Source organism: Syngnathus acus, chromosome 21, assembly GCF_901709675.1.
Source record: "Syngnathus acus chromosome 21, fSynAcu1.2, whole genome shotgun sequence".
Taxonomy (NCBI): domain Eukaryota; kingdom Metazoa; phylum Chordata; class Actinopteri; order Syngnathiformes; family Syngnathidae; genus Syngnathus; species Syngnathus acus.
The window spans coordinates 10,156,071-10,277,966 of NC_051105.1; the positions used below are offsets into that span (position 1 = coordinate 10,156,071).

At 42.8% G+C, this 121,896-nt stretch overlaps 9 protein-coding genes across 19 annotated transcripts; 7 read left to right on the forward strand and 2 right to left on the reverse strand.

Annotated features, from left to right (window-relative positions):
* Positions 1–40,989: 40,989 nt before the first annotated feature.
* Positions 40,990–42,705, forward strand: atp5mc3a (ATP synthase membrane subunit c locus 3a). Its single transcript, XM_037240534.1, has 5 exons — positions 40,990–41,077; positions 41,275–41,372; positions 41,938–42,012; positions 42,145–42,335; positions 42,413–42,705. Exons 2-5 carry the CDS (start codon positions 41,334–41,336, stop codon positions 42,525–42,527), a joined length of 420 nt encoding a protein of 139 aa, XP_037096429.1. The 5' UTR covers positions 40,990–41,077; positions 41,275–41,333; the 3' UTR covers positions 42,528–42,705.
* Positions 42,706–43,302: 597 nt separating this feature from the next.
* On the forward strand, positions 43,303–60,729 carry atf2 (activating transcription factor 2). Of its 2 annotated transcripts, XR_005096178.1 has the most exons (14): positions 43,303–43,382; positions 43,885–43,957; positions 44,076–44,172; positions 44,250–44,368; positions 44,434–44,559; positions 44,858–45,036; positions 45,583–45,697; positions 46,847–46,939; positions 48,243–48,464; positions 48,526–48,732; positions 50,132–50,237; positions 56,525–56,623; positions 57,404–57,524; positions 60,620–60,729. XR_005096178.1 is itself a non-coding variant. In XM_037240460.1 (12 exons), the coding sequence occupies exons 2-12, from the start codon at positions 43,910–43,912 to the stop codon at positions 51,910–51,912; spliced, it is 1,509 nt and encodes a 502-aa protein (XP_037096355.1). In that variant the 5' UTR covers positions 43,303–43,382; positions 43,885–43,909; the 3' UTR covers positions 51,913–53,085. The 2 variants fall into 2 exon arrangements, 1 of the variants encoding a protein (XP_037096355.1); XM_037240460.1 differs by lacking the exons at positions 56,525–56,623; positions 57,404–57,524; positions 60,620–60,729 and adding an exon at positions 51,716–53,085.
* Positions 60,730–60,815: 86 nt separating this feature from the next.
* On the forward strand, positions 60,816–66,799 carry chn1 (chimerin 1). The gene is made up of 7 exons (XM_037240507.1): positions 60,816–61,095; positions 62,329–62,413; positions 64,325–64,498; positions 64,739–64,816; positions 65,691–65,828; positions 65,961–66,066; positions 66,189–66,799. The coding sequence occupies exons 1-7, from the start codon at positions 60,844–60,846 to the stop codon at positions 66,358–66,360; spliced, it is 1,005 nt and encodes a 334-aa protein (XP_037096402.1). The 5' UTR covers positions 60,816–60,843; the 3' UTR covers positions 66,361–66,799.
* Positions 66,800–68,492: 1,693 nt separating this feature from the next.
* LOC119115673 (acetylcholine receptor subunit alpha) lies at positions 68,493–72,450 on the forward strand. The gene is made up of 9 exons (XM_037240463.1): positions 68,493–68,745; positions 69,457–69,599; positions 69,676–69,720; positions 69,932–70,041; positions 70,315–70,510; positions 70,659–70,896; positions 71,338–71,561; positions 71,884–72,120; positions 72,205–72,450. The coding sequence occupies exons 1-9, from the start codon at positions 68,703–68,705 to the stop codon at positions 72,331–72,333; spliced, it is 1,365 nt and encodes a 454-aa protein (XP_037096358.1). The 5' UTR covers positions 68,493–68,702; the 3' UTR covers positions 72,334–72,450.
* A 471-nt stretch (positions 72,451–72,921) lies between these two features.
* gpr155a (G protein-coupled receptor 155a) lies at positions 72,922–79,256 on the forward strand. 2 transcript variants are annotated; one of them, XM_037240413.1, is made up of 16 exons: positions 72,922–73,168; positions 73,668–74,156; positions 74,295–74,694; positions 74,785–74,947; positions 75,068–75,223; positions 76,762–76,845; positions 76,914–77,034; positions 77,107–77,191; positions 77,393–77,483; positions 77,547–77,739; positions 77,974–78,042; positions 78,129–78,259; positions 78,341–78,436; positions 78,507–78,571; positions 78,694–78,831; positions 78,992–79,256. In XM_037240413.1, exons 2-16 carry the CDS (start codon positions 73,724–73,726, stop codon positions 79,185–79,187), a joined length of 2,421 nt encoding a protein of 806 aa, XP_037096308.1. In that variant the 5' UTR covers positions 72,922–73,168; positions 73,668–73,723; the 3' UTR covers positions 79,188–79,256. The 2 variants fall into 2 exon arrangements, with proteins under 2 accessions (XP_037096308.1, XP_037096309.1); XM_037240414.1 differs by having other exon boundaries at positions 72,981–73,174.
* Positions 79,257–79,747: 491 nt separating this feature from the next.
* On the reverse strand, positions 79,748–82,201 carry scrn3 (secernin 3). 2 transcript variants are annotated; one of them, XM_037240468.1, is made up of 7 exons: positions 82,054–82,201; positions 81,774–81,981; positions 81,509–81,690; positions 81,238–81,437; positions 80,818–81,030; positions 80,470–80,632; positions 79,748–80,323 (listed from the first exon to the last, which is right to left on the reverse strand). In XM_037240468.1, exons 2-7 carry the CDS (start codon positions 81,927–81,929, stop codon positions 79,966–79,968), a joined length of 1,272 nt encoding a protein of 423 aa, XP_037096363.1. In that variant the 5' UTR covers positions 81,930–81,981; positions 82,054–82,201; the 3' UTR covers positions 79,748–79,965. The 2 variants fall into 2 exon arrangements, with proteins under 2 accessions (XP_037096363.1, XP_037096364.1); XM_037240469.1 differs by having other exon boundaries at positions 82,061–82,127.
* A 520-nt stretch (positions 82,202–82,721) lies between these two features.
* On the forward strand, positions 82,722–86,553 carry cir1 (corepressor interacting with RBPJ, CIR1). Its single transcript, XM_037240488.1, has 10 exons — positions 82,722–82,891; positions 83,179–83,273; positions 83,465–83,538; positions 83,817–83,830; positions 83,929–83,981; positions 84,067–84,115; positions 84,343–84,463; positions 84,938–85,044; positions 85,432–85,517; positions 85,819–86,553. The coding sequence occupies exons 1-10, from the start codon at positions 82,820–82,822 to the stop codon at positions 86,234–86,236; spliced, it is 1,089 nt and encodes a 362-aa protein (XP_037096383.1). The 5' UTR covers positions 82,722–82,819; the 3' UTR covers positions 86,237–86,553.
* Positions 86,554–86,752: 199 nt separating this feature from the next.
* On the reverse strand, positions 86,753–89,769 carry sp9 (sp9 transcription factor). The gene is made up of 2 exons (XM_037240464.1): positions 89,487–89,769; positions 86,753–89,330 (listed from the first exon to the last, which is right to left on the reverse strand). Exons 1-2 carry the CDS (start codon positions 89,505–89,507, stop codon positions 88,023–88,025), a joined length of 1,329 nt encoding a protein of 442 aa, XP_037096359.1. The 5' UTR covers positions 89,508–89,769; the 3' UTR covers positions 86,753–88,022.
* LOC119115715 (obg-like ATPase 1) lies at positions 89,281–119,979 on the forward strand. 8 transcript variants are annotated; one of them, XR_005096181.1, is made up of 10 exons: positions 89,281–89,418; positions 89,993–90,051; positions 91,907–92,046; positions 92,120–92,200; positions 93,249–93,392; positions 100,748–100,924; positions 106,227–106,326; positions 114,310–114,416; positions 117,652–117,775; positions 119,613–119,979. XR_005096181.1 is itself a non-coding variant. In XM_037240536.1 (5 exons), the coding sequence occupies exons 1-5, from the start codon at positions 105,562–105,564 to the stop codon at positions 119,625–119,627; spliced, it is 402 nt and encodes a 133-aa protein (XP_037096431.1). In that variant the 5' UTR covers positions 105,378–105,561; the 3' UTR covers positions 119,628–119,979. The 8 variants fall into 8 exon arrangements, 3 of the variants coding, with proteins under 3 accessions (XP_037096432.1, XP_037096431.1, XP_037096430.1); XR_005096183.1 differs by lacking the exon at positions 91,907–92,046; XR_005096180.1 differs by lacking the exon at positions 89,281–89,418 and having other exon boundaries at positions 89,788–90,051.
* The last annotated feature ends 1,917 nt before the right edge of the window (positions 119,980–121,896 follow it).

The window sequence follows — 121,896 nt, forward strand, 5'->3', positions numbered from 1 at the left end:
TTTTCCGTAATGTAACAATATTTCACATCCCCCCCCCCATCATGGTCCCCGGTGGAGAACGAGCGATGGTGACAGTACACTCCTGGCAATCAGTCAGCTCACCACCCACCACTATGCGCCATCCCAGATGTGGAGTGCCAGTTACGGCTTAAACCCGGCGATGGCGGCGGGAGGACTCGGCGCATTTGATCTTTTTTCTTTCAAAGGGCTCAAACGCTCCCACCATTGTACGCTTGAGAGACACTTCACCCTTCACTAGCCAGGATGAAAAGAATGTCAAAAGTGCTCTCTTGCTTGTTACTGACAACCCGGGACTTAACTTACTCCAATTGAAAACAAATTGATTTCACATGGCCCGATACCAACCATCGATTCGATCGGGTTTGTAAAGCGGTGGGAATTAGCCAACGTGTTAAATGTTCCTCTCAGGACTTTGCGGGAATAGAAACGACGGGACCGGGGAGCCGGGTCGAACCTCGCGAGCTGTCATTGCACATGAAAAGATTAATGTCATCTTCTAAGAAGCAAGAGCAGAAAGCCGTCTTATAGTTATTTATTCAGTTTCATTCACATTCTGCTGGCTCTGTAAAAAAAAAAAAAAAAAAAAGGCTAATATCAGGGCCTAATTTGTAGACCTTTAAATTCCAGACAGAGATTCCTTAACATATCTCTGGAGCTCACGGCTCCTCTTGCCAGAGCCCCGTCTTTCTCCTTGTGGGATTCCTCTTAAAGCCCACCAATTTACTATCTGAAGCAAAGTGAAGATTTACATGAGTTTGTACTTGAATGGCTCCAACTCCGACTAAACACAGGCTCTGTAATTACCATTGGAGGATCCCGCTTTCTGATACCACCTCCCGTTCTCCGCCCCGTACCTTGGCCAATTGAAGGGGAGAGGAAAAAGAAGGAAATACTTATTCCCCAATGCCGATTCTTAGCGCTCCTTGTTCAGGATCTGTAATTGGATCTGTGTTTTCGACTCCTTGCTAATAAGCGGCTTACTTTAGCTCCCCCTAGACCTGACCCGCTACATTTTTTTTTTGTTTTATGAATTTTACAAGGGGATTTTAATAGATGCTTTAGGCTATGCAAAAAAAACATAGGCTTGAAGGGAGCCATAATGCGGAAGCCTTGACACGGAGCACGCCCGAGTCGCTGCTTATCATTGCGGACGGCTCTCATAACTTCCGAGATTGATGTCGGACAAAAAAAAACGGAATGACCGAGAGGAGATACATGAGAGAATATTAACCTGTGCTCCCGTAACTAACTAATTGTTTAGCATGCGCTCGCACCTCGGGCAGGCACTCTCATTATCTTTACCCGAACATGACTGCTCGGCCGATTTTTTTTTTTTTTTTTTGGTAGCCGGGCTTGTTAGAGGAGATTGGAGGTCAGGGCCAATTGTAATCTTCCTTCACTTCTGTCTTTGGTACAGTTTAAAGGCCACAGTCTGAATTGGTGTCTCTTGATATTTTACAAAGATTACAATTGGAGCTGGAGCCGCGTGTATTTATCGTCAGCTGAAGGATATTCATGAAACGTTAATTTTGAGACCAAAGAAGACCTTAACAGGATTTGATCGGCTGTAGCGCAGATATGTTTTTTTTATCGGATCTTGCGCAACATAATGTACAGTAGTTTTCAAATTTAAAATCCTTTAATTTGTTTTATTTAATTTTGGATTTCCATTTTTTTTTCTATTTTTTTAATTCTTTTTATTTGTATTTTTTTCTATTTATTTTAATCTTATGGCCCGAAAAATACGGTATAGTCTGCAAATGAAATCTCGAAATGGCGATTAACAAAGCGTGACTTACAACTTCCCCTTAATGCGCAATTATGCAGTTAGAAGTTTGTTGAGCCCCCCCACAAGTCCAGTTAAGATTTTTAATCACGTTTCCAAGCAATTTTATCTTGTCATTTGCCAAGCTGTGCAAACACGACATGTCACCTCTCACATCCGTGTTCATCTGTCCTTCTAATGCGAGCGCTCGCCGACGGTCCAGTGCTCATTTAGAAACGGCAGAATGACAGCGTCGCCTATCCGGGGTCGCCCAAATGAGAAGGACGGGAAAAAATGTAAAGATGAGTGTTGACCCGTAGCCTTCCCTCAGCTACCTCAATCATTAAATACCTCCAGATATCCTTGGATGATTCCATTATTCATAACGAGATGTAACAGATTTTTTTAAATCATGAAGCCAATTCATTTGTTTTGCAAAGAAAGGGACTTTACAGAACATCTCCACCATTTCTCCAGATGAATGAGACAGACGCGGTCGTAGAGGTGAATATTCAATGAAGCCGTAGCTTTCCGCACAGGTACTAACTAAGACAGCCTGTACTAATGACCGACACAATCGCCCATCTTGACGCCGACGCCGAAGATAACAAGGAGAGGTGGGAATAGGTGTAATGTTCTTTGGCTCCTCTTCCATCTTCCCGTATCTTCCCTCACAATGGGAAGCGTCTTTTTCCTTCAGCGCAAAGCTAACGTGACATCAAACTTTCCTCCCGCCTCTCTCTCTTGTGGTAATTCTCCCATCTGGAGGATGTTTGAGAGAAACAAAGAAACAATAAGAGGAAGTTGGGCAAGGAAGGGGGGGGGGGGGCGTCAGGCTGTCAGTAATCTGACAGCTATGGTAACTACCCTCTAATCCAGACGGCTCCAGCCACGCTCCGGCCTGACACCCGTGCCTCTGACTGACAGCTGAAGACCAAGCACATTCCACAGGCAGAAGTGACATCCATTCTATTAAGGCAGACAAGCACAAAGCCTAGATTTGCCCCGACTGGCTGCTATTGCTATTGGGGTGATTGGAGAGGTCCTGGAGAAGGTGTCAGACTCAAGCTCAGATGATAACCATATTGTAATGATGCTGCTGGACAATGAAGTGCCATGATTGCCCATGCTGACAGCAGAGGTTTATGTCTGGGTAACCCCCCCCCCCCCCCTCCCCGACCCCCCTTTTTTCTCCTCAACCGCATTCACAGGCAGCTCACAACACACAGCCTCTAGGTTCCAACTGCCAGTCAAAAAGCCGGGCGCACTTCATATTCCAACGCCAGCGAACGGCATAGACTGACCCGAGACACGCTGCGCTGACAGGAAGCGCCGAATAATTGTTGTTTATCTCGCTCCTCCTTAGATCTCACCCGGTAGCTTAAAGAGACTCCTCAGTGTCCATTTGCTTGGCCAGAATCTTCCACTTAACTGCGGCAAGGCTGCCGACGGTTGTTTTTGGCAGGAAAGCATGTAATTGGTTTCATTTGGGGTTAATTATTTGCACTGGCAGGTCGCATTGTTGTAAGCCGTTCATTAGGGTACACATCCAACACACGGAGCAAATGAGATGAGCTGGCTGTGCTTTATGCTGGTTTTGCTTGAAAAGAGTTTCGGGGATTTCAACAAAACCTTAATGATCCTCTTAGCAGCCTATATAATGAAACAAGTTTACATAAATTTAGCCACACAGCAGCCTTGGCATCGGACAGGCTCGACTGCTCATGTCTGGCTGCGTAGCCTAATTAGAAGTGCTAAAAAAAAAAAGTGGACCCAAAATTTATGTGCTCTGCTTTATTTTCACTTCTGTCCCTACTTTCAGTTTCACCTCCATTTTTTTTTTGCATGGTGTAAGATTATGTGTTTTTATCTCTCCAGCTGCAGTTTTATTTGTCAACAACTATGCATGGTAGCTCTAAGCAAATCTGTCATACAGATAAATCCCAATATATGTACTATAGAAATATATCAGCCACACTCTTTGAATCCCCTTCCCAACATTTAAATGAGTCAGAGCCATTTGGGTCCCGGCCGGGCTCACCAAGGGTGACATTTCCCGTCTCCTCTCCGGCCACAGCGTGCTCGTCTTCCATCTTACTTAGCTCGTCTTGATGGAGACTCAGGGTGCATGCCTTGCTTAAGTGACAGGGAGTTAAGTATACATTCACGCCAGCCTGGGCTGCTAGTTAAGTTGACAGAGAGCCTCTGCAGCGGGCTGGTCAACACCAAGCTCATTCGCTGCCATGATTTAGAATGAGGCAGCTAGCCGAGTTGGATTTAGACAGCACATGTATTAAAGTCTTTATTGGTTCCTGGCACATGTGGACGCATCACACATAACACAAAAGGTCTTTTGTAATTCATGGATCTTCTTGGGCTGCAATTCATGGAAGAAGGAAAATACAGTCACCACACACTTCATTAAAATGTTTTTTTTTTTTATTAAAGCTTTTATTTAAACTTAAAATGTTATCAAAGTTGGTTGATGTGATTTTTTTTTTTTTTTTACAGTGTCGTTTTACAAATCAGAAAACACAGGATGGGCACACCAGCGTATGTAAGCACATTTAAAGTCATGTGCCACGTTGAGCAAACTCGGCCATATTGACTTTCTGTCAACGTGTAGGTTTGCGATGCGTAGACGATTCTCTCTCAGAATGTTCTCGACTTCCATTTTCCATGTCAGTGTCATATTGAGCAGAATAATGAAGCCCGAATGTGCCACTGCGGAGGTCCACGTTCAAGTAGGCCTTAGCTGATGGGAGACGACAGCGCCCCTGCTGGCCAAGTCATGCACTCCATTTCACAAATGATCAATTCCACCAAAACATGGATTCATTGCATGAATTAATGTAATTGCCATTTTTTTTAAACACAATATAGCTCATATTTGATCTCATTAGATTGTGCAAATGTACCTGATGTTGTAGCCAATGAGTGCAATTTAACACACAAAGAAAAAAATCACACAACTCGTCGTTCGTGCTCTCTGCACTTTGTGCATTGCAGGCCAGCAAAGCCATCATGAGATAGATAATTGCACATTTTTTGCTACTCAATGAATAGTTAATTGGTTGCCATCAGAGTCCCTGGGAAAGGTTACATTTACAGTCGCATGTCACCAATTAGCATCTCAGCTGGCTTTGTTCATCTGCAAATATTTATGGCAAAAAGTCAATGTTTGGGGCGACAATTGACAACGGCACGTTGCAGAAGCACAAGATGCTAGTCGGTGTAATTTTGAATCAATGCGCGCATAATCAAATTGCTATTGACAGCCCTCATCCTCCTTCTGCCCGTGGCTAAAAAAAAAAGAAGATCTCAGCGCGGCTAAGGATGAATGCATTAACATCCCCGCCGTCAGTCTAGCGCAGAACAAAAGCTCCTTGACGCAATGTTAACACTGGAGATTAGGTCAAGTCCTCCCCTCCCTCCCCCCTTCAGAGTTTCTCTCCTGTAAATGACGACTTTTGATGTGAAACAAGCAACATGTCAAAGCGAGTTGAAAGATGTAGGCATTTTCTGCCATGTCACAATGACAGGCCCTTGAATATTTGGGCCATTAGGGGCTTATTAGTGAATAAATGACCAGATGGTTCAGTGATGCACGGAGATGGACAGAAGTGGATGCTACTAATCAGCAGCGTCTGTGGCTGGGTGTCAAATCACGCGACATGGTAACCCGTGGCAACAGAAGAAAAGTTAACATTAGCAAGTCAATTTGGGATCGAGCTGCTGTAAACAGGGATTGGAGCAGAATGTGTGTGTGTGCGTGCATCCAGAGAGCAATTGAATTTCAAACGCTGTAAATTTATGGTTTTCCATTTGCACTTTTTACTTTTGCACCGCTGTAATAGTTTGTGAGATATTTGATCCATACACAAATTGCGCTGATGGTGGTAATGGTTTTCTAGAGGTTGTAGTTTTTCTTTGTTTGCGTTACTATTCACCTGAAACATAAACACATCTCACATTTGTTCCCTTTCAACTGCACCTCCCGCTTGTGCGGGTCAATATATCAGTCCAATTTTTACTTTTCACTTGCTTTGATTAGTTGGATTCCCAGATGCCCCGCACGCTTCTTTACGGGAGGTAACCAACAGTGTTGAACGTAAACCAGGTTTTGGATAATTGGTGTTTTTATTTTTCTGTGACAGATCTGAAAAGATGCGTGGTGCATTTCACGGCTAACAACACAAGAGTCCGTGTTGGCAGAATATTGAACGTAAATAAATGTTAAAGTGTACGCTAAGAGTTTTTGAACACATCAACTCATTGTAATTAAGTCAAAGATAATGGTAGCCAAGAATTAGCATTAGCATGATAGCTTAGTTTTGCTATTTTAAGTTAATTGAATAATCTGGATAATTGGTGTTTTATTTTTTGTGACAGATCTGAAAAGAAGTTTGGTGTGTTAAACACATAAATAAATGTTAGTGTACACTAAGGCTTTTTGGACACTAACTCTACAATTAAGTCAAAGATAATGGCAGCCAATAATTAGCATTAGCATGCTAGCGTAGTATTGCTGTTATTTTGGTGAAACTGAATAGTTTGGCTTTGATAAATAAAATGAAAAGTCATTTAACTCTCTAATCAAATTTAAAATGTTTAATATTTTAATCATTGCTTAATCATAATTTTCACCATTTGATATTGAAACCGGCATAGTTTATTTCAACATTGTCAACATTGTTGAGTAAATGTAAACGCAGCCGTTTGATATGTTTGCAATGAAATCTACTTGGACAATCCTGAAAATGAAATCAGAATTAGGCTTTTTAACCTCCATCCTAAAAAAAAATACTTGTCTACACCGACCAAGAGATTCCCCGCAGTGTTTTTTTTTTTTTTATTAGACTAACAAACCCAAATGCGGATGTAAGTAGAGTACACATACGATAAATTACGACGACCGTTGCCCTCGATTATAATTAAACTACACTTTGTGCACATTAAGCACTTTGACGCATTGATGTATTGTAGTGATGAAATTCCTTGATAAACAAATTAATTTGAATAATTTATGCACACATTCAGCACTCCACTCTATAATACCTTTGAACAACAGCGCAGGCGATAAAACAATAGATATCGTCAGCTTTATGTAGGCTGGAAACAGTGGGGCGCCGTGTTATTATCCGTCCCCCATTACATCCAGTGGAAGTGCGTTGTTATTATTTGTCATCATATGCTAATTACACATCATTAATGTTAGACCTTAATGGCCCCAGGAGCGGGTAATAGGCTGTAAGGCTGAGCCGGTTGCTTGCAGGGAATCTGAGTCTAGGGGAGAAAACACATGCTAATGAAGCTTAGACATTCTATCTTGGCAGATTAAATGGGGGAAAAAAGATCACAACCCTTAAAGTAAGCGTTTTGACATGTGTAATTGGAGGAGACAACAAACTTTTGTTCTATTATCAAGAGGAAAAGGGGGGAGGAATCAGACTTAAATCTCCCCAGCAAGCTTTGCTCCCTGTGAGCCTTCAGTCAGTTTAGCCAAATGAAATCTCACTGCCGCTTTCAAGCTTTTGGCTGCAGTTAGACGCAAGATGGAGTAGTGCCTTGGAAGCCGTGCTCGATTGAAGCCGGTAATCTGTGGGCATGCGTGTTAGCATGCTTGGTAGCCTCGCCGAATAAATCGGTGCCAAATGTCCAACACTCATTTGGTCATAAAATTTGGAATTTGTTTTTGGGGAAAATGTGTTTCTAAAGTCACATAAAATTTGAATTTCACTATGGCGGCCATTTTGTGGAATAAAAAAAAAGAAAATGGAATGCGTACTTCAAATAAAATCTCCCATAAGGTAAGTCTCGGCATTTAAAACATCCCGAAAATTTTGACCCATCGACCGTTTGAAATTTGGGCCCCTATTATATCCATTTCACCATAAACCAATCATCTTTGCAAGATTGTGCCAAAGCACTCATTTTTGTTATTGCCCTCATCTTCCAAGCAGTGCAGGGAGCTATTCGGAATGACTAAGTAAGCGCATCTGGCCCGTTCCTACAGGCCCGGCCCGCTCCTTGGATGAGACGACAACGCGACAGCTGGTCCAGCGTGGCTTCGTGTTTGACCTCGCAGCTCCACGTGTAGTTGTGGGCGGGCCCTCGGCACTCTATACTCTAAAGACATGCGTGCCAGTTGGAACACCTGGTGAGCGGGGGCCCACCTCGGAGCCGTGGGTCTAGTTGCACTTACACCGGGTTAGGGAGAGCGTTGAGTTGTGTTCTCGGGGTCTTTGACCGAATATCAGCTCTTGACACATTTAACAACCCAAAAGGCTCATAAAGCTGGGGGGAGGGGCTTAAGTGCCCATTTGCCCTGTCTTTGAGCTCCAAGCCCAGAGGCCCTGTCATCGCAAAGCAGCGCAAGTTGTAAGCCATAGCTAGGATGACCTCCATATATCCAAATCGAAGAATGTGGACGGCTTCCGGTTTGACCTCACCAGCTGTTTTATATATAAAGCCGAAAAACGCCGCCGCCGATGCAGCAGTTTATTGAACTCGGGAGAAAGTGGGAGGAACTATTTTTGCTTCTAAAATTGAATTAGCTTGTGTTTTGAAGACAAATTTGTAGTATCATTATTTATTAATTGGTTTAGTATTTAAAAAAAAAAAAAAAATGTGAATGAGGCCCTCTGTTAGAATTTCATGTCAAGCATCCTATTTTCTATATACGAGTTAATTCTGGCCTGCGATGACGTAATAGAAGTAATCGGTAGAACGTTGGTGCTAAAATGTCAGTTTGTTGAATTATTGCTAGTTATCACAATCACCTTCTCTTTGACTCCTTCATGTATGCAATGAGAATCATGCCGAGCGCCTGGGAGAAATGTGAAAGGTCAGATGTCATCTTTCAAATGAGCGGCGGCGGCGCACCTCTAATGAAACGCTGTTGCAAATAGGTGTTGAATACGAATTGCATTAATTTCTTAAATGTCTTTCATATTTGCCAGCGCCTCAGCCTTTTTAACTGGGATAATTTGACAGCAGCCCTCTGCCTCTCTCTGACAGCTCCGAGGAGCTCGGTCGGGCTCGGCACCTGCGTCCACCCAAGCATTAAACCTCAGATCCTGAACTCTCCTCACAAATGAACTGTCAGATCATTACGGTGCGTGATGCAATATAATCTGTCTCAGAATTAGCATTTGGGCAAGTCCTCACAGTATCCCCCCCCTTCCCTCCCTCCCGTTTTCCATCTCCTTACCGTACATGCAGCTCTCTCAGAAGGCTCTAGTTTGAATATGCATCTCTTCACATTTCCATGAAAGACCCGTGGGGAGCGTAGGCAGAGTGCAGCTTTCAGCATTAGCATGTCAGGAGGGAAGGGTCCTTTTGGTACAAGGGTCCCACTGCAGATGCTCTGCCTCACTTGTTCATTACAATTGCATTTCATCAGCTTGATGATGTCCACATGTCAATTGAGCGCCAGGATTTTGCACACAAAGGAGCCTTTGGGAAAAGGACCTCGCCGGCTAATCAACTGATTATCATACCTCAAACAGGGCCGTAGCGTAGACGCCCGCCCGCCAGAACCCGCGAAGTTGAGGAGACAGGACTGATGAATCCAGATAGGCAGGCCGCCGCAATGTTGATTAAAGGAGCTCTCGCTTTTGAAAGCACATGGAGGAATGTGAAGTTAGCAAACACGAGGCGAGCGAGGCTGGCCCAACACAATATAATTAGAATAGATAGAGGCTGTCATTTCTTTTGTGTGTTTTAGCATACTAGCCACATTTCTAAACCTGAGCGTTACAGCAAATTTGTGTTAATATTTATTGTTGAACATGAATCAAATATCAAAATAAATAAACCGCCCCTGATCTTTGACGTTTATAGACGTTAATGGCAGTGAATGCGTGAAGGCATTACAGCAAATTCCAAGGACGTCCTGTGCGGCCATCGTTAATAATCCAAGGTTTCTTAGCATACACAGTTGGATTTCTTTTACCGGTAATTCCCAATATTTTTAATTTTTTTTTTCCCAGTGACTGAAATGAAGCTCGGCAAAAAAACAAATGAGGTCAAACTTTTTCAGACACTTTATTCTTTGAGCTCAGCAGAAACGCATTGTTGTCTTTGTTTTTTTGGGTTATTGTCTTTACTTTGAATCAAATTGCCCGCCACGCCTAACAGAAGTGAGGTCACAAGTGACCTGCAAGTCCAATTATAAAGTCTTGCATTGTTCTTGGAGCTGGGAAATAAAAAAACAAAAAAAAAAGAATCAATGTGCTGAAGGCATATCCCCATCAGAAGACCTAATGATGTCTTTCTGGACCACAGCCTTGCACACTGCATAGTAATCTTCTGCTAATTAGCTTTATAATGCCGAGGCAGGCCTCCGCATCAGCACAATTCCAGAGAGGACAGTCAAGTTATTTATTTATCTCGCCGTGGCTCATTGTTATGGCTCTTATAATTGAAGTGGAATTATTCAGATAGGATTTTGTTCGTTTGGAATTAGTGTTGCGCAGGGTGTCAACTTTATTTTCATGATGTTTCATTAATTCAAATGAATGGAAAAGAACATTTAAAAGCAACACATTCTTACTATGCTTGAACTTTTGGAATCACGTAATTGTCAATTCCGCGTTGGGAAAAAAATATTTTCACAGGCCATGATATAAAATGCTGTTTAGAAATATATTTTTGCACTTTTGGAATACATATACAAAATATTTTGCATTATTCTTCATTCCGTTTAAAGTCCAGTGTTGACCTGTGCACCTCTTTAGTGGCTTTATTGCTTGCTCGGAGCCATTAATCATCAGTTATTGATCTTTTGACTGCTGATTAAGGCCTCTTTTTTTCCCCCCACACATGGCATAGAAAATATTCCAGGCATGTCATTCATCACAATATGTTTTAGTTGCGTCGTGCCGGATGAAAATAACTCAAATGGCTTTGCAAACTTATGACCCCAAACTTTTCACAAGTATTTGTTCATTCTCCGAGAGCTTAGTAGGTGTCCACCTTTTCCCTGTCAGCGCTGCCAACTGACAAGTCTGGAGAATTTGGTGAGATGTTATACGGCAGCACAACTCGTCTCCGGCTCTGACAGCGCACAGCACCTGCCAAACGATGTTCTTACCTCGGCTATCAGCTACGAGCGAGCAATGCTAAGGGAACTATTTCACACTCCCTCAAGGTGGAATTTTCCTGCGTCGTTCCTCTACTTTCATTTTCTCGGGAGGGAGCAGAGGAGGTAGTTTGATGGATAGTGAAACACTGGACAGAGGTTTGATTTGATTCCCAAGCTAAGGTCTTCATCGCTCTACGGGCAGAGTTCACGGTGTCAATCGCGCTTGCATGACTTGCTTATTTGCAAGTTGTAAAATTCTAGAAAAATGCAAATAAATATGGCGTCTTGACATACAAGTGACCCAACTTACAAGCTGTTGTCCTGGCTGTCAAAATAAAAGTAAGATAAAAAATAAAATAATTGCATGTTATGTATTTAAAACAACCACTTTACTAGCTTTATGCTAACACACGATAGGGAAAAACCATGCTAACGAATAGCACCCACATGACGACGTTATATTACTTAATTTTGAATACAAATTGTGCAGCAAAACATGTAGACAGACAATACAACAAAATTGATAGGCATATATTCTTTATCCTCTGCAAAAATACTGCAGATTACTGACAATTTCAATACTAGGTGCCATGATTGTATTTAATTTTTTTTTTTTTTAAGTTTCACAAGTTGTCTAAAATCAGCCTTCTTTGGCAACCTCGAGTACAAAGTTTTTTCTTTTTCTTTTATACTGATGCAACCTGGAAGCAGACAAGGAGGTAGATGAGAAGCGTTTAATTTGCTCGTCCTTTCATCTCTTGTGCCAACAAACTTAAGGTCTTATATCCAATGCGCAGATTAATACGCCCGTCTAAGTCTACAAAGCCAACTTCAATGCTCAGGAGATTAGCACGTCTCCTTTTATCTAGAACTTCTTCTGCAGCGCCGGTGACCCCGCGCTTGGTGACAGGACAGCTGGACATAAAAGGAACCTGTGCATTTCCTCACAAGAGCATGTGCCATAATTAGAGCCATAATGGCGTCTGAATGGAGTGCAGGTTAATGAAAGTCTGCGAGGGAACCGAGGGGGGGCTTTTGGGTAAAGAAAACAGCGGGCTTCTGCCAGCAGCCCGATGATAGCAATTTGCAGAGTGAGTTATGTCCTATAACGTCCACGCAGCGAGTACTTTGCGCGTGTTTCGCTCTTAAATGGGGTCTAGTGATACACTCTCATTTATTAATATGCATAGAGGAGCTAATGAGGCCGAACCATCTCAGATAATAGGATTCTGAGGCTGCAGGAACACCGAATGCATTAATGCTGTATGACTTTGGTGTCAGGTATTTGTCTCTGGATGCCTCAAAATGGCGCTTCAAAGCATCCGCGTTCCGAGGAACGTTAAAAACTGCATTGTGTCTTTGTACTTACTGCGTATTTTGTAGTAGTTATTGTCCTTTTGAATTGCTTTTGAAGAAAAGTCCTCATTAATGAGATCAATGGCTATTAAAGGGCTCATTTACATATAATGAGCCACTTTTACACATTCTCTCACTTGGGCGTTGTTTGTATTGTAATCGTCTGGAAAAATAATTACACTCTGAAAAGTAACCCAAGCAATATGCAATAGTCCAATGCTGGGTTATTTTTATTTATTTTATTTTATTATTAGTCTAAAAAGTGCATTAACCACATCTCTTCAAAATCTAGAGTGAGCAACATTTTTTAGTGTACTTTATTTTATTTTATTACTAGTCTAAAAAATGCAATAACCACATCTCTTCATAATCTAAAGCGTGAGCAAATTTTTTTTAGCGTTGTCGTCATCAACTCTCATAAACTGCCTCTCATTTTGATGAGGAAAGCATCAGTATCGGTACACAGCTTATCGCTGAAATGAGAAAAGCAAGTGGTGTGTTTGCACAGAATGCAACATAATTCGATGTAATATAAGCGAGCGTATCGTCCTCCAGGAAGCAAAAAGCTCCGATTCTTGCCCTCTTCCTGTCAGCACTTTTCGGCGTTGCTGTATTAGCATTGTCTCCTCTCTGTAAATATGGTGTCCTCATTCAGTCACAGTGAAAAGGAAGAACATTTGACTACAATGGCCTATTATTGGCTATAATAGGGATGAAACAGACTCTCAAGAGAGACCGGCAGACTTGTGAACTGGAAATGTCTGCTGTTCATCACAACACTTTAGAGGCGAGCTTTTCTGTGCGAGAGTAGCAATCGGTGCCCCAGGATAACTTGCACTGATGCCCCTCTTCATTCCCGCATTGTACTTTTTTTTTTTTTTTTGCTTCAGTTTGAGAGAAAGCTGCTGTGAAGTGTTGAGAAAAGTGGACCGGAATCCAAAAAGTATTTTGTTCCGAGTAGTGTTTTTCTACTCTAAATCCTAATCTCATAAACCCACCTTCAGAATAGTGCAAAGTCAAATTACAAACGTCATTTATGATTGACATTTTGCCGACTAAGCAGATTCTATCCAGTCAAGTTAGCGTCGCTCACTTCCCTTCTTTCATTAAGCGAGCTTTGACAAGAACACCAAAACCATCCCTATCTCCTCTTTAGACATTAACCTCGCCCTCCCCCCCCATGCTGACCCTCCACTCCCCCCCCCCCCCTGACTGGACCCCTCTCTTTGGTACAGGGCCTGGCTGTCAGGCCCTCTCCTGTGAATGCGGCTGCTGTGATTTCCTCTGGGCCATCAGGTGGGCTGCTGCTAACTAGCCAAGCCTGAGACAGGGTGACCTCAAACCTCAACATGATGGGTCTGAATCAACAATGTGTTTGCCTAAACAGGGAGGGAGGGTGGGAGTTTGCAAACAACAACACCCGTCTGTAAGTGAACCAACAATGCTGCATAGCAAAGTTTTTTCAAAACGAGTTCAGCTGAAGCTTTTGGCGTTTGTGTTCTCACCGCCATCCTTCCCTCGCAGTAGGCGTGTTGTAAATCAACGGTGTGTGGTGTGAACTGTCATTATCGTGATCATTAACGTTCGCGATATCATCTGCGCATGGCACGTAATTATCGCGTTGTGTTTCAGAGGGGGCCTCGTGTTGCCTCCGCACTCATTCGGAGCCTGTCAGATGAGAACAAACTGGGTTTAATGAGCTTATCCGATGCCGCCATTTCAAAGATGTTAGGGCTGAATAATATGAAAAATAATTTAATTTAAAAAAAAAAGTCCCCTCTCGCAGTATAGTGATTGCGATTTAATATGCGATTATTTTTCACGGTCGTCTGAATTTGTGTTATAATAAACAATGTTTTGATCTTACATGTTAAGCTCACATGATTTGAATTCAATTTAATCGTTCGACACCTATAAAACGTCTAATTATCGTTTTCAACCGATTCTACCTCCGAGTATCGGCGAGAGCAGGTGAGATTCTGTTGGTCACAAAATATTGATCAGTTCACCAGCGCTCCACAGTTGTTAGCATTTAGCCGGTGATAAAATGTATCGACGCCACCCACGGATATCTGAGGCCTGTCTCTCTTCTCTCCTGGGTCTTCTTGGGCTTTTCAAGAATGTTTCAAACTTTTCCTCTCCCTCTATTCCCCTGCGCCATCCTCCCATCATATCTGAAATGTGCTTACAGCAGTGGCCGTCTTTTGCTTGAGAGCTCTTTGCCTTATGCTTCCATCAGAGGAGAGCGAGTCTCACAGATGCACTGCTTAACAATGCCATCCCCTGCTCCCATCAGAGGGGGGGGGGGAGGTTGCGGAGCTGCGCCCCGCAGAATAAGGGGGGCAGGTCCCCCGTGATTGGCGAGAGCTGAACATGGATGCCAGCTTCCATCTGCCATGATAGCCTATCTCTGAACCTTCAATCTGTCAAAAGCTCGGTGCCTGCTTGAAGGCTCCGGGAGATTTGGCGCGCTAAACAGATTTGACAACAGGCATTATCACTGCGAGGGGCTGGGCTAAAAACGCCATCAATGTGTTAATTGTGGCTGGAGATGTAAACTGTCACTTCTCATCTCATTTAACACTCATGTGGCCAAATTGTTCGCGCATCATTTTGCCGGCTTGAGAAAACATATGGGAATGTTTGGGCCTGCGGGCTAATCCTCCATTAACAGCATGTACATGTTTTGTCACTGCTGCACTTGTCACGGAGAAGAGGAGCCCGTGAAATAGCTCCAAAAATGGGCTTTTAATATTTGGCTAGCAAAAAGAGGTTAATTTAAAAATAGCATATTTCTGGCAAACTATTTCTGATGACTAATGGAAACAACTCAAAATTTAAAAGGCATGAATTATTTTTGCCGTTAACAATGTAGTTTTTTTATTTCAAACAAAATAATGAAAACAATAAAAATATAAAGAGTAGCTTTTGTGAAAAAGGACTATAAAGAATTAGATTTTTGTCAATATAACAATAATATAAATATCCATATACTGATCTCTATACAACAAAATATACTACAAATATGCAATTAATTTCACATTTATATTCCAATAGCATTTGTTTATAATATTCTACTCTATTAATTTATCCCTACATTGCAAGTCTAGATTAATTTAAAAAAACATATTTGCGTCACGCTCCATCCAAATTGGATTTAACACTTCCATTCATGTTCCTTTCTAGCCTTTGTTGACACTTCCCGCCCTCCCCTCTTCACAACGTCAAGGCTCTTATTTGAACTAATTGATTATCCTCTATCAAAGCACCTTATTATTTGTGAGTTGTAGCAATCAGCCCTATTATTTGCAGCCTTTCCCTTGACAGGCCTTTAATGGTGATGCTTGGTTTAACCCCCGGGCCTTGCTAATAGGATTTAGCAGCAGGTGACTGCTAACACATACACACACCCCTATAACCCCTTCACCCCGGGGGAATATCCGGCCCTCCCACTGCCTGCTTTGGAGGAAAAGCCACACAAACGCTGCTCTAATGCAGCGCCTCTGGAAATAACTCTAGCCTCACTCTCCGTTCTCCTTTATTGTTTGGATTTGGTGGCGTCATATTGCACGTAGCAGCAGCAGCAGCGCTAGCGTATGCAAATAAAGCCCACACAGACGCGGCGCCATCTCGGGCATGACAGAAGGCCGTGGCCCCTTTACTCGTGACAGAAGCTCTATTACTCGCCATACGCTTTCTAATGTGTGCTTTCAGATTCCCGCCACAGAAACTTTGATTTGTTTGACCACAAATCGTCGCTGAAAACTCAAATCATCTTCCCCCCGTGAAACGAATGGATACGACGTTAATCCGTTCCGGCTGAAACTAACTCGACTCCCTGACCATTATTTTCGACCCGATTGCCCGTAGGTGTGTTGCAATTGTTGTAAAGGACTAATCAGCAGATTTCCCCAGTAATAGCATCATTAGCTGCCCCGTCGGTGGTAGGGGGCCAGTCTCTAGCGGATGTGGTTGTCAGGTGAGGTCTCCGTGTCATTAAAGCGCCCCTGTCCATCAAGATGAGAGCCGTTAACCGAGGCAGGGCCATTCTCTGGGCTTTTATCACTTTATTTGGTTTCCATCGTTCCACTGTCTGCAGACGGTGGTAGAGGCCATCCATTTCCCCCCCTGGTGACATTGATGGGGAAGGAAGAGCGCGGGAAGCCCGGGCAGCAACAGCATTGGGCGGGAGGAAAGTGAGACCCTCAGACCAAAAGAGCAGGGAGGGGGATGTGTTTGTTAGCCTGGTAATTAAGGATGGAGTGGCTTCCATGCGGCGTGCGCAGGCAGGATGAGGCAAATTACTGGAGTCTTTGTGAGGAAATGCTCCTGCCTTTCTCTCAGTTTCTCTCTTTCTCTGTTCGTTCTCAAGGGAGCTCATCATCTTCTCTAACAGTCAGGATGGGATTTTGTACCCTCTATTCCCCGCACCTTCTCCTTGCTCCTTTCTCTCATATCCTTTCAGCTCTCTTTGACATGGCTTCTCAAGGCATCACATAATTGACCACATTTCGGACATGTAGTCGTTTTAATTATTAGAGATGGCTATGATGTTGTTTTTGGTTCTGTTTTTTATGTGACTGATTTTACAAAAACAAGACTCGCTGAAACTAGTTTGATGGTGTTGCTCTAGCTAAAGGTGCAAATATACCGGAGGAGCTTCAGATGCAGTCATTTTCTGTTAATTTAACTTTCAAAAATGATCAAAAAAATAGGCTTGAATAAGTTTAAAGCCACTTCCAGTTAGTGTCAAACTAAACATAAAAGAAAGAAAATTACACCTGTGCGTATTTAAAACAACCATAGCTTAGCGTTTCAGTCTGATAACACTGCTAATGCTAATTAGCATCTATGTTGTCTTGCCATAACATTTTAACCAATGGATTGGACACAAATGGTGCAATAGTGGCTAATATCAGTGCCGTACTGATGAGCTGAGTGAAAATGAAGAGCATACCTGTGTTTTTGTCTTATACTGCCTCCTGGTGGCCAAGGTGAGCACACCAGAAAGAGCTGCAGAAAGGTCATACAAGTCATGGAATGGCTAGGAAAACAACTTACCTACCTAAGAGGCAAAGCTATCTTGAAATCATTAGCAAAATTTCTGCAGAGGGATAATGTGTCTTAAGCTGCGAGACCCTTAAAGAGCCAGCGGTACCTCAGGTGCAGGTGGAGAAAGCTGAGGCCCCTCCGAGCAGAAGCCTTATGGCAAAGGAAGGCAGAGAACACTCTGGGGTTTAAAAGTACCCAAAGCATCCTGGGTAATTAGCCATTACGGTGCTGTCACAGAGGGTCCTGCAGTCAATACAGAGATAATTTGGGCAATGGTGAATGACAGTGCTGTCCAGGCTTTTGGGATGATCAAGGACAGATCCAGCTGCACCAGGCATCTGTCAGCCCCATGAATCACTCCTGCAGCCAGCCAGCAGGGTGAGTGGAGCAGAGAGAATGGCCGGCGAGGCATGTGCAGACGCACAAATAAACACGTTCTCCACTTCTCTCCCTCTCCGGCCGGGAAATGGCTATTAAAGGTCTGCCGTTACGGAGCAGCGAGTGGAAAAGCCTTGTTACCTTCAGTGGCAAATGAATGACATTGGGAATGAGGTGAGGAATAAAAGTCAGACCAAGGGGACATTTCTCACTGTTGTTTTGGTCGCCGGGCGGAAATTGAGCAATGCGCTCCGTCCGCGCAATTTGGATCATCTGGAATTTAATGGGTGGCAACAAATGAGCTTTTGACTAACGCGGCCTCGGAATGGAGACGTGACAACGTATCCGTTTCTTCTTAGACTGACTTATTGCCATGTTAAAGGCACAACTCTGTTATGATCCCAGCAGGTTTTTATGTCGGTAACATGGCATTTATGTCGAAGGACAAGCACTTGGGGGGGGGCAATATACCAGAATAGTGGTTTTCTACCATTCTGTCAAAACGGCTTTTTTTATGTTCTTTTTCATGCATCAGAAAGTTGACGTCCATAAATGGATCTTTCAGGGTTTTTTTTGTTTAGTTTTTTTAAATTTAGAAATATTTTGGAGCACTCCACCAAGTTTTTTGCGTGTACAGTTGAATTTGTCATGCCCGACCTAATTACTACTTATTGACATTACAGACTTGGGCTGAACAATTCATTAAATTCAAATCAACATCGCAAGGAGTAGAATCCAGTTTTCAAATCAAATGAATCGTTGTAATGATAAAAAAAATCGGCAAAAATCTGAAAAAAAATCCATCAAGTTTATCAATTTTGAAGTGCTTATCATTAAATTATTATTATTACTATTATTGTTTTTATGTATATTAATACCATTATTATTTTAGATTATTATTATTATTTATATATTTATTGTTATTATTATTATTATTAGAGAAACGCATCCAATTGACAACACCAACAGCTCTCTGACTATCATTCATCGATTTGTATAGATATTTATAAAACACATAACCTCATTTCGAACCGTGTCAGGCCGTGACAGTTTTTTTCATTCCCGAGTAAATAAATATATGTTGCCATACGCGGAGACGGCTTCTTTCCTTACTGAGAAATACCGTGGGTCTTAACATTGATGCAACAGATTTAATCATGGAGGTTCTGCCCTGGGACTGGAGCTTCCTCTTATGATTCTTAATCAATATTTTTTCCCTCCGTTTTAATACAAAGCTGGGGTGGGTGCAGCATTCCAGCTGTATTACACAGAAAGAGCATTTGTGACCTGTGAATGTCATATATATAAATCTGTATTTGGACAATACATTTTTCTTAATACAGAGAATGGATTTTGTTATTGCATTAAAAAAAACAGTTTCAATTATTGATCCAAATGATAATTTTTCCATTTGAACATGTTTATTCCATCAAATCACCCAACATCTGAATATTTACCTGAATTTTCAGCAAAATCGCTAGCAGCTTGGCACTTGTCGTGACAACCCATTTTAGTATTCCTCCGGGGTCCATTCCCATATACGCGTCTATAAAGGGAATTTGCAGAGAGCAAAGTGAACATGTTATGTCGGTCATTTGCTGCGCAAGGATATTTTCCTACTTTAAATGCGCTATTTTTCCTCGATACTCTCCACCGAGAAGCATCTAAATGCCCTTTAATTAGCGTGTCCTTCCTAGCTATCGATAGGCCATTGGTAATCACTCAAGAGGACTAATGACTCCTAATTGAATTGCTTTACGGTCCCAACACAACAAATCCTCCTACCGCTAACCAGACTTTTCGGAAGAAAAAAAAAAATTTGCCCTAGAGTTCGCCAATTGAAGCTGGATTATATTTCGGTGGTCTGACTGAGAAAGGCCTCGAGTTGCAGTGCGTGCCGGTGTCAGATGATGCTCTTTGCGTTGGGGGGGGATGGGCGCACCGGCTGGATCGCGGATCATTAAAATCTCAGTAGATATTGATTTGATCTTTTCATATTGTCAAGGAGAAATCTAATCATAATAGAGCAACGGAGAGTGATATCTCCCTCAAACGCAGCTCATTATTCGGCAGACTAAAACGGCGGGAAAGACTCCTTAACGTGAGCAGCGTCTTTAATGGCCGACGACGGAACTTTGACACGCTTTTATCGGGCACCGATGGAGTGGAATACTTCCTCGGCACGTTCAAAACCATCTCAGTAAGAGGCGAAACAATTTTGAGAAATAATCTAATTGTGATTGTTTTTGGTTGCGATTTGAGCACCATTGACGAGAAATACCGTCAACAGGAATCCTGACAAGGAGCGCCATTGACCTAAAATAGTCTAGTTGTAATGAAATCAAATATAAAGAATGACTAAGATTTTCCATAGACTGCCCGCTGCATAAAAGTAGATTTGATTGAAGAACTTAATGATCCAATTCCCAAGTCCTGTGTGGTGGCTTGGGCCTGGCAGAAATGTCTCATCCTAATTATCCATTTCAACTTGCCCGTGTCACATCCCTCATTATTCCCAGCAGCTGCTTTACCAGCGCTCTCTACGGTGTTAACATGAGTCACATAGCGCCCTTGATTTGTGTTTAAGAGCGGCGTATTCTGAAGGACAGTAAGAAATATAGAATACTGTACAGTATGAACCAGGAAGTGGCCTCGTTTGTTGGACTTTATTGATAGCTCCACCCTCTACGCTTTTGGGGGCGGAGTCTGAATTCAAAGCCTGCCCACAAGGGATTTGATGCATCACGGATATAATTGGGTGTATTTTTGTTTTCTCTCTGAAGTGTTAAGATTTTAGGGGGTGAATGCCTGGAGGGCATTTGGACAACAAAATACTCAAATTGAATGTGGAAATAAGAATCTTCGACACCCCCAGTTGTTATAATGAAGCTTTTAAAGCCAGTTCAGGGTGAGCTACAGTTTTGTATATTTTCTTTAAAACATCCAGGCCTCATACAAAAAACATTTTTCAAATTCTACTTGTTGTATCCAAATGTATTTAAAGATATTTATAATGCTTAAAATTAATACCGTTTTTTTCCGTGTATAATACGCCCCCATGTATAATACGCACCCTAACAATGGCATGTTGATGCTGGAAAAAAGCCTGTACCCATGTATAATACGCACCCAATTTTTTTTTTTTTTTTTTTTTTTCTTTTTTTTTTTTTAAGTCCCAATGATCGTCACACACGCAGGGAGGCAATGGGTCCCATTTTTATAGTCTTTGGTATGGTCTTAACTAGGCTGGATGTATTTTTTTTGTTGGCGTTGATTTCTCCGACTGCCCGTAAAGGCACCACCGCGATCAGATGAAAAGAGAGGAAAGTGACGTGCGGACATGTGAAAAAGGCGGCTCTGTATGGGAGAGACGTTGAAGAGGAATAATAACACCCTTGGAAACCAAAACTTGCCCCTCGTCGTGACTCGGAGCCGCAACAAATGTTTCGGATTTGTGTAGGGTACATTGTGACAGCAAACGAGCAGGTGATCGAGCAAGCGTCTGATACGAGAGCATTGCGTTCGTATGGAGCGTGTTTGAAGTGAACAGCAGAGACGAAAGGAACAAGGCAAAGTGTTGTGAAATAAAATATTACCTGTAATACGCATTTTGTTATTTGCTGATTGTATTAAACTATCACATTCATTGTCAGTCAAGAAGAGAAGAGGACTATTATCCCTTCTTTGACGAAATGACCAGAGCACAGTACAAACACACTATTGTTCTTTCGGTATTTATTCAACCCACATTCTTTCACAACATGACAAGAAGAGAACAATACATAAATCAATACTCGTACCAGTACCATGATTTTCTTAAAAAAAAAAAAAAAAAAAAAAAAAAATTAAAAAAAAATTTTTTAAAAAAAATTTCAAAAAAATTGTACCCATGTATAATGCGCACCCCAGATTTTAGGACAATAAATTAGTTAAATTTTGCGTATTATACACGGAAAAAAACGGTAGTTTAAGAATTAAGAAAAATCTGATGTTTTGCAGTCAATACTTTAAATTTACGTCATAATCTTTATTAAAAAAGATACTTTTCTTCTTTTACAAAGTTTTTTTTTTTTTTTTTTTTAAATATTCTATTTAAATGTCATTTGCTATTAAAGCATCTTATGGTCGATATTTTAGTCCACCAAAAAAAAAAAAAAATGACAGCAATAAGAACCTGATCATGTCGGGTCACTGTTTGAGAGCGGCTCTTGCCTCGCCTCGCCTTTAATTAAACAGAAACACACACGGCGCTCTTTCATCCCGTACGCCTGCGACATTGACACTCATTATTTCTTAAATCTCAACACCAAGACTGTGTCAAGAATGCATCCATCATTGGCGCACTCCTCCGAGTCAGCACAATCATTCTTTTTCCACACTGTCAGCATATTTGCCAATTTGCAAACTCCATGCAGACGTCCTGGGAGGAGTAAGAGGGGGGGGGCTGACATATTTTTATCACCCGAGATCATCTTGAAATGCAGAGATCATGAGCACGGTGGCTTGTTAGCCTTCTAATGGTTGTAATTAACAGGTCCGCATTAGAGCGCCATTTCCGGAAGCGTCTGATTCTTCATTTGCATGACGTTAATGCGGGAGAACGGCGTGTTGCGAAGCTCTGGCTCGGTGTGCAGCGGTGCGACGCCGGAGCTTTTTCTTCCATTCATTATGTGCCTAAAGCTTGAGTTATCCTCTCCTTGGTGCGGGGATGAATGTTATTAAAGGCATAGCTGTCTGACACGACTCTAATGAAAAATAGGATGTTTCTGAAGGTTATGTTAGCAGCCAGCTCACAAATGCCTGCTTCATTTTTCCCCCCAACCCAACACAGCACAAGCAGCCCAATGTAATTCCCACCTCTTGATGGATCTTTTTTTTCTTAAGTTTTTTTTTTTTTCTTGGTGTGTGGCTTTGTGTGCAGGAGCCTCATCATAAAGAGACCTTTATTATCTGTGTTTCTAGATGCTCAACAAAGGGCGAGACTGGACTTTTTGGCAGATCATACACTTGTGAAAAACTGCTTGTGTGCGCTGGCTGGACGCCGTTAGTGCTGCATTGGTTTAATTGGTTGGTTGGATGATATTTGGTTGCGTTTGAAGCTCGGCCTTTCTGCAAAAGCATTGTGGTCGACTGTAGATAAGCGCGATGGTGACAGTGAGGGACGACTGATCAGACTGCGGGTCATATTGCACTTTTCAGTTCTCTGTCAGAGGTGGCAGGTCACAACAACCCCTCCACCCTCTTTCGCAATACTGACGGTTTGCAACTCTGGTCAGCCGCGTGCGAGATAGCCTCCCCCCCTTTCCTCCCCTGCCCGTTTGGCCCCTTCAGTCCCTAACAGCCCGATCAGAGCCACATGGGAGGCCTGTGACAGGCACGCCAGATAGCGACTCAACTTTTACACTTGTATTCAAGCACGCACTTCTCTGCAAAGTCACCATGTCAACATCTTTTTATAGGTTCATGACTGTTTCCATCAGAAGGAGAGCGCCGGCGCACACTCGCCGTGCCGCAGAATGGAAATTTGACCAAAACACATGCATCATCCCGGTGGTGGGAATTTATTGCTACTTGTCGAGTTCCTCTTTCGTTGTAACATGCATAGTATCAAATATTTTCCCCCATTTTGACGTTCAAACTCCATAACAGCTTACAATAGTAATTTTTTTTATGAACAATTAGTCCCACTACACTACTGTTACCGTATTATTGCGCTACTTGGAGAGCTAACTATTTTTTATAGGTGGTATTTGGTGTGAAGAGTTTAAAAACCATTGATGATAATGACATGACTTGTCATATTTAATTTGCTCCAGAATTATAGCGGCAACCTGACCCTCCTGAGTGTTATAAGCCACAGGGCCTAAACACAGATGTTTCCGGGTCAGCCAGCAAGACCTCGGACAATTGGTCACCGCCTCTTAATGCATGTAAATCACAGCCAATGTGTGTGATTGCCCCTCTGAATCCACGGCGATGTGGGTGTTCCCCCCTCGGCCCAACCAAAAATGAGTTAGTTATGATGCTCCAGTGCTTTGGAAGCTGAAATTTCGGGGTTATGACTCATGTCAATGTCTGACCTCTGTCATGTGACAATTTTATAAAACATACAGTTCTGCTCATAACAACTCTTTTGTGTCACTTGTGTCATCAAATAGTTTATTTTTTATTCGCTGACTTGGGAGTGCTTGATAGCTCGATCACTTGTAGAGTGTTAAAAAAAAAAGAATGGAGAAAAAAAACATCTATCGTCTCTGTTGGGTGGCGCGGTGGTTTGTTAGGGATGTTTTTGAAGCGGCGAATCTCCGTGTCAGATTATGCCACACCATTCATTTGACTTTCATAAGGTGTTTACGCTTCAGAAATTGTGGCAGTGGCTTCTCTCTTGTGCAAAGGCTGTATTTATGTTTCAGAATTGCTGCCCCAGTTATAGCTATCATCCTTTAAAAAAAAAAAAAAAAGGAACACGAGGCTTGTCATTTAAAGTTGTGTTCTAATATTATTTGATTGCTTGTTAATTTTCATCGTTATAATTTTTTTTTGTGACATCATATTTAGTGCGAGGCACACATTGTCCATTGTGAGCATCCTGACGAAGCTTCCTCAATTTTTCCTAAAGAGCAATCGTGGCGAGCACGTTCATAGCTGATGATTTACACAAAGCCCGGTGCTGATGTGTTTGATGTAGACAATATTACTTAACACCTGGGCTCTTGTTAGCGAAGAGAAGTCTGTTGTCGGGATCACCAGCAGTATCCTTAAGGGATGGGAAGGATGAAACAAGTGCATGTGGGGGAAAAAAAAAAAAAAGTGTGAGTCCTGTTCAAAGGCACAGACGACCCCTGACTGGATTAACATTTATTGACAATTGTTCAGGCTTTCCTTTCTCTCATTTTTTTCGCTCCAGGACAAAGATTCAAACATAATTGCAGCGGCTGTTCCAGCCACTGATCACCGACATGGCAACAAAAGCTTCCCTAATAGGGGGTTCATTAAGGATTAGAAAGTCTCTATTACAAAACAAATTAAGCGTGCTCTGATCTTAACATATAGGTCGAGCGGCGTTGCAGCAAAGTTTAAGCTGTTAGATGGCTGAAAAACTTATTACGGCTTAGCGCTGAGGTAGCACTTTGCTATTGATTTTACGATAGCTAGGTATGATGATTTATGGAGTGCTTGTGTCAGTATAACAAGCTGAAGGACACACAATATCATCTCCAACATCATTAAAATTCAGAGGTCTCCAGAGCTAGCTCATCAAGTACTGTTCACCACCTTGGAATTTCACACACACACACACACGCACACACACACACACACACACACGCACACACTAGCAGAGTCAGAAATAACCAGATAAGGCGTTTACTGTGAACTGACCGCTTTATCGGTTCATCATATGGGCCACCGCTAAATCGAGGATTTTTTTCAAGCCATTGTTTTACATTATACAGCAATACCTTAACTTGCAAGTGACCTCATGTATTTTACTAGCTGTTACTTGGCTGTTTTTTTTTTTTGTCTTTCGTTGTGATGATTTTTTTTTTTTTTTTTTTTAAAGAGGCCAAGTTCAAGCATTTTTTCTATTTCAAGATGAAGTTGAAACAAAACAAAGAAAACGCACAACTTCTGAAACTCAAGGTAAACACTGTGCAAAACTCCATAGACAAGCTAACAAAACTAGCATTGGTGTTGTGGCGGAAGTTAATTCAAAAATGTTTTGAATGTTTGTAATTATCACTATAATATAAACAATTTGATGTTTTGCTTTATAAGTTAGTGCTAAGATAGCATACTTTCAAAGAAATGATAAATGATGATGAAAAAAAATCTTTTGAACAAGCGTTAAGTGTTTTTTTAAACACATTTAAACGTGAATAAAGCATGCGGGAAAGTTCTCAATGCTCAGATGCAGTGCTACATGATAGCATGGCTAGCTTTGGCATCCGCTTGAACTGTTTTCACCCTGTTTTGCATTTCACGTGCTTTCCTACAGCATGCTTATGTTGTGATTTGCGTATAAGCCTGGTTAATGTGCGTATCAATGGCACAGCAGTGCGGTTCAAAAGGTCTCCCTTTTTACACGACCAGTGCCTCACTGCGTGGAGCAGCAACCACCAGACTTGGTGGCAAAAATCTGTGGTACACTAGAGCCCCCTGTGGGCAACCGGCGGTACTGCAGGCCGCTGCTTAACGAGCCCTGGTTGGATGATTTGGCCAAATGCTTGTCATTATCTGACTGCTCTTCCTATTGTTTCTTAGCAGTTTCAAAATTATGCTCTGCTAATCTTCATTTCATGTGCAGCATTTAGCTAATAGAGGAGAAGGCTCCTTTTCTCAATGTAGTTCAAATTTGTTGTGGTTTGAATAACATTGCATTAGATTCTCCTCAAAAATTAACAAGTCTATAAAGAGCTATTTCTTCTCACGAGGATCGCAGGTGAGCTGGAGATTATTCCAGCTGACCTCGGGTAGGAGGCCAAGCAAACACTCATTTACACAATTTAAAGTTTTCAATCAAAACTAGTATAATGACTTAAGGATGTTCTTACCAAATTTCGGCCTCTAAGATGCATGTAAACTTCTGGACCTTGTTTTGCAGATTCCTCTGGATCAACCCCTCCTCCTCTTCAAGGATGCCAGATTCTTGCCATCATCTCCTCCAGTCGTGAGGTGGAACTGGCAGGGTAGGGGCGTGCGCGCGGGCGGACCTGCTGGGCGCTGGCAACGTGCTCCGTCTGCTCGTGAGCAATGCAAGTACAGACAACCCCCGCCGACCCAACACACACACACATGCACAAGTTGGTAGAAAAAGATGGGCTGTAGATGGTGAGACGGGGGCACTCCTGCTGTGACTTGGCGCACCCCGCTGGACAGCTGGAGACTTGGGGAGTGGAGCCGCTGCCAAAGCGGGCTGACAGAGTGGGTGGGGGGGCTGCAGGTGCAAGGCTGGTAGAGGCCTGAGGTGGCTCCCATACCTGCAGCTGATCATCTGTAATTATCTCTAGCAGCGAGGTAGAGGGGGTGCGGCTGGACACACACGTTTAAAAACACTTTAATTTTGACTCATCACCCCTGCGTTGAAGAGTTATTCAAATCGCATTGTGAAATGAATTAAGGGAAATGATCCACCCACAGGAGATACAAATCAGAAAAAAAAAATTCAAATCATCACATGCTTTAAAAATAGCAACAAAGCGCATCAAAAACGCCAACTCCGCCATCTCCAAGGCTGAACATCTCGCCTCGCCGCCCGTATATGCAGATGAGAGCAAAGTGTAGCAATTTACCAGCAGACTCTTCATCACAACGCTGTCGACCCAAAGCTGTTTTACAACCGCAGCTTTGAGTGCCGCGACCGTCCGTCCCGGTAAGAAATAACGCCGCTTTAATGTTCTGAATACCAAGCTATCGAACGGGGGGCTCCTGCCCCCCCCGCCCGACTCCCTCACTCTCCATCTATTTGCTTAATCTTGATTCATCAGTTACGGAGGCTTATTATGGAGCACTGACAGCGTGCTCGGGCTCTTGATAAATGACACCGCTCAAGCCGGATTCAAAACGTGAGGCTCAAGTGCCAATTATCTCAGCAGACCTGGCTAATAAGGGGATCTCTGGTTAACTATCTGATCTCGGCGCGGGCGTCGTTTGTCATCGACGGCCCGTGTTTACCTCGGAGACGGCGGCTTGCGACACCTCCCCCCCGCCTAACATATGTAAAACCCGGATCTTTGTTCCTTTAATAACCTTTTATTAACAGCCTGACATCATGATTAAGTCGGGTCCAAACACGCACACAATGAAGTACACAATTACCCTCAACGCCCACGTGCGCCACCGCGACGAGCCGATCGCAGTCAGAGCGGAGAATAATGAATATCGAGCCCGGCGTTTGATCCATTCCGCACGGAGAGCCCAATTTGCTCAAGCACCTGGAGCCGTGCCACCGCGTCGAGTTTTTTGAGCCCATGATGGATACTCATGGGAGCTTCCTTCCACTGGCGCATATTCTACTGATTTGTAAAGAGGATAAGTGCTTTGACCTTAACTCATCATTACAGCTCATTAGCGCTTTTGTTTGGTAGGAGATGGGCTGCTTGCAAACAAAGCTGTTTACCGCTAAGTCAGAAAGTCTGCAATCAAGGTTGCGGGGTGTTTTTTTTTATTAATTTTTTTCCGTAGGTCTCGAGGTCTCAGATTAATCAACACTCGCTGTGGTCAGAAGTGTGTTTAGCCCTCTCCAGTCGCGGATGTTAGCATGCTGTCAGGCACGTCTGACGCGGCTGGCTAACAGGCCGGCTGCTTGGCCTTCATATGTATTTTCTTTCCTGGGAAAGTAGCAAATAAAATATTTTGTAGGTCTGCGTAGCCAAGGGACTTTGTCTTCCATCATGAAACACCTCCAGCTCGTAAGCACAGACGTTGTTAAGTACTTCCAGGCTGCGCTTGGAACATTCCTTTTAAACTTTGTTGTCCAGGGCGAAATACCCAAAAGTGTCACATTAGTGCCACGAGATTTCCGAGATATGAGCTATTGTTTCTTGAATTTTTTTTTTTGCTATGTCCTCGATGGAAAAGTGACCAATCGCAGCAGTAGAAGCTACTATTCTGACTTTGTGTATGTATTATGCTGCCCCCTGGTGGTCAAGCCAGTCATTCCAGAAGGAGCAGCACAATTAATGGCATTGTCTCATTAAATCATGATGCATAAAACTATTTAATTCTATACAATTATGTTATTATGCCCCATTTATGATAAGTAATATATACAACAGTATTTTCATTTATTAAAACACACAATTACAATGGGAAAAGATGATTTAAGCACATATCTCAAGACAGCTTTGTACAAAAAAAATAAGTGATATTTGGGAATAATCAGCTGTTTGTTTTTAATGATTGCCTGCATAAGGAGACCGTAGGAGGCCAGCTGGAGTGAGCGGATCTTCACAGCTTCCCCACTTCCTGTTAGCTGCCACACCCTCCCCCTCCCACGGAATGCAAGACTGTCTAAGTAGCATCTGCTGAGGAAAAATAAAGCTCCTTTTCCCTCGCATGTAGTGAAGATCATTTGCATAATCTCCCCCTCTGTAAGGTGAAAACAGAATAATAATTGGCTTGCCCTTTTCTCTCTGTGTGTTGTAAAACAGTTAGGAATTAATTTGAGGATAACTGTGCAATTAATTCTAAATGCTAAAGATGGCGTGAGGGCTTTGATACCAAGGTGGGGAAAAGATACACAGACGGAGGTCACGAAACAAAAGTGCTGCATTTAAATATGGCGCTGAAAGACTTTTTTAACTTTGTCACACAACACTGAGTGTTCCTTCCACATTTAGCAGCACTTTGTGATGGAATCCGTGCTGCCTCCTCAGACAGGTGTCGATAAGTAACTCGGCGTGCTTGCTCGTGAAGGTCAGCATCAGAAAGGCTAGTCTGACACGATAATAGTCTATCTGACACCAGATTGTGATTTGATACGCGGCGAGCTCCCATGTAGGCCGTCCATGCCATAGTGTCGGTAGCATGGCGGCGCCCTGTAGGCTGTCCGACCAGGAATAGTAACTTCATTCCACGGAGGGAAGAGGAACATGTCTCGCCTTGAGTCCCAATTACACCTAATGATGGCGAGAGGATGGAGCACATGCAGATCGCGCCGCACTTCCAAAGTCACATCAGGCGCAAGGTGCGGTCATTTATCACTGCAGCCATAAGCCCCGCCCCCTCCCTGAGTCGCGGCTCCCGGCACATCATGCTTGCTGTTATTTGTGTTTAACTGCCAGGAAAAAGGGAAAATAAAAGCCAGAAGTAGAACGGCCACATCCTTCAGGGAGGAAATGTTCTCTCAGAATAGTCGCCGCCTTTGACCCCTCACACTTGGATCATTGCGATCAATTTTGGCTTTGAAATCCAAATTAGACAAGTGTGAGGGATCTGTTACACGTGTCGAAGCGCTCAGCGGCAGCCGAGAGGCGGTTCGCTGCTCGTCAGTGGCTTTCCCTTAATCCCGCCCTGATCTTTGCGTTTGATCCGCCGCACGGTTCTGAGACGACATGAGCAGCGGCTATCGTTGTAATTTAAAGTCGATATTGTGCTCATGATCCCTCTCTGCGGGACAGACAAACGATGGCGGAAGCTTGGCAGATATGGAAAGTTGAAGCGAGCCAGACACGTTTGTCTTAGCGTCGCAATAATTTTTTTCCAAATCATCGATGGCTAGTGGCTACGATGCCCGTTGTTTTTTTTCTATCTACCACAGCCCATCACAAATTGCTATTGCCTCGGCGATGCAGCTATCAACGCAGCAGCTGATGATTCAACCCGAGGTGCTTTAATAGATCTCAGATTAGAAATGGAAACCCGGCCCACAAATCTCCCCCTGTGTTATTACACTCAGAGATGAGATGTTTTCCCCCCCCCTCGCGTGAATGACATGAGATATTAAGAGGCCCGGGGGCCTGTTAAATCCACAAGCGTGCCATGATCTGCGCTGAAACTTTCGGCTAAACGTGCTTCCGTCAAATACTTTGATTGAGGCGGAACATTTATGGGCCGGGGTCGCTGAACTTTGGATGGATAGAGGTGAGGTGTCAACAATCGATTCCTTTAGTGTCTACAATTTGTTTTGATGTAGGGTTGTGTTTTTTTTTTTTTCTTCACTGCAGCAGCGTTTTGCAATTCAATGTAGCAAAATAAAAAAAGGTTCTGCTTCCACCTGCTCACCATTAAATATTTGCGGTAGTTCGCATTCATGTTTGGGAGGTCAAAAAGGAGTTTTATAGCACATTTTTTGTGTTCGCACTGTAGTTTGTTTGACTTAGCATAGCTTTTAGCATATATGGATAAACCTATTTAAATCAAAACCGGGCTAAATCTGGCTCCAACTCAGCGAGGGGGAAAAAAAATGCAGGTCTTCGAGCATGTCTGCACACTGGTGGCCCACTTAGAACTTAAATGACTAGTTTAGTTAACCTTCCTGATGAAGCCTAACAAGGTGTTATGACAGCGACGGTGCAGCGCTTCATTTCCACGGAATTAGCATCCGTCACGGCTCCAACCGCTAAAAATATCGTCTACCTGCCGGCGGTTTTGCGGGATGGCGTGCAGGAGTCCAGAGGTGAGGCATTTTGATAGAACAGCTCGCGAAATATTTGCTGACTTCCATCACCTATGGGACTGCGGTTCTGATGGAGCCAATGATATGTGCCCCCATTAGTCTCCGAGGAGATCCCTTAGCCCACTTCTCTCCCCGATCCGTGCCAATTAAGTAGCAGAATTATGTAGATTAGTTGGAGTCACTTGCACACTTCCACGCAACGGAACGCATATAGCGAGCGATGACACGAAGATCCCGTTGAATAATTAGAGGGAATTTTCAGAGCCCTGCGAGCTCAATCATACGCTGCCGTATGCTAACTATTTTTAACCTGTTCTTTCTAGCTTTTCCTTTATCCTCCTTCTGCTCTTTTCTTAATGTAGTCTTCTGTCCCGCTGCTGCGACATTGCCCGAGGTAATTGCTAAAAGTCTACACGACGTCCAAGTCAGACTGGAGCGCTACTTATAGAAACGTGCGCAAAGAAAAAAAGACATGGCTTCTTTTTTTTCCTGTTTTGAGCTTTAAGTCTCTGATTGTACAAAATTCCCTTTATGATTTTTACTTTCCAACCTGCAACAGGTCAATCTGAAATGTAGAGACCATCCAATTATTTTCTTTATATATATATACATATATATATATATATATATATATATTATAAATAAATTTTAATATTTTCTAGCATTAATGTCAAGTAGAAAAAAAAAATAGCAATGTGCAAATTCAAATAAGCGTCACCGTACCGTTAATCGGTTACAAAAGAGCAAATCTAACCCCGCTGTCTGCAAACTCGTCACGCCATGTTTGGTCTGTCATCCGCACAACACTCACAGCCGTGACGCTTCTTCTTCTTTACGAGCCGGCTGCCGTGCGGAAATGCCGAGTGTCGCGAGCAGGCCTTCTTCTTCCCGCAGTCATCAGTATTCTAATGACTCGCTGCCGCCGCCACTATCCCACTGTGTTTATTTTTAGACATGGGGAGATTGATGAGATGCTCATATCGTCCTTAACCACCAACTAATTAACTAATTAGGACATTCAAATGAACACTTGCGGCGTGGTGTAGGAATGGGCAAACAGCTCACGACTCCGCTTGGCGGCATGCAGAGTTTATGTTTTCATGTTGCGATGAAGGGGAGGTGTTGAGAGCACAAAATACGAGTTGTCACAAAATTAGGTTTCTAGCGTTCCAAATTCTCTTTATAAACTGAAAAAAAACTTACAATTTCTGTTATCATTATTAAAGTTAGCATTCAGTAGTTTCTTTTTGATAGCATGAAAGTATTAGCTCAACTTTTTTGCTAGCATAAAAGTCGCGCTAATGCTAGCTATTATCAAGTTATCAAAACGGGTATTGCATTTGCATTTAATTGTCAGAAATGTAGTTCTTTTTTTATATACAAGTACTGTTATCACCCCCGCAAAATGCTGCAGCACTATGACACTAATAGCTAAAATAAGAGTCATGAATTCAAGTACTAATGGGAGCATGTCCTCGCTCACATGCAGATCAATGAGGCAACATCATCATCATGTATCGATCTCCTCACTGCCCCAAAACTCATTGTTATTAGTCCCAGAATCCCGATAATTTTCAAACACGTCCCACTTAGGTTGACTTTGACCTCTGAGCTGAAGGTGAAAGTCCTTGAAAGCAAGTCATGGCGATTGTTTCATTCTCTGTATTCTAATGAGCTTGCGTAAAATTGATAATTTTTCACCTTGCACTTGTTTGTTAGCTGGTCAGAGTTGTTAGTATGCCGAGTGTCATGAGTCAACATAGTGTTGGCTTTAATTACAGCAATATATGGATGTTATGGATCTGGATGATGATGTTATTTAAAAAAAATCTCGGCATTCCTTTTGTTTGCTTTCAAAAGACGTTATGAACACCCTGTATTTTTCTATTGCCGCAAATTTGTATCATTTGATGATACACGGCAAGAAATGACAAAATTTAACACTTCTTCTCTTTTGGTGGGGTTATTATATATTGCTGTTTTTTTTACCTATTGTGCCATTAAACTGGATTTATATCCTGGATTTAGCTTGACTTGAGGATTGCCATATAATGCTTTGCTGTATCCGTTAATTGGTTTCTTTCCTTGGCATTTGAGCTTGCCAACAGCCTTTTAACAGCCATACACAAGTAAATTGCATTTTATAGTGTGCGTTTGGGGAAAATGTAAACATATAGTACAACAGCTCCAAGCCATCTGACCAGTTGAGTCTCTAAAATATAGACGTTTTGGCACATTTGTATCTTTTTGAAGAGTGAAAGGAATTACAGTACCTCAATCACATGTATTCTCACGTGGTTGTCTTTTTAAAGGTTAATAATCCTTTTAATTAAAGGATAAGCCTGCTATTGAACACAAAATGTAATCACCCAAGGACGGAGAGCTAAAGAGGGGAGAATATAGCCTTTGCAATTAGCCCAATGATTAAGGTTTTAGTGCCTGACAGAGATGAGGGAGCTTTGGTAATGTGTCATAAAATTCATAGAGATGTTCGGGCGCGGCGATGATGTCGCTCGCAGCTTTACAGCATGCGCGCCTGCATGCGCACGCATGGCATTGGCAAAACACGAGGCTCCCAAGCGCAAAGATCCGCAACAGCTGTTCTTCTTTCGGCCCTGTGTTTGGCACAATATGATCTCTCCATCAGCGAGCGTTGCATCTGTACTCAGCCCAAGTGCTTATCAATAAACACGCCCGTGCGACAATAAATGATCTACTGAGAGGGACCCAAAAAAAAGTATCAGACGTTCACTTTAATCACCGACGCTGTTAATCAATAAAACGGCTTCATATATTTTAATTAAAGTTTTAGTTGCTGCAAATGTTGGCCGAATCTATACGCGTGTCCTTTTGGTTTTTCATTACCCGAGCCAGTTTGGACTGGCGGACTGAAGCGGCAGCTGCTGATGACCAGTCACGCTAGGCCACTTGTGTTTGTAATTGCATTTTTTTACCTACAGAGGGTGTTAAGAATCCTTGTTAAAAAAAAAAAAAAAGCGGGCGGAATCTCACAATGCCAATTATTGCCCAGCAAATTACCAGGTAGGCAATATCTAAGCTGTCAGGAAAGGTTAGCAGAAATGAGAGGAAGAAGATGGACTATTCAGACATTCATCATGGCCATACTTGCCACTTCCAAATTGAAAATTGGAGGGAAAGCGTCCTTCATTTTCTCCAAATTTGAATCACTTATACTGATTATTGCTGTGAGTGACAGAAAAGCCTGGATAAATAAATAGGATGGTAATTTGTCGCTGCGCTGGATTCATCCCACATTGTTTTTTTATTTCCACGGTTATGACAGTAAATGACGAATGAGATGCGGTACGATCAGACGTGAAGTCGGAGCACGTGAACTTGGATTAATGGAGCTAATCTGACCCCCAACTGGTGTTTGGTGGGCTTCTTCATTGGCCGCACACTGCACAGCGTTGCCCACGTGAGAGTTTCACTACACCATCTGTCTCCTTCCCGCTCTTGTAGATTACATTTATACCGCATGCGTAGAAACGTAGCTTCTGCCTTTTAATGGAATTGTGAGCCAACCGTAAAATGAATATTCTCTTCTTCTGGCCACCACAAACACACTGAAGCCAAAAGCTTTGTTCATTTCCAACTGCATTGTACTTTGAATTCCATTTGCTATAAATTGAAGTATTGAAAAGTAATCAAGATTTTTTTTTTTGCATGGCATCAGTGATGTAGTAAAAGCGGGTCAAGTCCGAGAGTTGTAAAAGCAATGAGCAAGGGTGTTGGAAAAAAAAGAAAAATCCACTCCTGTTACGATTGGTTCAATATTTGGTTTCGAAGTATGTGACAGAATTTTATAGTTGATGCAGTTTAATGTGTATTCATAGCTTGGGCTTTTTTGAAAAAAGTTTCAGTTACATAACATTGGGGGGCGGCCCGTGTTTATTATTCAGGGACATGTTCTAGTTTGGCAGAAAAAGTAGGCCTGATTCTGAAAGAAGAAAAATGGTGTCCTATGGGCACGTACTTTGCTACCTGCTTTATGTGTGTCACAGTTTGAAGAGCCTTGAGATACAAGTTGAATTCACAAAGTTCCTCATTGATCTAAAGAGAATTGCAATTAATCTGTTCCACTCCCCCATAAATACAAAATGTATTTGTACTGTTTTTGTTTTTGTTTGTTTTTCAGAAAATAGTCATAGCTCCTCTGCAGTAATATAAGTTGCTGTTTGCTGTGGCTAAAGAATATATACCTGTGTGAATATTATTATTTTATTTGTCTACGTGTGTTGCTTCACCATTTGTGTCCAAATATCTACACTGCAATACTGATGCTATCCGTTAGCATTTCGCTAAAGCTCTTTGAAAGCAACTCTGACACTTTACAATACCATTCTGTTTCTGTACAACTTTTTTTTTTCATTTTGCAGCATGCAGTTATTGTTGACTCAAGGTGAGACCCGGTACAGGCTGCTGTTTTTATTGTTATTTTCAAGAATGGGCCCATTTTGTCATTTAATTGAGGCTCATGGGCTCGGCTGTGTAACGGCACACGGGGGAATAAGACATCAAGCGGCTGAATTTCCACAGCCATTAACTGTTCCGCGCTCAATTAGAATGCATAGGATCCTGACATTTCATAACTTATGGCTCTCCGGGCTGATATAACAGCACGCTATAAAAGAAGCCCGATTCTGAAGACACGGAGCCAGATCCTTACATCGTTTTATTTTTTCCAGTGTGAATGAAATCACGGCTGGATAAAAGGTTGGCATGATGAGATAAAAAACCCAACTGTGGTTATTGCCGCTATTTGTTGGGTATAAAGACACCAGATTACCTTTTTAGATGTTTTCTATAGCTATCAATTAAATACCATTTCCCGGCAGCCTCCTCCTCCTGCTTCCATGTTGAATAAATCACCTCGCACGGGAGGATTAACAAGCACGCATGAATGACGCTGTCATAATATGAGAGGAATGTGAAACGGTAGCAAATTGAGCCACTTAATAAAAACCCGGAATTCTAATCTTGGAAAAGGTGATGCTGACTGTTAGAATTATGATGATGGAAATGTAGTTTGAGCTTCTACTGGCTTTTTCTTTGGCGATCCCTCACCTCCACTTTGAGAAGAGACAGGTCCCATTTAGCAGGTAATTAATAGCAGGCCACTAAGACTGAGCTATTATTCCAAATGACTTGGGTGATGCTTTCCAACACAACCCAAGCTTTCATTTAGACCCTGGTTATTCTGTCGATTATTTTCCGGAAATGTAATTTTCTGTAAGGTGAAAACGGTACATTTTGACTCATTTACAAAAAGAAATGTTGCTGTGATGAATTATCCGGCATTGATTGCTGGTATGATTTAGCACATTACAAAGACGAATGAAGAAATGACGCTGGCCCGGCTTGTTTTTCCATGATGAACCGTCTTCCCACCAGCAAAGAGCCCATGAGTTATACAAGAGAATCACTTCCAATCATAAAGCACCTAACACGGATTAGAAGCACAGCAGAGGAATTGAAGTCGAGGGTCTGGCTCGGGTGATTGATGGCATTTTCTTTGGCTTCTCCCTTGGTGGCAAAGCAATAAAGTTAAAATAGGTGAGACCCGTGCCTTGAACAGCAAAGCATCATCGGCGCCTTCAAGGTGGAGCCTCCTATGGGCGACCGCTGTCGCGACCCGCCACAATATGACGGATTAACGACAACGGGTTGAGCCCTGCACTTTGAGACGCCCACAATCTCAATTATGTCCGTCTTAATGTACACTGAACAGCCGCGCCGGGCCGGGCCATGGACGGGGTAAACACACTTGCAGCAAGCAGAGCAGTGACAGGATAATAAAGTGCCGTGATTGATTCGGCTTGCCGGGGGGGGGGGCTTTATTGTGCGCAAGGAGTGCTATCTGATTATGTGTGGGCTTCTGTTGTCTTGTTCCAGCGGTGAGATAAGAGCACTACAAGAATGGTCACTTTTGATTGAGACCATTGCTTTATTATCGTGGTTGTAGCTGTTCCTAATATTTTGACTTGTGTATTTGATTGAGCCAACCAAAATACTTAATACAGCTGCAATGCGCGAGTGGTTGAAATGTAGTTGCTGTTCAGTGTGTGGTTCAGATTGGAGAGCAGATTATAAGCATAACTTCTTTATCCTCTGCAAAGAACAACTATTTTGCTTCCTACAAAATTATTCGTTCATTCTTTCCTTGTTCAATTCCTGAGTGTTTTTTCCGACTGCCCAAAATGGTTTGAAGTTTTACCTGTCGCTAGCAGCTAGCTGTTCCTTTGTAAAAGAGAACTAATGTACATTAATGGGCCCTATAAAATCGACTCATTGAACATTCCAGCTCTTGCTGACTCGGGCAACTGTGAGTGACATTGTGCAGGTCCAGGACCTCCACCAGACTGCCTTTATTAGCTCTCTGAACTGGGATGTAGGTCAATCCATTAAAAGCAGGAAGGGCTCGCCCACTTAGTTTTGTTGGGACAGCCTCATATTTGACACCCTGAATCGGTGCGGAGACGTTTGCAGCCAACAATATGAGATTGGGGGGAAAAAAAGTTGATCCTCGCTGGAAGTGATTTAATTGAACACAATAAACTGCAGCCATATGCCTCCCATAAAAAAAAAAACAGCTTTCCATATGAGTGCTAAGTAAATACACCTTGCATATTAGCTTATATCCTGCATCATGTGTTTGTTTTTTGAATCTATATTAGGGCTGGATGATTAATCAAATTTGAATCGATATTGCAAATTACTTGAATGCAATTTTCAATTAAAAAACGCTGCAGTGTGATCGCATCAAAATCAAAATGGAGACTCGTACACATACTGATAAGTGTCCACGATAGAAGAGTAAATCACCATCAACAATAGCAATAATGTTTCAATAGGGGGCAGCACACCAGTATTGCACGCGGATCTTAATATTTAATTGCTCTTTATTTTTTTGTAAGGAAATTCTCAGTGCATTTTGACTGGAGATTGAAACACAGCATTCCCCTAATCGACTAGCCAGCGTGCGTTATCATATATACGCCAGTCAAATCCGTTCCCCATATGTCGCCTTAACAACCGTCTGTGCGCTAAAACCGACCGACGTGTATATCTTTACCCGGTACGTCGTAAAAACAGACAACAGTACATCCCGGTAATGGCGCACGCTACGAGGTCAAGAAGATTCCTCTGAAGGGCTGTGTTGTTTTCTTATTCTGTCATCAGCTTTTACTGAAGTGTCATAAGGCGTTTGATTGTAAATCTCGGTGACCTTGAAGACACGGGAGAAAGCGCTGCTCCGTAAACCAATCATCGCACAGCTGCCCCTGTCAGCCACGCTTGTGTTCACACAGTCACTGTCTGCATTTCCTGATGTTGAACAGAGGAAGGAAGGAGGAAGGCTACACTACATTGCCTGCTCGTCATTAGAAATCCTTTTAATGAAATGTAAGATTCATATTATCACTCATTCAAACACATATAAATTATTTATTTTAATAGAATTGTCAGGTTTGGGTCATATTAAATGCGCCATTAAAAGGTTTGTAATTGCTTATATATACCATAAGATGACAGCAAAGCACAATTTGTCTAAATAAAAGTCCAACTTTTTTCCTTGACATTAAGATGCCACCAGATGGCGCCAAAGTAATACTGGCCTAAGCACTAAAGCAGCAAATAGGTGAGTTTTTAACACAAGGCAAGCAATAAGATAACCCCAAAAATCTGCCAATTAGTAAATTAACATAAAATGGAATACAACTGTGACATCCACTTAAGTTATTAATGATATTAAAAGTAAAGTAAAATATCAGCTATATAAAATAGGTCTCTTTAGGGGTGAACAATGCTATATTTAAAGATTTGTGAGTCTTTCAAGTATTTTTTTTACATTTCTTTTGGAGATTGAAAACAGATGTAGCTTGCTGCAGACAAGCTGCTGTGTAAAAAGGCAGCCAGATGCTTTCATCACAGTCTATCTGGTTTGAACTCTTGGAAAGTACACCAGGCTGCTTTGGTATGTGAGGCAGAAAGGCGAGCTGGAACACAGATCAACCGTACAGCCATACACAAAAGAAAAGAGCCCGCGTGTGTATTTCCATGCAGCATCCAGGAATGGAGATTAGCATTGAGCCATCAGCGAGGCTGCAGTCCCCCCACCCCCCACCCCGCCGCTGTCAGGCCACCGCCTCCCCCGCTTGTCAGGAGCTCCGACGAGGAGCTGTAAAAACCTTTTCCCCTTCTCCTTAACAACTGCAAAACAACACACGCGCACCCCGCCCGAGCGAGGTGCCTGCTTTTTTGAGGCCTCTTGACAGGACGCGCTGCAGGCACAAATTGTAATTCATAAAGGTTAAGGGGGTCAATGCCTTTTATTACCAGTCTGAGTGCATCCAGCTTGATGGGGCGGGCATGCAAATGGAATGTCTCCGAGCGTTCCATGCAAGAAGGCAAGACAGCGGGTGCGTGCTCGCTTCTGAATGGGAGGAAGTGCAAGGTGTCGAATGGGAAGGGGTGAGGGGGGGGGGGGGTTAGTGAGATGGCCGACTCTCTCCACCTTCCTTCCACAGCCGTGTAGGACCACACAGCCAGGGCCCGGTTAATTAGACAGTGTGACATTGACCCGGCGTAGTTAACGGCCGCTTTGATATGCGCCGGCCTGCAATTAATTCATTGTAAAGTTCATGTTTTATCATATGGTTAGCACTGACCTGTAAGGAGCTGCTTTTGACCGGGACCTACTGCCGCAGACCTAGAGGAGATTTGTATTCACAGGCATAATAATAGAACAACAGCACACTTTGAAAAATAATCTGTTGTTTTGGATTTGAAGGGGCTTTATTTCTTTGATGTTTTTCTTTTTAAAAAAAAACAACAACATAATTTGCTGTTGAGCATTGTTATAATGGGGGCTTGTCTGCTTTGCCTTGCGCTGTCTTTTGATGGCTTTTGTCCAATTGCCATTACAACATAGGAACGTTGCTCATTAGACTCTCTTGCGGCCTCTACTGGGCATTTGATAGAATGACCTTATTTTGCCAGTGTGCCTGGGGATAGGTACAAAAATACAGTTGTGATTTGTATGTACCGGTAGAGAGGTGAAGTTACTTTTGATGAGAGCACTTTTCAAATAGAATCTCAAAATATATTTTCAGGAACAAATCAGTGACTTTCTGCACTAGGTGATGTGAACTCATTGGCACTTGATTATGATGCATCAATCCATCTATCTATCTATCTATCTATCCATACATGAGTCAAAGTCAAAGTCTGCTTTATTGTCAATTTCTTCACATGCCAAGACACACAAAGAGATGGAAATTAGGTTCCCACTATCCCACGGTGACAAGACAAGACGGTGAGATGCAGTGTAGTGCGTAATGTCATGTTTTCAGTGAAAGTGTAGCCATCATACCCGCAGCGCTGCTTTCCTTAAAAGTCAGCATGCGGCAAAGAGCAACTGCCCGCGCTTATTGCCTTTCCATTACAGAGCAGCTGCTGCCAAGTCATTTGTCATGATTACAAATCCACATGGTGATGTTGGTAACCTGCAGCTCCACCAACAGCCTGTATGGAAGCTGCAACCATACTGCGCTAGCAAACCTCTCTCTAGAGTGCTTTCTAAATTGATGCCACAACAGGTGATGATAGTGGACTCGGACAAGAAGTTGAACAGGATCTAATATTTTGAGCTCTACTCCAGTGTCACTGTTCTTACTGACCAGCACACAAATATCTACATACTCTCTATGATCTTGTATACTACACAACCCTAACCCCCCCCAAAAAACCTAACCCACATTTGTTAATTTCTGATTAATACTAATACTGCGATCCAACTCCTATTAGTACTTCATTGCACTATATAGTATGCTTGAAAGGGGTTCCGAAGAAGGCTTAACATTGACTTTTTCGCCCTTTTATTTATTACTTTCCGAGCATTTAAAATGTAAAACCTTGATATTGATTTTTTTTTTTTTACATAACCTCGGTATGAAATGTATTTTAGACCACATTCATTTTATTAACACAACAGCAAAAAGTATTGGATAGGTCCTGATACAACAAAATAGATAGTAATAGTAATAAACTGATAGACTTCTCATTAAAACACAACATTTTTATCACGTATAAGTTGTTAAAATAAGTACACGTGTACAGTAAACAAAACAGACTGCAAAGCGTGGTAACGGAAGAACTTTAAAATATTTCATTTAAATAAAGTTATATTCAAATGACCTTTTTTCGTCATCATCCGGGTCTTCAAAAATATCCCTTTACGCATGCGCGCTCTGTCACTGTGGTTCGACCTCTGCAGTCGGTAAGTCTGAAATGGCAGTCAGTGTGAGAAACGTATCCGATATCCCTCCTCATCCTCTTGTCAAACGTACAATTGCTGCATGCAAAGTGCGATAGGCTCTAGAATTGATGCCGATGTACATACAAATCGCTTTATTTTCTCTGTGGAGCATTTTAACACCCGTTTGACCTTAGTTCTGTCCGCTCTTCCCTCCTCAGAGAGACCCGGGCTTCAACCAGACTTGACTGATCCGGATAAAAACTACTTGAAGTAGAAAATGTACGCCTGTGCAAAGTTTGTTTCCTCGCCGGCTCTGGTGAGGATATCGCCGTCTTTGCATATTTACGATTTAAATAAAGTTCTGCGCCTTGAATATCACCGTCCAACCACGGTGGGCCTATGAATGAACTTGACTGCAGCTTGAATGGCAAGGGTATCTGCAGCCTTGCTAGGTGGCTAATGCTAACACGGACTTTGACAATCATTTTCATACATTTACTCCATAGTGTTGTTTTCTATTTCTACTTTGCAATTTTACCTCAATTGCATCTATAATTTGTATTTGCCCCAAGTCTGCTTCTATCATGAATAGTGGAGGCTACTGGCTAAGGTCATTTAGCCTAAGCTACCTTAGAACTCCAAGCTACTATCAAACAACTTTTTACACTTGTTCTAGTTCACTATAATAAACATTGCTAAGGAAGAATTTAGTCAAGTATTAAGTGAGCATCTCATACGCAAGTTATACTGAATTGACATCAATTTCTACAGATGGCCACTTTTAACAATTATGCATTGCTGTTGGTCATACAGAGTGATACTGTACTGTTATTTTTCAGAGTCCCTGTGGTAAATATTATCTTTGTTTACCCGGGTTGCAGGTCCGTGCTGGTTCCCGGGCTCTTTATAGACCCCTGTCTGCCTCTGTGCTGTCCAGGCCTGAGGTCAAATCAGAGGTAAGCATGTACATGTATTAGTGGCTCTTGATCTAGACACCATCAACAGTACAAATTATTTTTAAGTCTTTACTCTTTAATGCACAAAGAGTTAAAATTCATATTTGTAATAATCAACTGTTTTGATTGCAGAGCACTGTAGCTCTGATGCCACAGAGCCCCCTGACTCAGGTCACACTGAGGGGCTTCCAGACGAGCGCGGTGAGCCGGGACATTGACACCGCAGCCAAGTTTATCGGCGCCGGAGCCGCCACTGTTGGTGTAGCGGGATCTGGAGCTGGAATTGGGACCGTGTTCGGCAGTCTGATTATTGGCTACGCTAGGTGCGACTGTTTTATTTTATGCAGTATAACTGAGTGGATCATATTGTGTAATGGGGAAGTTTTTGCCTCCTTTGCAGGAACCCATCCCTGAAGCAGCAGCTGTTCTCCTATGCCATCCTGGGATTTGCTCTGTCTGAAGCCATGGGACTGTTCTGTTTGATGGTTGCTTTCCTGATCCTGTTTGCTATGTAAAACACTGCTGTCCAACTTTCATTACAGATGTGACTACACTTCGTGGCTTCCTAAATTTGTTCCGTGTCAAGAAAATGTACATTTTCAAAGTCGTTCGGGCACTGTCAGAATAAGCTAAAACATGTATTGTACAAATGTATGAAATTACGAGATTAAAATACATGTTTTGCCTATTTAACAATGTAATCTCTGGGATAGATTTGAAACGACCAAAAGCAGCTTCTCCGAATGTCATCTCTTATGAGATTAGCTGCGAAAGACTTGCTTTGCTTTCCGAGAGATCATATGGAAGCTTTTTTGGGGGTTCACCTCTAAGTCGTTGGTTAAATTTCAGTTGAATAGTTCTGCTTTTGGGCATTAGGTGAGTGGCTTTTGTAAATGGCATTGAATAAATTAGAAATTCAAAATCACTCCGGGTATGTTTCACTTTTAGTGTATTTTAATTGTGTAGAATTTCACAAAGGATACACAAGCAAACATGTTTTCTAGATTACCAAATATGTGTTTTGTTTTTGTTTAAGTCAAATTAAAGGTAGTCTAACCATTTTGGAGTATCTTTAGGGTTGCAGACTTGCAGTATCACTGGAACATGAAAGTTCTTGAGAAATATTTAAATGTGGCAGTCAAAACCAGTAATTATTTACTAATAATGGCAAATTTTACTGCGTTGTATACCACAACTTCAGTTGTCCCAAAAAAGATAAGCCGAAACTAAAACATTTTTTATAATTCTGAGCGTTGTGGATGATGTCATTGTTATGACTAATGCGGAAGCTTCCTGACACCTCTCGCGATACTTGGCTACAGACGTGGACTCTTGGAAAAATCTCGGAGGGTAGTGGCAGGTTGAAAGGGGTAAGTAGCACACACATCTATGGAGGAATGTTTACGACGCTATAGTGAATGACGTAATGGCAAACGCACGTGTAATCGGTGCTATTTTATTAATATAAAGCACACCTTTTATGAAAACAGTATTCAAATATAAATATGGCGACGGTTGTGTACACGCAGGGCTAAGGCTATTTCATGGAAATGATGCTCGCTCAATCTCGGCCGTTACAAGAAGCTGTGGTTGTATCTTTTTGTACAATGACCGCTCGAGTGTTTACGTTCAGAACGTAGACCGAAACGAGAGGTGACAGTCGCTCCACGGATGAAAAAATGTGGCGGTAGTGTGATGAGACATAGCTGTCAACAACTAGAGTAACCGCCCATCTATGACTTGCTTTGTCCAGGTCTTTGGACTTTTGTTCGCCCCAGTGTCCATTGCAATTTAAATTCTAGCTACTACGGAAGCATTCAGTCGCGTTGAAAAACCCACAACAGAGCCATTTGTTGTTTTCTCCTATTTCAGGCTGACATCACAGGAAAACCTTAATATGAGTGATGATAAGCCTTTTCAATGCACTGCTCCTGGCTGTGGACAGGTAACTCCTGCTTCTAATGGGACCGTTTTATGTTTCTTTGTCGAGTAGAAAAAATGTCCAAGAAATTAATTTACACTTCTCTTTACTTCACATCATCCTGCTTGTCTTGTCCTCCCAGAGATTTACAAATGAAGACCACTTGGCTGTCCACAAGCACAAACATGAGATGACCCTCAAATTTGGTCCAGCCAGGACCGACAGCGTTATTATTGCTGGTAAAACAAACAAAAAATCAAAAATACGCTTACTTACTCATCTAATTTGTCTTCTTAAACCTTTCAATCCATTGCAGACCAAACACCCACACCTACACGCTTTTTGAAGAACTGCGAGGAGGTGGGACTCTTCAATGAACTCACAAGTCCTTTCGATCACGACTTCAAAAAAGGCTCTGAAGATGACATTAAAAAGGTTTGCAAAGCCAGCAGCTCATCTCGTTTGTATCCCTGTCGCTCATTTCCGTGACTTTTCTGTAGTTACCGCTGGATTTGTCACCGCTCACCACTCCGGTCATACGCAACAAAAGTGAAGAGCCCGCCGTCCTGGAGGCCCATCGAGGCAGCCCTCTGCCTCACCCGGAATCGACGACTGACGACGACAAGGTGAAACTCTCCTTTGGAAATTGCCTTTTAGGGTTAAAAAATAAAATCTGAGTTGCAGGAAACACACATTGGAAAATTTTGGAAGTAAAGCAGCATCACGTGTTCAACTTTGGAGCTTCCACTGTATTGTCATCACTACTTAAGGTTAAAAAACCCATTTTTTCTGCTACCAGTAGGAAATTGTTCTTAGAAATCTAATCATATGTTCTCTTTTCTTCATCTCTTTCCTCGTAAACACTGAGAGAGAAAAAAGAGTTTGTCTGCTGATGCAGCTGAGCTGTTGTGTGGTTGTTTCCAGGACTTATGTTTGCAGCCAGCCTCAGTGCCAACATCCGCTATAGTCCATCCGGCATCCCTCCAAGTTCCCAATGTACTCCTAGCAAGCTCAGAGGCTAATGTCGTTATACAGCAAGCGCTCCCATCGCCAACATCTAGCTCTGTTATTACCCAGGTCCCGTCCACTAGTAGGCCTCTAGTGTAAGTAACTCAGAATGTCCCTTTAAGAAAGAACAGAATCATAGTTGATTTCTTCAAATCTTCATTTCAACTTTATTTTTTTTTGGGTGCCTTTTTGTCTTAGTGAGGCATGCGCTTGTTTTGTCTTTAATTTAAGTGTAGTTTGCTGACTCCTCATTTTGGCTGTAGTCGTTGTTTCTTTCCAATTTGCCGTGTGTGTTATTGCAATTCAATTTTAAAATCGTGTGTGGAGAAAATGACCGTATTTCTGTCCACTATTAGAAAATTGTATGCATTCTACAGTTTGTAGTGAAAAATAGCACATCAGCGGCGTGCCGTGTCCATTTGTTCGTCACATAGCACCGCAAAGGTGAAACTGTTTAGTTTCAACCGACTCGACGCGCAACCCAAAATCAAATTGCTTGAGCTCGATGGGTATTTCTTCATTCTCATCCATTGTTGCTTGAATGTGACAGGATGTTTTTATCTCGCTATCACTGTCACTAAAATGTATGTTAATTTTGGGGGGGCGGGGCTAACCACAATGTCTTTTGTTTTTTACTGCAGGCCAGTGTCTGGCACCTTTCCAGTGCTCTTACAGCTGCCTAACGGCCAGACAATGCCAGTCGCCATTCCAGCTGCCATTACCAGTTCCAGTGTACATATTCCCACTACCATCCCAGTGAGTGTCACAAAAACTGGAAATGATCCTCTGCTAAATAATCTCATTATTTCCCCTGCCACAAATATTTGACTGTTCTATTTTCTTTATAGATTAGTGAATATGCATGATGGCAAAAACATGAGACCGTGTTCTTAATCGTGATTGGTCAGCGAGGGAAATGAGGGTCACGTTTGGATTCCGCATGGCAGCAATCGCTCCTCAAGTGATGTTTAGACAACACTTAGTGATTGATTAATGCCACATTTTGTCCTTGCTTGTCTCTCGTTCTCTTGGACAGCGGGGACTATTTACGACATTGGCATCGGTAGATTTGGCAGTCACTTTGCATCTGGGGAGCGAGCGAGCAAAGTAATGGACTTTGTATGGCGGCGAGGAATTTGTGGGAATTGGCTGAAGCGCAAACAGGAACTCGTCCAGCACACTTTGTCATTTGTCCTTGTTCAAGTCGAATCAACGTTTTTGATTTCTGGCAGAGAGCTTGGATTAGCACTAATGTGTTTTGCAATCCTGTTGTAAGTGCGGCTCGTGCGAGGGTTATGAATCCTGCGCGACAAGCTGCGTATAAATAAAATGGTACTTTGACTTACGAATTAAGATCAATTTACTGATCTATTTAACTAGCTTTCGCAATTGAAGTAATTAAAATGCCATTCCAGATCATTTTTTGTTCCATCTTGAATTAAGAAAAACAGCATTTATGTGCAATAAATTCCATATTTTTGCATGTGTTTATGTAAAAAAGAAAATACTTGGGAATAGGACCAAGAAAAAATAATTGCTGATCACCTTAATCGCAATCACAACATTGAGTAGAAGGAGAGAGAAAAAAATATTTGAGTGCTACCGCCAACCTAGCAGCATCTCATCAGCGGTTCTGAGACAAGTCCTGCTTTTGGACCTCCAACTTGGCTCTCTTATCGCCTCTTCAGCTTCCTGCCCATATGCTCTCACACAGCCAGGCAGAGGTTCATTAGCGAACACACACATCTGAATGTGGCACCGCCTCTACAAAATAACGGGCTACCCGACATAATGAGGCTGAGATATGAGGGAGCTCTGCTGCGTTTGTGTGTGTCGTGGGGGGAGCGCCAGGCCGCCTTCTATTGGGGATGACTAATTTTGTGCTCTGTGTGTGTCTGCTGTCAGCTTGTCAGACCCATCACCGTCGTGCCTAACGTCCCCGGCATCCCCGGACCCCCCTCGCCACAACCACAGCCCGCCCAGTCAGAGGCAAAACTGGTATTTAATCATCATTATATTTTTACCTCCAATGTTAATGTGCTCCTGACTTTTAAAAAAAATATATATAAAGAGAAGTTGCTAATGAGTGAGATTACTATTTTTTTCCCCAATTTGAAAAAATGAATCGGAACAAATATATATATGCTGTAGTGTGTTGTGAGCAAGATGTGTGGCAATGTGATGAAGCACATATCACAAAACCCGTAAGCGTTCTCAGCATGCCTCGCTGCTCGAAATTAACAGATATAAACTGTGGACAGGAGGTGTTTTTGTTGGCACGGAGAGATTGATCCCAGGGAAAAGGAGGAGGGGGGATGTTGTTTGGAATCACAGGGGTGTGGGGAATGACAAACACGGAGATGGCGTACACCGGTGGTGGGGGAGCGGAGGGCGAAAGCCAGCTGAGGGCATCCTGGCACATCTCAGCGAGACACATTAAGTCGGCCTCACCCTGCATGGAACCTTTTTGTTCAGCAGAATCCTGCCTGACCTGCACCCCCTCCCTCCCCCTTTTCTCTCCGGGTGCCTCCCACTGCACTCAGCTCATCAGCAAACACCTAATGAGCCCACGTCAAGGAAACAGACCCCTGCTCAACCTGAGGGGGGAGGGGGGGAATGCTTGAGGGGGATGGCGGCGCAGCGACTGCTCTTTACAAGGACTGATGATGCTGCAAAGACCACAATAATGATAATTAACTTGCTGAATTTAGAAGATTATACTGTTAATTAGTTGCAAAATAAAGATAAGTAATATAGAAGCAGATGGTTGAATAAGACCCATGAGAGGAAGGGTTATTACACTGATGAGCTTTCCATGGCAGAGATGAAATATGAATCTGACTGGCTCCCCCCCCCCCCCCCCCCCCCCGTCTTTCTCGGGGCCATTCCAAGAGAATAATATCTTGTTTCTGCCAGAAGAGCTTCTGGATGGGTATTGCACCATAAACTCATTTGCTAGATAGATTGGGCTGGCAAAGGTACTTGTTAGAATAATGCGCTCCTCTGTTTTCTCATGTAAATGTATTGCCTCTCACTTTGTTAGTCTTTCCAAGGGCTCAGTCTCTCTTTCACCTTGTTGCCTGCTGTGTGTGGAATGCAGCTAACAAATATTTTGAGAATTGTGTATTCTATTGATTATCCCATTTGTTTGTCTTACTAGCAATGTTATTTATGCAAGATTATTTTTGTCAACTTGGTGTTTTTGTTTTGTCAGATCAGGTCAGGGCCTGTTTTAATTTTTTTCCCACACCAATTGGAAGCTTTGAACGGGCCACAGTATTTTTCATTCTTCATTTTTCAGAAACCAAAAGGATCGCTGAGCCAGCAGCTCTCTCCGCTAACCAACGGTGACGGCGGGGAAGTCCAGAGCAGCGCCATAACGCACACCATTGCTCCCGTTTCTCCAGCCTCGATCCCCACTCCGTCCACGTCCCTCGGACTGACCTCTAACCTTTCACCCGCCAGTGAGGAACCCTCCGCACATTCCCTTCAGCAGCCAGCCACCTCCACTACAGAGACACCCGTAAGTACATCCACAAAAAGAATTGTTAAAATTTGTTAACACCGATAGATCTTATTCACAGGCTTCCCCGGCGACCCCTGCGCCAAACCCTCCGAGCGCCGGAGGTCGGCGGCGCAGAGCCACCAGTGACGACCCCGATGAGAAGCGGCGCAAGTTCCTGGAGCGCAACAGGGCTGCTGCCTCACGCTGCAGACAAAAGAGGAAAGTGTGGGTGCAGTCCTTGGAGAAGAAAGCCGACAACCTCAACTCAATCAACGGGCAACTTCAGGTGATAATCGTGTGTATGCACTCCTCCTTCAACACGCGCAGATTTTTTCTTCTGTCGTGATGAAGTCATTAAAGCCCATTAATAAGAGACGCCGTCTGACAGCAGCGGCGGCGCGCATATGCGCGGGGCCTTTACGTCGATAACACGGCTGTCAATAAAGATGTATCCTCCAGATGTCGGCCGCACGCAAGCGTGTCCTCGCTTCTGTCTCGGCAGTTTACCGAACGGCCTCCAAACTCTCCGAGGGAAAGGTGTCTTGCTTGAACCTTCGTTTCGTCGCCGGCAATTAAGAATGCAACGCTGACAAGTTCGAAGCAGTTCACGTATCGTCTCCGTTGATATGTTTGTGTCGGGGGGGCGGCACATCAGGGTTCCAGACAATTAAGATGCCGTGGTTTTTTTTTTTTTGTAGATTTGAGATTCAGGTGTATAGCAAGTCAAATGTGATTTGAAACCAAGACGAGAAGAGGAGGCATGTTTAAGATGTGTGAAATGAATACAAAGAAAGAAATGACGCATTTTGCGGCAAGGCATTAATCAGCACAGCCAACGGCTAAGCTGATCTGCAAAACTGCCTCTAATGAGACACAATTATCCTAACATCAGCCTTAACTGGCTTTTTAACGAGGGGTCAAACCCGGCAGCTCTTCGCACTCCCAGCTTCGTGCAAAAACATTTACCCAAACTTGGGGTCCAAAACAAGTCTTCACCACGTCACACTTGTAATATTTTGTCTACCTTCCAAATTACAACAGTAGTTAACACATCGACAAAGTCATATATTGGCCATTTTCAATTGGACCTTCGTGTTGGATGTCATTCTTTTGTGTTTGAATGTCGAGCCCGGTGAGTGTGTGCTATTAATCAAGGCGGCAAAGCTCCACGTGGTCCCTCCAACTGTGTTTAAATCTCTCTTACAATACTTTGATCCTGCCAACCCCAGCTTAGTTAGAAAATACATTGTGGTCCTTTTGACTAATAGATTGAGCCACTTGCCGCTTTTTAAAGGGAAAAAAAAGAAGCTTAAATCTGCCACCGGTTGTTCCATGCAGCCCGGTTGCTTGAAATCCACTTAAAGTCACCTTCAGAATTAATGTGTGTCTTTTTGTGTGTGTCGCCTCCTTTTTTTTTTTTTTAACAACATGCAGAAATCCTTCGCTCCACCGGGAGCTCTTAACGACACCCAAATGTAAATGTCGGCAGCATCTATAAAGTTGCACCGACAATTACGCGGTTCACCTTCAACAATTTCAGATTTGGGTTTTTGAATGTACAGTTATATACTTAAAAGATTAAATTGTCAATATACTGTGTGCTAGTTTTCTCAGCATTTTGACATATCGTCAGTGTCTGGCGCCATTTCACAATGTCGCCATGTGTTTCCTGTCTCCCAAATAAGAGTGAAGTCACCCTGCTGAGAAGCGAAGTGGCTCAGCTGAAGCAGCTCCTCCTGGCTCATAAAGATTGTCCTGTGACGGCCATGCAGAAAAAGTCCGGCTATCACAGTGAGTAATGCGCTATTATTCTCAGTTCCGGGCCAACTTCTTTGAAAATGAGCTCCGTTGAACTGCAACATATGTGCGCACATCCCAATTTTGTAAAAAAGTCGACATATTAATAGACAGGTGTACTGAGAGATAAATTTTTGCTTGGCTAGGTGAATCCATCTGAAGGACCACAGGTGGTCACAATAAGCAAGCAATTGTTAAGCTTCTTATATGACACTAAAATAAATTTTGGCTCGGTCCAACCAAATCTTTTAGCGGTAGAAACTTTTCTGACAAACACACCGAGCAGAATTGTGTACGAACCGAAAGTGTTTGTTTGTATGTCACATGATCCTAGTAAGAATCTTATCAGCCATATTTTGTCCTTTGCTGATGCCACAACGTTGAAGTTTTCTGATTTAAGCGCAAATGTGACTTCTCCAAGTTAGACTTTGGTCCAACTTTCACAAACAAATTGAAATATTTTATTGCATCGTGAGATTGACTCAGAGAAAAATGACTTCATTCTCTAAAGTTAATTCTCTTAATAATTCATTTTTATTCTCGAAACATAATGACTTCTAACATTACAACTTTATTATTTTCCTCCCTTGTATTAGTGAATAGATTGATGTGACTTATTTTGCCTTGTTCAATTTGCATAATTTCTCATCAATATCATATGAATATAATTTCATCATAAAATAATTTCCAGCGTCTACTTAAATTACTAATATCCAATAAAGGATTGATGCATTTCTTCATAAGAACTCTGACGAGATGAGGTCCACTCACGTTTCATTATCGAACAGAGTGGCTCAAAATGTCATTTGGACTCCAGTCAGACTCTGACGTGACTGATTCAGTAAAGTGGATCATTTCATTCTGGCTGCCTCGGTCTTACCCACAAGACCCGAACAAGCCGCCTCCTTCACGGTGCCGCCGACTGTCCTTCCAGTTAACCAACTGGAGTCTGGCACAGTGTGCTGGCCATCTGTTCGCTGCAAAACATAGAGAGCAGGTAGAAGCTTATTTGAGAGCTGTGACGTCACACGTCTTTTTGAGCGAAAAAGCAAAATGTTAGATGTAAAAAGAAAAATTGCTACTTGTGAAAGCAGCTTTATATCGGAGAGCAGATCCTTGTTTCTCCCTCCTCCCAATCAGGATCCAATTAATTGAAAGGCAAGCGCTTGCTGAACAGCTGGTGGCATTTTGACTCCAAGTCTTGCCTACTCTCTAGTGTGAGCATCATTAAAATCAGGCGCTGTAATCATCTGTCGCTGCAGTCGTTGGCAAGGTAACCAAAAACAAATGCGATGGAGGTGGGGGGGTGCCCTCATGATGTCCATTTAAATTGACACTGGGCGCTTGAACGATAAGCGGGGGGCAGAGACGCGGCGTTAAATCGAGATTTACGGAAAGCCTTGAGCACTTTGGCACCCCCTGATCCGCGTTTTCGGCAGCTCCCCCAAGACCGTTTGTCGTCCTGACTGCAGTCGCCGACAAAGACGAGAGCTGCGAGGAGATGTCGGTCCCCAGCAGCCCTCAGAGCGAGGCCATCCAGCACAGCTCCGTCAGCACCTCCAACGGGGTCAGCTCCTCTTCCTCCTCGGCGCCCGCCACATCCAACCAGAGCACAGACGAGAGCCAGCCAATGAGCGGCACCACCCAGTCTCGGCCTTCGGGGAGCTGATCGGCCCCATCCGATGCCTCTGGACCATAGTCTTATTTATTTATCGATTGATTTATTTGATTCATTCTTTTTAGGCAATAGTGACGCGATGGAGACAAAAGGCACTTTAGGTGTATTTTAAGGCTTTTATAACTTAATTTATTCAATTTAAGGTTTCTTTAACAGTTCATGCCAGAAGTAAGGGATGGGCTTCATCCATTAATTATTATGCAGCACATGGTCTTGGCACATTTATTTATTATATTTATTTTATTGACAAAGCACTATTTGACGTTTTTATTATTATTTGATCATTTGCTTTCAGTATTTTGCACATTTAGAGAAACAACGGGTTTACCTTTTTTCAGACAGTGGCAGCTTTTGTCACACACACGCACACACTTGTAAATGGCTGAATCCGATGTTCCCATTGGACTACTTTTTAAATTCTGTGTGTTGGTGGGATCCGCTGTCATCAGTCGTATTGTGCCGTTTGAATGTTTCCGCGTAGCCTCTGGCCGCTCCATTAACCGGAGGAAGCCTGTTCGTTGTTTCAGCAACATTCCGCCTGTAGTTGATTGTTTTCTGTGATTGGAGGTTGGGTTGTCATGGCGATGAGCGCCATTCATATTTTTTGTAGAAAATGGTTCGCTGACATTAAAGGAGAAATGCTTGCTTTTGCTATTGAAATGGATGTAAATAGCTTCATGCAGCTCACGTGACTGATTGCTCCTTTTTAATGGAATCAAGAGGACAACAACATCATTGGTACATTTGTATCATTAAATGTTTTGGTGTGTTGTACTTCCTAGTTGTTCAGTTTTTCTATAGCTGAGCTGTTTTGAACTGCTCAGATTGCTTTTAGGAATTTTCATTAAGATGAGCAGTAAGAAAATAAGTCCCACCGTGATGTTCAATTTTATTCTGTACTGGCTTACTACTGTGTAGTCATCAAGGAGATTTAATTCAACTTTTTTTTAAAGAAATCTTTTGTGCTCTCTGCATGACATAATGATTCTCTGCGAGAATTCAACAATGTTTCAGTCCGATTACTCAGCAAGCAGCGTCGTTTTAGTTGAACTGCTAAACCAGGGTGTGATCGTGTGTTCAGTGTGTACTTGTGACTTGTGAACGTTCTTAATGAAATTTTAATTGATAACTTGTTGTAATAAACCTTTTAATAGCTATTTAAAATCATCTCTGCTTTTTTTTTAGTTGTTCAGAAATAGTCATATCAATGCTGGTTTTTGATACCTGTCATCGAGTTGCTTTATATTTTTCCCCAAACGCCACAAATTCATGTAGAGCCCTCAAATATTTTCTGTGGTCTCTACTGCCATCTAGCGGCGGTATAAAGTCGATCATTTAAATAAAACTTGTCATGAGTTACTACAAAAAATAATAATCAAAATTGAATGCACTACTTCCATATTTCCGATAGGTGGCGCTGCATTACAATATATGAGCGTACATACTATGACCGAAGTGTACAGTTCCTGGCAAAACGGTTGGAATGATGGGGGTAGGGGAATTAAACACAAAGACTTGATAACACCGTTAGCTAGCGTGAAATTACACTTTGTGGCACCTTCACACGTGAGATGCAATTAATGAGTCCCCCAGCCCTCCTAAAATATTTCAAAAGAAATATTGGGTTTATTTTAACATGTCTTACTGTGTATATAGAACATCTTTTCACCTCTGGAAAAAAAATGCTATTGATTATGAAATCATCATAATGTGTTGTGAACTTAATTTACAAATTTACCTGAATTCAGCAACAAGGCGCTTGACAGCACATAAGTAGGCCATGCTTGATTAGCTGCTGATCACACAAGGGAAAGTTGCAAATATTTCTATGTAGGTCACGGCAATCATAAATAACATGTTTGTTTTGGGAACTGGGGGCTTAATATATTGTAAACAAAGCCACAAGCTAATAGTGCCGCTGTGTAGCAACATGCATCTTCACAGGGATGATGAGCACATGAGGCTAATTCCTTTAGTTTTCATAAAGACTTAAAACATTTGGGTTTGGCATAAAAAACGGTTTTATGTAGTTTTTTTTTATCGGATTGAAGTTTGGGCCTTGCAGAAATTATCCGTACCCTTCCCCAGATTTGTATCTTGAGATAATCCTGTCTCGGAAGTTGACAATTTATATAAAGCTGTAAATATTTTCTGAATGCACTGTAACTATTCAGTTTAGTGGATAAAATGCATGCTCTGTCGGGTTTAATTCTGTGGAAAATGTATGTATCTTGTTGTTTTACATTTAATTCAGATTATGTAAATATCCTGCTTGTGTCCTGAACCAAACAGGAACAAGCTGCCTGCAGCAGCCACTCAAGATGGCTGCTATTATCATGTAAATGTTGTGGAGGAGATTTAGTTCACACATAATGTGGACGTTCATTTATTCAGTTATGGAGTGCAGATGATAAAGGGTCAAACCATATTACTAAGTGAGACTGGCCATCTACTTTAACTCTTTTTACCTCTGGATGGGACCAAGGTTGCAAAGAGGTGGGAAATTTTTCAATAAACTGGGATTAAGAATGGACCATCCAATACAGTACAACATTGTTCTGTACTTTTTTCGTAGGCTAAAAATGCTCACTACAGAACAAAATAATTCTAAATAAATTTAAAAAAATCTTGTTTTGAAAAATGTATCCAAGTTTATCCTTACTGAGCCAATTTGAGCGTCTTTTTGTGTATTTATAATGTATGTCTTCTTTGTGTATTTACTACGAATGTACATTTGTGTTCTGCCCCCTGGTGGAGCACCTAGAAATAGCAGCACAATGCCCATTGTATTATTATAATGCACATTATCTACTTCACCCTGTATGTTTTTATAAAGTATAATACAAGAAATGTCTTTTGCTTCTTTTCTGAAAATTCCCAGAATTTTTCAACCCCATGTGGTACCCCAGCAAAGCCCCAGCGGGCAAGTACCACACGCTCCACTCCGCCAATCCCTCCCCTGAGCATTGGCCTTTGAAAGAGGCACTAGGAGGTCTCCTCCATTAGCGTCTCACATTAGTATTCATGCCCAGGCTGGGCTGGGCTGGTCTGGTCTGGTCTCGTCTCGTCGCTCTAGTGCTGCATGTGCACATTGTAATCCTGCATGAAATTTACCTCCGCTCTTGTCAGTACTGGGCTATAAATGCTGCATGCTGATGATAGCGTGCTGTTTTATGTCCGTAAAGTGAAGCCTGTGTTTACGTTTAGAAAGTTTTGAAGCTTTGAAAATCAAAACAGGTATATGCGTTAGAATATTTCATTCATTTTTGTTTTAATTGAGCTTGTACCAAAAAGTTTTCTTCTTGCCATCAAATTTAGATTTTTTTTTTTCTGTACTGAATTTGAACGCTAGCAGCTAGCACCGCCTTACAGTTATAGTTTATAGATGCCTTGATAGCAAATGAATGGATTGAGAATATTACGACAAAAAAGTGTGTAGCCGATTGTTAAACAAGAGCGTGAGGACCTCAGGATGGTTTTGTCGCTTGATCTACGACTTGCAATGATGACCATATTCCTTTTAAGCTTTTTAATTAAAACACCTCTCATCCCGTAGCTTCTTCCCGGCTTTCATATTCCGCATATAAAACGTTACGATGCTCTTTCAGAAGCCGTAAAACATTCCCTGCGCGCTCACTGACATTGAGCGCATTTACAATGTCAACCAATGGCACACCTGCCTCCCTCTCAGTGCCCCCCCCCCTCGTATTTTGTACTCCACCCCCCCTCCCTGCCCAATGCATTGACCACTGATTGCGCCCATATCTGTTTGCACGGTTGTGTTGATTGATTGTCTCTGAGACGGTCTTGATCGCCCTCATTAGCTCCTTCATTACACCGTTCATCATATCGTAGGCCGGGCTTTTATTGAACTGCTCATCCTCGTAACGCTAACTTTCAAACATAAAACATTTTTGGGTGGCTACTTTGACGTGTTTGTTTGGACTGCTACTCTCTCAGTTTTGGCACAATGTTTAATATGCAGTTCTTAAGAAATGTTTTTTTCAAGTCGATTTGAGCTATTCAAATTCCTCGAGTGAATTCGAGGCCAATTAGCATATACGTACAATACATACAAATAAATTGCTTATTTTTATTTCCAGGTCAGACGTCCTTCACTGGAATATTATCAACATAAATCAACTGGCCCGGTCCAAATAAATGTTCACGTTGGTGCTGAACAACATGTCAGCGGATCCACACAGTTTGCCGCAATTAGTTCTGTCTGCTTGAGCCTACCGTGTTCGTTTTCTCCTGCAAGCCCAGTTAATTTAACGGGATTACGAGCCTCGCTAAACTGGGATTTTCCCATAAAATGTGCCAGTGAAGCTACCGAGGGACGTCGATTATGAGCTTGACCCAGAGACAAAACAGTCGGGGTCTGCCGGGTCACTGCTTTAAGAGACAGCGCTCCACTCGTTAGCTCATAAAGTTTTTGACTGATCGCACAGAGTCGACTCTCGGGTGATAAACCCAAAAGGACGCCCCGAGCCGAGCCGGGAGAACTAGCGTAACGTGTTTGATTAGCCAAAAAAAACGCCAGCTGTTTTGGGTACTTGAATTTCAAAAATGGAACAAAATACGTGTTGCTTCTTTTTCTTAGGATGAAGTCAAGGGCTCGGAGAGTCGACTCACAAAGTGGTGATGGCATGGAAAGATTCAATGCAGCTCTGCTTACCTTTTAGAATTTGACACGACAGCTGTGAGTGATACCGATTTTTTTTTTGTATTGTTGTGCTTTTACATTACATAAATGTTACATTGACAATAATTAAATACTATTATTGGTCTGTAATCTTTTTTCAGTCATTGGTATCAGATTTACATTCCAGGGATTTGATCGTTCACATATTTTCATTTCTTTAATTGGTTGTTTTTTGGGGGTTAATTAATCTTGTTTTTTGGGTTAATTAATCCAATGATTTGTTTATATATAATTGTTTTCCACAGATTGACAAGATCATAATGCTTTCCAAAATTGCATAAACCTCACGTCACACAAAATATTTTTATAAAGACTTTTCTGCCTGGATTACGTGATCCGTCTTGTCTTCGGTCTTGTCTGGAAGATGTCGGGAGATGATCAATATTGATCTCTGCTCTGTTCACCCTTTTTATGACATATCTCTAAAAACAAAAACAATTATATTAGCTTCCTATAGCGGGTCACATGTAACATGGCAAGTTCAGCATTCCCTGGACAAGAAAGCAATATTATGGGATTAGGGAGGCTTTATCTCTGTTCATTCAAAAGCAAGTCATAAAGCTGCCGTGACAGATGCTGCCTGTTGCTTGTTTATTGCGCAGCGCTGCTCCCATGTCACCCCATCAAATAATCTTCTCGTTGAGGTTTGAATGATGCCGTGCAGATGCTGTTCTGCTTTTCTTTGTGTCCCATCTGCCAGATAGCCAAGGGTCCACTTCTGATGTTAGATAACTGCTGATCCATTACGAGGTTGACTTGTATATTTATTTTCAACAGGCCATTAGAAGAACTTACAGATGTGCGTAAGTGGACGTTGAGCCAGAGGCAAGCAGAGATGGGAAATCCTGGTCCAGAAAATAAAAACCCTTCCACGCTTTGGCTTCTACGCAACCAGCAGGTAAGATGAGTGAAGTCACATAAACCGAAGTTGGGTCATAGCGGGATTGCGCAACCTCTGGTCTTCTGTATATTATGTAAGGCTATTATTATATGTTATTATTACTTAAAGACATCAAGACTTTCAAATATGACCTCTTCCAAGAGCAACCTGCAAAGAATCTTCTGAAGAAACCCTTGTGACCTTGACATCAATACCTCTAAAATGTCAATTAGCATCGACCGCTACGATAACCAAACAAATAAGACAACCAGCAGCCTGTAAAAGAATTTCCAATTGCTCCCAAATCGTCCTCGGAAGCCGTAGCAGATGCTGCTTGTCTGCAACTAGTGAAACAAAAGATGCTCAGTACGCAGGTTTGCGACAGCGAGCAGATTACAGAGCACATTATCGAGCCCCGCTGCCAAACAAACGCGAGTCGCGACCAGCTGTCCGACCTTCCGCTGTATATTTGGCCTTCATTTTCAGAAGAATAGCTGTCTTTCTGATTCAATTCAATAAATTCAATAAAGCGTCATAAGGCGCCGAGATCATTGATTTCAATCAGCTAACTAAATTGCTGAGATAATGAAATACCCATTGGCATTTTGGCCATGTTGGACTGTCCAATTATGTAATAATGGGGGAAAGAAGAAATGACTAGCTGCATTCATCATCTGTTTGAGCATGTGATTTTCAAGTTCTATTTAAATGCTTAATAGTGTTTGAAGATAAGAAATGTGGTCCAAAATTATGCTTTGGGGGTAACAAAAAACAGCGCTACAGTTGGCAAGCTTGGAAAACAGCTACAAATATTACCTAGTCAAAAAATTTAAAAAAGTACTGGTTTCAAAGAATTTCCTTCTTGAAATCTTACTTAACCGCTCGACACCGAATGCCGAGATTATTCAGGCCACACCGAAACAAAACGCCGATTGTGATCCTGACTTGTTGCCCAGCACACAAAGAGCCATTCGTCACCGTCTCAGCGCTTTTGTTGTGATTATCACTGGAGCAAAATGCTCTTTGTGCTGCCACACTAAGATGAAACATTTTAATTATTATTTGCCAGCCACATATTGCCCCCGTTTCTCCTGGCCGAGTCCCATGTGGATATCTGTGAGCAGACCGGAATTTTTCCTCCAGATAGAACTGGACTCAAACGTGATAGTGGATTTTGTTTCCTTTGTTGAATTTGTGATGAAAACGAGAACATCCGTAAGGGATCAGGCTGAATGACGGCACAATTATACAATTCCTTCTGAGATTGTCGTCGTCCTAAACAAACACGAGACACTAATTCAACCACCCCATACGTGTTTGTTCAGATAATAGCCTCGTCTTATAGTTAAACCGTCGCTCATGGTTATATCAACACATAATATTTCATTCATGTGTGTGTGTGTGTTGGCTTGTTTTGACCTTGCTCATGAATCGCATCAAATCATGATAGCGGCGCACCATACGTCACTGTCACGCCACCGGCTGTTCCAGCCTCGTGCTGTTAATTTATCTTTCCTGGTGAAATTGAGTTTAATTGGTCGACGCTTTCTAGCTGGCTCAGCAAGAAACGGCTTTTGAGATTATGCGTTATCTCCGAGTCTCGTTAGGTTGCTTCTCTGTCTAGGATTTCCATGATGCGCTTCTACGTGATAAATCATAAGTGATGTTGAGTTGGAATTTATCATCTTGTTGAAAATTGTTTTGATGTGCTTGATGCTAGCCATGCTAACAGGTAGCCATCTCACTCGCTCATGTCAAACATTACGTAACTTTGCCATCCCTGCAGCTTTGCTCGAGGGTGAGGTCACGAAAAGTACATGTTGAATTTATTGCTGCTACAGATTAGGATTCTTACAGATGTAAATGCCCAAAACAGTGATTACATATACGTGTGTTTGCCGTGCACATCAAAATCAGGGTTAAAGAGTATCCGCTGCCCTTTTAATGGGTCACGGGTCAGCACTGCATTAGAGGAACATTTTTTTATGTAATAACTTTTATACACAGTGGGAAAAAAACTCAGCAAATGCGTAATGGCATTAAGAAGACAAGATGGAAAATCCTGCTTTTTAAACCTACAAAACGCGACAACATTAGGTGCTGTCAAAACATTCCAATTGAAACGGGGCTCATTCTAAATTGCGGGTCATTTTTTGCTTGTATATTCTGGAATGGAGGAGGCATCACAGTTAAAGAATTGCTCCTCAGCCGGATATGAATGTGAAAGATAATGACCACCCCCCTCGAGTCTCGTTTCTGGACAATCACGCGAGCCGAGTAAATCAATCAGCCTCAATTAGAGCTGCAATCAAAGTGAACCACATCCCGCCTTCTGCACTTAGGAAAGTGGACCGAGAGGAGGAAGTGGCGCTTTGAAAAGCTTTTGTTGTCTTTTATCTCTTTGGAATTGAGGAGTCGACATACTGTAGTGCTCTCTAGTCAAAGTGTAAGTGTGAATTATGGCACCTTCACTGTCTGAAATAGACTCGGCGAGACGGGGGCATAATTACGTTTGACTTGCGGTGCGAATTACAGAAGCAGGCTGCGGGTATTTTGATGCCTCATTTGCATTGTTGCCTCAACAATAAAAAACATTTCTGTGTCTTGTTTGAACAGAACTCTACATTTTGCTGATATCAGATTTGGATGTGAGCTCATCATTATTTTATACTCGGTGCACTAAAGATATGGCCATTACACTTATAAAATATGAATGCTACAAAAAGGTAGAGCTTCTGCATTTCTTTAGCAAGATGGCCGTTCATACAAAAGAAAAGAAAATCACAAAATGTGTTGTCATTCTAAGTGCAGTTTTTGTGACAAGACAATTTTCAAACTTAATCTTCTCCTTAACAGCCCGCCGCTGTCTCAAGCACTCTCCTCCGTGCTGAAGCGTGACTCATTGACTGCTCATTACCAGGCAGCCCATTCCCACTCCAGCTCGGTTATCTGACGGGCACTAGCTTGTGGGGGGCAGCCACGGTGGCTCATGAATGCGCTCCGCCATTGGCTGGTGGGATTTATTTAATCAGCGGCGGCTACTACGGGATCCACCCCCATACTCCTCCCCCTCGCTCTGACAGCATCCAAACAGTGCTCTTCCTCGGTTCCAGGGAGAATATCAGCTCAGCGCAGGGAGGAGAGGATTATCATCTCATCTGCATTTATGTTCCGAGGGAACCTCGTGAGAAGCTTGTTTGCTCTTTTGTCTCTTCCGAGCAAGTCTGACTGCTGAACCTGGATTGTTTGGACTCGTTGAAGTGATTTCAAGCTCACCTCTGGGACTTCATGTTTGGACCTCAGGGCAGTCTCTTCAGCTGAGCTGGGAGAACCTAGGATGCCATCCAAAGAGCCCTATGAGGCTCTCAAGGAGGACAAATCTGTGGTGCAAAGAGCCAAACGAGAGGCCAATCAAGAGGAGATTTTGGCAGCCGCTCTTGGGATGAGGATGGGGCCCGAGAAGCCCACGGCTACCTTCTGGCAACCGCTGAAACTCTTCGCCTATTCGCAGCTCACCTCGCTGGTCCGGAGAGCCTCGCTGAAGGAAACGGAGCGGGTGGCCATATCGGAGAAAGTCCACAACTTCAAGGTGAGGCTGGAATTTGAAAGCAAACTTACCTGAGCTTCTCACGCTGAGGGAAACGGAAGGGGAGGGGGGAGTTGCCGAATAGGAGATGCGATTTAAAAACACAACTGTTTTGGTCCGTATGATGAAAAGAAAATCGGTGGGGTGCCTTGTGTACCACTGCTGTTAATTTGAGTGGCAGATGGAGAGATTAGGCCAACGGAGGAGAGAAAACAGCGCTCGGTACTTCCAACGCTCATGTTTTGCGCTGCTTGGAATTGAGAGCAGGAAGAGAAACGTTACCAGCGAGGCTTTGAACCGCTGCCGCCCTCTTGCCTCTGTCTTTGTTCCCATTTCTTAGTAATAAATGTTCCTTTGAGAACAGTTCCTGTATTTCAAAACCCATGAGCAAGAAAACCACAATATCTAAAACCCAGATGGAGCCTTGTAAAACCTCGAGTCGATGTTCTCTGATTGAAAAAGAAGCACACACTTTCCCTCATTAGATAATACTCTCAATGATACATTTAATAGATTAATAACAAATGGCAGTACAAATATTTGTTTTCCAAGGCTAGCCCAAAAGTCTGTGCATTTCAAAATAGATTCTGTCAGCATTAGCAGTGCTACTTGGGGGGCCCCTCACAATGCTTTTTAAAATATGGACACAATACATGCTCCTAATATATTTCCTTTTGATACAACAGCCACTAAGGGTTTGAAGGAAATAACCACATCGTTTATTTTGTCTTGCCTAAAAATCGCCATTCAAGGACAGCACAAAACCGGAACATAAGTAAACTATGTTTGGCCATCATATCATTTCAAAGACACAGAAAAAATTAGGCCTACTCGTGTGGTAGTATAGGGCAACTAACACACATCTGCCATCTAGTGGTGATTGGTGGCATTACAACTTAAATGTGCTCTCTTTTTTTGTTTTTGTTAAATCGAGACTGAATGTTTATCAGCATCTCTTTTGTGAAGATCAAAATTGCCCGTCGCTGTTCATTAGATGTTCATTTATCTGACGAAGCGGCTGTCTGTTGCCACGAAGGCTCAAACTGCCGCTTCTGGTTCCCGGGGGCCTCCCTGATTGGCTGGCTGCTGTTACCTGGTGGGCTTGTATGTTTCATGGATCCCCCACCTTCTGACAAAGGGAAGACATGAAATAAATAGCTATCCAGATTCCAGAGCAGTCCTTTTCAATATATCGTAATCACAATTATTAATGTATTGTTGTCTTGTGTGCTGCAGGTGCATACTTTCCGTGGACCTCACTGGTGCGAGCATTGCGCCAGCTTCATGTGGGGGCTGATGGCTCAGGGGGTCAAGTGTACAGGTATCTTTTCAAATGGCTCGCGTGTCTGATGACTAAGTGAGCATTGCTGTATATGGGTTACTTGGTTTTTAGTACATCTGGACCTGGATTATTTCTCTTTTAATCTCCAATCCCAATCGTGAAAACATTGGATTAGGGGGTTGGATAACAGATGAGTGGAACGATGATGTAACATTTTTTTCCACTTTATTGTTATTTTTTTGCGCATAACAACACAAGTAATTGGTGTTCCGTCCCTTTTTGACCCATCGTTATTTTTAACTTTTTAGATGTGGGTGTTGGTGTTTTATTGATGAAACAAAAGTGTGTCACCCGCACATTCGTTGTCAGCGGGAGCTTTGGCGTTAATTGTTAATGCTTCCGTTTTGAAATCTGACAGCAACCAAACGAAAGACGCGTATGTTTACAGTCTGGTTTCGGAGAGTCTGTCGCTGCCATTCCTTCACTCTCCGGCACCAGCGCCAGAATCTAGGGCACCAAAGTCTCTCATGGTGCTCAGATTTGCATACCAAAAAAAACCTGCTCCACCGCCCCCTTTCTCCCCTTTTGTATGAGCTCAACTGTTTTGGCCGAGCTCCAGGGAGCCAGCCTTTGCTTGCTGCTTGTTTTGCCACGTTTGCTCATCACCCCCCGCCCCCCCAACTTCATCTTATCATGCCCGTGACGAAAAACAAAGCTGACGTGTCCCTTTAATGACGTGCTGAGCTCCGAGCGAGGGCAAGCGACTCTGTTTCCACACACGTTCAAACGGATCCACTTCCACCAATCGGCTCGGTTACACGTAATTTTATAAAATATGAATTATTTATCCCACTCATAAGCAAGCCAGTTGGTGGGAGACATCACCATTAAGCATTGCCGCAGCCTCCTCGCCATAGCAACCAGTCAAAAGCGCTGACAGTGCAGTAAGATTGTCTCTCCCTGTCTGCTGGTGTTCCTTCCTTCCTTCCTTCGCCCCCACCTGGGACCCTCGCGGGCCTTCAATGCGAACACATGGACACAGGCGGCGTGGGCCTCCTCCATTATACTGCTTGTCAGATTCCCTTAAGAGAATCATCTCTTAAGGTAATTACATTTCTGCACCAATGCATATAAACGCTGCATTCTTCTCTCTTGGGACCTGAAATAATGTCTCCAGGTTCAGTTTGGAGAAGGTAGCATGCGATTTCAAAAATGTGGGTGGAATTTGGAAGAAACGAAAAAAATGCAAATGAAAACCTCCCTGAAATTAAAGAGGACTCAAAAGATCTAAGAGCTGGAGGAGCTGCTCCATTTTAGACTGCAAAAGTAGGTCTAGTGTAGCCTGCAGCGGCTGAATTGCCGCTTCCGCTGCCATTGTTGCTGCGTGAGCTCGGATTTAGAAGAAGGAGAAGGAAAAAAAACAGCAGCCCGCCTCCGCTTCTTAGCGTTCCTCAAATTCACAGCGTGAGTCTGCTCCTCTTAGGAAAACAAGTCAACTCTCTGAATTCAACATGGCAACAAAAATAAAATTCATCTTAGCCTACAGTGAACCTTTAATCCAGCCTGTGCTTTGTTTTACTCGGCTGTCTGCAGCCAGGTTGGCATTGCAAGTGAGAATCTGTTCTCACTTGGCCAGAAATTAAGCTCCATCAAGGACCACCAACTTGTAGATATAATGGTAGCGCATGACAAGGAGGCGGGGCTTCCTGACATTTCGGGTGTACACATTGATTGAGAAGACTAAGTCCTTTGTTATTTTCCCTGCCGGCCTAAACACAATAAAAGCGGCAATTATTTCATGTTGGAATTTGACTCAATACAAAAGCTCAATTAGATCGCTGAACCGAAAGAATCCATCAACAGGATCTTTTATTTCCCTAGACAAAGAACAATGAGAGGTAAATGAATGTTCCCGTGCTTCTCCAACCTTGTCCATGTCTTTTTCTGTAGACTGCGGCGTGAACGTGCACAAACAATGTTCACCTCTGGTTCCCGACAACTGCAAGCCAAGTCTGAGACACATCCGGAAAGTGTACAGCTGCGACCTCACCACCTTGGTGAACGCTCATAACACGGCACGGCCCATGGTGGTGGACATGTGCATACGGGAAATCGAGTCAAGAGGTGAGGAACATTCATGAGAGTCACGAGGAATTCCTGAGATGATTGTGTTTCACTCAAACCATGTCGGAGGAGCTCATCGCTTTGTCGTCTGCTCCTGACTGACGCCATTTTGATTTATGCCTTTATTAGGGTGCTTAGTGATGCAGAAAACAGTTTGCATTCGCCCATTATTTTTTGTCTGACGTGGGCATTATTTATGGCTGGAGTTCATTTCTCTGAAGCGTCTCCCTTGTCGTTCAGGATTAAAGTCGGAAGGTCTCTACAGGATATCGGGATTCAGCGACTCCGTGGAAGAAGTCAAGATGGCGTTTGATAAAGGTTAGCGTTCTTTTTGTCCGCTCACGCCGCAGAGACTGACTTGACTCGGCACGCTTGCGCATCTTCAGATGACGGCGACCGTCACTTGAGCTTAATTACAAAGTGACACATTTGAAAAGATTAGTGAGGGTCCCTCCGGGGGTGACAAGCAAGTGTTCCTCATGTGCTGTGTTGACACGAAGCCCCTGAAGGGGGAGCAACTCCAATTTTTGTAATACAAGTAGTCTATGTGGAGTGCAAGATAAAAAAAAAAAAGGTCACAAAAAGTATTGTGTTAAAAAATACATTTCAAACAAAATACCAATAAATGTCTAATGTAGTTAGAATTAGTTATACTTATTTTAAAAGCACTCTTGTTTTTATTTAATATTATTTTATCAATGAAAATATTTCTCAATTTCATTTTTTTTCATTAACTACAATAATCTTGTATATTAAAATTATCTCAAATATCATGCTAAAAAAATAATTATTGTGCATATGAGTATTAAAAATATAATTATGGTGTACAGCCATGTAGGGGGAAAAAAAATAGTCACACTCCAAACTGATCTTTAAAAATCAGCAGTGTGTGCCGTGTGAATTTTAACTGGAGCAGTGGACTTTCCCGGATGGGCATGTGGGAGATCATCCATGACAGAGTGTCATTCCAGCTCACAGCACTGTGATGTTCAGCCTGCCGGCGCAAGTAGGCCACGGCCACGGCTACGCTCGCCAAAGCACACACACCACCCAAGGGAGAGTGGCAATCAAACCAAAGCAGACCCTTCGAGACCAGAGCGAGCAAAAAGTGCCACTCAAGCCCGCTACTCATTTGGCTTCCCTCTTTTTGCCTCGTTCCATCTATTCCTTGTCCCATCACACGTCCTCACAGCCGGCGAGAAAACAGACATCTCTGTGAAAACATACGAAGACATAAACATCATCACGGGCGCTCTGAAGCTCTACCTGCGCGATTTGCCCGTCCCCGTCATCTCGTACAACGCCTACCCAAGGTTCATCGAGGCCGCAAGTGAGTCTCCAGTACTTTGATAACCATTAGCGCGCACCCGTTGAGAGATGCTAATGGCCGGAAAGAACTTCATTGATTTTTCTCAATGCAGTCTCGTGAGTTGCGCCCACTTTAACCATGTTCATCCATTAGAGCTCACGGACCCGGACAAGAAGCTCGAAGCGTTCCGAGAGGCGCTGGCTATGCTGCCCGCATCGCACCATGAAACTCTCAAGTATCTCATGGCGCATTTAAAAAGGTGAGGAACCAAGAAAATATCAATTTTTGTTGCTTAGTATGCAAGTGTACCTAATATAATGGCCAGTGAGGTTACCAAGCGTCACACCTTGTAAAAAAATCTTTCAAAATTTGATGTTTCAGGGTAGCCCAACATGAGAAAAGCAACCTTATGAGCGCCGAGAACCTGGCCATTGTTTTCGGACCCACATTGATGCGCACTCCGGATCTCGACGCCATGAGCGCTCTCAATGACATCCGTTACCAGAGGCAGGTGGTGGAGGCGCTCATTAAAAATGTCGACGCTCTCTTCTGAGTGCAAGGACAAAATGTTGCGGGCAGGCCCTCAAACCTGCTTTTTGTTCAGAAAAAGATTTTTTTTTTTTTTTTAAAGCCCTTTGTACTTTCTGCCTCCCCATTTCTGTCGGGGGATTTATGCATCAAGCTGACATAGCAGCATGCAGCCGTACTTTGTAGTCGTATCTCAGCATGTGGAAGGATTGTTTCACTGTGATTTTGTTTTTTCTGTGCTGTGATAGCCTTAGAGGGGGGGTACTTTTTTCAACGTTTTTTTATTTTTTTTTATTACCTCTTTCTTGAATGAATCGGAATTTTCCCTGTCAATGTGTACAAAAAGGTGCATTTGCCTGACTTTTATTGTACTGTAAATGGCATTTTTTGTGAATTAATTTTGTACTGTCATTTGTACACAACTTGTGCATGGTCAGTTTAGTTTATTAAACTGATAAAACAATTGTGAGTCGAGTGAGGTCACTTGATTTAAACATTTCAATATGAAAGTTGCCCATCAATTTGTTATACAATAGTGTTGCGCTGAAAAGAGCTTATTTCATCACGTTTTAATGGAAATGAAACATTTTGGTTTATGTGTGTCGCGGCCAGCTGCTGGGTAACCTTGAGAAAGGCGCTGTTTGTCCTTAGTTATGCATACTTAGCAGCAGTGACAGGTTGTCCCTTAAAGCATCACACCATGTGACTGCCTGAACTCCTCCATCACTCAAAGTAATTCGCTGTGAAACTCAAACCAGCCGTCATCTCTGAACGCACGCATGCAGATTCACACGAGAAGTGATGGCACAACATCACACTTTTTTTTTATTCTCCCCCCATCCTACAAAACAACCAAGACGCAATCAGCGCTTGACATCCAATCAGTCGGACGTCAGGCCCCGGCGTCACCTTAGCTTAATTTGAAGCAAACCCTCACTTGTCTCCTGGTGATTGTGCGGTGAAAAAAATTGGATTTTCATTCAAGCATTTAGCATCGGGCAAATTTATCATTGCGTCATCCTCCATCACTGATGCTGGGATAAGCTCGCGGTTGGCCGCTGCTTTGTCTACGCTGGATAGGCACCGTTGTTGTTAATGAGAGTTCATTTCAAGAGCCGTGATCCATGAGATAAGTGACCTTTGTTGGCTGTGCTGAATAGATTCACAAAAGCGGTTTGTACGTCGCTCTTGTTTGCGGAGCGTATCCGCATCCTCCAGTTATTGTTCAATCAGGCGTTTGTATTTAGTAGTCTTATGTTGTCCTCTTTTATTGTGCTCGCCCTACAGATATTATTTTTATTCAAATTCAATGGCTCATTGAAGATGTTTTAAACAGAAAAGCCTCAAGTTTATTTCGGGTTATGTAAACGGGATTCTTTTATTAGTTCAAGCTACATTAATGGGAAATTTAATGAAACTTCCATCATCGTTTACATCCGATTGTAACTTTTCTATCATGGCCGCTTTTGACTAATCAAAATATAAAAATTGCGCAAATTCAAAACTGACTTGTCAATGTCACATGAAGACACAGAAATGATGGCAAGAGAGTCAGGGGGAGGATTTGGGCAAATCTCTCTTAATTCAGACATTGCCAAAATGGTGATCTGACCCTAAGTGAGATAAATGAGGCCCTTGGTTGAGCGCGCAGTTGGTTGAACACATGGCAGGTGTACGGATATTGAGTTGAGTGACCCGAAACGGGGGCACCAAGATGGCAAGCAAGCAACGGAGACATGGGGGGTGCATTTTTGACTTCTCAGAAAATATTACAAATAAATACACAACCCCAACCTAACAGAATCAAGATGGCCGCCTTAGACGCTTGCTAGCAAGCTAGCTAGTTAGCCATCCAGCTCGCCTTGTCTTTGTCCAATCAGATTTCACTCTAAAAGTGTTGTTGCCATGTCAATCTAATCTGCCCAGTTCCTTCAGAAACTGAAAATGCATCTTAAACTGTTTTAACAATGGAATTGTTTTGCAAATTAACCAAATTTCAAATTCATCACAGTGTATTTTTTGTATTTCGTTAAGCAAGAGTTTTCATTGTGGTCATTGATCATGTTGCCTCAAAGTTGTGTGCTGGCTGACAAGTTCACCGTGGTTTATTTTAGTGACGGATTACTGTGGCATGTTGCGCTTTAACGTGCGCCTCTCAAGTAACAAGCGTTGTCAGCCATTCACTCAGCTATCAGCTGTGGGACAATAACAACACGGTCGCTGCCAAAAGCGCCAGCTTTCTGAAGTGCAGCGAGTCGTTTGCCAGTTGTCAAAGAATGTTTTAGGTCGGTCAGACCTTCGCAATTCTCTCGTGGCCAACAGGCGTCGTGCTGAAGTTGGAGTGGACTTCTGGATTGATTGACAACAATGAATATGATCTCTCTCGTTTTTCACCTCATCATCTTGGCAGGTAAGAACTGGTTGAAAAGTGAATGGATTTCTTTTTTTTGGTATGTTTAGCGTCTCATTTCAAAAACAATTTCATATTGTAAATTCAAGAAGCTGCCAGGAGACTGCAACCTAACCCCAAATCAAAACTAATGAGTCGATATTTGAGTGACAAGGGCACGTGCACGCTTCCTCATTTGGCTTTTCCATTTTTTTTTTCTCATCTGTCAGCACGTCTTGGTCCAGGCATGATTACCAGTGGCGGGCGATTCCATAATAGTTTTTCCAATTGAACCATCCAAGCGTTCACGTCTTTGTCAAAATGACCTTGGCGTCAAGGTGAACTGGGAAATACAAATAGGTCTTCCTCACATTGCTGTGGAGAAAAATGAAGGCAATAAATATCACTTAAGAATACTTAAGCAATTTTGAATCTATGATATTGTTATTCTTTTGTTATTTAGCTAATTTCCACTGATTTATACCGTCAATATTTGTGCTTCATAAATATTTATTTTACTCTGGTGAACACAAAGGCTACTCACATATCGTACGAGTGTCCGGGTGATACTTATCACGTTTATTCCCGTCACATTCATAAGGGGGACATAATCGCTTGCCAACACAATTACGAGCCGCACACAGGAGTCGTCATGCTGTTAAATACGACCGCTGCTAATCTCTTTGTAAACAAGTCCGTGAGAGTGTCCCGTGTGCTTTCTTTCTTCTGGAGCTGCCACCAGCGCTACTGAAGATGAAACCCGCCTGGTCAAAACCCTCTTTACCGGTTACAATAAGGTGGTCCGGCCCGTCAATCACTTTAAGGACCCGGTGGTTGTCACCGTGGGCCTGCAGCTTATCCAGCTTATCAGTGTGGTAAGATGTCAGGACACACACCAAAAAAGTCCATTTCAATTTATCGGTTGTCGGAATAAATTTATTGAATCAACAGGATGAAGTCAACCAGATTGTCAACAGCAATGTGCGACTTAAGCAGGTTTGAGAACTTCACTTTGTTTTATATTTTACAAGTCATCTAGCCTAGTGTTGGGGAAACGAAGCTTCAAGTTTGCTTCATGAACCAGTTGTATTTGTTTTTCATTCCTCCAGATGGCACTGTTGTTCAAAAGACAACCATTGTCTGTGTGGTTGTGAAACTCGTCTCTATTTATATTTGCTTTACTTTCCATTGTCTGATTCTTCTCCAGCAATGGACCGATGTCAACTTAAATTGGAACCCGGAGGATTATGGTGGCATCAGAAAGATCAGAATTCCCTCCACTGACATTTGGCGGCCCGATCTGGTGCTCTACAACAAGTAGGCGTTTGATTGTGTTCATGTCTGCTCTCCGTGATTTGTATCGGCAGCTGAGTGATCTCCTGAACACAAGCTAAACACCTGTCAGTCGTGTTTTCACTCTCTCCAGTGCGCTTGTGGAAGCTCGGGTGAGGTTTCATCGTGCTAAATATAGCCGGTGGAGTAGACCTTTCACACACACATACTCCATATGTTACATCTGACATCTAGCACTGTCGCCTTTCGTTATCGTTCAAATCACAATGTTGACTCCTTTTTTTGTCGTGCTCGCAGCGCCGACGGCGACTTTGCAATCGTGCACGAGACCAAAGTGCTGCTGGAGCACACGGGAATGATCACATGGAATCCTCCCGCCATTTTCAAGAGCTACTGCGAGATCATCGTGCTGCACTTCCCCTTTGACCTGCAGAACTGCAGCATGAAACTGGGCACCTGGACCTATGACGGGAACTTGGTCGTCGTCAATCCTGTAAATGATCTCTTTATTTCTGCCTTGTTGTCAAAACTGCTGGGTTATAAGTAACCCAGATTGGGTGGAATAGTTTAAAAAACATTGTTGAAAAATCTTTCTGGGTTTTTATCTTATATATTTTGGTGATGCTGCTTTGTCTCTGCAGGATAGCGATCGCCCCGACATGAGTAACTTCATGGAGAGTGGCGAGTGGGTGATGAAAGACTTCCGCAGCTGGAAGCACTGGGTCTACTACGCCTGCTGTCCAGAAACCCCCTACCTGGACATCACCTACCACTTCCTCATGCTACGCCTCCCGCTCTACTTCATCGTCAACGTCATCATCCCCTGCATGCTCTTCTCTTTCCTAACCGGACTTGTCTTCTATCTGCCGACCGACTCTGGTAAGCCACTTGGTGTTGTGTTGTAAGGAACGTGTTGCTTGTGAAGCCTTGTTGGTAAAATCAGCATCCAAGATGACCCCCTAAGTGCAGCTACAACATGTGCCAGCCTGAGGTCTCTACTCCACAAACAGCTCTGCTGCTGCATGCATCAGGCCCCGCCCCCGCTGTGTACATCGGCTTCATTAGCCAGCGTCCCTCTGTGCTGTCATATCTGAAAGCAATCCTTGGCTGTAATGTATAATACATCACTTGAGTCCTGTTTTGAAAAGTGGGCCGCTGCCAAAATACACTCCGTCACAACTGCCATGGGCAACTGCTTTGCAGTCTTGCATTTGATTTAATAGAACACAATTTTTAGCATGTTCCATGTAATGAAGCCTAAAACAATTCTGTCATTAAATTAAATATTCTGGTATTTTCATACTTTGTCGTATCACCCAGGAGAGAAGATGACCCTGAGTATCTCCGTCCTGCTCTCACTGACCGTTTTCCTGCTGGTCATTGTGGAGCTGATCCCGTCCACCTCCAGCGCCGTCCCTCTCATCGGGAAGTACATGCTCTTCACCATGGTGTTCGTCATCGCCTCTATCATCATCACCGTCATCGTCATCAACACTCACCACCGCTCCCCGAGCACCCACACCATGCCCCAATGGGTCAGAAAGGTCAGCGGATGACTGCATGTACAAACACTTTGTGTATTTCTACCTATTTACAGTGACGTGCAGACCTTCTATCCTTTTGTTATACTGCCGTCTAGTGGACAAAGACTAGCACAATAGTGGCTATAGATGGACTTATCAAACATTATAATGAATACAGTACAGTATGTCTCTTGCCGTATTTAACAACAAAAAAATAAGAGTCTATTTGTTTGTGTAGTACTATTGTTAGGTAAGTAATTAAATAATTATTGATGACTTAAATAAGCGCATGAAAGTCATGATCACTGACAAAAGTTTGTCTATTTTCTTTGGGGCGGAGCAGCTTTTCATCGAAACCATCCCAAACGTTATGTTCTTCTCAACGATGAAGCGTCCCGGAAAGGAAAAGCCGGTGAAGAACATCTACGGGGGCGACTTTGACATCTCTGACATCTCTGGCAACCAAGCCTCCGCCGTGCCTTACCAGTCACCCATAGCCAAAAACCCTGACGTCCGCACTGCCATCGAAGGAGTCAAGTACATCGCAGAGACGATGAAATCGGACGAAGAATCCAACAATGTAATGTGAACAGTGGTTTTGATGACATCATTCCATGGCTTTGGCCTATTTTGTGACAAGTGTCCCATTGTTGACTTTGTCCAGGCTGCTGAGGAGTGGAAGTTCGTGGCCATGGTGTTGGATCACATCCTGCTGTGTGTCTTCATGGCTGTATGTCTCATCGGCACATTAGGCGTGTTTGCTGGACGTCTCATTGAGCTCAGCATGCTCTAAATCGGAGGTTTTCAAAATCATAATGAATTGCACATTAAATGAAAATGGAAATTAGAGCTGAATAGAAATTTAAATACAACAAAAAACAAATACAACAACATATTTGAAAGATAAAAACAACTGGCCTGTTCTTTAGCAGTGATTCTTGTGTATACCACTAGAGGGAGCCCACGCACCCCGTTTTTGTGGCACCCGTTTACTCTTTTGGTGCTTGGAAAGGTGCTTTAAAATGACTGTAATTATGATATTGTGGATACCTGTATCATGATAGAGTAGTTTGTGCTTTGTATGAAACATGTGATATAATACATTTTAACATATCTAAAATAAATCCTGAGGATTATAATGTTCCAGCTTTGCACGTTTTCAGATATGTGAGGTGTTCCAAATGTGGTTATCATATGAATTGTGGTTGGAAGAAAACATGCATTGGTGATTGAATCCATATGCATTTTTTTCTAACAGAAAATGGATGGATGGATGATTTTACAATACGTAAGTGTACCTAATGGTGTGGCCGATGATTGTTCACATTGCCTGCGGCTGGCAGGCCAAGATAAGCCCCGCCCCTTCCTTCCTCTTTGGCTTGTGATTGGTCGACTTTATGTCGACGCTTCTTGTATTACGAAAGTCAACAGGCAGGCAAGTCATGTAAGAAAGCACCTTTGCCCATTTGCGTCGTTATCTTAGCCTGATTAAGTTTCTCACCGTTCGGCGTTTGTGTCAGTGTCGTTTGTTTGCTTTTCACCGGCCCACTTTAGCTCGCGGGCTAACAAGCATGGCTACTCCCACCGGGCTTTCACTGACACGAGGAGACAGAACATAGCAATCTGAGGTAACTGTGAGTTTCATTTTATTCTTGCGAGCTTTTTAAAATCTGCTTGGCTAATTTTGCTCAACCACACATGTGCTTCAAAACAGTATTTCGTGACCTTACTGAGCTAAATCACAGTCTCACAGTGCACCATCAAACTTACCTGTCACTCACTGTAGGTCACTGACATAAATAGTTGAATAAATGTGCATTATATTGTGCAGCAAGTATATAATTTGCATCTGTGGCGCACTATTTGAGAAAAACTGCTTTAAAAGAATACTTGAGTCTGTTATCATGTTTCAGCGTGTTTGTTTTGGGTGTTGCTGGAAGTTATCAGTCATTTGCTTACCTTTGTACCACAGCCAAGATAAGTGTTGGGCTTTTTTAAACAAACAATATATATGCAACAGTAATTAAACATTTTTTTTTTAAAAAGTGGGCCAAACCTTTGTCAGGATGTCTTGCGAAATGTTCCTTCTTTTGTTACATGTCTTGTGTTCTCTGTCTTGACTGACAGTCATGACGTCATTACGACCTCAACCCATGCGTGACTGCTGACATTGGTGAAAGAAAATGGCTCTCTTTACGACCGCTGCTACTATCTTTCCACATGGGGATGGAGACCCAACGGACCCCTCTGTCCCATCATCCAGAATATCCATCGAAAAGCTCCTCCCGGCTCTCTTTCAGTGCTTCGGCATCATCCTTTGTGGCTACATAGCCGGCAGGGCCCGAATCATAACATCCTCCCAAGCCAAAGGTTTAGGCAATTTTGTCTCCAAATTTGCTCTGCCCGCACTTCTTTTTAAGAACATGGTGCTGCTGGACTTTGGGAACGTCATCTGGCCCTTCATCTGGAGCATCCTCATCGCTAAAGCATCTGTGTTTGCCATCGTTTGCGTCCTGACGCTGGTTGTTTCCAGTCCGGAGAGTCGCTACAGCAAAGCCGGGCTCTACTCTATATTTGCCACCCAAAGCAACGACTTTGCTCTGGGCTACCCAATTGGTATGTAAGATGATGTCTGTAGGGCTGAACCATTAAAAAAAAAAATTTTTTTTTTTAAATTACCTCCAATGTAGGTTTTTTTAGTCATAGAGAATACAGCCACTGTTTCTAATGTTTTGACTCCATGTGTGTCCGCAGTTAAATCTCTATACGAGAGCACGCATCCAGAATACGTTCAGTACATCTACTTGGTGGCGCCCGTGTCGCTAATGCTGCTCAATCCCATCGGCTTTGCCTTTTGTGAGGTCCACAGATGGAAGGAACGGCGAGAGCACCAGCAGGGCAAACTTCTCATCGCGGGCCAAGTGGTGCTCCACGTTCTCCGCAACCCGATTGTCTTCATGGTCATCATTGGCATCGGGGCCCATTTTATCCTACACCAAAAGATTCCGGCTTTCATGGAGGACTTTGTGGATGGTTTGGCTACCTCCTTTGGAGGCGCGGCTTTGTTCTACTTGGGTCTGTCCATGGCGGGGCAGCTGAAGAAATTAACCAGGTCCACTGTTGTGACGCTGATATTACTCTTGACTGCGAAGTTGTAAGTAAAAAAAAAATGTTGATAGCAGCCTTGTATTTATTTTTTTCTTTTGCTGAGTCAGACCTTTCTCTCCAATAATGCATTGCCCAGGTTGCTGTTGCCTCTGATTTGTAAAGACATGGTGGATCTTCTCGACAACACCAACCCCTCCAACCAATCCAGCCTCTCCAATTACGCTTTTCTCTACGGAGTATTTCCCACGGCGCCCAGCGTCGCCATCTACGCTACGTATTACAACGCCCAGCTGGAAGTGGTGAGTCATGAATGTTTAAACTTGCTAGATTTGACAAACAGCTTATTATGAACTCACCTCAAACGGGTTTATCATGTTTGATGTGGTCCCGACTGATCGGTCCATGTCTTTTCCTACTAGGTTATTTCCGGGATGGTGATTAGCACTTTGCTCTCAGCTCCAATAATGTTTACCTCCGCCTGGCTGCTTACCCTCCGCCAGATGGATCCTCGGCTTCTGATGAGCACGTTGCAAGATGTCAGCTTTGATATAAGCATCGTCTGTTTAGTGACACTGGTGAGTCATTTCAGAAAAAAAAGAAAGAAAGAAAAAGCACAACTTCGCCCTATTTTTAGGAAATAGATTGTTTTCAGAGTCAAAGGTTCACTTCCTCATTCAAGATTCAAGATTCAAGAGTATTTATTCGCCATGTTTGAGCGTGCCAAACAAGGAATTTGACTTCGGTAAAACACACCCTCTGTTCAACATATAGGTGACTAACAACACTCAGGACATGTGAATAATGGCAAAAACAGTGTAGACAAATTCAAAAGGTGTGAAGAGCAGGATGTTATTGCACAGTAATGCCTCTGAGACTCTATGAGTGGTGTGAGTTCATCAGAGCAACAGCCTGGGGGAAGAAGCTGTCTCGGTGTCTGCTGGTTTTGGCGTACCGAGCTCTATAACGCCGTCCGGAGGGGAGTAGTTCAAACAGACTGCAACCTGGGTGAGAAGGGTCTGTAGAGATGTTCCTTGCACGTTTCCTGGTCCTGGACAGGTACAAGTCTTGGATAGAAGGGAGGTTGATTCCAATGATCTTTTCTGCAGTCCTGATTGTCCGTTGCAGTCTGTGCTTGTCTTGTTTGGAGGCTGATCCAAACCAGACAGTGATGGAGGTGCAGAGGACAGACTGGATGATGGCAGTGTAGAAGGTCTTCAGAAGCTCTCGCGGCAGGTTGAACTTCTTGAGCTGTCTCAGGAAGTACAGCCTCTGCTGGGCCTTCTTCCGGACAGAGTCTATGTGGCCGGTCCATTTCAGGTCCCGAGAGATTGTGGTTCCCAGGAACTTGAAGGTGTCTGTGGAGAGAATAGTATTACTGCGGATAGTGAGGGGTAAAAGTGGTGAAGGGTCTCGCCTGAAATCCACTGTCATCTCCACGGTCTTGAGCGGGTTCAGCTCCAGATGGTTTTGGTTGCACCAGTGGACCAGCCGCTCCACCTCCTGTCTGTACGCAGTCTCATCACCGTCCTGGATCAGTCCGATGAGAGTGGTGTCGTCTGCATACTTCAGGAGCTTCACAGGAGAGTCATCTGAGGAGAAATCATTGGTGTAGAGAGAGAAGAGCAGTGGGGAGAGGACGCACCCCTGAGGGGCTCCAGTATTGGTGGTCCGGGTGTCAGATGTGATGCCCCCCAGCCTCACACGCTGTCTCCTGTTGGTCAGGAAGCTGGTGATCCACTGACAGGTGGGGGCAGGCACCGCAAGCTGGATGAGCTTCTGTTGGAGGATGTCAGGAGCGATGGTGTTGAACGCCGAGCTGAAGTCCACGAACAGGATCCTGGCGTACGTTCCTGGAGTGTCCAGGTGGTGCAGGATGTAGTGCAGTCCCATGTTGACCGCATCATCCACTGACCTGTTTGCCCGGTAGGCAAACTGGAGGGGGTCAAGCAGGGGGCCCGTGACCTCCTTCAGGTGGTTCAGCACTAACCTCTCGAAAGATTTCATGACCACAGATTCATTGTCACTTTTAGCCCAGTTCAAAGGAACTTCATTAGAAAATAAAACTCCACAAAATACTCAAAATAAAACTTTCTTTCGTGTATTTCCCCGACAGCTGTGGACCATCGCCGTCATGTTTTTTAGGAAGAAGTACAAGAGGCCGCCTCACTTGTTCACAACCAACCTTTTCGTGGCACAGGTGAGTGCGCAAAAACAGTTCAAGGTTCAAAATCATCTCTGAGCATTAACTGGCATTATTTGTTTTAGTTACTCACTTGTTTGGGAATGATCGTGTGGAAATTTGTGGCGAGAAGACACGACTTTGTCGGCCAGATATTGTCTTTCACGCTTCTGTGCACCTCGCTCTATTGCACTTATATTTGGCCAGGTATGTTTAGAATACACAAGGACGTCATAAAGAGGCGCTGATTGGTTTTAACGCCCGTGTTTCTCATCTTAGGCATCATTGCACTCTCTATTGTACTCCTGAGAAGGTTTGAGCATCGCAAGGTTTCGTCTGGCTGGTTTCTTATTGCGGGCTGGGGGTGAGTACGGCTCAATTTTTAAAATGGCTTTTTGATGAGCTTAGTAGCAAATAAATCCATAAAATACATATTTAAAAAATTGTCTAAAAACTAGTTGGTTGTTACTATTTTGCACTGTAATATATATATATATATATATATACTATTTTATTTTTTTATTTACATTTTTTTAAATTTAATGAACTTTTTTCTGATGAAAAGGATCCCTGCATTCATAACTGCCGTGTTGCTCATCTGCGGGGAAAAACTCCCGAACACCTTGGATTCGTCGCTCTTTTACAGCAAACCGCAAGTATGTGGTGAAAATCAATTTTTGCAGTTTGTGCTGCTTCCTTATGTGTGTTTGCTTTGACAGATCATCTGCAGCACTTTTGTGCTATCCGTCAGTATACTACTATTGGGAGGGTGCTTGGTGTTTCTCAGTCGAGAAAGCTGGGCACAAAAAGACCAAAATCGGGAGGAGAATACGTCCGACGAAGACCTCGTGACTGAACAAGATAATCACGCTCTGTTTGAACCAGAAGACCAGTCAGCAGATCCCAACACAGGTACTGTTATTGAACGCATCAAAAAAGTCCTTATAACATCGTTATACTGCCCCCAGGTGGCCAACATAGGCATAACAGGAGCTGCATTCAATTGCTGTAGTGACAAAAATTGATTATTTGGAATTATTTTATTTTTTTCATTACTGTTATGCAGTATAACAGGTGGTATTCTCCCCCCCATTTAAAAACGCATTACTTTTTTTTTCTGATTATAAATTGCTGTCACTTTGTCAGTGTGCGAATGTCCGCCATCCCAGCCCATGCTCATCACAAGTTTGAACCCCACGACAAACACACTCGCAGGTATCAAGCAATAATCTGAATTTGAATTTACTGCCTGCACAGGAGGAGGAAATGTTTATTCCAAATGTGTACTCTGCCCCCCTCAGGTCAAAGTGAGAATTGCAATGATTCAAACGTGTGCCTCGAGTTCCGAGTGGAAGAGCACCATTGGGATGAAGATAGACAAGTGGCCCGTCATGTGCTCTTGTGTTTGCTTCTGGCTGTCGGCTCGCTAGTTGTGAGTACAACAACAACAAAATCACGTCTTATTTAATGTACTGACTGGTCCTTCAGCTGCATTTTCCTCCCCTTGTGGTAGAACTTGTCCAGCTGTGTGTGGTTGCTCTTGTACCAAGACCCGGGTCGACTTTACGTGGAGCTGCAGTTTTTTTGTGTGGTGGCCAACTACGGGCAGGTTGGTGTTCTAATATTGCTGAGAGTGCAGTAAGTCACACAGCACATGATGGCGTGTCATGTGATTGCAGGGCTTTGTCTCCTTTGCTCTGTTTGGCCTGGACAAACATCTCATCATACTGCCGTTTTGGAGAAGGTGAGAGACCAATACTATTGTAAAAATACTCGAGTCACACTGTTATAAATAGAACACCTATTAATAGCTAGCGTCCCAAATTGTTTATTAAAGGTTGATGTTTGTTGTTGTCTGTGGCTTAGGTTACGCACACTTTGGTATGGAAAAAGACAAGAAGAGCAACCACAAAGTAACGTGAGCGAGGAGATCAGGATGACGTGCACTGACTTCATCAAAAACCATAAAGAGCAGTGTTTTCACGACATTGTCAGGAAGAAAAGGTGAGAGCATGTCCTGTTCAAGGAAATGAGTAAATATTTTTCCTGACATTACACTTTTGTTCTATTGTCTCTTGTTCCGTTCATTTTTTTTATTTATTTTTTTTACCCCTTCTAAAAATTGTACATTGCTCAAAAACAAAACTGAGATTTTTTTTTCCAGGTGTGGGGTGAGGACAATGGTGGACTGTTTCCTGGGCTGTGAATTTGTGGAGTGGCTGCAGCAGGCGGGCTTGGCTCAGGATGGAGACACGGCCGTACTCTACGGCACCCATTTGCTGCAGGGCGGCGTTCTTCAGCACATCGAGGAGGAACGCGCCTTCCAAGACGCTGCCATATTTTACTCCTTTGTGACCTAAGCCGTCACCCAGTGAGTACTTGAACTTCGGCGCTGTATGAAGGTGGCTACGCTTCAAAAAGCGCTTAAGGCCAGTCAGTAGCTATTCGGGGGCACGAAAGCTGCAAGTTGTTGCTTGCTCTCAGATGTGAATGTAGCCATGGCATTTTCAGCCTGCAGGCAAACCAAACATGCATGGTGTTTAATAATAGAGATGCACCTTTCAGAAGTGATGACGTGTTCATATGTGGAGGACTAATTAATAGCATATTTAATTCCTCACAACTACGATTGTATTATAGCTTGAAAATCAAAATGAACCAAATGGTCAATACAGAACCTAAAAGTATTTTTTTGAGCAGTGATAGTACTGTCAACATTTGTGCCAGTATGTGAGTGTATATGTACAAAGAAATAAGGTTATTTCTGGTTACCTCACCACCAAAGAAGGGATTTTGAACTTTGTCTTTTTTTGAGCATTTGTCTTGTCTGTAGCACATGTTTGTTTGCACATTTAAAAAAAAAAAAAAAAAAAAAGGTCCATTACCATCAAGGCTATTTATTGATGATAACAATACTGGATAAACGGCAGGAAAATAAATTTCATTTTTGCTCAGGTGGAATCTTATTGCAAGCTAAGAACTGTATTCACATTAAGTAAATATTTATAAATAATTATATGCAATTATGACACATTTTGTACAGTGCTGCTTATTTATGGATTGTTTTGAATAAATCTGCAGATAATGCTACTGACAATTACTGTGTGGAGTATATCACTTTGATGTGCTTTCTATTGATCACTGGACTTTGGAGCCTTTGCCGTAGAGCTCCATCTCATCCCTCACAACGCTAGGGAACAAATCCAGCAAAGTCTCGGGCTGCTCGACGCCGCGATAAAGAATCTCCTCCATCTGTTTCATTCTCTCACCTTCCAACTTCCTCATACCAAGTGTGATCCGCTCTCCCCGCTCCTTGTGCGTTTCAATGATGGCCGCCGCCACCTCGTGTTTGGTGAACAAGCTGTGCTTTCTGTCAGGCTTGCTTTGGAAGCGAGGCTTCTTCTTGACTGGGTCTTCCGAGCCGTAACTGGGAGAAGTGGTCTCCTTTAGCTCCACTCGCATGTTTTCCACAAAGACGAAGGGTTTGAACACCGACCTGTTGTAAGAAGGAGAGCACTACTGTAGGTTATTAATTTGCAATGGCTTGGACTTTCTGTTTTTAGTCATTCGAATCAACTCTTGCCTCCTTACCCTCCAGCTCAGCCTAATGAGGACAAGTTAAACAGAAAATAGGTGCTGCACCTTTCAGGGTCCGGAGTGGCAGTGAAATAGTGAACCCCCGGCAGAGTGGGATCCACAGGTACCACCGACACCATACTGGCTGTTGTCATGAACATGCCCTCCATATTGATGCCGCTGTCTTTGTCCCTCAGGATGTCCATCATCGTCTGAGCGGTGATGTGCCCTTTAAGGGATTTATTTTTTATTACAACTCGGACAAAAAAAAAGCTGGAGACTTGTCAGGTGAAATGTCTTGACGAATCTAAAATGCACTATAATTTTTACAGCTGAACCGAATTTGACCTTTTGAATGTCCAATTTGTGGATTATTTCACTAGTTTTTGAACAACCTGCTGTACATGAGCTAACCGTTACTCTTTCGCAGCAGATTCTTTCCTTCACAGTATCGACTGCCGGGTGCTTCAATCCTGGCCGTGTTCATGTAGGAGTAGATGGCAGCAAAGTTGAACGAAGCCTTTCCGTCCCACCAGCCTTTGCTTTGTGCATACTTGCGCAGGTCAGGATGTTCTCTGTCAATTTTGGTTGTGATGTTGTACTCATTTGAGATATTGCGATATCCACCTAAGGGGGCATAATAAAAGAAAAACATTTTTATAGTCAATCCAAAAGTACAAATGAGATTAGTCTTGAGTTTTTATCCTTAGCTAAGAGCACCCTCTAGTGGACGAAAAGTACAATACACTGCCTCATCCCATCTCTTTTGTCTATTAAAAGCTTTGCAGTTTTCCTGTGACAAAGTGAATGGGCCTAATAACTTGTTAATATTACCTTCCACTCTTTCTGCAGCCCAATACTTGGCGGAGGTCTCCAGCACCCAAGCCTCCTTCCGGTCCGAGATCAGGAAGCTGTTGTGGTAAGTGAAATCACATTGTTCTTCTAAGCAACCCCCTCCTTGGCCATATTTTTCCAAAAGCTCGGCTATGACGTGCACACTTTTCTCAGCAGTGTCGGCTCTCTCAAGTGCGAGCCTGAAAAACAGGGTTTTTCTCAAGGCTGGCATGATGGTGAGCAATTACGATATTGTATAGTGTGGCCTTACCTGACAAGATCCATGCCAAGCAGAGCCTCCTCACCATCAGCACTCTCTCTTCCCCACACAGCCTCATTCCCAATACAAACTTGGTGCTCATTTGCACCCATTTCTGCACCCCACAGCCACGCTGGTCTGCTCAAAACAATTGCGTATGTGTGGGCAACTTGCTCGATCTCCATGTAAGTACACTTTTGACCAGAAGAAGAGACAGGTAAAATAGTGTGATCACAACTGGGTGACAAAAGTAGGAGACTGTGGCAAGTGCACCCACCTCGACCTTTGACCCTGGCTCATAGTCAGCAGCAGGGAAATAGAGCACTTCTTGGACTTCATCACATGGCCTGTCGGAATTCTTTCCAAAAATGATGCGCTGTCCCTCAGTGGAGGGGGGAAGAGCCACAAAAGTGTCACATGAACACGGATACATGCTGGTTCACAAGAGGACTAGACTTGATTGCGATGAGGACGTCACATATAACCTGAAAATAGACGACAGCGTTCAAGTGCAAACATAAGGTAAATCACACGCCATACAATAATATCATTGTTACCTCTTACGGTCTGTCGGTGTTTACAAATGTCGGTGGCTCGATTGTTTACGGCAGTCACGTGACAATACAGCTATTACCTGCATCGTAATTGTGACACAGGCAGTTGATACCAGTTTTATTACTTTGTATTTTCATGTAGAAATACACTACTCGTTTATTTCATATACTATTGAGACATATGATATATTATTTAATTTTACCAAAGTATCCCAAAACATTCTAAGATTTACGACACTTTCTGCGGTTTAATGTAACCTATCATGGTGCGTTAAGGGCACCTCGGATTTATTTGGTGATGGTGTGCGATTTACTTTTCACTGTTCAAGATAAAAGAAGCTATGAGAACTACCGCAATTGTATTTGTCATTTTATTTCACTGCTTGCCAATTACGCTATCAACTGCTGACGAGTCAGTTGTGCGGCTAACGAAATGCGCATAATGTCAAAGAATAAACGATTTGCTATCATGACAGGCAAGTTCTGTCATGAGCAATTATCACTACGTCACACCACACACATAATGTGGGCTATAACGCTTAAAAAAATACAGGTAAAAACCGCAGTACATTTAATTTTCCGTTTAAAAGTTAAGTACTATTCTTATGAGCGTTATTTCCCACTCACAAAAAACTGTCATTTATTTTCCCGATAAAAGTGAAAGCATCGACAACTTCCGCCTGCTTTTAGTTTACTTCCGGAGACAGCAAAGCTATCAAGCGTTAGCTGAAAATTCACTTTAACACTCGGTCGATTTTCGTTATCAGCCATGGGGAAGTCTTTTGCCAACTTCATGTGTAAAAAGGATTTCCACCCTGCGTCGAAGTCTAATATCAAGAAGGTGAGTACAAGTTTCGGAATGAACGTTTGCGGTAAAGCGTCCATTTTGCTAGTAAACACTGGCTTCCTTCGCCTACACTCGAGTTTAACACGAGTATGATAGTCAACTAATTTGTATTATAGGGAAATTAGTCAATTGTTTCCAGCATTTCTTGAGACACCATGCCTGAAACAATGATGTTTTTTTTTTTTTTTAATCTTCTCAATTCCCTCACAAATTGACTACTTCGCTTACGATGTGTTCATGGCAGTGTCAAACATTTTCAAGGTGTGTTCCTCCTTGTTCAGGTATGGATAGCAGAGCAGAAACTAACTTTCGAGAAGAGAAAGCAGGAAGACCTGATGTCGGCTTATCTGAAGGAGCAGGACACCTACAACAACAGGTAACTTAAAACATGTTTATTAATACGCAATGTGACAGTTGGGCCTGTTTACTTGTACACCAACCTGACATACTTGCAGGAACTGGAGAAAGACATTCCGAGATGTTGATTCTTAAATGATAATTTTCTGACAATGTGAAATAATGATCTGATGACTGTTTGAGCATTCATTTTGTTTTCCTTACCTTTAGAGTGTTGATGGGGGATGACCGTGTTAAAAATGGGCTCAATTTCATGTATGAAGCTCCACCGGGAGCATCAAAAGGTAAGTAATCTTGTCAACCAGACTCTTTAAATCCAACTTGTGTGTGTACTTGTCAACCCGATTCTTTAAATCCAACTTGTGTGTGTGTACTGAAGAAAAATGTGTTATTTTACATCCTTTTTGATGAGCTGAGTTCAATGATTGTTCACAAATCTGTGTTTTTGAGCACTTCTTCTTAGCCAAGATATTTATCCACCTCACAAATGTGGCTTGTTTATATTTACATTCAGTCCTAATGCTTGTTTTCCTCTCCCCTACAATTCCTGTCCATTCTGAAGAGGAGAAAGCAGAGGTAAAACTCAGACCTTTACCGTCTCCTGATGAGCTTTAATAAAATTGTATCAGTTATCATGCCTATATTACTCATTTGGATCCATTTTCTTCTCTAAGGAGGGAGAAGAAGAGTGCAAATTTGAATGGCAGAAGGGAGCCCCCAGAGAAAAGTAACAAAAAATAATAATTTACTCACTGCTAATTTACATGATGCTTATTTTTTTTAATGAACCAAAATTTCAATTCTTTTTGCAGATATGCTAAAGATGACATGAATATCAGAGATCAGCCTTTTGGAATCCAGGTGACTTGTTGTGCTTTGCCTGCTTACCAACTAATGTTTGTTAAATTTCATGTTACATTTCCTATTGAAAAATATTGACAATTTCAATCCACACTGAAGAAATGTCAACAAGAAGAGAACGAGCATTGAGTTGTGTCTTATGGTCTCAAGTTGCTAAATTATATGATGTTTGGTGTTTTGGAAGTCAAATGAATTGTTGACATGGCAAAACTGCGTTGACATTCCAGGTGCGCAATGTGCGCTGTATCAAATGTCACAAGTGGGGCCACGTAAACACGGACAGAGAATGCCCTCTGTTTGGACTGTCGGGCATCAACGCCAGCGCGGCGCCTACCGAGGAGTCTGCAGGTACACTTTTTATTTTTTTATTTTACTTCTCTATTTTTTATTTTTCCTTCAAGTTACAGAATGACAGTGTCAGACAATATTTGCAATCAGTGAGTGGAGTTCAGGTCACACTCAAAGGTTTCAGAAGCTGAAGCTGTCAGGTTTTCCGCCTTGAGCACATTTGTAGCGCAATCAGCGAGTAATAATCTTCCACCCCGGGAGAATCCGGTCAACGGCTCCATTTTACGGCACTCTAATGGCTGTCACCCCACGGAAGGAAAAAAAAAGAAGTAATTATCGTGTATTGTGATTTCCCCCTAACCGATGCTTTGCCCAGGCTTGATATTGTGTGATTTGCTCTGCCGGAAGTGGAGTGACTTGTTTTGATGTGAGGTTCCGTTAACAAAGCCGCCCTCGAAATTCACACCGCCGGAGACGGCGGTGGGCCAGGGTCCGCCGTCAATGGCGCTGTGATGCTATGATTTGCACTAACAGGTCCATCCATGCACCCCTCGGAGCTAATGGCCGAGATGCGTAACAGCGGGTTTGCCCTCAAGAAATGTGTCCTTGATCGAAGCGCTACCGTTTGTGATGCGGCGCAGGTAATTGTCTCACGCACTCTCTTTCTCTCTCTCACAAACACACACACGAGTCTATTGTACCCTTGGAAAAGGGCAAGCTAATGTTTGTTAGCCTATGCTAAAAGAACGCATGTGTGTGTAATTTTAGGATTCCATGATTCAAGACTAACTCCTTGTCAAATTGGTCCTAAAATGATCAATTTAGGGCAATGTGAATATCCAACTAAAAAAATTAAGTGACAAAAAAAAACATTGTACTGTAATATATACCAACTATAAATAGAATGGATAACTTATATTGAGGAGCAAACCTGATTGTGGTCTAATTTTCTATTTCCCCAGAGCTGCATTTGTATTTGTTATTGACTTGTTATTAATAAACCTAATTTTCATTTTCTTTTTTTGAAGGAATATGTCGCAAGTGACCAAGAGGAGGATCCAGAGATGGAATTTTTGAAATCTTTAACAACCAAGCAGAAACAGAAGCTCCTCAGGTAAAAACAAAAAAACAAAAAACCTCCATATTTTGTGCAACGTGTGTATTTTTGTTTTCTAAAAGTGCTGCCCTTTTATTTAATTTGCAAAACAATTTGTTAAAGCATTGCCAAATCTAAAACACAAATCTAGAATTTGTGCAGTTCTACATTACGGTATCGGCAATTACAAAACTTTAGAATATTTAAATGAATGTCTTTCTCACCGCCCCGATCTAAACGGCAATTTCTGGTGCGAAATGCGAAAGTAGCCCTAATTTTGTGGTCGTGTGCGGCGTCAACACTCGTGACTCATCAACAGGAAACTCGACCGTCTGGAGAAGAAAAATTCCAAGAAAAAGAAGAGTAAAAAAGAAAAGAAAAACAGCAAAAGGAAGCACAAGAAAAAGCAGGAGAGCAGCTCGAGCAGCTCAAGCAGCAGCGACAGCGACTCATCCAGTAGCTCCAGCAACTCCGACGGCAACTTCAAGAGCCAAAAGAAGAGCAAGAAGAAGAAGAAGGCATCCTGCCGCGAGCGCAGCGCCGACAGGCCAGATCAGAGCCGACAAAAGGCTTCGGCCAGCCCGCGCGCCGGAGAACGTCGACACACGCGGACGCAGAGAGGAAGCGGTCACGACGAGGAGAGCAGGAAGAAAAAGGAGATGCCGGAGAGAGGTCGCGAACGCACGCGAGAGCGGAGCCGCAGCAGCGAGCGCCATCACAGACGAGAGAGACGCTGAGAGGAAGAGGAAGGAAAGGGCAGCAGATGAGAGGAATAGAAGCAGAGACCGAAGCAGAAGTCGTGACAGGAGCAGTAGAAAGCACCGAGGGCGCCTTTATTTAGATTTGGGTTTTTAGTGCTGAAGAGGCATGGAGTTCTCTTTCCCACCACTTGAGGGCGACGCTGGACCAAATATTGTCACTTCTGCGCGTTGGAACAATTTGATTCACACAATATTCTAGACAAGTTTTTTTTTTTTTAGCCTGTTAAACAATAATTAATTGTGTGTATATGCAGGTTTTCAGACCTATAATAAAAGAAATTCAACCTCCCCCCAAAATTTACGTGTTTATTGTGAATAGACGGAGTATATTATTCGTATTGTGAAATAATTAATTTTTGAATTTACTAGCGAAATTTATTCCCATTATTTTCCCAAAGTTTTTGTCGAACACTATTCTGCGCGACAGTTGAGAAATGTAAAGAATTGAAATTAAATATTGAAACCAAGAGGGAAAAACACAAACGCAAGGCCGTCTTTGACACATTAGATTGATGCGTTTTATGTACGTACATCAAAATGACGGGTTTTATTTTATTTCTGCTTTCATGTGAACCGTCACATCGCGGCGGAACAAATGTTTTGCAAGCTTTACACATCCAATTTAGTTGACGCCAGATAAAATATTTGATCCTAATTAGTTGTGGTAAACGGCTCTAAAGATTTTCTTCAGATAAGTTTTTTTATGGTATTTGTCCACTGACTTTTCATCAAGACAATCGTCCCATGTCTTCTCATTGCCGGTTTTAATGCAACATCTCTTAAAAAAAAATAGACATGGATGCAGCGTTTTGAGCATGCCAGACTCCTTTTGAAAGACTTTGGAAGCTCTGCTGCCCAAACACAAAGAAGTCGTTGAGCATCTTTGAACCTTTTAATTTCACATTTCAGCGAGCCCAGCAAGAAGCATTTTAGCATCGGACATTGCTCTTAACGTGTCATTATTATGGTTAATTTATTTTATTTATTGTGAAAAATATCAGTCTTTATCAAAACGGCCAAAATGTAAGGTTTGCATTTGAACAGTTTCATTTAGCCCTCGTTAACGTGAAGTGAACAAAAGATCTTTTTGATATTAATTACATATGTGATCATGCCCGAGTCCCTAACCTCAAATACAAAACACATGGGGCCGTGCATGTGTTCCAAGTCATAATTAATCGCATTTGCATTTGGCCACGAAATGCCCTTTTTACGCCACATTAAGCAATGATTTATTCTACAAGGGGAAAATAGCCTTTGTGATTTTGACAATTAAAATAGGCCCAAATAAATACATGTGAAATGTTGCATCACACAGTAAAAGCTTTTTTTCCATGTGTTTTAATGACTTTTAAAATGAAAGTCTTATACGTGTGAATTTATACAGGTAAACATTTAGATATAGATTTTTTTAGAGCAACAACAACAACAAAAAAATAAAACGGAAAATTTGAAGAAAGCTGTGCACGTACATAGAATATCCACAAAGTGCATCTTAAATTAAACTCCCTGACGTTCAGGTTAGAAGCAACACGGAAAACAATATTAAGAAAAACAATACGAACATGAAGTGAACACGTGGTCATATACAAGATGCAACTCACATTGTCCCACGTTCAACAGGTTTCTCCTCACAATTAAATACTGCCGTAGCGTCTAGAGGTGAGCTCTTATTTTTGTTTTTCTTCCCATGAAAGATTCACTTGTTAAATTAAGACCCGTGTAATTGAGTTCGGACGCGGGGGTCCCTTTCTCCCCCCCATCAGGGCTCATCGTGGGGGGGCTGGTCCTTAACCGTGATCCTCGGGTTGACCCCATCCAAAATAAGGTCCGGGGACTCGGACCTGGGGGTCTCCAAGTTGCTGGTGTCGGTGTCGCTATCGCTACCCTTCTTGCCTCCGCCCCCGGCCGTGTGCGTCTTGATGTGCTTGCTCAAGTGGTCGCTGCGCATGAAGCGCTTGTTGCACACCGGGCAGGCGAAGCGCTTCTCGCCGGTGTGGGTCCTCAAGTGTCTTTGCAGCTCGTCGGAGCGCGTGAAGCGCTTGCCGCAGAAGAGCCAGTTGCACACGAACGGCCTCTCGCCAGTGTGCCACCGCAAGTGCGCCTTGAGGTGCGACGTCTTGCCGTACACCTTGCCGCAGCCCGGGATGTGGCAGCTGTGCAGTCCCTTCCGACGCAGGCTGGCCCCGGCCGGACCGAGCCGCTCGGCCTCCTGGCAGTTCGGGCAATCGCACGTCGCCCGCCCGGAGTACCTCCGCGACGAGCGTGACGAGCCGCTTATTCCCGAGCCGCCCCCGGAGATCATGGCGCTGGCCGCAGCCGCAGCGGAGGTGTCCGTATAGGCGGGCAGCACCGTTTTGAAGCCGTCCTGGGCCAACAGGTGCTGGCCGGTGGTCAGCAGGTGCGACGCGCTGGGGCTGATCCCCGTCGAGCTGAAGGCCGAGTGCGTGAGCGAGGAGAAATCCGCGTTGTAGCTGCTCAGCTGCGAGTGGATGGCCTGCGGGGTGCCCGAGTGCAGAGAGCCCTGGAGGGGGCCCGCGGGGTTCGGCACGTCGAGCCACGAGCCCGGGTTGGTGTGCACGTCCCACCAGGACGACGCGCCGTTGGCCACCTCACCGGAGATGGTGGAGTGGAAGCCGGACTTGTACCACGACTCGTACGGATGCGCCATGCCCACCCGCGGGTACAGGCTCTCCGCGGAGGTGTGCACCTTGGAGAGGAAGGCCGACTGGCCGGACTCTTGGCTCGAGACGCCGCCGCCGTTGGTAAACAAGCCGCCGTACTCGCTAGAGAAGGCGGCCGACGTCGGCGAGGTGGAGGCCAGGCAGAAGGCGCTGTTACTGGCGCAGCTCGTCGGCGGTAGTCCCGTGGGGGCGCGGCTGGTCGCCACCGCGAAGCCTGGCAGGGCCGAGCCCAAGTTGCAGCTCGACGTGGATCTTTTCCACGGGTGAAATCCACCCTTGGAGAATGCGCTGGAGTCGGGCAAAGTGGTGAGGGGGCTTGTGTTTCCGATTTTGTTGCAGGTCGCGGCCAGCATCGCTAAAGGTGTCGTTCCAAAACGAGGCTCTTCCTGGAGGGGGGAAAACCCAAACAAAGTTCCACTTAAACACCCTGCGTGGACGTGTATCGTAACACCCGCTCTTCCTACCGGACCGGAGGTAAGATAACTTCTTTCAAGTTGTACTGGCAAAAGTTATTCAAGTTTCACCTTGTAAAAAAAACTCACCCCAAGAATGGAGGTAGCCATATCCAAGTTGTGTCCCGGTGGCAAAACGGGTGGCGATGTCGAACCTGCTCGGAACCGGAGTGATCCAGAGCCTCCGTGTTGTGGTTTGGCGCAACACGGGTTCTGTTGTGACTCCAAGTTGTGTCCCGGTAGCAAAACGGGCGGAGATGTCAAACCTGCTCGGAACCGGAATGATCCAGAGCCTCCGTGTTGTAGCTTGGCGCAACACGGGTTCTGTTGTGACTCCAGTCTCCCGGCACTACTTTGAGTTGGAGCAAGCGTCTTGTTTTGAAGTGGGGCTCACCGAGTGCTCGCAGCCAATCCGAAAGCGACTTGCGGGAACGCGGAAACCATTGACCAATCGGAGGAGCGTGCGTGCGCTGAGACGTCGTAGGCCACGCCCACATAGCATCTGCACCGCAGCCTCTTTCTAGGCTCACAGAATCCTGTACCACACTGGATTTGACGTTTTTTTTTTAATGCCCTCCATTTATTTATTTTTTTAGAATTCCTGCTCGATTATCCAAGGTCTTGTTTTCTTCGTTTGAGGCGACTCGTTCACAGGGTAAGGTTTTTTTTTTTTTTTTTTTAATTGGCTGCTTGTTCTTTTCTTTTTGGCATCTTCCTCACACGATGGAGAAATACCGACAGCGGATGACTTCATCACAGGGTTAAATTTGGATTTTAATTTTTGTTTTAATGTATGAATTGTTTGAACAGAAACGAGCGCAAGAATAAGGAAGACGCCAAGCAAACGGTTAAATAAATAGTAAATGAGAATAGTAGCGAGAATAGTAAATATATCCAAGTGGAGGCGATGAGTCGAAACGATGATTAATTTGTTGACAGGCAGTTGCGCGTCATTTATGATCAGCCATCTCATCCTCATGCTTTTGTGCAACACTGCCACGTGCTAACGCGTGCATTATTTAAAAAAAAAAAAAAAAGAACATGCAAGTGACGCAACTTAACTACATTAGATTTAACAGGAGACTTAATAGATCATAATTTCTTACAAGAATAATGTCATAATGTAACCACCCAGCGTGTGAACCCCCGACCCTCCTTCTTAAATACCTAAGCAATTTTAGAGAAAGCCCATTTGAAGCATATGCAAAACGAGCCTCATTATGGAGCATGAATAGTACCAGTCAACAAACGTAATTGTTGAAATAAAACTTCTAAAAATCCATATATGCACACGCACATTGGACGACTGAGTAGGATAAAAAAAAAATGCAATTACGGCAATGCCAATCTAACAGCTGTTCATGTTATTAAATCCCAGTATATGAAAAATAAATTATGTTGTGTAAAATGGAAAGATAGGACTAGCGTATTTTCGTAATAATGGGCAGGGCAATGCATTTTATTATCTAATTCTATATATTTATTGGAATGTGATCGCTTGTTTTAATGTGAACCCCTCAAGGGTCTTTGTAAAATAAATACATTAACACAAATGTAAGAAATTTAATAAAAAATAGAGTCTGTATATTAGGTTTGCGAATTCAATTTGCAAATTCGAAAAAAATTAAAATACATTGAGATTCAGTATAAAAGAGCTGGCCCCTCAGGTTGTGTCTTAGCGCATGCAGTGTTGGACGCGGCTCTGCGTGCTCCCTATTTGTGAGCCAATTAGGAGCCCATTACACGCGATTAGATTGATCAATGTACCTTAAACAAAGGCATGATTTATTTAAGCGAACAAAATACTCTGCGTCCATTGTGCTGAATCTCGGGGTGCGTGCCTTCACCCCCCCCCCCCCCCCCCCCAAAAAAAGAAATTGCGACCTCCCCCTGCAGCCTGCACTTGCCTCATTCAAATCCGCATTATGACTGCCTCACTTTCTGCGTGTTCAACTCCAAGACAGGCTGCAGGGCAATTGGCTAGTATTTTTTTTTATGTGCAATTGTGCCCCTGTGTGGTTTAATTTGTGTCTCTGCAGTGGGCAAGTTGTTGACATGCAATCTAAATCATGTCCCTCTCAAACAGCACAAATGTGCCGCATAGACTGTTGGTTACATTTGAAGCAAATTATTGCCTCACTTTTATGAACAATTTGTCAAGAGGTCTTTTACATTTAGAATAATTAAACCGAGCCTTTATGTTAATTGTATCTGCTCTGCTATGATTGCAACAAGTATAAGAAGAATGTGCAAAGTGGAATATTTGTATTGCAGGAGACTTTGCGTGAACCTGCCACAATATTAAGTGCAGAGCATCCCCCACCCCCCAAAAAAGGTCATTATTAATGACACTTTTGTTTTTATTAAGGGTTGTAGAAGTGTAGAATTACATCAAACTGCGTAGAATTGTTTTTTGATCTTATTCAGCTAAAAGAGAGGCAAAATATTAGAAACATCACAATGATGAATAATCCCAGACAGTGTCAGTTAAATGTATTATTCTGGTGCAGGTGTACCTAATGATGCGGCCAGTGAGTGTGAACAAATACCATGAAGTGAACCATTTACAATGCAGTCCACTCTGCTGCTTGGCTTCTCTCTCAATGAGCATCTTGAGATTTTGAAAAAGTGACAAACGGCTCCAGAGAAGGTGTGTGGTATCAGGAAAGAGCAGGAAATCAACGTAGGAGTGACTCATGCTGAAATCTACAATGTCTCCACAGAGGAAAGGAGAAGATGCAACCAAAAGGCCACCTCTGATTGGAAGCTCTGGCTCATCTGAAAATGGGCCTGCTCAAACTGTGGTAAGTGGAAGATTAATTGTTTATGTTGATGACAATACTGCAGACTTCTGTATTGTCACTGAAAGTTAAATCCAGCCTTAGTTTGATGCCTTCCACTGTTTTCCTTTAACCAAACAACTGGAGTAAGACAAAAAAGTCTACTGCAATGCAGTTTTCCAATACATCACAACAACACATCTATGATTGCCAAAGCTAGGTTGGCTAATTAGCTAATATTAACACAGTATAGCCTAGCACTTGTAGTTTAATACCCCCCAACCCAACATTAATTTACAAGATGCTAATGACATAGCTGACATTTGCCCAGAAGCCTTCAACTGGCTAATTTAGCTAGTTTGTAGCCAGACGCTAACATGTGCACACTATAGCCAACTCATTACTGACTCCCACGTCACTCACCAGGCGAGGCCCCGCCTTTTAAAGGCACACACACATCAATTTTAATCTGAGCCATCGATGGGCTAATTAATTTGAAAATATTCGATAGCTACAGCCTTAGCTAAATGTATTACTCTATCCCACTTGTTAGAAAATGTCTACATGAAATCCCCTTGAGGATGTATTGGGTGAAGTAAATAAGTATTTATTCTACATTCCAATGTCCACTCGTGTACCCGATGGTGCTTACTGTGTTGTTGTGGATGGGTCCTTGTTTTTCCTCACCCCAAGGTGACCCGAGAGTAGCGCCAATTTGCTTCATCTGAAAAATGACCACATGCACTTTAGCAATCTTGAGCAATTTCACATTTTAGGACTTGGTAAACTGTCATTACACTGCGAAGTACTGAGTGAAGGGATTGTCCTGGATTACACTTCATAATAATGCGCCATTATAAAGGCTTGTTGTTGTCTGTCCATTTTCAAGACTACTTGAGTTTTCCTATACTGTGTCTTATTTGTGATTATAAAATGCTGCTTTTGTTTGATTTGGATATGCTATGATGGATTCTCTATGATTTCGTCAACTTGCGTTGGGCACTGATGTGATTCTGGTTGGATTTGACTGTCAACCTAGCATCACCTTTACTCCACTGTTTGCATTTTCAAGACATCAACCTTTTGCAGCGTGCTGACAAAGAGTCAGGCTGGCTGCGGGAAATTTCCCCTTCTGCACCACTGACCCAAATGAAAGCAAAGTGCCCATTCCGGACCAGCGCTATGATTTCCTCTGTCAAGTCCACAAACCAGCCAGGTAGGATATCTCTCCATTCACCCATTCTCTCGCATTTGACATCTGCTCACGCTCGTCTTGCTCTCTCGCCAAGAGCAAAGTTGTCGATATCTCCTTCCTCTAGTGATGCGTGATTGCTGCTCCACTCAAGTCTTTTTTTTTTTTAGATTTAAGAAACAAAGCCTTTAGTCATATTTATAGAGGCTCCTTTAGTAGGGCCATCAAAAGTATTGGAACATCAAGGTCAGTTCCTTGTATGAGTTTGAAGACATTTGGGTTTCAGATCAAACAAGAAGTTCAAATTTTCATTTTTCGAAGGAATGTAACAGACATTTTTAAATTAATTTCAATTATAGTTACGGCCATCCCAGTTAAAAATGGAACTTTGACATCTTTATCAGTCAATGGCACTGAATGAGAATCTTGGTGTCAAACCTTGTGGCTCTTCTCTGGACTACTTTGCAAAATCCAATCTGGTTTTCAGATTCCTTTTGTCAAGGAATGGTTTGCATCTTTCTCATAACACCTGAGCGAGTCAAAAGGCTGAGCTCGCGTTCACTTTTGCCACACGAGCGACTCGGCATGGTGTAACGCTGCTCGGCGAACATCATGACACAGCTCAAAGGCTTGTGAAAGAACCCGTGGGCTTTTCAAAGCAGCCGCCTCAGTTGTCTTGTTCGCAGGCCGTTCGGGGCGTTAGGTGCAGAGATCAACATTAAAGTCACAATTCGCGGCAAAACGCACATTCCTTCTGAAAAGGCTCGCTCAAAGAGAGTGACACAAGTACAGAGGGTTCTTGTCCGTGTCAACTTTCAGAAGCTATGCAGCATGGTTTGAATTATGCTAGCCCGTTTGATCTTGCGCTTTAAATGCGGGCCATCAACATTCATGTGTGCTTTTGGATGCTGGAATAGTTATCAAGAGACTTTTGACTCTTGTTCAAAATTGTCATTGAGGCAAAATGCCATTTCAGTAGAGTGTTAAAAGTTTCAATCGTATATTTGGATATAACACGGCATTCTGTTTGTATGTCACGACGGAATGTTGTCATAGAGACTTAGGTGGGTGACTTTCCAAATTGAACTTAAAACCTTGTGACAACTTGTCGAACGGAATGTGTCGCCAGCTGCTCAGTCACGGTAATGATGGGAATTGGAAACATCACATCGCTGTTGCCACACCCGTGTGTCATGGAACACAACTGGCAACAGGTTCCCAGGACTGCTTGGCCACCTTTCCAGTCTGCCTCCTGCTCAGAGACATTTTGCCCATGACCCCAACCAGCATATCCTGGACAGTAAATGGACGGCTGGACGGATAGATGATGATGTCTTTCCATGTTGCCAGTGCTGATCACATTTGAGATAGTCGTATCGTGTGACAAACTGGTTTAACTGTACTTTTTTCTGTACTGTACAATTGCTCCTTCTTTTTATTGACACTTATTGGATTATCACTCTATTCATTATTGATTGGCTGTCACTCAGATTGATTTGGATATTTGTTGTCCGTCAGTATTAGCGCACTAGCAGGATTTACTTGATGTCGATTTATTTATTTATTTTTGCTTTAAGTAATGGTGGCTGGTATCGGCGGCCTCCACGAGTACCCGATACATTAAAATGAGGCCGATATCGGTCCGATACCATATCGGTACTTGCCCATCTCTACTTTTTTTTTACATTTTTGTTTGTATCAACATTTTAACTGAGAGGATACCGTGACAAAAATCTAGAACATTCTAAATGTATATTTTTGTGATGCTAGCCTCTTATTTACTTTTACCGTAGCACTGCAGAGGCTCCAACAACTGGAGACAAATATGTTTTAGAGCACTAGAGAACATTTGGATTTATATCCTCAATGAACATTTGGCCGTCTCGGACATGCATTGATTCACAAGTGATGTCTTTAGTCGCGCTGCAGTAAAGGAGATGAAAAGGAACAGTGTCTCTGTGTTAAGTGGCCACTATGGGTGAGTGATGTGATGGTGGCTTCCATGCTAATATTTTGGAGGAGCTGGCATTCATCCATCCACACAGCTGTTTTCCATGTGAGAATGAGCTGGCTATTGTTCTGCAGTCTTTTAAATTTAATAAAGCAAAACCACGTTTGTGCTCGTCTGAGTAAGTCACCAAGCCGCTCGTTTTATGAACGTTGACTTCATTTGTAATATATGCTACTTGGATGTCGTTGGAAAACACGCCTTTATGACACTAAACTCTCTAATGTGTGGCCTTTTAGTGTAACCTGGGAATTCAGACAAAAGTTTCAGAAATGATCTAAAGTAGGGGAAAAGCCCTTTTTAGCTCGAGTGTGCTAAAGTGCGCATAGCAAAGCGACTCCATCCAACACCTTTGGAATGTAACTGAACATACTCAACAAAAATAAATGTTTGCAATCGTTAAAACGGCGACCTTGAACGAACCCTGATGAGAAATCCACAACGGTTTGAAGCTCGCTAGAATACGGGCTTTAATTCCGCTGCTTATGTTGAGCATTTTCGAGTGTATTGCCTTAGCGTCGACTCGATCCCTGATGAATCAGCGATTTCTGAGACAGCGCACCTGTTTTCTACTTCAGTGTGTTCACTGGGCCATATTCCAATTTGTTTCTTTGTTTCCTATCAATTTTTCATTTGAGTGCGTCACCTTGACAAAAGTGCAATGGGTTTGAAGACGACTTTAGGGTTTTGTGTCACGCATTGTGAGGCCTTGGGGCAGTTCAACCTGACTTACTGGTACTCCTTTCTATTTCTGCTAAATAATTCCCAGCAGTTCGACATTCCCTCCTATAATAATCTCTGTATAATACGGGGAAAACCTCCAAGGGTGTTACCAAAACGTGAGCCATTGCATTCCAAGCCGACATTTAACTGTCTGTTATGGAGTCACCTGCTCACAGAGTCTACATAGCCACAAGCAGCTGTAGTATTTGTAGTTGACGTCACCCAGTTATTTATCTGCGTCTACTCTTCGACACTACGTGAAAGAAATGTTTCCAAAAAGTTGCACAAAATTCTTTACGCCCGCACATTCATGTTTGGTGTATTCAAGACGCCGGTTCTTAAATTTTGTACACCTGTCGGTAAATAATTTCCCCCGTGGCATGCATGTTTTTATTTCGTTGTTTTAAGCAATCCGGGCAAAGACACGTGTGGATCATTTAACGGCAGCAGGGCTCGTCCTCCTTTTATGCGCTTTGTGTTTTGAGGTGCTGTCACGGCATTTAAATGAGCGTTTTTGCCCGAGCGAGAATGAAGAGTCTTTGTCAGCCTCCACTCGTGGCGGATGATTAGAGCCAAATGCCTTCCCATCTTGAGTGGAGATCGCCACGGCTCCAAATAAAATCTGCCCTGATTGAAGGTCGCAATATTTTGAATTCTAATGGGCCCGCAAGATGAATTGCCTGAAATAGACTAGCGACTCTTCCTGCGTCCTCCTCCTACTCAGCCCCCCCTTTTCCTTGTCCCCCCCACCCCTTCTGTCCACTGTGAAAAGAACCACCGGGAATGGCAAGGCCCGATGATCATAGAATTATTGGATGGTGATTCTAAACCCCTCAAAGAGGAGTTGCTATGGAGATCTCGTTCCAAACTGCAAAATGATTCTGCTTTGAAAGAGCGCAGGGTCTGAAAAGCCGAACACATCATTGTTCAGGTGGCGGTTGGTTAGGAAATTGCTGGTGCCTGTGCAATCAGTGGCACTGAAGGACCTGAAAAGGTTTCTTCTCTGATGCGGGACAACACTTGTGTGCATGTGAAACTTGCTCATGTGTTCCCAACAAATGGAAATGGCAAGGAAGATGAGATGAGTCACTTTTGTTTTGTTTTTTTGGGGTCATGTCAACAAATGTAACCTGGTCCCATCTGGATCATCCGATTTAGGATTCTACACATTCCCAATTTTTGTCTAAAGTATATCCCTCATTCTCTAAGAATTAATTATAATTAATTGTTAGAAAAATAATTAAATGATAATTAAAAGTAAATAAAAAAATAAAAAAATATACGTGTATATATATATAATGAAAGCAAATTCTTTAGGGACAAAAAAATCTTAAAATGTTTGACAAAAATATCCTAACACTGGGCAAAAATAGTTTAGTGAAAAATATTTTCTTATAAAAGCAAATCGGCAAAAGATTGGCTAAAATTAGGGTAAAATATTCACAAATGCTACTAGATAAAATATAAACATCTGTAAAACAAGGCAAATTTTCATGTTTCTTTTGTACAAAGAGTGCTTTGAATGCATCATTTCATCAAGCCGCCTTTAAGTTGCCAACGTATTTATAGTAATTGCTAAGTCAGTACGGCAAGGAAAAACTCCTGAAGCTGTCATCGTATAGCCGTCGCTCTCACCAATCACCTATAAAAACATATTTCTGAATACTCCTCATGTTCATCTGTAGTGTTTCAAAACCGGTAAGACACCCATCATACGCTTCCCCCTCAACACACCCATAAAATTGCTTTACTGCTCTGAATGCCAGCAGAATTGCGACGCTGACTTGGCGTGAACATTTTTTAAGGCGGCGAGAGGAATGCGACTTCTTCAGATGTGCTCTTAGCCAAGCCGCCTTGCATGTGAAAACACGCACAGGAAGTTGAAGGCGAATGAATACTGTAATTTTGCAGAATTATGTTGACCACGTACCCTCCCAGGTAGCGACATCACACGGCACAAGCTCAATCAGTATCAGTATTGATCTTTGACTTAACACAGATTGCAGTCTTGTCTGTCGACGTCATTCACAAGTGATGATAGCTCGAGCTTCTTTTTGACGCTCGGTGTAATACTCCAAACTGGTGGGGTCTCTCCTAAAACCATTTAAGAGTCACATTATGCTGTAGTTCTTGTCGGGCACCCCCATCTTGGAGTGCCAGTGTAAATCCAAAAATTGGAGCTCCCCTAATCAGGCCATCCAAAGCCACTCCCTGCTAATCAGTTTGGTCATATTCCACAAATGCATTTAGATTCTCAGGAAAGAACATTTTGTTGTCAGAAATTTTTTTGACTTGATTTCCCCTTTACTGTCAGGGTGGATATTTTGGCTAATGTTAGCATTAGCTTTTTTTGTTGTTTTTCTTGCTAGCATCCTTACATGGCGACGGCCTCACAAGAGTCAATTGTAACAAGTGCCCCCTCACATTTTCCCCCCATCTTTTTTTTTCCATACATTTGTTCTCTGGCTCTCAGCCATGAATTGGGCGGCTGTAAAGTTGAAGTGAATGTTAAATTAGGCAGAATTAATTGAAGGAAATTACGGTAGCATATATGGTGGCCAAAAGGAGAATGTCAGGCCAGCAGCTGCGCCTGCCCTTCCAAAGCCTTTCTATCTAGTTTTCATGTCACAAATATAAGGTAGCACATTGTAGACCAGTCAAAAAAGAGTGCTATTTATATTTCTACGACTTGATTGAATTGAAATCATTCATGACAGATTTATGACTAATTCGAGCACTTTTGAAACCTGATGTGCCAGAATTCCTCGTGAGAATTTGCCCGGCAGGATATCCAAATTGTACATTATGAACGCTGCTGGTGTATGTGTATTCTCGCAGCAAACAGCAGCAAAGTGATTACGTTGCAGTATATTTCCTAAGTTCGTACAAACACAATGGACAATTTCCATCGCAATCATTGCTAAACAGGGAGCTGGTAAATTGGAGCAGCAAAACAATAATTCCACTGATTAGCCCCTTTCTGTGGAGCCTAAGTGAACTGTTTATGCTGTGGAGTACCTCGGCAAGAGGAGACGAACCAAAACAGGCTGATTAGACAAACTAATTGAGTAAGTTCATTTCGGCACGAGGACAACAACGCACAGGATGACAGCTCGCGCGCAAGTCCGCAGCTTTTTGCTGACAAGCTCGACTATTAAATTGTGCGTGGATCAGCCATGCTGGTTTATAACAACTTCACTTTAAAAAAAAATAAAATAAAAAATAGTCAAGCAGGAGAACAAGGTCGCGTGCGCTCAAGGGAACGAATATTTCTTTTACCATTGATGACATGCAAGAACACCTTAAATTCAGTGTTGACGCTAATTGCTCACGTTGGCATGCTAACATGCTTGTGTTGCTAACTATTACCACCCACGCAAAGGTGGTATTCACACTGTAGAAGATTGCTAAAAATACTATTTAAGTACAAAAAAGTACAGACTCCAAAATCCACTGAGGACATTCAACATTATTTTACTGGGTTAAGTCAATTGACAAACTCCTTCTCGAAAAAGTACAAGCTACAGAGCCCAAGTAGCATTCATTGTTACAAGTCTTAGTAAGGGCTAATTGATTGACTGTTGACGAGTTTTATTTTTATGTATTTGAGGCTGGAAACAACAGATTCATTTATTTTTGGCCGCAATTTTCATTTTTTCTTACATGAGCATTGCATACAAGCATTTTACTGTGTAACTTTCCAACACTGGCTACAATACTGTGCAAAAAGTCACCATTCAGGAAGTAACCAATCATAAAATGATCATGCATGACACTACAATTGGAAAGTTTTTGTGGAAAGTGATGCAGAGGTTTTTACATTGTCAGCAATGGCTTGGCATTATAGCTGCCTCAGTCTTTAACAGGCATTGTTTGTGACACAACTGTGAGTCATCAATATTCCAAGCGTGCATGAATGTTCTGGCATGTTTGTCGCTGGCGCGACGGCTTTTTAATGAGCCAATCATAGAGGTGACGTAACTTTCTGTCAGGACCTCACCTGTCTGTCAACGGTATTTTTATACGGAGCATTAACCGACGCCACTGAAGACACTAGGAGCATACCAGACATGTTTCAGGGAATTCTTCACCTGACTTGTACTTCCTTGTTGAATGAGCTGGCGTTCCCTTTCTGACAGTGGTTGGTTGGTTGGTTGGTTGGTTGGTTGGTTGGTTGGTTGGTTGGTTGTTGTTGACTGAGTCATAAAATGTATTTAAAAAAAAAAAAAAAAAAAAAAAAAAACTGCAGCCGTGGTAAGTTTTTCATGTTTTATGAAACACGATGCGAACTTCACTTCTACAGCTCTGGAGACGCAATAAATAAATAAATAGATAAATTTAAAAAAAAATAATAATAATAATTAATACATAAATAAATAAATCTGTGGTAAAAAAATAAATAAATAAATATTTAAATTTCGTTGTACATGTGTGACAATGACAATAAAGATCTATTCTATTCTAAAAGGCCTAGTGACCAACCCAAATGAAGCTTCCCCTCCATCCCAAGTTGCAGCCTTTACAATTTGGGAAAACTCATTGATTGCTTTTTTACCGATTTGTCACCCTCCTGCTGTTCCCTGGTAGAAGAAATAAAAGGGAAAAAAAATCGATACTTACGTGTTGTTTGTGTGTCTTTGCGCTGCAGGTGCATTTGACGATGAGGATATCATCTATGATGAGGCGAGCGGGGACCCCATGAGGGACATGGAGATCATCCACAAGAAGCTGAGGCTGAAGTACAAGGATGATGATCTTCCCTATTATTGACAAGCTGGAGAAGACGGCAATTAGGAACGGCGACAAGAAACTCAAACCAGAATACGTGAGTCAGTCTCAGCAGGATGTTTGCACCCCCCTCCTCAGCCCCCACCCCTCCCTCCCAGCAGCGTGGCACAAATAATCACCCTCCCACACACACGGCAAAAGCAAGGCGAGAAAAAAAGTGTGTTTTTCTTAATCTCCACGCAATGGGTCTCCCCCCTCCTTCTCACCCCTTCGCCTTTTTCTCCCTCTCTGAGATTGAAAGCGATCAGGGGTCAGGAGTGTGCCGCTGCAGAAATCATTAATAGAGAGTTACTTATTCAGTGGCCGACCTGGGGTCAGCGCCGTGGTCTAATGAAAATGTTTCCACACACTTCTTGTTCATCTAAAGTAATACTTGCATCACCGAACATGCGGCCGCGTAAGCGAGGACAGCAGGTGATGCGTCTGTCTCCATCACATTAAAACTGTCGAGGAGACAGAAAACCCTTAAAGTCCCTGCAAAGTGAAAATTTCTTTCTAAATTTGACAAAAATCAAATAAGAATAACAACACTGATGATAAAAAAATGGAAATAAAATGAGACTTAAAAGATGTGCTCTGGAAATTCAAGCTGTTGTCCCCGCTCTCAATGCTCTCCATTGAATGCTCTGAAACTATAGAAAATGGATGGATGGATTTCATATATTTGTTCGAGCTTGATCAGAGAACGACTAAAATCCGTCAAAATGGTCTGTGATTTGCCTGTAAATGTCCCACGATGCACTTAAGGAGGGGGATGTGGCATTTCAGTGGGAGCGACGTGCCCCCGCCACTGCGAGGCTCGGACCACTCATTACACTAACGAGAGGGGCTATTTCACCTGCCGCACGGCCCACCCCACCGCGGCCGCCCCTAACTCCCCCACTTGGCTGCGCCTCCCCACAAGCCGTGCAGCCCCACTAACCGCAGCCATTCAGCCAAGGCAGGTGGCCGCTTTGCGCACATAATTGCTGACAATTTTTGGCAATGAATAAAAATGAACTACATTAATCGTCAAAGGTTGCGCCAGGCAAGTCAAATCTATGGAAGACCTCTTTAGATGGCAAGAAAGAATGGCGCTTATCAAAGGCTGCGCCGGGCTTTTAAGACGGGAGGGACGCGACGTGATTGTCTTGCCGGTGGGCCGGCCGGCTGTGTGGGCCTCGCTCAGCTGCCGCCACTCGCATATTTGCATCGTTATGTCACCATTTAAATGCACACGTCTTTAAAGGCACAAGAAAGAAGACATGTTTTATTAGACTTCTGCCCGCATTTGAGTTGAATCCCTTCAAGTTCGGTTTAAGGGTTAAAAAAAAAAAGATTGCAATTTCTTATGACGTGTAACTGTGTATACGTATATGTGCAGATACACAACATTTCTACATTAGGGCTTCAACAAATTATTATTTTATTAACCAATTGATAAGTCGATTTTTTGTCGATTAATCCGATTAAAAAATATTTCCATTGACAGTGCAGAAAATGCACAAACAATTTTATTATGATTCAGCTACTGGATTGATTCTTAATACCGGCCAAAAATATTGATCATTGTTGTCAAAATTACAAGCACATGTTTGATTTGCTTTCATGGATGACTACTGTTGAATGACTGCAATTGTGAGATTTGGACAATTTTAAATGAAAGTGTCAATTATGAAAATACTTTTGATTAATTGGATAATTGGTTTGTTGCCAATTGTTTATTGCACCTCTGAACAACAAATATACATGTCATATATACTGTGAATACGAGTACAAGTAATATATGTTGCAATGCAATACTTTCCGTTGTATTTTATGTCCTCCCAGTTGCGAGGTTGAGATGTCAAGCCAATGCCAAGAATCATAGTAATGTAACATCAATAATAATCATTTTCCTAAATGGAAAAAAATCACTCATAACAAACACACAATGACTCTACACCAAGGCATACAGACAAACGCTGGTATATTTCTCCATTGTTATCAAGATTCGCTAACAACGCCGCAGTGATGTTTTTTTTCCGGTGCAATTTTCCCCGCCTTTTGTCCATACGATTGGTCTCACAAACAACAATAATGGCAAGGCAGCCCACCAGCGGCGCTCGGCGGTGGCAGGCGTCCAGTCACGGCGGACCTTTTTATTAACACCTGCCTGTTAGGGGAGCAAGCTGATGAGGGGAAAACCTGGAGCGGGTTCAGGCCGTGTCAGTGGCCGTTTGCTGTTTCCATTTCACACATGATTAATCTCTCTGTGAAGACTTGGGCCGGGCGGGCGAAGTGTGTGTGCGCACCTCTTCCCCATGCGCCTCTCCCGCTGGCTGCACTCTCTGGCTGCCTGACTAAAAAGGCCTTTAGAATTCCTGCGGAGAGAGATGTGGCCAGAGTGAATGCAGCTGGCTGGGGGTCAGCGTGTGGAGCTTTTTGCCGCCATTGTGTAATTGAGGCTCTGGCAAGGTTTTTTTTTTCTCGCTTCTTTCAAAAGGCGGTGTGATTGTGAAGTGCGCTAAGGGTTTGGGGAGGGAAACGGAGGCAAGGGGAGTGTTTCAGGGGGTGGGCAAGTTTTTATTTGAAGAGGCAGGTCAAGTTGACAGCAACAATAGGAATGCGTTCCGCTAATTTCCGTGGGGCCAAATCAACGATAATAGGCTCCATTTCTTTATTATAACTTTTCTATCTGGCGCCCTCCCATTCTCCACCCTTTTCCGCCGACAACGACTGTCAAGAAGCAGTCTCGAGTCTCGGCCACGCCATCCCGTTCGCCGTACAGTATTCTGACCGAGAATGCCAAAGAAATTCTTTTAAACACTCCACTGAAATGGTCACGCATGAGCTGCTGAAATGGACCGATGGCCGCTCGATTATCAAAAAGTTATTATTTAATAGTTGAGACTTTAGAGTTGGAGTACAGCCTTTTCGACTGGCAAGTCCCGTCCTCGGACAAGTCGGTACAAGATAAAAAAATGACGCAATTTCATGGAAACGCCATGACACATGGCGCTATCATGCCGCCAGTCGCACGCCACCCACGATTTGAACAAATGTGAAGCGGATGAGCTGGAAGCGGCCATTCAGTTTCATCTGCACACTCTTAAGACACATTATCATGACATACAACTGTAATTTAAGTAGCGTCTCTTCACTCGTCCTTTTTTTTTTTTTATTGCTTTAACTGAACTTTTATGACGCATCGATCACTTTCTTTTTGATGATGATAAAATGACATTTCCTCAAATGTGTCACCGCCGTTGTGTAAGCGTGGATGATGTCATTCCTGTATGTCTTGATTCAATTGTCCTCCTTCGGAAAGGCTGGAAGTCAAGACTGCGCTTAGTACAAGTAAAAGTTTAGTCTCAATTAGCAAACGTTACATACACGCTAACACAACAATTTGTTAGCACCTGGCTGAGCGTTTGCCGAAGTACCGCCACTGTCACTTAGTCTACCCCAACACAACATCCTGCCTCGCAAAGCTTAACCAGCCCGCAAAACTTCATTAAGCACTTCATCTAGCATATGGTCCCCATTTTCCAACAACATTTTCTCAATTCCATACAATATCAAAGAGAATGAAGGCCCTAAATATCAAAACAGCAAATATAAGTATGTTCAAAGCGAAAAGTCATTAATACCATCTGGCGATGCTCAGTAAATCACATGGGAGGGGAAAAAAAAAAAACTCTTCTAGGGCCTATTATATTGAAGATGGTTTCACTGCACATATTTCGCTTTGTTGCCACATGTTTCTCACAATTGTAGCATTAGTGGCATGCTTTACAAGTGGCACTTTGTAGCCTGGAAATCCCCGCAGAGCACAAAGACTGTCCAAATACAATGAATAAAGAAACTTTTGCCTTTTTCAATTGCACCAATACCATAAACTCATTTCGTACTGCGGAAAACCTTTTTTTTTTTTTTTTAGCCATGAAAGTGAGCGGTTCACTCGGCTCATGCTAGGTTAGCATTGGTTAGCATTGATTCTGTTACGCCTCTCCTTTCTATTTTGGAGTTTGTCAAACACTCCTGTGGTTACACAATTTGTAGTTTGACCATAATGATCATGAAAATATTTCATGAATTGTCAAATTTCACTCAAGTGTTAAAAGATATTCCTCCGGGAGCCTGTTAGCCCGCAAGCTAGCTTGCATCTTGTCGTGATGACGCATACATTGAGAAATATATAATAAATAATAATAAATAACATATATATATCTGATTCTGATTCTGATTCTGATATTAAGAGCACGTATTTTGTTCATAATTTTTTTTCATCCACTTGAAATTCAAGGTCTTTATCACTGATGAAAAATGATAGCCACCTCCATCATTCAAATTGCTCATCCCTGTCCTATTACTTCAAAGTGCTAACCTCAAATTAGCTCACTGAAGTTTCACTTTTGTTCAATCCTTGTATCACACACGCAGTCATTCACCTGCATATTGTTCAAATGTTCCTGACACGAAATCCCGTGCTACTGTCAGACAGAAGGAGTCGTTAATCAAATGATTCATGACTTGCGCAATAGCTAGCCTGAGTCGGAAGACTTTTGTGTGCGTGTCATGTGTGTGTGTGTGCAACTGCAAGCGATGCAATAAATCAGAATGTTTTAAACAGGCAAAGCGAATACCGCTGCAGGGTCTCCAGGGCGCCACGATGAACAATGTTGGCATCAAAGTGTTGATGTTTGACAAGTGATGAGTCACTTCCCATGTCCAGAGAGAAGCTCACACCTGTATGGAGATGATTACAGGTAGATCTGACTGGCCCTAATTGTACAATAAACGCTCGCTCCGAGCCCTAATGGCAGCCGAGACGCCAGACTGCCATTTGCCTGTCGCCAAGCTCCTGTGTGTGATTTTTTTTTTCTTCTTCCTTCACAAGCACCGTTGAGATGATGATATGGTTACAGACTATTCAAAGCAAACAGCTAGACAAATTGCAATCTCAGATTTAATGTCTGAAGGAAAAGAAGTGATTCACAGAATGAGACAAATAAGGCAATTTTATCCCTGCCGTCTTTCAGGACGGTTTTATTCATTGGGATTTTTCAGGAGATGTTTGAATTTTAACGTGTTTTGTTTAATTCATTCATCCATCATTCATGCATTCGTTTGAACTTAACGTTTCACGTGTTGGAAAGTTTGTGAATACATTGTGGAGTGAAATGGAATTTAATACAAGGTCAAAAAGAAAAGTTAACTGGTTACACACTGGATTGGTTGCCAGCCAATTGCTGGACAACTACAGAAAAACAACAATTGGTTTTATTCCATGAGGGTAATTTCACTTTTTGGTGCTTTGCAGCTGGGGGCAACATATCTCTATTTTAATACAAGTGTCATTTCTATTTTTCTTTCAGGTATTCAGACAGACGAGAGGCCATCAGCATTGGACAACTTAAATTTGGAAGTTTTTCTAAGTGCGTGCGTTGCTCTTGGATGCTGCAATGGAATTCAGAGGTACGTCACCCCAAAAATTTTTATTCTCTACATTATAAATGGTTTAATTAATCGTCCGATTAATCAGTAATTAGCATTTTTTGTCCGCCCAAAATCACCATCGGCCTCAAAAATCTTCACATCTGTCAGGCTCTATTATGAAGATACCAAACCTTCCCCAGTCTACTTCTAAAGTGCTTGTGGCTTCTCGCAGCCATTTTGTGTAAGTGCTATTTGACCAAGTGCATTTGCCAAAGTCAAAATCTATCTCCATTTTCTTTTGTGGGTTTCTCCTCAATTCACACACATGAAAGATAAGAGCCCCCGAAGCTCCGAAAACGACCCGTTTTCAAACGACATCATCCTGCATGGAGATCAGAAGCCACATAGCACGCCGCCCTTGTTTAGAGAAGAATGCGCGGTATTAGCTTTAGAAAAGCATCATTAATGGAAGGATCAGACGAGGAGCAAGGCCGACTTTTATCCGCAGGTTCTCTGCTGGAGACGGTACATCATTTAGCGTAGAGAGGAGCACATGGCTCCAATCCTATACAGCGCATGTGTACAAGAAGGCATCCATGTGCATGTTTGAAGTCTGTCTCCGAGGCGACTCCGTGCTCATTTGGGTACAGGCGTAATTGCGATGCGGAGATCAAAGACGTGCTGGCCCAGTGATGTTCCAGAGGAGACTTTAGCACTCTGTGCAACAGGGGCCCGCCCGCTGCTCGCCGAACCCCCCCCGCTCCTCCCCCCTCCCCTCCGGCCCTGCGCTGCCCCTGCACATCCCTGCTCGTAAAAAATGATTAAGGCACCATTTGTCATGTGTTTATGACTTAGAGGCATTGCGTGATAGGGAATGGCATCTCCAAGAGTCTATCGAGAGGCTTTCTTCTCTTTGCAGACGTTTCCTATAGCCCCACTTTTTTTGAGAGAGACTCGTTAAAGCGTCGGTGACGATGCGGTGGCTGCGGCCGCAGCCTTGCCAGTCTTGGCATGTTTTCACTCCATCGGTTAAAATATTGTTTATTTTACAAGGCATATCGACAGCTTTATCAGTCCGGTGAAGCCCTCCCGTTTCAGAAAATGCCACATGGTTACGATTGTTTGTTTATCGTTTGTTTTAGCCTTCCCACACTTACCGAAACATAATTTAACTCGAAACACAATACCTGAATGCCGCGCTTTGGCTCCCACTGTTCTAGAAGAAAAAAAAAAGATTCAAAGTCTGCTTGCTTCAAGCTGTTTAGTTGTGAGTCACAGTTTGTTGGGAAAACCGACACAGAAAACAAGAATCAAGCCTTGTGCATTTTCACACACAAATCGGATAATAGTGGTTTCACAAAAGTGCGCTAGCTTAATGCTAGTAGATGAGCTAATGGGAATTACTACCTTTAAAGGAGACGTCAAGTAAAAAAGCAAAACATGCACGAGTTGCAGTCTGTGATTTTTTTTTCATATTTTATGATCGCAAAGACATACAGAGGAAAAAGATATGGCGTGATAGCAATCATTCTTGTACATTCCCCTTTTTTTCCCTTCGTCTTCCCAAGAATGTGCATTAAAGTAAATTGGCGCCTTGTAAGTCAAAGAGTTGACCTTTAACAAATCTGGAGAGCCTGTCCTATCTGTAAATGTGTCTGGCCTTTTGCTCCTCCTGCAGGCTACGGTGTCAATAAATATGCACACAGTATGTTAGCTCCTATCTACGTTAACGGCCACAGCTTGTTTAGCATTATCGACTTTCATCACGTTACCCTCCGTCACAGTTGTTTAGACGAAATCGAAAGCCGTTAAGACGAGAAGGGTACAAATGGGAGTAAATGGAGCACAAGATCAGAATGTTTCACACACAACGAACACAACATCCTGTGGCCACTGGCAAACCAAATTTGTAAACACATCTGAGAAGACTCTTATTATTCCCATTTGAAGACTCTTTTATTCCTTCCAGAATGTCAAAGTTAACACGCAAGCAATGTACAAAATCATACAAGTAAAACAATAACCGAGTAGTCACGTGTTAAGTGACTGTGTCCTTCTTGGTTAAAATATTTTGCTATGACGGTAATGTGAACCAAAAGAGAATTTATTCCGTTTGGCCTGTAGGGGGAGCTTTGACAATTAAAGTGAAGGAGGCCCCAGCCTAGCAGCAGTTGCCTCATATCAGCTCATCTTAGATTATTTCTTCTTTCTTCAACGTGACTGATGGCACGATTTAAAAAAAAAAAAAAAAAATCATTCATAAAAATTGTCTTGACTTGTTTCTTTGTCTCGCTGTCGTGTAAACTCTTTGTGCAGCGCCATAGCCTGATAAAAAAAAATCCCGTTCGTTCCCAAGCTAAGATGTACACGCCACAGGCCTGAGTCAGTCCTAATGGATCCCTTCAGCTTCAACTTAGTTGCAATAACAACACAAGAGGCTGTGCACTAAAACAGAAACAGATGGCCATCATAAAGTCCCGGCAGGCCAGTCGGGCCACTTCTTGACTGTCCCTCGTTAATGAAAGGACACAGTCGACGTGTCTCATGTTGTCTTCTTTTGGTGCTGTGCCGGTCAAGCCTTGCTGTCTGTGCGGCTAATGAGATGGCAGACTAACAGTTTGGCCTGTGATGATCGTGTATGGAGTTTGTTTGCGTACCGCTAAAACTGGTCATGTCTCGCTTTTTGACTCAGAGTGCACTTTGCAATGTGGGAAGACAACTTTGTTGAATGTTAACATTAAAAAAAATAGAAATTCCCCATTATATTGCAATTACCCCTGCAAATTTGAGTTTTTAAGAGTTTTGTACAGTTGTCAAAATTAACTATATTTATATATCACTATATTTCATTCTGTTTTTATTCTGTTTTACCGTTAATCACAACTGAAAGTGACAAGCAGGTCGACACACCTTTAAATGTGTGGGATGAGTCAAACCATAAGCCAAGGTATTTTTGTTACAGTCTATGTCACAGATTTTCTGGAACGCATCTGTCACGATAAACATGGGTTCGTGAACCCAAAAAAATAAGAGAAATAAATTTAGAGTTGCCACATACAAATCCAAAGACCTCATTATCAGGATTATTGTTTGGCTGTTGTGAACGGAGGGGGCAAAAAAAAAAAAAAAAAGACGCACGTTCAGTTGAGAGCATGATTGGCTGATGTTACGTATGTCCTTGATTACTTTCCCCTGGCTTTTATTCTAATAAGTGGCATCCTTTGTACTCCCTGGGACAGCTCGACAGTCTGACACACGATGGGAATAAATATTGCATGTGGTAGACATTAAGCTGTCATCTTGGGAGTGGAGGGAAAAAAAGACGAGATGGAGAAATCTGTGTGGTGTTCCTCGGCGCTACACACTTTGCTCGCTCTTGTCACAATTGTCACATGCTGACGACTCCCCCCGCTCGAGCCGGGCCCTTTATTTTCTCTCGCCCAGTCAACTGCTGTGAATGACAGCACGGATAAGAAGAAAGATTTTGGGTGAGGTAGAACAGTCCCCTGGGATACAGTTTGAATTTCAGATTCATTTAAATTTTTTTTTTGTACCCAGATCACCTCAATTGCTTTACAAAGGACCTTCTCAAAATATCTCAGCTGTGTATGCCGCTCTTTGTGGCCGTCCACTTGTTCTTTGACAATTGTGCTATGTGTTTATGGTATAATAAATAAATAAATACATTTTTGTACTCGTACTGCAGATAATATTCAGTAATTTTCAACAAAACAGCATTCTGTGCTGAAACACGGTACTATTGGTTTCATTCTTCTTCTTTCAAATTTTCACCGGCTCAAACTCAAGTATGCCGCCATCTTGTGGTCAAAAGCAGAATAAAACTGCATTCAAGTGTACAGGAGAGTTAGGCCAAAATAGTTAACTGTACAAAAAAAAATCTTTAAAATAGTGTTAGAATAATTAGTTTTGCAGAAGCGCTGGTCGGCCTGAACCGGAGGTCTCATATCTTCGCTCAAGCCAACATATCTGTCTAGCTTTAGGGAATTCTTATACTCCCTTCCTTTTCTTAACTGCGAGAGGCCCTCACTAGTTATGAACAGAACACCTTTGTTCTTTGTCTAGTTCAAGAGAAGTTCTTTCTCTTTTATACCTTGTAGTTTCTATTCATGAATTGTTGTTGACCGGGACAGTTTTTAAGTTATTACTCAATGTTTGTTTAACATTCATGCAAGTTATCTCACATCTACTTTGTTGGAGTGTATCCACGAGAGGTATCTGATTATCTCTCATTATTATTATTGTGTGAAACATAGCAAGAAAGTCTAGAGCATTGTTTTACAGGGACACGGCATCCAGGTTTGGAGATCGCAGCCGAGAACGAGGCTGCCAACCACCTAAGAACAGACTCTGCATTCCTGGGGTCACGGATCGGCCAAGGCCATGCGGCGTCGCACCACACAACATTATTAGCTAGCTAAACAGCGTTGCTACAGTCACAATCTCCCCTCCCTTTAGTGTAGCAATGCCTCTTGTAACCAGGGCAACCCATAATAAAAAGAGGAGATAGCAGAAGAGGAGTCCAGAATTGGTGGAGGACTGTAACTGGGCCTTCTCCGTAATTCTCCTCGCGAGCAAAAGGAATACTGGTTGTCTTCTCCTCCTGTTTCAGTGTATAAAATAATGTCTTATGGTACTTCGACCTGACAAATAGCGGAACCACAAACATGAAATTCGCACTCGAGGGCTATACAGCAGACCAAAATAGTTAACTGTACAAAAAAATCTGAAAAATTGCGGAACCATGAACCTGAAATCCGCAGTGGAGGGCTATTTACTTTATTAGCACCTTTTAGTGTCAGACTTCATTTTTTTACAAATATTTAAAGACACAAAATATCCCCTCCAAATTCCCATGGCTTTGGATAAAAGATCTCAGAGTTATTTGGAGAAAAAGCATCTTTTCAAGGTTTTTCTTTTTAGTGCAACGTGAGACGACAGTCTTAATTAAAGCTGCCCCCATTGTGCGTGTTCATTGAGTCGTGTTTCCTCCATCGCTTTGTAGGCTGAAAGCGGTTTACAATATTACCGCTAATGTGCCCGAGCGTGTAAGATCTCCTCGAGAGAAAACGATGTATGATGCATTTCCATCGAGTTTTGGCCGCAGGGAGCGCCGAGTGTCTGCACGCTCGTCGCTCAGGAGCTCACCGCTGGGAGGATGAAACACTTCCCACGGGGCCCCCTTCCTCTGTGACTTCCTGGCCTCAAAAGCCCGCCATGAGCTCGCACCTCATCTTTTAGTTTCCCTGAGCAGAGAGAGCTAAGAGGAAAGGGGGAGGAAGGGGGGGTGTTGTTGGAGCAACATTATACTGCTGTAAAAGATGCTCGGCCTCCAACCGTCATCTGTAGCAGGTTTTCGGCTCGGGTGCCAAGGCTTTCTCTGGATTTAATCCAGCAGAGTTTCTTGTCAGTAAAACCTCACCTGGCTTGTTTCCACTGCAATATGTCTATTTTTAGATACATAGTATGTGTCTATGGTGTTCAAAATATAGCCAATATCTCTTGCAATATGTTTGGGAAAAAACATTCTATAATATTGCAATTCATAAAAGCAAATAGTAACTGGACATGACTAAGTAAGCTGCAGTAATTGCTTTTTGCAGAGGATAAAGAATATATTCTTTATGAAATTGTTATTTTGTCTGCGTACATGTCCTGATGCATCATTTGTGTATCGTAAAACTAGACCGCCATTTAGATTTTTGTGTCCTGCAGAGATGAAGCAACTTTAAACGTGACTGTCACAAGGCGTTTTTTTTTCTAACACACCTGATCTCCTTATTCTGAGAACGACACTTTGAGTCCGCCATTATTTCGCCGCTCTCACGCCGTAGGTGACAGCCCACCTTTAGCCCGGCTTAGTGGCGTAAGCGGCTCTATTAAATCCAGCCCGTACAAGCGTCTCGTCCGGCCCGGGTCATTGTCTCAGCGAGCTGCCCTTGTATTCTAGAACCTCCTATTGTTTTCTCCTCCTGAACCATTTAAGCAGATCAAAGCGTAGACAAAGCCACGGGGAAGCCCGAGGCATGCGGAAACACGGCAATTATTCGACCCCCTCCGGGTTAAAGACAAATCGAGCAGCCCCGGGGGGTGTCTCCCTGTGGGACATCTCTATTCACAACCAGTCCATGTGCCCCATTTCTTTTTAGTGTCATTTCCCAATTTGGCGTGATTTAAAAGTTCCACGATAGCAATTTGCCATACGGTAGCATTTATTGAATACATATCTGAATTTGTAGAAGGATTTCAAAACTAACAAAACTTAGTCGGAAAGATCACAAACAGCTTGTCGGCCTAGCATTGTTTGAGCCCACATGCTGGTGAATGATTAGCAGAAATAATGTCCCTGTCACCCTTAATCACATTAAAACGTGGTTAACATTTAATTTTTTTCCCCCCACTTGATATGCAAGAATTTCCACTTGATTTGCGGCAAAGGCCATTGGAATTCCATTATGAAAAGAATAAAAATTTCAGGCTTCATTTGTTCGGGTTGGGGGTATAGCCAGAAAGTGCTGAGTCCTTCTATTAACCCAGAGATGATACTCAACGCTGAGATATAACGACAAGACAGACTATTTTGTGAGAAATATTTTCCTCGAAATAAAACCCCTAATTTGGCTCCATCAAGACTTCAGCATTCGCAAAGAAAAAGATGCCCAATATTTGTGTTATAATAACACATCAAGCAATTATGGCTAAAGAAACGCTTGTTATACATAAGCACGTCCACAATTTATGCACTCCACAGGTACAATCGCGCAAATAATTGGAAAGGACATCAATACAAATGGCCGAGTGGCGTACGTCAGACGTCGGCCGAGTCGACAGAAGCACTTTTGGGAGCGTCGTTGACGCCGAGCGTGGCGGCATTTAATTGACAGTGCTTTGTCTGCGCACTTGAGGAAAGGGGGAGTTTCATGTTCCTGCAAGGTGTGTGCCTGCGCCTGTGTCACTCAACGCAAGGACCCAGAAAACCCCCCGCGCTCATTTGCAGCCGGCGTTCTCCATCTGGGCTTTCGCATTATTAAAACGCTCCCTCAACCCGCTAGCAAGATCCTCTTCGTTACACGGCTAACTTGGCTCGGCTCTGTCAGGTCTTCACCAATTACAGTCGCAGCTACAACGGGTCCATTCAAAGGATCGCAGCCCTTGACTAGTGTAGTGAGAGTGATTTGTGAATCATTATTCAAGCCGCCCGTAGAGAACGGAATGCAAATCACGTGCCAAACAAGTGCGTGCCGCCAAAAGGGACAAAATACATCCGCTGTTATTTTCAATTGGCTCGGCGGCCATCTTAGGTTTTACTTTTGACCCGCTTTTAATTGCGAAACATTGGTGGATAGATTTCAAAAGAGCCACATCAAAATTTCATCCACGCTCTTGACTCAGCGTGTTTGGGAAAACTTTCAGTCAAAGGCAACGTTTCCTGTCATGTCATTTTGATTGCTAATTATTGTTGGAGCCGCCATTACTGTTATTGGCCTGTTGGTGCTCGGCCTCCTACCCTGTCTTTGATTCTTCGGCTCTTTAAACAGGAAACTTGGATTACACATAATGACAGGGACACTTTTCCAATCAATCCTGCCTCAGACTTGCGTCAAGCCGCCGTGTGAAAATGGATTTGCGAGCCGCTGTTCTTTCAGACCCGTCCAATCTCGGCCTCCAGTGCTAGTAGTGCTAATCTCATAATTGCCCCCTCCCCCACCCGCACGCCCCACTGCCCTTATATTGTTCGCACTTAGAATTACCATTAACGCCATCTTTGCTAGGCTATGTCAGGTGTACCGCTGCACTGAAAGACAAAGACGAGAAGCACAAAGGGCGGTAAGGGCAGGTGACGAATGAATGGATGTGAAGAACAATGCCGATGATCTCATGAAGTTGCCCCGACTTATTTTAATGGCGCACCAATGGGACACTTTGGGCATGTTAAGGCACCGATATCAAACGCAAGTCTAATCTAATCCCCATCAACTCTTTCCGTGTTTTGTTTTTTATCAGGCTGATGAAGGATTATTTGGAAGTTCACGACCCGACGTGTTGGTCATCCCTTTCAATGGCGAGCGGAGTCAAGAGGAGATGCACAAGTTCGTCTGGCAGCACAAGAGGTTCATTAGTATTCCGTCCCGGCACGTTTTACTATCAAGCGCTTCCTCCATGCACGCCTTTAATTGCATGTGCTGATAGAATAATAAATGGCAGAGTAATTACCATTATAAAGCAAAGGATCCCTCTTCTTACCCAACAACTCAGTCAAAGGGTTTTCCTCTAAATTAAGTTTTTAACTGTCATCTGTCATCCGTAGGTATAATTATAACTTGGGCATTTTCAGTTTATTGTTCTTGTGCGAAAAACCTCCGTGGAGAGAAAAATTATGACGGTAAAGTCTTTTTTTTTTTTTTTTACTCCCCCTTCTCTGGGCACGGGCTTGAATTCTTTAAAAAAAAAAAAAGCTAAATGAGTCTACGAGCTGCTAATTAATCAAAGAACCCACTGGAGGGTTGAATATGAAACAAAGTGACCCATCATATTCATTTAATGGGTTTATAGTAGAATGAATGGGGTCTTGCCGCCGCAGTGTGTCGCCATCAGAAGCGAGAAAGAAACACACAAACAGCTGATTGTGACTGAAGTGTGTCCCCGCCGGCACGGTGGGCAAGACCATCAAGGCACCTCGAGTACTTCTTCACTGCTGGACCTGATGAGGTCCGTGCATGGGCTGTATGCCTAAATGCCCCCCCACACCCCTTCCCGACCCCCAGAACAGATTGTAAGGGAGCGCACAAACCAGTGCAGCACGTTCCACCCTGCTGGCAACCTCACTGATATCACACGCTCTCAACTTTGTCATGGTTGTGCTTTAGGCGGTCATTACAGGCCCAGGATAACTTCAATTACTGGTGAGCTGCTGAACAGTGAAAGTGGGGGCCCGCATTGATTGAGGAGGGCAACAATTGATTTTGCCCATTACGTCCATGAGAATGTTTCCATCCCGCGTGGATCTGCCTGCCCTCCTCCTGCCGCTGGAGATAAGGAGACCGCGCATTGTGCCTGCCTAATCTGTGTGACGGAGGATGTCTGTGCCAAAATTGATGTCGCTTTTCATTCCTCTGTTTGGGGGCCCGGGCAGGGGCACCTCCTCCCTCTGTGTCTCAGTGTACACAGCCCGGCCAGCTGAGAGCTTTGTGTTATGGCATCGCAGCGTTCGCGTCTACAGATGTTGATTTGGGGGTTTAAGAAAAATTAACAATCTATCTCAGTGCTTTGAATACATACTATTTTTTTTTTTTTCGTCCCAACGAAAGGTCAATGGCAGCTTCTGAGTTTAGTAATATCACACGTGGTGTCCCGCAGGGATCAATACTGGGACCAATACTGTTCAGCATTTACTTGTTTGCGCTTGGTGAAAATATACGTAAAACTTGATTTTTAAAGATGAGTATATGTCGGCAAGTATCACTGCTGTGTTGGTGTGGCTGTTAAGACTCTACCCAACTTTTATTATTCCTCAGACTGTGCTGGGGCCGGAGGGGAAGACACCTAACATTTCTCTGTGATAACATCAGCATGCTCACTCTTTCCACAACATGACTGATGGCGCCGTTATTTATATAAAAAATAGAAAAAAAAGCCATGAAACACTTCAAAGGTTGTTGTTGGCGACGTAATAGATTACCACGAGCCAAAGTCGCTTCTTGGAGCATTTAGTCAGGTAGGCATCAGTGAGTAACAATATTAAGCCAATCTATCTTGCGCTGTAAAAACTACACTCGCTAACATCATGTTCCCAAGTCCTTTAACATGCATTATTAGGCAGGCTGGAGGTGACCATTATCTTTCAGAGTTGCTTTTAATGAGGGAAATCTGCATCTCTTGAAATGTAGCGTATTTAAAAAAAAAAAGTCCCCCGTTAATCCATTTCCCTTCACACCGACAAACCTTGATGCTGATTAATAGTAGTTAAGCTCACAAGCACTCTGTCAGTGAGACCGCAAAGAGAATGTATTAGCGGCATTAAATGCGGCATGAAATACGTATGTTGACCCCGGCCTGATTAGATGCTTAATTAAAAGCGTTCGACAGTTCCTGAGCACACTGGCAGGAAGAGCAGGAAGGCTTGACGAGTCGTAGTGATACACTGCCGCCACGTCACTTGTTTGGCTCGTTTGTCATCGCTGTCCAGCTTGATTTTCCATGCATATAAATTGAACATCAGTCATCCGGGAGCTCTTAAAGAGGACTCGGGGGCGCAAACCATTTTGAAAACTACCAGTGGTGTTTTTGTATGTGAATTATTCGTGGGGCACCGACCACTTGGAAGGGTTTTACGGTTCTTGCTCATGCTGATTTTAACTTTTTTTTTTCCCTGGCAAGATAGTACACAGAGACAGCATATAGTCCTTATTGTCAAGGTTTTGACCTGAAATGAAATTTTAGCTGGATACACCTGTCACTTTCGTTAGCCGTAAAAAGCAGGTTTGTTTTCAACAAAAACTAGGCTATGCTGAAATACTTGTTTTTTTATTCTTCTTCGAAATGGACTGCCTCAAAATGTGTGTGCTGCCGTCTTGTGGTCGATAATGTAATTACACCGAATATAAACGATTGTTTTGTGATTATTATCATTATTATCCTTATCATTATTATTATTATTATGAAAACGTGGTGCGAGAGAAAAATAATTCATTTAGACAAGTTTACATGCATCTCTGATAAAAAAAAGAAATGTGTTGACCAGTGATTCTACTACTGCATGTGGTGTTCATTTTGAGTTAAGTTTTGTGCCATCAACTGTTTCTGGTGAAACTTCCACTTTCCCCTAATGCAAAACCGGCTCTGAAAACTTCCAACTGTCATGCTCAGTAAATGCGGAGCAGAACTCTCTCTCATTTCTACTTTACTTGAGAGACTCTTGAACTTAATCCAGTCTGCCTTCTTGCATTTTAACACAGTGAGATCTTATTGAATTTGATGTGAATTACCAAACACTATCGAGGCCTGCAGCTCAACTAAACTGTCCAGGCCTCTCTTCGCAACGCCGACTCTTCTTGCCCTCATGACCAGGTAGCCAAGCGGAGAGCCGCGACGAGACACGATTGCTGGGGCAGAAATCAATAGCGGCAAGGAATGGGAACCACAAGGCGTTGATAGCAAGGCTGACTTCTTATCGGCCTCCACGCTGCCCTGGCATTGCGCAGCCGAGTAGAAGGCTATCCACAAATCAAAAAGAAACATAAAAACACCATCAGCTCATCAAACACTATCTTGTTCACACACTGTAATCCATCTTCCCTAAAACAATGTATCTGTCTTTTTTTTTTCCCTCGCTTGGCTTTGTGACAGAAAGGAACTAAGGCTCCACAGGCTGCAAGAGAAGATCCACAGCGACTCGGTGAAGGGCTTCAGTGTGGCGCTAGTAATGAAATTCCAGGATTTTAAAGAGGAAGGCAGCCAGAGCGCTGTCAAGGTGAGCAGCCAGAGATGAGGGGTAAGTCTCGTGTGATCAGTCGAGCTGACAGTCGGCGACTGCAAACTGCTCTTCACCTTTACTCGGGGGAAGAAATTAGTGCGCACTCCGCAGCGCCGTTCCCGTCAAGCCGAGCGCTCCTGGCTCTAAACAGCGCCATTGTGCTCCAGCTGTGCATATCTTTATCACTATATGTCTCTTCGCTGGCTGACGGAAGTTCAGCGCAGGCTTTTTTTTTTTTTTTTTCCGGATCCACAACCACGTGCCGTCTGGCTCCAAATCCCAAAGTCACAACGGTGCTAGGTAATATGACAATCATGGAAAGCGGCAAGTTAAATCAGGTGTGAAATTCCACAAATAAGCTCTGTTTCAAGGATAAGTAGCAGCTAATGTCGCTTGCATATCTTGTTTTCACGAGGCTCTTGTCCTTTTTTTCAAGCGGTGTATGCCAGAGTTGATTGAATTGAATTTTTGCAATTGAGTGCTACAATCAACCAGCTCGGCAACCTGGTGTCATGAAACTGTAATATTAACTATTTTTCAGTTGTGGCTGTTAACATAATAATAATAATAATAATAATGATAATAACAATGATAATAATAATGATAATAATAATAACAATGATATAAAATAAAATAATAATTATATAATCATATGATACGTATGTATACACTCAAGTCATGTAAAAAATATAATTTTATAATTAAAGAAAATTCCATTCAGGAACAGGAGTAAACCGCAAAACAATAACAAAACAAAATGAGAGTAGCGTAGTGCCACAGCTAATGTAATTATGCTGACGCACAGGGGAGGGGGGGGGATACCATAAAATCATTTAAATCTCCTTATCGTTCAAGATTTAAAAAAAAAAAAAACCTCCTTGATATTTAATGCAGCGGCAGTGTATTGTCCACACCCTTGGTAAGCCGCAAACAAAGAGTGAAACGTGTCCGTCCCAGGGGGGAGTGCCACCATTGTTGTCCAAGGTGGCGATCTGAGTGTCGGGTCCTCGCGGCGTGCTCTCTCACTGATCCCTCTCTGGGCCTCATAAGAACATTTCTAACGCTGGTCTATTTAATGCCAGTTGTGGGAATAGGCCGCCTGAATGGGGCCAGTGTACGGGGGTATCACATTATTAGTAATCATATCTGCTTAAGCCAAGCTTGCTGCTCCAGATGGCTGCTTTCAAGTGCAAATGAACCAGTTAGACGTGTCTGCTTTAATCCATACTCAGGAATCACAAATAGCCATTGATTGATTTTTTTTTTTTTTTTTCCCCCCCCCCCCCTGTCTCCCTCTCCAACCGGTGTTTCTGGTGGTATTGAGCTTGGATTAAATGGTCCCCTGAGCCTTTAAAGGGACATTGATTCTTCTAATTAATTGCACGCTGTTCACGAGCCGAATGCATAAACCTGTGCATATTAGCACTTCAAGTCAATTATTTTGAGTTTGCAGGAAAGGGGAACAAATACTTACTGTATACAAAAGAAAATGTTAGAACTTGTTCTGGTTCCTTCAGAAGTTTGGTGGCGCCACAATCAAAGTCTTATTAACATTTTGTGCTCGTGCAATGAGGATTATTCTCTCAGTGGGAATTCAGGCGCCTCTCCAACTAAACATGGAGGCAAGTGTGTGCGCAGTTGAGGAGACTAGAGAAGAGGACATAAAAAGTGATTAGAGGAAATAAAAGCCACCAGAAGCTAGTCTTGCACGATTACTTTCAATTATTGCAACAAGCGGAGGATTTAATGTGACGATTAATAAATAGCTCTACATATCAGTCTATATTGTATTTTTTTTCCACCTCTAACAATTTCTTTTGTCATCTTATTCCAGGCAGACAACTGTTGAAGATGATGACATCATCCTTTTTCAAATTCACTTTGCAGAGGCCGGGCTGACAAACGCCACTCACTGGCTTTCTCCTTTCCGTCCGGTAAGATCAATTCCCTCTCTGTGCCGAGACGCGGGTTCGCTAAACTCTGACAGCTTTGCTATTTAAGATGGGGATCAGCCCCCTACTCCAAATTGTAAGGAGCATATTACTCTCCAGATACTTCATTAATCTCCATCACGGCTGCTGGCGCTGTCACAGCTGACAGTGGCGACAATACCACCTGCTTCTCTCCCCACTTGTGCAGATAATGCATGTTTTTACAGTAGGCCAGATGTCTACACTCAATAAAACATTTGACAAAACCAACCCGTGTGTGTTTTGGGATGTCTGTATCGAGTGGGGAAGCGGCATGGTCGCCGTGATAGCGCCTCTGCCCACCGCTGATTAGAGAATTAAAAAGACACAGCTGACACTGACTGCAGCACAGAGGGGACTATTGTCATTAAATTTGTTAAGGGAGGATGATTTTAGGCAAGGGGGGAGGGGGGGGTGAAACCAAAATATGGTTTGTTTCAGCCAAGAAAGTGGTCATTTTTAACTGTCAGTGGTTAAGTGATGGAGGTGACCTTTTGGAATTGTCTTGTTCAGTCGCTCAGCTATGATTGATTAATTACAGTCGGAGAGAAGAGCATCATTTGTAACATCTTTGTTCACAAAGCTTTCGCTTCCAAACTAGCTTTAAGTTGTAATAAAACTCTTCACCACTAGATGGCACTCCCACATGTTTATATCCGTTCGAAAAGAACAAGTTAATAGAGACTTTCAACTTGTACAAAGAAGGATTCCACAGAACTGTAAACATATTCACACTTAATGTCAGACATTTTTTTCAAAAAGTGCATTTGCATTTCAAATGTCAAAAATGAAAAAAACAACAAAATAAATGCACATTCAGAGTCCTCCATAAGGAAAAAGGTTTTTCTAAATCCACTTTCATACCCTGTATAATAATTCTATATTTTATAATATTCTGAATAGATACAAATCATTCAGACCAGCCAGAAGTACAACCAGAAAATGATTCATGTTGAAGTACTATTTATTTATTTTTTTTCCTTCCCCAGTACTTTGTGTGTAAGTGTTTGTGAAGCGTTTATGTTGATGGAATTGGACGGCCACATCCAAAGTAAGATTGCATTCTCGGCGGGAGTCCGCACAAAGAGCACTAGATCAGCAGCGCTTTGCCGGATCTCTTGTAAACCATTAAAGCTGTGGAGAACAAAATGCCCTTTTGGAATGGCAAGAAAAAAAAAGATTGAATCAAATGGTAATTTTTCAAAAAATACTATTGCATATCGAGATTTCAGGCGAGGATGCTTTAGATGTTGCAGTGCATCTTTGGAACACTACCAAGCGTCGTATTTGTCATGAAAATAAGCGGGATTATAGTCATCGTGGTTCGAGATCAGTGCTAAAATATAGGTTGCCGTTTACTGCGGTGAGATACTGTGAAAGACGACTTACCAATAGCATTAGACTCGGCTTTGTTTGGCAGCTTTATTATTTCAAGCATTTCAGAACCTCAGGAAGTTTTTGTAAGAAAAGTGTCGCCAAGAACGTACACGAGATTCCATACATCAACGTGTTGCTTTTATAATTGAAACCATGCACCCCCACCCCCCTAAAAAACCCACAATGGAGACAAAAGTGATGATGATTGATGATGGTGTGGACCACATGGAATGGGGATTCCTGCGTTGTTGTCTTGATGATGCGCAAGTTGTTCATATGTGGTGTAGTTTGTTTTGTTATTCATCCAATGACATCATTCTTTCAGGAGACGTAATGATGGTATTTAGTGTGACCTAAAGTAATGTCTTATTCCGGATGAACATCCTTCTGCAAATGTTTTGACGTTTAGATGTTAAGTTTATGTTTTCAAATTATGGCAATAGAAGAAGCCCCTTTTTTTTTTTTTTTTTTTTTTTTTTTTTTTTTGTACTTGGGCTTTATTGTATGTCCCTGAGGCCTTGCGATGACTTCTTTTTTTTTTTACGTTGGGCTTTAGGAAGTTTGCTGAAACTATGGCGGAATTTCTACATCCGGTTAGCAACAGATGTTTGAAAAAATTTGGATGGATCTAGATTTGGACTGATTCAGAACCGATCAATAGTGTTAGTGAAGTCATGCATTTTTAGAAAAGTTTTAAAACTGCAAAGTGCCCTTTTCCGTGTCGTCACGTTTCTTGAAAATCAAGATTATAAAATTAACTGCCAATAGTCT

Coding starts and splice junctions, on each gene's coding strand:
- LOC119115673 (XM_037240463.1), top strand. CDS start 68,703: ATGAATATGATCTCTCTCGTTTTTCACCTCATCATCTTGGCAG. Junction 71,562..71,883: donor TGCCCCAATGGGTCAGAAAG/GTCAGCGGATGA, acceptor GGGGCGGAGCAG/CTTTTCATCGAAACCATCCC. Junction 72,121..72,204: donor CGGACGAAGAATCCAACAAT/GTAATGTGAACA, acceptor GACTTTGTCCAG/GCTGCTGAGGAGTGGAAGTT.
- scrn3 (XM_037240468.1), bottom strand. CDS start 81,929: ATGTATCCGTGTTCATGTGACACTTTTGTGGCTCTTCCCCCCTCCACT. Junction 81,691..81,773: donor AGCCAGGGTCAAAGGTCGAG/GTGGGTGCACTT, acceptor TCTGGTCAAAAG/TGTACTTACATGGAGATCGA. Junction 80,633..80,817: donor TCTGCTGCGAAAGAGTAACG/GTTAGCTCATGT, acceptor AATCCCTTAAAG/GGCACATCACCGCTCAGACG.
- LOC119115715 (XM_037240535.1), top strand. CDS start 105,562: ATGAGTCACTTCCCATGTCCAGAGAGAAGCTCACACCTGTATGGAGAT. Junction 105,618..106,226: donor CTGTATGGAGATGATTACAG/GTAGATCTGACT, acceptor TTTTTCTTTCAG/GTATTCAGACAGACGAGAGG. Junction 106,327..114,309: donor TGCTGCAATGGAATTCAGAG/GTACGTCACCCC, acceptor GTTTTTTATCAG/GCTGATGAAGGATTATTTGG.
- cir1 (XM_037240488.1), top strand. CDS start 82,820: ATGGGGAAGTCTTTTGCCAACTTCATGTGTAAAAAGGATTTCCACCCT. Junction 83,274..83,464: donor CAGGACACCTACAACAACAG/GTAACTTAAAAC, acceptor CCTTACCTTTAG/AGTGTTGATGGGGGATGACC. Junction 85,045..85,431: donor CCGTTTGTGATGCGGCGCAG/GTAATTGTCTCA, acceptor CTTTTTTTGAAG/GAATATGTCGCAAGTGACCA.
- atp5mc3a (XM_037240534.1), top strand. CDS start 41,334: ATGTACGCCTGTGCAAAGTTTGTTTCCTCGCCGGCTCTG. Junction 42,013..42,144: donor GGCCTGAGGTCAAATCAGAG/GTAAGCATGTAC, acceptor TTTTGATTGCAG/AGCACTGTAGCTCTGATGCC. Junction 42,336..42,412: donor CTGATTATTGGCTACGCTAG/GTGCGACTGTTT, acceptor CCTCCTTTGCAG/GAACCCATCCCTGAAGCAGC.
- gpr155a (XM_037240413.1), top strand. CDS start 73,724: ATGGCTCTCTTTACGACCGCTGCTACTATCTTTCCACATGGGGATGGA. Junction 77,484..77,546: donor TCTTTTACAGCAAACCGCAA/GTATGTGGTGAA, acceptor TTGCTTTGACAG/ATCATCTGCAGCACTTTTGT. Junction 78,832..78,991: donor GACATTGTCAGGAAGAAAAG/GTGAGAGCATGT, acceptor TTTTTTTTCCAG/GTGTGGGGTGAGGACAATGG.
- sp9 (XM_037240464.1), bottom strand. CDS start 89,507: ATGGCTACCTCCATTCTTGGG. Junction 89,331..89,486: donor TGGCTACCTCCATTCTTGGG/GTGAGTTTTTTT, acceptor TCCCCCCTCCAG/GAAGAGCCTCGTTTTGGAAC.
- chn1 (XM_037240507.1), top strand. CDS start 60,844: ATGCCATCCAAAGAGCCCTATGAGGCTCTCAAGGAGGACAAATCTGTG. Junction 61,096..62,328: donor AGAAAGTCCACAACTTCAAG/GTGAGGCTGGAA, acceptor TGTGTGCTGCAG/GTGCATACTTTCCGTGGACC. Junction 64,817..65,690: donor CAAGATGGCGTTTGATAAAG/GTTAGCGTTCTT, acceptor ACGTCCTCACAG/CCGGCGAGAAAACAGACATC.
- atf2 (XM_037240460.1), top strand. CDS start 43,910: ATGAGTGATGATAAGCCTTTTCAATGCACTGCTCCTGGCTGTGGACAG. Junction 43,958..44,075: donor CTGCTCCTGGCTGTGGACAG/GTAACTCCTGCT, acceptor TTGTCCTCCCAG/AGATTTACAAATGAAGACCA. Junction 44,173..44,249: donor CGACAGCGTTATTATTGCTG/GTAAAACAAACA, acceptor AATCCATTGCAG/ACCAAACACCCACACCTACA.